This window comes from Pecten maximus, chromosome 8, assembly GCF_902652985.1.
Source record: "Pecten maximus chromosome 8, xPecMax1.1, whole genome shotgun sequence".
NCBI classification, from domain to species: Eukaryota; Metazoa; Mollusca; class Bivalvia; order Pectinida; family Pectinidae; genus Pecten; species Pecten maximus.
In genome coordinates, this window is record NC_047022.1 from 38,651,329 (window position 1) to 38,795,507 (window position 144,179).

A 144,179-nucleotide genomic window follows, 5' to 3' on the forward strand; every position below is an offset into this window, starting at 1 on the left:
GACCCCATAGCACCCATACTCACAAAAATCTTCAACACTTCACTCAGCTCAGGGACACTACCACATGACTGGAAACACGCAAATGTAAACCCTATATACAAGAAAGGAGACAAACACAACCCCACTAACTACCGCCCAATCTCACTCACCTGCATCGCATGCAAAATCATGGAACACATCATCACAAGCGCAACAATGAAACATCTAGAGGACAATAACATACTCTACAACCTCCAACACGGCTTTCGCTCCTCAAGATCATGTGAAACACAACTCGCCACATTCATACAGGACCTAACACTAAATAACAATACAAACAAACAGACAGACATTGTCATAATGGACTTTGCCAAAGCATTTGACAAAGTCCCACACAAACGCCTCCAGTACAAACTCAAATACTATGGAATTACAGGGAACACACTCACATGGATTACAGACTTTCTGACACACCGCACCCAATCAGTATCACTTGAAGGGAAACAATCGGACAAAGTCCAAGTCACCTCAGGAGTACCTCAAGGAACCTGCTTGGGCCCCATACTTTTCCTCATATACATCAACGACCTACCAGACTACATCAAACACAGCACCCTCAGACTCTTCGCCGACGATAGCATCATCTACAAGACAATCCACAACATAGACGACGCACACAAATTACAACAAGACATAAACGCAGCAGGACAGTGGGAACAAGACTGGCTCATGAAATTTCACCCAAACAAATGCAACATCATATCCACCTCAAACAAACGCACCAAAACAACATATAACTACAAACTACACGACCACACACTGCAACAAGTCGACGCCAGCAAATACTTAGGACTCACATTACAGAAAAACCTCAAATGGGATACACACATCAATAACATCACTGCAAACGCCAACAGATCACTGGGCTTCCTAAAACGCAACCTGAAAATAAACTCACAACATATAAAAGAACATGCATACAAAGCCCTAGTGAGACCCAAACTAGAATACTGCTCTTCCATATGGGACCCGCACAACACAAACCAAATCAATCAAATAGAAAAAATCCAACGCAGAGCAGCACGATACGTACAAAACAGATACCACAACACAAGTTCAGTACAAGACATGATGGACAAACTCAACTGGCCCACACTTCAAACACGTAGACTCAAGACCAGACTCATACTTTTATACAAAACCATTCACCATCATGTCGCAATAGACCCACACGGCATCATGCACCCAGCTGACCCTAGGACAAGGCAAACACACCCCTACACATTCAGACACCTATCTGCCACCAATGACACATATAAATACTCCTTTTTCCCACACACAATAACACAATGGAACCTCCTCCCGGTGGCAGCAGTACAATGCACTACACTAGAGATCTTCAAGGCACATATACACAATGCAGCCCTTGATGATCTCAAACACACACCATAAACACACCATCAAATGCTTTTATCTTATAGTTTCCACTAAAAAATTTATAAAAAAAAAAAAAAAAAAACTCTCACTGTTCCCAAATCCCTGCACTTTTTTTTTTAAAGAGCATTCGCAACGCCTCCCATTAGCCGTAATCGTCATTTTTTGACGGAGGCCGAATGACAAAAGAAGAAGATTAAATTTCACTCAACGCCGAGTTGTGAACATTCTCAAGTAGATAGATAAAGATAGACGGTAATATAGATAGTAAGTACATCGTAGTAGGGATAGTAACTAGATGGTTGTAGAGATAGGAAAGATATTGTAATAGATGTGTAAACATATGGTAATAACAACATTTGTGTATCTATATAAATATTCTTTGGACTTATATTTTCACTCTCTATTCAATAGTCGCGAATGCAGCGCAAATAAATTCCCTGCGAATATTAATCAACGGAAGAAGATAACTCAGCAATGACCATTAGACATCTCCCATTTTACACGACATGTAAATCGAAATCTTAAACATTATAAACACAATGCACATATATGATAGCCCATGAGCTTTGCAATAATACTCAATTCATATATGCAGTGCACACATGTGAATGGGTACATGTCTAATAAATAGCGATTCTTTTTTTCCTTTACATTTTTTAATCAGTGGTAGTGCGTCATCATCCGAGTATGAATATAGCGTCATCGTGACCACCGCTCTTTTCTTGGCTATTGTTTGTCTGTTTTTGATATGATCACGCTCATAACCATCTACTGATTTTTAGCCCACCATCATCAGGTGGCGGGCTATTCAAATCGCCCTGCGTCCGTGGTCCGTGGTCCGTGGTCTGTCCGTCCGTCCCTCCGTCCCTCCGTCTGTAAACAATTCTTGTTATCGCTATTTCTCAGAAAGTAATGAAGGGATCGTTCTCAAATCATATGTTCCCCTTGGTTTCTAGTTATGCATATTGAATTTTAAGACCAATCAAAAAACAACATGGCCGACAGGCAGCTATCTTGGATTTTGACAATTGAAGTTTGTTATCGCTATTTCTCAGAAAGTAATAAAGGGATCTTACTCAAATTTCAAATGTAGGTTCCTCTTGGTGCCTAGTTATGCTTATTGTATTTTAAGACCAATCGGAAAACAACATGGCCGACAGGCAGCCATCTTGGATTTTGACAATTGAAATTTGTTATCGCTATTTCTCAGAAATTGCTGAAAAGATCTTTCTGAAATTTCATTTGAAGGTTGCCCTCGGTCCTTAGTTATGCATATTTGATTTTGAGACCAGTCAGAAAACAACATGGCCGACAGGCAGCCATCTTATATTTTGACAATTGAATATTGTTATCGCTATTTTACAGAAGGTACTGAAGGGATCTTTCTCAAATTTCATATGTATTTTCCCCTTGGTCCCTGGTATTGCATTTTGGGACCAATCCGAAAACAACATGGCCGACAGACAGCCATTATCGCTAAATCTTAAATTTTATTGTAGGCTTCACTTGTTTGAATAGTACTATAGGGCTGTTTCTGAATTTACACCGATTAGTAAGACTTAGAGGAAGGGAAAAGTAGAGATAAGATCAATATGACAACGAACCTATAAAGATCATTCAATGGTGGGCGCCAAGATCTCTCTGGGATCACTTGTTTATCGTTTATTTGAATTTCTTTGTCCACTGTATCTAGAGAACTTTATGCAACGAGAGCAATTATATGGGATACCTACTCGGATACTGTTGGATGGCCGACGCGTCAGCAATGGTCGGATATGCCCGGTAACTGGTCTGATTTACCGGACGTCGTCGGCGGTATCATCCTGGATGGCACGTATAATATATTGTATACATGTGCATTTTGCATTTACCGCTACGCTACATTAACCAATCACATACTTCATCTTGACCAGTTACCCCACCTGTCGCGTCATATCCGGGACATAAGAATATTATACAAGTATGCCGAAAAATAGAAGTAAATAGGACGGTTAGTAACTATTATAGCCCGATAAGGCCCATAACCATACACGCGTGCAACATAAACACGACTGTACATTTTATATTGTTAAACACTCGCTTAATTGCTATATTATGATAAGTAAAATGTCCTTTTCACTTGGTACTTGTACGATAGCACGTAAAGGAAATATGCGTAATATAGGTTACATTGGTACGTTGTACGATGGCACGTAAAAGAAGTATGCGTAATATAGGTTACATTGGTACGTTGTACGATGGCACGTAAAAGAAGTATATGTATAATTGGTAACATTGGTGCATTGTATGATATCACGTAAAGGAAGTATGCGTATAATACAATGTAGATTACCTTGGTACGTTCTACGATGGCACGTAAACAAAGTATGCATATAATAGGTAACCCTGGTACATGCAAAACCCGACGGCTTTTAGAACTTACGTTATGATACACAGTTTTGTAAAGAGTGAACCATGACGTCATGTCGAGGACATGTCACATCGAGTCAATCGCGATTTGATGTCGGAGCAGAACAGTAAACACGCGATAACGTACAGCAATCCGCAATATGTCTGTCTGTCTGTATGAGTGTGAACGAGTTCAGTTAAATAAGTGTTAGAGTTATATCCCTTGCTCTACATTTGATGTCATTTTGAGGGAATTTGTGCTTGCTAGGCGCTAGAATGTTGTACTTCATTATTACCTAAATTAATGTTTTAAAGAATAGTTTAAATATGTTTTTCAGTGATGTTTAATTTACAATTGCCAAATTAACAAATTGTTATGGTTCATTGGTTCGTTGTTCGTTGTCAACAATTTATATTTTCGACTTCTCAGAAACACCAGAGTTAAGTTTAATGAATTTTTGTAGAAACCTTCCATCGACAAAGTCAACTTTGTGAACAATATATATAATATGTTGACTATCATTTGCTTGATTTCTATTGGAATTAATTCTAAATTGGTTAAAGTTAAAATTTTTGGACGCCGGATTCATTGTATGTAAATATTTGCCCTTTGGCTGATGAGCGGAGTCGAAAAGGGTATTTTACTGAAATATTATAAAACTCAGGTGACCGTTAAGGGTCATGGCCCCTTGTATAAAACATACATGTACTCTTAATGTAGAAAATATCTTTTAGATATCATCAAAAAAGAGTAAATCATGGTAAGAAACACAAAATAATAAGTGACATGTTATGACTCGAACTCCGAGCCTCCATGCTGCTAAGCGGCGTCCTTACCATATAAACTAAGAAGAGTTGACTAAAATAACTAATTTATATTGTCTTTTATAGTCATTCTACTGCATTCTACAGACAGTGCATCGAAGGGCCACTTTTAGGAATATGATTTTAGTTGTCTTTTTGTATGAAATAAGACATTGTAAAAGTAAGTCCTCCTATGTCAAAAAGGTATTTCAATTCGGGGAAAACCCCCTTCGAAAACTGTAAATAGCTCGATGATGCAACTTTACGGTCATATAATGAAAATTTACAAACAAGTTTTTTTGGAAATACGAATATTTACATGTGTTTATAGTTGTAGATTGAATTTCAAAATATTTTATTAACAATACATATATAATACATTGTACATACATATATTTATGCATGCAAATACAGCATTGTTAAAAGAATCAGACAACAGGCTAAGCCTATATAAGTCTTCTTCCAGAAAAACTTCAGGTTAGACCTGACAGAAAGATGTTAACTCCCTCTTTTGATGCTAAAGTATAATTGTAAAGTAGTGAAGGTAAATGTATTTATACAAGAGTAAGACGGTGAGAGGAACCACATACGTCATTCCAATACATAAATAGAAGGTATAATTTACTAAATAGTCCAATGGCATTGCTAAGATTCATAAAAGTAGCATTAATCTTTAGTGAAGTAGAAGCACAGCATCTTTCTGTCAGGTCTATAAATGATGACTTGTATGTAATAAAATAATCAACAAGGATTCACTCACACATTCATTCACACATTCATACTAGAATGTTGTTACAATATACAAAAACAAAACTTGCTAGAGATAGAAATATATATCTGTATATACTATATAGTATGTTTACTACCAACATCATGTTTCATAGAGAAACGTTTAGATGATTTAATATATAGGTTAACATGATTAAGTATAAAATTATTTAAATGATCAGATGCATTGAGGATACCATATAATAAACAATGAAGATTTATATAACCTTTTTTTTTTTTTTTTTTTTTATGCTCAGATATAGGCTCATAGATATATCTTAATATTATATGTATATAGTCCAACTTCTCATTCATATTTCATTAGCATACTTTTACATTTCTCGTTATACAAATCATACAAACGTGGTGTTCATAATTTCATCCTCGAAAGTAATAATCTCTGTCTCTCTCTCTGTCTCTCTCTCTGTCTCTCTCTCTCTCTCTCTCTCTCTCTCTGTGTGTCTCTCTCTCTCTGTCTCTGTCTCTCTCTGTCTCTTTCTCTCTGTGTGTGTGTGTCTCTCTCTCTCTCTCTCTCTCTCTCTCTCTCTCTCTCTGTCTCTCTCTGTGTGTCTCTCTCTCTCTCTCTGTCTCTCTCTGTCTCTTTCTCTCTCTCTCTCTCTCTCTCTCTCTCTCTCTCTCTCTCTCTCTCTCTCTCTCCTTCAAACACACACACACACACACACACACACACCCTTGCACACACGTACCCTTAAAACAGAAGCAGAAACTCTATACTAACGGCAGCATACTTGCATATACGTGCTGGTTTATACACAGACCCACACAAAAATAGAGAATACTCACAGTAAAAACACCATCACCATCAGTACACACGCAGCGTATATATCACCAATACGCCCTTTTCATGTAAACATAATACTTTCATTTACCCATCTTTACACATAGATCATAACTTTCTATTTTAGTACATTTTAAGAGCTAATAAGCTCGCAGAGCCATGTTTATCATCATTGCACATTCTCTATTGATTCTTTTAATCATTCTTTTTTATTCGTTTTTTACATGTTACTCGTTTAAATACAATGCTATGCTTTTCAATAATTTTATATCTCTATATCGTTGTAGGAGTAATTTTCTCTCAAGAAAATGTTTGAATAAAGACACAATTGAACAACTGTCTACCCTTCTATTAGAGATGTGGTAGTGTTTATATATTGTATAACCAATCAGGGACATAAGAATGTTAAATTCTTTGTACTTCTTATCAACAATCTTATATCCTATCACGATGTAATACATATTTCTTAGCTGAACATTGTAATTATGTTTTTGTAAAAGATCATGTATCAAATTCCACAATGGGTCTACACATTGACATTCAATAAAATAGTGTTTATAATCATCCTTAACTTTACATATACAACATTCATCATTATCAATAATATTCCATCTTTTAAGTAAGATTCCATTTGGAAGAATATTATGGAATAGCTTCCATTTGAAAATTTTTTCGTTATTCTCTATTAAGATATCATTGATAAATTCAAATAATTCATGAAAAATCAAACCACTGCTTTCTAACTGAAACAAATCTTCCCACATACCTCTGCAGTATGACTCTGATTTCTTTTTTCTTATAAATGCTAAGTAAAGAAACTTATTATTTACCTGATCAAGTTTTACACCCACTCCTTTATCAAAGACTAATAAATCAGAGTCAGTTTGTACATTTACCCGTGCATTATCTCCCTTGATTTTGTCCTTCCATTCTTTAGGAATAGCTTTCTTTACCTGACTTACCTCACTTATCCAGTCTCTCGTTTCTTTTAATTGTTGGTAAATTTTTATTTCATTTATACTATCATTATCAATTATATCGTTGATAAAAATTAACCCGGACTCAATCCAGGTCTTAAAAATTAGCGACCTTCCGTTAAGTTTGATGTGTTTATTTCCCCAAATGATCTCTCGACAGATATCTGTAAAGTTATAATCAACGATCGGCGCGTTATTTTCTCTAAGTTTCAACCATGATTGTAGGATGTTAATATAAAAATATGGTACATCGTTTTTTGGAAGGTTGCGTATGTGTCCTGGGGACATACGAAACAACACAGTGGCGCCACCAAGCTTTTCCAAATAATAATTTGGAATCACCTTCCAACAGGCGTCTACAGGAGATACTAACCTTTGTATCCAGGCTACATTTAAAACATCAATATGGGATTTATATAACCTAATGAATTATAAATGGTTGTAATATGGTGTCTGAAGTTGGAATATAGGGGACATTGAAAGAAAAAATGTACAATATCCTTATAGTTGTAGATTGAACGTGTGTATAAAAAACAAAAGGTTTTTGATTTTGATTTTTTTTAAACGTCCATATTTAGGTCGAAACAGGCCAATGTGCTCCATAAGTACCCGTGTTCCATTGAAGTTATCGATAACTTAAACTAACTTTAAAGTTAATTCTTAATTAAATATGGTAACGGGTTAAGAATCCTTACAGGGCAACTGGCTCAGAATATGTATATATGTAGTTCTTGTTTTGTAATTATCCAAATTCATTCCAAAAATTAAAATAAAAAGCAATCAGTTTCTCTAATTTTCTCTTTCCCTTTGTCCATGTTACGTAGCCTCCTATGAATTTCTCCACTCCTTAACATTACTAACAGATAATGAAACAGCTGCTGCATTACCCGACTTCTACTCCATCTACAATGTATTTATGATTTGTCATTCAAGAGTGTTATCAATTTGTGTGTCACCAGTATAGTATAAAATGAAGGTAATAATAAATAATACCAACAAAGAAACGTTTGGGTTCAGTTAGATATACTAGATCAAATTTTATTTACCTACCTGAAAGGGCCAAATGTCATTTCATAAAATATCTCTAAGAGGGGTTTGAAAGTCCTGATTTCATTCCGAAATGATATATATATCTACGTATGTATTTCTTTCAAAACAAGAGTAGACGAAGACTGTAAACGAGATGACCTTTGACATTCAGAGTACTGCTTAATGTCAATGTGCGTTTAACATTTTTTGCGTGTCGTGTAATTGAAATATTTTGAATGCATACACTTGATTTGATAGCAACTCAGGAAAAACCGTGAAACCAAATGAGCCGGAAACTGTACTTTCCAAGTGTTAACTAATATCGTATTTTTCATCTCCGGAAATATTACCGACGTAGTTTGTTTGATATATCTCCGAATAATTTGACCTTGTTTGGTTCTTTCCATATGTTCGATTTGCACTTCACAACCTTTAAACATCTAAATTTAATCCATAGCGTCTGAAACTTCAAATGTACTATGTGACAAGTCAACATGATGTGACTTATAATTCAATGGTAGTCAATTTTGGCAGTGTTGTCTGTCCACAAACACTGTCGTATCTTAGAAAAAAAAACCAAAAAAACATCAGCATTTTGCAAATCATTTTATCAACACCATCAACGTGATTGTTAATGTCTAGAGGAGGACATGATTGAAATAGAAACATGGATACATAATTCGATATGCTGATGATCATGCTGTAAGTAAAGATCGAGGTAAAGCTGTGGATCATGCTGTAAATAAAAATCAAGGTAAAGCTGCTGATGTAGAAGAATGTATATCTTCTCGTGTTTTACGGAGAGGGTTTGCATTGACCGTCAAATCTGTCAATTTTAGATTTGCAAAAAATGCAATTTATTGCCAGTGAAAGAGCTAGAGACCTTAACATTGTCTAATAACAGGTGTGATGATGGACAAGTATTATCGGATAACAAATGATTAAGGGGTCGATCTCTCCTTTTGCTGTTTATCTCGCCCTGTGAGATCTGAATCAGAGTCCTCGATTCTCAACTTAGCAATGTCACTTGACCTCTTTCGGTACATGTATGTACGAAGGCAATACCAGTTCTACACTGGCCCTCTCTGAGGTAGCAATATCCTGAAATAATGCACCATATCGGATAGCATTAGGAGCAATCATGAGACCACTACGACTGGGCTTCACTAATGTAGAATGGTTCACAGTTTGTTTACCAGGTGTGTTCATCAGAGATTTGCTATAGTGTCATAGAACATACAATGTAGGTAATCGATTGTACAGAGCTACGGTGCCAGGATCTAGACAAGACGGCTCTGTAGGTAACGTGAGACGAAGTCTCAAGAAATCTATTCTAAAGGCCTTTTGTCCGTCGTCGTTCCGTATATAATTTACATTTCGACTTTTCAAAAACCCATGGACCAATTTTAGTGAAATTTGGCAGACACCTTCCATGGCCAAAGGTCAACAAAAATGTGAATTTTATGGTCTCCACACACCAGGGGCCTGAGGGGCGGTGCATAAAGTGGTTAAATTGACTAAAATTTCAAAATAATTGCTTAAGACCCAGATGAGGTAGAATAAAATTATCTCCATGTTATGGAAGGATCTTTTCATGGCCCTAGGGTCTAACGTTTCCCACTTGGGAGGGAGTAATATTTCGTTAAGTTTCTTTAGAGAAATCACATTTTTAATTGTTATTATAAAAAATACAACCTAGGTTAGTGTGGAATGGCAGTGATACTATGCACATGCTGGCCCTGACTGAACTCGTGCGGCTGATGGGCAGGACCACAAATCTGACTGGTAACTGACAGGAAGAGGTATGACGCATATAGGCCTGTTTTGACCTAACGATGACCTTTTTTCAAGATAAAAAAATATAATGTTTTAAACTGATTTTTTGAAAACTAACCTTATATCTATAACATATACATTATAATTATTCTTATTTGCGAGAAACGTGTTTGTTGATTGCATGGAGTATTTCAACAAATGACCGCAAGGTTGCATCATTGGGGTACTTGCTACTTTCGAGGGTTTTTTCTCGCATTCAAATATTTTTTTCGTTGAACGTTGTTTGATATGTAAATAGTCAAGTTGCATGAAGTATGAATTATTGTGATTATTAACGTGGGGCAATATCCTGAAATAATAAAATTTTTGGGGCCAAAAAGGGCCCCAAATTTTTCCGGTTTTTTTTTAAAAGGGCTTTTTTAAAAAAAAAAAGGGAAGGAAAAATTTCCAATTGAAAACCCAAAACTAACAAAACTGGGCCCCTTTTTTTTTTGGGGTTTTGGGTTCCGTTTGTTTTTTTTTTTTTTTTTTTTTTTTTTTTTTTTTTTTTTTTTTTTTTTTTTTTTTTTTTTTTTTTCCCCGGGTTTTTTCATTTCGAGAAAAAATTGGGGTTTTTAAAAAAATTAAAGGTAAAAAAAAAATTTTTGGGGTTAAACCAAAAGGGGCCTTTAGGGGTGAAAATTAAAAATTCAAATTTTCCTTTTGTTAAAAAAATAATTTTTTTAAAAAACCAGGCCCCATTTATTTAAAGGGGAAACCTTGCAAATTTTTCAAAAAAATTTTAAATTTTTTAAAAAAACCCGGGGGGGGAAGGGGTTAAAATTGTAAAATAAAATTTGCGCGTATAAAAAAAATCTCAAATGGAAGGGAGGGTTATGGCCCGGGTTTTCCCAAAGGAAAAATTTTCAAGTAAAAAATAAATTTTACTGTTTTAAAAAAATACAAACCCAAAATTATAAGCGGAATTTTGGGACAGGGGTTTACTACCGGGCGGTTGTTTTGGGGCCCCTTTATTTTCGGGGTTTTCCAAAATTTTTTCTTTTTTTTTTAAATTTAAAAAAATAAAGTTTTTTAAATGATTTTTAAAAAAAAAATAAAAAAAATTTAACAAAATATTTTTTGGATTTTAAAAAGGGTAACAGAGTTTTTACAAAAAAGGTTGCATCAATTTCTCTTCTTTAAAAGGGTTTTCAGTTTCCCAATATTTTTGGGGAAACCGTTGTTATAGTAAAATGTCCAATTTAAAGGAAATTTAATTGGTTAAAAAAAATTTTAAAAAAATCAAGCATTTTTTGGTACACATTCAAAATAGGTAACAGGTCTTACAATTTAAACACTTACAATGGCCATTTATTTAACCGTTTTTACAAGGGGGAAAAAGTCAAAAAAGGCTACGATTTACAGGGGACAAAGTTCATAATGGGAACCCCCAGCTTTTAAAATAGGAATGATATGGACAGGTCTTAAAAAAGGACAGCATCTTACTAAAGGTACAGCATCTCTAATAGGTACAGCAGTCTACTAAAGGTACAGCAGTCTTACTAATGGGTACAGCAGTCCTTAATAGGTAAGCATTTATAAAGGTACAGTTCTCTACAAAGGGTCCCCCAGTTTAAATGGGTACCAGTCTCTACAATGGGACAGCAGTCTTACTAATAGTCCCAAGTTCTCTAAAGGTACACAGTCTCTATAGGTACAGCAGTCTTACTAAAGGTACACCCAGTTTTAAATAATAGGACAGCAGTTTACTAATAGTACAGCAGCCCCTTACAATGGGTCGAGTCCTAAATAGGACGGCAGTCTCTACAAATAGGTACAGCAGTCTCTACTAATAGGTACAGCAGTCTCTACTAATAGGTACAGCAGTCTCTACTAATAGGTACAGCAGTCTCTACTAATAGGTACAGCAGTCTCTACTAATAGGTACAGCAGTCTCTACTAATAGGTACAGCAGTCTCTACTAATAGGTACAGCAGTCTCTACTAATAGGTACAGCAGTCTCTACTAATAGGTACAGCAGTCTCTACTAATAGGTACAGCAGTCTCTACTAATAGGTACAGCAGTCTCTACTAATAGGTACAGCAGTCTCTACTAATAGGTACAGCAGTCTCTACTAATAGGTACAGCAGTCTCTACTAATAGGTACAGCAGTCTCTACTAATAGGTACAGCAGTCTCTACTAATAGGTACAGCAGTCTGTACTAATAGGTACAGCAGTCTCTACTAATAGGTACAGCAGTCTCTACTAATAGGTACAGCAGTCTCTACTAATAGGTACAGCAGTCTCTACTAATAGGTACAGCAGTCTTACTAATAGGTACAGCAGTCTCTACTAATAGGTACAGCAGTCTCTACTAATAGGTACAGCAGTCTCTACTAATAGGTACAGCAGTCTCTACTAATAGGTACAGCAGTCTCTACTAATAGGTACAGCAGTCTCTACTAATAGGTACAGCAGTCTCTACTAATAGGTACAGCAGTCTCTACTAATAGGTACAGCAGTCTCTACTAATAGGTACAGCAGTCTCTACTAATAGGTACAGCAGTCTCTACTAATAGGTACAGCAGTCTCTACTAATAGGTACAGCAGTCTCTACTAATAGGTACAGCAGTCTCTACTAATAGGTACAGCAGTCTCTACTAATAGGTACAGCAGTCTCTACTAATAGGTACAGCAGTCTCTACTAATAGGTACAGCAGTCTCTACTAATAGGTACAGCAGTCTCTACTAATAGGTACAGCAGTCTCTACTAATAGGTACAGCAGTCTCTACTAATAGGTACAGCAGTCTCTACTAATAGGTACAGCAGTCTCTACTAATAGGTACAGCAGTCTCTACTAATAGGTACAGCAGTCTCTACTAATAGGTACAGCAGTCTCTACTAATAGGTACAGCAGTCTCTACTAATAGGTACAGCAGTCTCTACTAATAGGTACAGCAGTCTCTACTAATAGGTACAGCAGTCTCTACTAATAGGTACAGCAGTCTCTACTAATAGGTACAGCAGTCTCTACTAATAGGTACAGCAGTCTCTACTAATAGGTACAGCAGTCTCTACTAATAGGTACAACAGTCTCTACTAATAGGTACAGCAGTCTCTACTAATAGGTACAGCAGTCTCTACTAATAGGTACAGCAGTCTCTACTAATAGGTACAGCAGTCTCTACTAATAGGTACAGCAGCTCCTACTAATAGGTACAGCAGTCTCTACTAATAGGTACAGCAGTCTCTACTAATAGGTACAGCAGTCTCTACTAATAGGTACAGCAGTCTCTACTAATAGGTACAGCAGTCTCTACTAATAGGTACAGCAGTCTACTAATAGGTACAGCAGTCTCTACTAATAGGTACAGCAGTCTCTACTAATAGGTACAGCAGTCTCTACTAATAGGTACAGCAGTCTCTACTAATAGGTACAGCAGTCTCTACTAATAGGTACAGCAGTCTCTACTAATAGGTACAGCAGTCTCTACTAATAGGTACAGCAGTCTCTACTAATAGGTACAGCAGTCTCTACTAATAGGTACAGCAGTCTTACTAATAGGTACAGCAGTCTCTACTAATAGGTACAGCAGTCTCTACTAATAGGTACAGCAGTCTCTACTAATAGGTACAGCAGTCTCTACTAATAGGTACAGCAGTCTCTACTAATAGGTACAGCAGTCTCTACTAATAGGTACAGCAGTCTCTACTAATAGGTACAGCAGTCTCTACTAATAGGTACAGCAGTCTCTACTAATAGGTACAGCAGTCTCTACTAATAGGTACAGCAGTCTCTACTAATAGGTACAGCAGTCTCTACTAATAGGTACAGCAGTCTCTACTAATAGGTACAGCAGTCTCTACTAATAGGTACAGCAGTCTCTACTAATAGGTACAGCAGTCTCTACTAATAGGTACAGCAGTCTCTACTAATAGGTACAGCAGTCTCTACTAATAGGTACAGCAGTCTCTACTAATAGGTACAGCAGTCTCTACTAATAGGTACAGCAGTCTCTACTAATAGGTACAGCAGTCTCTACTAATAGGTACAGCAGTCTCTACTAATAGGTACAGCAGTCTCTACTAATAGGTACAGCAGTCTCTACTAATAGGTACAGCAGTCTCTACTAATAGGTACAGCAGTCTCTACTAATAGGTACAGCAGTCTCTACTAATAGGTACAGCAGTCTCTACTAATAGGTACAGCAGTCTCTACTAATAGGTACAGCAGTCTCTACTAATAGGTACAGCAGTCTCTACTAATAGGTACAGCAGTCTCTACTAATAGGTACAGCAGTCTCTACTAATAGGTACAGCAGTCTCTACTAATAGGTACAGCAGTCTCTACTAATAGGTACAGCAGTCTCTACTAATAGGTACAGCAGTCTCTACTAATAGGTACAGCAGTCTCTACTAATAGGTACAGCAGTCTCTACTAATAGGTACAGCAGTCTCTACTAATAGGTACAGCAGTCTCTACTAATAGGTACAGCAGTCTCTACTAATAGGTACAGCAGTCTCTACTAATAGGTACAGCAGTCTCTACTAATAGGTACAGCAGTCTCTACTAATAGGTACAGCAGTCTCTACTAATAGGTACAGCAGTCTCTACTAATAGGTACAGCAGTCTCTACTAATAGGTACAGCAGTCTCTACTAATAGGTACAGCAGTCTCTACTAATAGGTACAGCAGTCTCTACTAATAGGTACAGCAGTCTCTACTAATAGGTACAGCAGTCTCTACTAATAGGTACAGCAGTCTCTACTAATAGGTACAGCAGTCTCTACTAATAGGTACAGCAGTCTCTACTAATAGGTACAGCAGTCTCTACTAATAGGTACAGCAGTCTCTACTAATAGGTACAGCAGTCTCTACTAATAGGTACAGCAGTCTCTACTAATAGGTACAGCAGTCTCTACTAATAGGTACAGCAGTCTCTACTAATAGGTACAGCAGTCTCTACTAATAGGTACAGCAGTCTCTACTAATAGGTACAGCAGTCTCTTACTAATAGGTACAGCAGTCTCTACTAATAGGTACAGCAGTCTCTACTAATAGGTACAGCAGTCTCTACTAATAGGTACAGCAGTCTCTACTAATAGGTACAGCAGTATCTACTAATAGGTACAGCAGTCTCTACTAATAGGTACAGCAGTCTCTACTAATAGGTACAGCAGTCTCTACTAATAGGTACAGCAGTCTCTACTAATAGGTACAGCAGTCTCTACTAATAGGTACAGCAGTCTCTACTAATAGGTACAGCAGTCTCTACTAATAGGTACAGCAGTCTCTACTAATAGGTACAGCAGTCTCTACTAATAGGTACAGCAGTCTCTACTAATAGGTACAGCAGTCTCTACTAATAGGTACAGCAGTCTCTACTAATAGGTACAGCAGTCTCTACTAATAGGTACAGCAGTCTCTACTAATAGGTACAGCAGTCTCTACTAATAGGTACAGCAGTCTCTACTAATAGGTACAGCAGTCTCTACTAATAGGTACAGCAGTCTCTACTAATAGGTACAGCAGTCTCTACTAATAGGTACAGCAGTCTCTACTAATAGGTACAGCAGTCTCTACTAATAGGTACAGCAGTCTCTACTAATAGGTACAGCAGTCTCTACTAATAGGTACAGCAGTCTCTACTAATAGGTACAGCAGTCTCTACTAATAGGTACAGCAGTCTCTACTAATAGGTACAGCAGTCTCTACTAATAGGTACAGCAGTCTCTACTAATAGGTACAGCAGTCTCTACTAATAGGTACAGCAGTCTCTACTAATAGGTACAGCAGTCTCTACTAATAGGTACAGCAGTCTCTACTAATAGGTACAGCAGTCTCTACTAATAGGTACAGCAGTCTCTACTAATAGGTACAGCAGTCTCTACTAATAGGTACAGCAGTCTCTACTAATAGGTACAGCAGTCTCTACTAATAGGTACAGCAGTCTCTACTAATAGGTACAGCAGTCTCTACTAATAGGTACAGCAGTCTCTACTAATAGGTACAGCAGTCTCTACTAATAGGTACAGCAGTCTCTACTAATAGGTACAGCAGTCTCTACTAATAGGTACAGCAGTCTCTACTAATAGGTACAGCAGTCTCTACTAATAGGTACAGCAGTCTCTACTAATAGGTACAGCAGTCTCTACTAATAGGTACAGCAGTCTCTACTAATAGGTACAGCAGTCTCTACTAATAGGTACAGCAGTCTCTACTAATAGGTACAGCAGTCTCTACTAATAGGTACAGCAGTCTCTACTAATAGGTACAGCAGTCTCTACTAATAGGTACAGCAGTCTCTACTAATAGGTACAGCAGTCTCTACTAATAGGTACAGCAGTCTCTACTAATAGGTACAGCAGTCTCTACTAATAGGTACAGCAGTCTCTACTAATAGGTACAGCAGTCTCTACTAATAGGTACAGCAGTCTCTACTAATAGGTACAGCAGTCTCTACTAATAGGTACAGCAGTCTCTACTAATAGGTACAGCAGTCTCTACTAATAGGTACAGCAGTCTCTACTAATAGGTACAGCAGTCTCTACTAATAGGTACAGCAGTCTCTACTAATAGGTACAGCAGTCTCTACTAATAGGTACAGCAGTCTCTACTAATAGGTACAGCAGTCTCTACTAATAGGTACAGCAGTCTCTACTAATAGGTACAGCAGTCTCTACTAATAGGTACAGCAGTCTCTACTAATAGGTACAGCAGTCTCTACTAATAGGTACAGCAGTCTCTACTAATAGGTACAGCAGTCTCTACTAATAGGTACAGCAGTCTCTACTAATAGGTACAGCAGTCTCTACTAATAGGTACAGCAGTCTCTACTAATAGGTACAGCAGTCTCTACTAATAGGTACAGCAGTCTCTACTAATAGGTACAGCAGTCTCTACTAATAGGTACAGCAGTCTCTACTAATAGGTACAGCAGTCTCTACTAATAGGTACAGCAGTCTCTACTAATAGGTACAGCAGTCTCTACTAATAGGTACAGCAGTCTCTACTAATAGGTACAGCAGTCTCTACTAATAGGTACAGCAGTCTCTACTAATAGGTACAGCAGTCTCTACTAATAGGTACAGCAGTCTCTACTAATAGGTACAGCAGTCTCTACTAATAGGTACAGCAGTCTCTACTAATAGGTACAGCAGTCTCTACTAATAGGTACAGCAGTCTCTACTAATAGGTACAGCAGTCTCTACTAATAGGTACAGCAGTCTCTACTAATAGGTACAGCAGTCTCTACTAATAGGTACAGCAGTCTCTACTAATAGGTACAGCAGTCTCTACTAATAGGTACAGCAGTCTCTACTAATAGGTACAGCAGTCTCTACTAATAGGTACAGCAGTCTCTACTAATAGGTACAGCAGTCTCTACTAATAGGTACAGCAGTCTCTACTAATAGGTACAGCAGTCTCTACTAATAGGTACAGCAGTCTCTACTAATAGGTACAGCAGTCTCTACTAATAGGTACAGCAGTCTCTACTAATAGGTACAGCAGTCTCTACTAATAGGTACAGCAGTCTCTACTAATAGGTACAGCAGTCTCTACTAATAGGTACAGCAGTCTCTACTAATAGGTACAGCAGTCTCTACTAATAGGTACAGCAGTCTCTACTAATAGGTACAGCAGTCTCTACTAATAGGTACAGCAGTCTCTACTAATAGGTACAGCAGTCTCTACTAATAGGTACAACAGTCTCTACTAATAGGTACAGCAGTCTCTACTAATAGGTACAGCAGTCTCTACTAATAGGTACAGCAGTCTCTACTAATAGGTACAGCAGTCTCTACTAATAGGTACAGCAGTCTCTACTAATAGGTACAGCAGTCTCTACTAATAGGTACAGCAGTCTCTACTAATAGGTACAGCAGTCTCTACTAATAGGTACAGCAGTCTCTACTAATAGGTACAGCAGTCTCTACTAATAGGTACAGCAGTCTCTACTAATAGGTACAGCAGTCTCTACTAATAGGTACAGCAGTCTCTACTAATAGGTACAGCAGTCTCTACTAATAGGTACAGCAGTCTCTACTAATAGGTACAGCAGTCTCTACTAATAGGTACAGCAGTCTCTACTAATAGGTACAGCAGTCTCTACTAATAGGTACAGCAGTCTCTACTGATAGGTACAGCAGTCTCTACTAATAGGTACAGCAGTCTGTACTAATAGGTACAGCAGTCTCTACTAATAGGTACAGCAGTCTGTACTAATAGGTACAGCAGTCTCTACTAATAGGTACAGCAGTCTCTACTAATAGGTACATCAGTCTCTACTAATAGGTACAGCAGTCTCTACTAATAGGTACAGCAGTCTCTACTAATAGGTACAGCAGTCTCTACTAATAGGTACAGCAGTCTACTAATAGGTACAGCAGTCTCTACTAATAGGTACAGCAGTCTCTACTAATAGGTACAGCAGTCTCTACTAATAGGTACAGCAGTCTCTACTAATAGGTACAGCAGTCTCTACTAATAGGTACAGCAGTCTCTACTAATATGTACTGCAGTCTCTACTAATAGGTACAGTAGTCTACTAATAGGTACAGCAGTCTGTACTAATAGGTACAGCAGTCTCTACTAATAGGTACAGCAGTCTCTACTAATAGGTACAGCAGTCTCTACTAATAGGTACAGCAGTCTCTACTAATAAGTACAGCAGTCTCTACCAATATGTACAGCAGTCTCTACTAATAGGTACAGCAGTCTCTACTAATAGGTACAGCAGTCTCTACTGATAGGTACAGCAGTCTCTACTGATAGGTACAGCAGTCTCTACTAATAGGTACAGCAGTCTCTACTGATCGGTACAGCAGTCTCTACTAATAGGTACAGCAGTCTGTACTAATAGGTACAGCAGTCTCTACTGATAGGTACAGCAGTCTGTACTAATAGGTACAGCAGTCTCTACTAATAGGTACAGCAGTCTGTACTAATAGGTACAGCAGTCTCTACTAATAGGTACAGCAGTCTCTACTAATAGGTACAGCAGTCTCTACTGATAGGTACAACAGTCTGTACTAATAGGTACAGCAGTCTGTACTAATAGGTACAACAGTCTCTACTAATAGGTACAACAGTCTCTACTAATAGGTACAGCAGTCTCTACTAATAGGTACAGCAGTATCTACTAATAGGTACAGCAGTCTCTACTAATAGGTACAGCAGTCTCTACTAATAGGTACAGCAGTCTCTAATAATAGGTACAGCAGTCTCTACTAATAGGTACATCAGTCTCTACTAATAGGTACATCAGTCTCTACTAATAGGTACAGCAGTCTGTACTAATAGGTACAGCAGTCTGTACTAATAGGTACAACAGTCTGTACTAATAGGTACAGCAGTCTCTACTAATAGGTACAGCAGTCTGTACTAATAGGTACAGCAGTCTCTACTAATAGGCACAGCTGTCTCTACTAATAGGTACAGCAGTCTGTACTAATAGGTACAGCAGTCTCTACTAATAGGTACAGCAGTCTCTACTAATAGGTACAGCAGTCTCTACTAATAGGTACAGCAGTCTGTGGTCATGATGATGTAGTTTGAAGGATGTTCACATTAATACCTTCCCAATGCTTAACAATTCTGAAACTAAGATCGGCAAAAATGTCACTCATGATACTATAACGACAGACGGTAGCCGTAACACCGAAACCAGTAACCAAAATGTAAAGAAAATCAATTCTACTGGATTTTTTAATTGTTTATGGTACCCTTTGGAGGCAGATTGATAACAAAACTTGTAAGGTCCGGTACATCGATCGTGAATGTTTGTGCGTAGTAAATTCTTATTACCGCGATACAGATTTACTTCATTCGTACGATGGATTGCATAGTTTTGCGTAGTCGAAGTGAAATGGTATTGTTGCCTCTCTGTATCAAAATCTTTGATTAGATATTAATTATATAGTTAAATGATAAAATATATTATGAAACTGTTTTAGAAGAAAAAAACTACGTCAAAAAATGCTGAATAATTATAAGGTAACAGAGGTCATGTTGACAAATCACAAACCCCTTAAGATATTTAAACGCGTTAAAGGAAATCATCTCCCGAATTGCATACGTTACTCTCGCAGTCATTATAGTACAGAACACGTATGTGTAGCCGGAATGTGCGCGAGGTCAGCTATGTATTACACAAAGGTCTGTCCTTATTTCATAAACGAATAACCCTGATCTGATAACCAGTCAAGCCAGTCAGAAAGGTAAGCGGACATATTGTTTGATTGACGAGCCCATGTGGCAGAGTTTGTTTATCATATTATTTTTAGAACGGAGTATACCGTGCTAACAAGCGCTATCAAACGGCGGACAGGGATGAAATAATCCAGACATGTAAGTAAATGTTAATCTGTTTACTATCTGTCTCGTATGTAATGTAGAAAACCTACCTGTAGAATGTTTAAATATGTGTGTGGTACCCCGTAGTCTAGCTTTACCTATAAGATATACATGAATAGCCATCGTCGGATATCCCCGGTTGATACGTGTAACGTGGAGGAAATGAACTATGTTCCTCCCACATTAATCGTTTAGAAATAATGGATTGTCAATATCCAAGTCCAAGAACATTGGAGGAGGTGGGTAGGGGGATTCGTCGGTAGGGGGTTGACCCAGCCACTTTCACCCTTGTCGCACTCTTTGACCGTTGTATATCATTATACCTATACGTTTATATAGAAAGGTTGAGTAGTGAAAGTTTATATACATTTGTATGTATGTTATCACAATGGTGGGGGATGTAGTAGAACTATCCCCAACCATTCTCGCTTTTCCCAATCACTGGATATTAGCATACTTATATGCAATATAGCTTTTATTATGTTGTTTGACCACTGTCTATCATTTTTAAACCAAATACATTATTTGATATTCAGTAGTGATTTTTTTATAGATAAATGAACACATTTCTATTTATAGTGTCTCGTGAGCCATAATTGACTGGATGTAATATAGTTTTTATGTCATTTTGCCTTAAATGTCTTTTTATTGTGATTGTATTAACATGTGGTACTTAAAATAATAAATACAATTTGATTAATTGATTGATTGATTGATTGATTGATTAAGTGTAATGTAATCGACCGCGGGTATTTGACGATGGGTACCAGGTCACCATGTACAGACCCAGACAGTTACAATGTATATTCATATGGTACATCGTACCCTGTAACCCGATGTGTATGTACCTTGTATCCTCTACCCTGTAACTTGATATACATGTATCTTGTACTCTGTACCTTAATTGTTACCTTATATATGTACAATGTACTTTGTATGTTGTACCCTATAACTCAACGGAAACCCACAGTTTTGCTACCTACGGGCAGAGATCTCGATAGGTATGTGCTTTGTACCCAGTATGGCGATATAAAATGTATATATGTACGTTGTTGTCTGGCATGAAAGCATACACGGTTTGTTCAAGTGTATGTCCTGTGCTTGGTAAATACTAGCTGCGATATATATTATGCTCTGCCAGACAGATTTAACGGCGGCCTCCCTTGTGTGCGAGATGCATGTGTGTGGTGCATTAGAACGAATATTCATACCCTGCCTACACTGCTCTCCGGTCTGACGACGACCTTCTGTCAGTAATTGTCCGTCCGTCGTCCAGAGCTACGTTATCGCAGCTAGTGGTGCATATGTGTGTGTTTTGGGTGGCTGTAGTATGCATAGAACTGATGCCGACTTGATTGTGCTACCTCCTGAAGATCACCCGGTCACATTATACTAACAAAGGGCGAACAGTCGTCCCACTCCCATAAGGCTAAGCAGGAGTAGAAATACCCTGCCTACACTGCTCTCCGGCCATCTGTCAAAAATTGTCCGTCCGTCGTCCAGTCCTACGTTATCGCAGCTAGAGTAGCAACTTCCATTTTTATAGACTCTGGAATATTTTGGCCAAGGGACAGAACTCAAAGGCCTTCTTCGCATGGGGGGAACTCTCAACTAAAGGTCAAAAGTGAGACTGACGAAAACTGCTCAGAGAGGAGAGGAAAGATAAGATTCCAAATTTAGTCTCCTCTTACGATCATACAATGGTGAAGCAGGTACACTTCTTACGTCCTGTACCTGCAGGACATCTGTTAGAGAAAGCTTCTCTTTACATTGAGCAGTTCAGCGTAAGACGAGTTATCCAGATGTTCCAGATTTAGCGGCAGCAGTGAAATAACAACGATTTATCGGTATCTCTGCTACACTTGGTACCTCATTACATATGTAGGTTTACAGGCGTATGTGACAAATCGTAGATGTCATATTTGTAGCCACAGTTCATCTTTGTTGTCTCGAATTAAGATAATTTCGATAATCCTGCTTAATTTCGAGATGACGAGATTCGACTGAAGCAATGTCAAAACTATGGTACACTGTCTTCGCATTGGTTATATTGCCAATCTAATAAATGTTTCCTTGTATAGAATTCTGTTGGTTACTCCTATATCGGTTTACTTGAGTTATTCAGAATAATTTTTTTTTATAAAACGTTTTGTTCATTAAAACAAAACTTTTCATCAAAAAAACAAATTTTGCATCTTCCAATATCACAACTATATACTTGTTTTAATTTTTATAACTTTCTTTCACCTTGAATATGTTGGTAATTCGGTAGGTAATCATAAATATTTACCACTCTATAGCATTGTCACTGTTTAACCTTACCAACAATAGTTAAGCATTACCATCTCACATTATCAGCCCGTTACTGCCAACTGAAAGCAGTTCAATGCTTAAATAATATTATTAAATAATGAGTTGTCGGAAAACAATCGTTAGTATCTCCTCGATGACCTCAGTGAAAACAAAGCAATGAACGATATTTAAAAAAAAAAGTATTCACCTTGAGAGTTGCTTCCCTGAATACTGGACATGTATCTTTCACGTTAATATCGTAGATCCTATGGACTTTAAACTGAACCGGTGCTGTCAATCAGCCATCACATGCTAATGACTCCATTATGTCAATCATAAACGGTAATATTAATATTACAAATAATACAATTAACTAAATATTGGTATTTCAGACGATACATTGGTGGTATTTGTATCTCCTGAACACAAATACTACAGAATGGAGAGCGGATGGTTTTTCCGGCTAATACTGACCGCTGTCCTTGCTGTATCAGTATGGAAGATTGTCAGATTTGTTATACGCTGCCGAGAATGGTGTGCAGCCGCCAGACATTTTCAAGATGTCGGTCCGTTACATCCTTTCTGGGGCAACCTCCACCTGGTGAGTAGAAGTTTAACACGATATATGGCGGGAAAAGAAGGGAGATCTACATTGTATGTGATCTGTTATAATCCTGATTGTGACAATTGACCTTATCCATTTCTATCGCGAGCTTTACCTGGTCTCGCTGTGACCTTGCTGTACTTAAGTGATATAATGTAATTAGATAGTTCACTGTAGCTCTCTACTTATCTCTATTTACTTGTGGTAGATAACATTAATTTGTAATTTTACTCTCTCGCGGATTTATCTTGTTGAAAGGGTAAAATTGGAGTATTCAGTGCTCGGAATCACAACACGAATGTGTCTATAATGAATTCCGGAACACGTTCAACCCTCTACAATAATGCCAATGCTAATGGATGTTATATTGTTATTACCTGTATCCAGCCTATTAAAATAGCTTCAGCGAGATTGGTTTATAACGTGTTTAAATACTTTTCAAATTACTTTGAAGTCTGTATTACCTATGTACTGTTATTATATGTATGTGTTCAGTTACTTTGAAGTCTGTATTACCTATGTACTGTTATTATATGTATGTGTTCAGTTACTTTGAAGTCTGTATTACCTATGTACTGTTATTATATGTATGTGTTCAGTTACTTTGAAGTCTGTATTACCTATGTACTGTTATTATATGTATGTGTTCAGTTACTTTGAAGTCTGTATTACCTATGTACTGTTATTATATGTATGTGTTCAGTTACTTTGAAGTCTGTATTACCTATGTACTGTTATTATATGTATGTGTTCAGGGATTTCTTTTACTCGAATGTTACCTTGTTGACTAGTCCAATAGTCCATCTTGCGGTCCACTATCAAAGTGGTCGGGACCTAATCTATGGAGTATTTCCGACGCCTCGACAAAAACATTCCTGCTTCAAGTGGCTGACGTATAATTAGCTGTTTCAGTGTCTGTAAACTCTTCTCTGTAACGCTGATCGTTCCTTAGGGAAAGTGTTACCCAGGAAACGCTTAGTGTATATGAACTAATATTGTAGTTACAGCGTTGGTTGAATTGGAGATGGTTTTACCACAGGCACACGCCTCGTCTGTCAAAACACCAATAGACGAGGCCTGTCAATACACAAACAGACGAGGCCTGTCAATACACAAACAGACGAAGCCTGTCAATACACCAATATACGAGGCCTGTCAATACACCAACAGACGAGGCTTGTCAATACACAAACAGACGAGGCCTGCCAATACACCAACAGACGAGGCCTGTCAATACGCCAATATACGAGGCCTGTCAATACACCAACAGACGAGGCCTGTCAATACACAAACAGACGAGACCTGTAAATACATCAATAGACGAGGCCTGCCAATACACCAACAGACGAGGCCTGTCAATACACCAATATACGAGGCCTGTCAATAAACCAACACACGAGGCTTGTCAATACACCAACACACGAGACCTGTCAATACACCAATAGACGAGGCATGCCAATACAACAACAGACGAAGCCTGTCAATACACCAATATACGAGGCCTGTCAATACACCAATAGACGAGGCCTGTCAATACACAAAAAGACGAGACCTGTCAATACACCAACAGACGAGGCCTGTCAATACACTAACATACGAGGCATGTCAATACACTAGCATACGAGGCCTGTCAATACACTAACAAACGAGGCCTGTCAATACACCAACAGACGAGGCTTGTCAATACACTAACAGACGATGCCTGTCAATACACCAACATACAAGGCTTGTCAATACACTAACAGACGAGGTCTGTCAATACACAAACAAAGAGGCATGTCAATACACCAACAAACGAGGCCTGTCAATACATCAAAAGTCGAGGCCTGTCAATACACCAACATACGAGGCTTGTCAATACACCAATAGACGAAGGCTGTCAATACACCAACAGACGACGCTTGTCAATTCACCAGCAGACGAGGCCTGTCAATACACCAACAGACGAGGCCTGTCAATACACCAACAGACGAGGCATGTCAATACACCAACAGACGAGGCCTGTCAATACACCAACAGACGAGGCATGTCAATAAACTAACAGACGAGGCTTGTCAATACACCAACAGACGACGCTTGTCAATTCACCAACAGACGAGGCCTGTCAATACACCAACAGACGAGGCCTGTCAATACACAAACAGACGAGGCTTGTCAATACACCCACAGACGACGCTTGTCAATTCACCAACAGACGAGGCCTGTCAATACACCATTAGACGAGGCCTGTCAATACACCAACAGACGATGCCTGTCAATACACCAACAGACGAGGCCTGTCAATACACAAACAGACGAGGCCTGTCAATACACAAACAGACGAGGCATGTCAATACACCAACAGACGACGCTTGTCAATTCACCAACAGACGAGGTATGTCAATACACCAATATACGAGGGCTGTCAATACACCAACAGACGAGGCCTGTCAATACACCAACAGACGAGGCCTGTCAATACACCAACAGACGAGGCCTGTCAATACACCAATAGACGAGGCCTGTCAATACACCAACAGACGGGGCATGTCAATAAACTAACAGACGAGGCTTGTCAATACACCAACAGACGAGGCCTGTCAATACACCAACAGACGAGGCCTGTCAATACACCAATAGACGAGGCCTGTCAATACACCAACAGACGATGCCTGTCAATACACCAACAGACGAGGCCTGTCAATACACAAACAGACGAGGCCTGTCAATACACCAACAGACGAGGCCTGTCAATACACCAACAGACGAGGCCTGTCAATACACCAACAGACGACGCTTGTCACTTCACCAACAGACGAGGCATGTCAATACACCAATATACGAGGGCTGTCAATACACCAACAGACGAGGCCTATCAATAAACAAACAGACGACTCTTGTCAATTCACCAACAGACGAGGTCTGTCAATACACCAACAGACGAGGTCTGTCAATACACCAACAGACAACCTCTGTCAATACACAAACAGACTACCCCCTGTCAATACACAAACAGATGAGGCTTGTCAATACACCCAATACCATCTTTTCATTAAGGATAAAAATGTTCAGGAGGTTCTACTGCCTTCTTGTCTGCTTTGTCGTTTGTATTGTTAGGTTAAGGCCCTTCGTTTCCTGTTGTGCAAAAGAAAGGAGACCACTTCCCCTTAAAGATATGTGGCATATCGCGGTAAATATGATTATTAAGAAATGGATTATAACCGTTGATCCAGAGGTTCTAGATTCTGCTAGACGCTACTTTCAGTCGCTTCCTGTAACATACATACACATATGGGTATAGCAGCTTGTATTGTAGATCGAATTATTACAATACTTTTATTGACTTGATATAGCGGTGTGGCGGCAACGATCGAAATGGGAAAAAAACTCTAAAGGGCCTGTTTCCAGTAATGTTAATTCTCCATAGGAGCCTGCCCCCGTATAATTTCTTATCTAGCTCAACTACAGTTTTTTTCTTTTCCGAAGAATAATTTTACACCTTTCCGACACCCAGATTTCATAATGTGAGTGAAAATATATTTTTATAAAGTTGTCATTTTGAGCATCAAAGACATAAGGTCGTAAATAAAAGAAGGTTATCTCGAAATCGTAATTCGCAACATAGTATAAATTTCTTTTGATAAATATTTCCAAAGCATCGTGTTTATTCTAGATGTAAGAAATAGCAATGAATATGTGTTGTGTGTATTTTCCTTGATTTCTTAGCTGTGTGGTATAGGTATTTTATTTTTCAGATATTTCAGTACCTGTTTTCTGTCTTATTTACTGTTTAGATTCACGAAGTAAACATAAAAATATATTAGCAACCAATATCTCGAAAACACAACGTGGAACTTCATTTAAAATGGAGTTGAATTTCAAAAGTAACAGGTGGTTTCCCCTGTGGCAACCGAATTCAAAAATCAATGTTACCTCGCGCGCATTAAAGCCCGATGAGCATTGTATTTTGGCAACAAATGTAGGGCAGTTCTTGATCAATCTCAAAACGGCAAAAATCACAGTCATATACATGTAACCAAACATCCTACTAATTCGGACTACTATTGGGACTGAAGGGTGTGACGAAAAAGGTTTAATTTGGCGATTTGTCCTTTGTTACTTCATGTAGTATAATATGTCTGATGAAATGGATAATCCTGTTGTAGTTGAAACACACATATGACTGGGTGGACATAGCAAAGGATTTAATCATCAAGGACAGGCCTAAACTGATCATCACGTGGGTCACACGTTTGTTCCCGAACTTCTCAATGGTTCACCCCGACACTGCCAAGGCTGTACTGAAGTCTTCTCTCCCCAAACCGACAGGAGTGGGCTCTCCCTATGGATCGTTTGTCTCGTGGCTTGGTAAAGTTATTGTTATCTATAACTTATCTGTCTTTGTCATTGTCTCGTGCCTTGGTAAAGTTATTGTTATCTATACAATATCTGTCTTTATCATTGTCTCGTGGCTTGGTAAAGTTATTGTAATCTATACAATATCTGTCTTTGTCATTGTCTCGTGGCTTGGTTAAGTTATTGTTATCTATACCATATCTGTCTTTGTCATTGTCTCGTGGCTTTGTTAAGTTATTGTTATCTATACCATATCTGTCTTTGTCATTGTCTCGTGGCTTGGTTAAGTTATTGTTATCTATACCATATCTGTCTTTGTCATTGTCTCGTGGCTTTGTTAAGTTATTGCTATTTCTACCATATCTGTGACAAAGACTTCAGGAGTTCTGCTTCACTTCACAGATGTTACATCGTCTTTTTTCTTGTTTCAAACTACCACACTCACCCGCCTCGTCTGTAAATCCACCCGATATGCATTAGATTGCATATGAATCGAATTTACAGAAGAGGATTGTATATTGGGTGTATTGTCTGATGAGAAATGTATATTACTTATTAACTTATTAACTTATGGACGTATTAACAGACAATCATTGTAAAATTGGATGTATTGATAGATGAGAATTATATATTGGGTGTATTGGCTGTCGAATTTTGTATTGGGTGTGTTGACGGATGAAGATTGTATATTGGATGTATTGACAGCCGAGGCGATTACCTGTTCACAGTGCCTTTATTTTAGCTTAAGCACTATGTGTCAACGTACACGTTTAGCAATCTGGTTTATAGGATGTTCTAGAAATAATAATTACTGGCGTAATTTCTTTCATTTTTGCAATCGTCGATGAATATTTAACAGAACATTGTATTTCTTTGTCTTATATAAGAGCAGAGCTGGTGAAATTCTAATGAAGATTCACTTAACGAAAACTCCGGGTAAATAGATCAATGTCCAAGCTTGACATATGCCAGAATATGTAGTTAATGGTACAAATTCCATGGTGAATAATGGAAATAAAAACAGACATAAACACAATGATAGAAAAATAGATTTTGAACCAATATCATGATAATCTGTCAAATATGTCGTAATTAATAGTAGATATATTTGGCTAATCATAATGCAAAAATTCGTTTATAAATGTTGTCTACTGTTATCAAAACTCTTGATCCATCCGTTCATCCACCTGTCCATTTCAAAATCGCCCTCGTGAACAGGGCGCCAGTTGATGCACAGATTAAAGGTAAAGAGGAATACATTATCAAACGGCATGCCAATTAACAATGCTATGCATTACCTACCAGTATCCTGTTAAGTATTGTATAAAAGTATATTACATGTCCATTAAATTAGCAGGTAAATAAACCACGATAGAAAGGTGGCTGAATACAGATGTTTTAACGTCAATTTCAGGGGATGGACTGTTGTTTAGTTCGGGTACCAAGTGGCTGAGAAATCGACGGATGCTGACACCGGCGTTCCACTTCGACATTTTACGCCCGTATATCGACATTTATAATGATTCCTGCGATACATTCATAGTGAGTTAAACATCAAATATGAATAGATAATCTTAAGTTGATACTGCTTTTAGCATTGGCATGGCACGGCTGCCTTCACCCAAGTTAATTAAAACATGAAAAATAAAAAAAAAGTTGAAGCCACTATTGTGGTATGTTTCATTTCAAAGTTGTAAAAGATTCAATATTGAAATAGTTATTGTACATTTTTTTTAAAAGCAGAAATCTCGTTTCGGTGAATTCCGTTTGTATCCGTTGTACGAGAGGTAAGGACAGACTTTTTATATGCGATAGATATGAAACTTCTAATTTGGCGGTTTCCATTTTACCCTTCTAAGGTGACCATTGTAAAATATTTTGTTATCTGACTAAAAATATTCACATGTAGAGACAACTGGAATCGTCATCTATTGGAGGAAATTCTGTAGAAATTACGAAGCCGATGGCGGTAGCAACCCTGGATATTTTGTTGAGATGTGTTCTGTCGTACGAGTCGGACATACAGGAACAAGGGTAAGTCATAGAGGCGACTTCCCTAAAACAGACACGAGTCGGACATACAGGAACAAGGGTAAGTCATAGAGGCGACTACCCTAAAACAGACACGAGTCGGACATACAGGAACAAGGGTAAGTCATAGAGGCGACTACCCTAAAACAGACACGAGTCGGACATACAGGAACAAGGGTAAGTCATAGAGGCGACTACCCTAAAACAGACACGAGTCGGACATACAGGAACAAGGGTAAGTCATAGAGGCGACTACCCTAAAACAGACACGAGTCGGACATACAGGAACAAGGGTAAGTCATAGATGTGACTTCCCTAAAACAGACACGAGTCGGACATACAGGAACAAGGGTAAGTCATAGAGGCGACTACCCTAAAACAGACACGAGTCGGACATACAGGAACAAGGGTAAGTCATAGAGGCGACTACCCTAAAACAGACACGAGTCGGACATACAGGAACAAGGGTAAGTCATAGATGTGACTTCCCTAAAACAGACACGAGTCGGACATACAGGAACAAGGGTAAGTCATAGATGTGACTTCCCTAAAACAGACACGAGTCGGACATACAGGAACAAGGGTAAGTCATAGAGGCGACTACCCTAAAACAGACACGAGTCGGACATACAGGAACAAGGGTAGGTCATAGAGGCGACTTCCCTAAAACAGACAGAGTGTTTTTTATCTGAAGAAATATATAATGGGTTATTGATTATTATCTTTACAATCTGGGACTTGTAATGCATATATATATATATATATATATATGCGTGTGTTACGTTTTCTATTTATAGAGACAAACACCCGTACGTTCAGTTTTCTATTAATAGAGACAAACACCCGTACGTTCAGTTTTCTATTTATAGAGACAAACACCCGTACGTTCAGTTTTCTATTTATAGAGACAAACACCCGTACGTTTAGTTTTCTATTTATAGAGACAAACACCCGTACGTTCAGGCAGTGGATGAGCTAACCCATCTAGCAGCGGATAGGTTCATGTAAGTATGTCAATTTCAGCATTTTTGTTTGTTTAGCTAATGTTACCACGGTTCCATAACAGCAATGCTATTGCTTTTTTATTATTATTATTTTTTCATTTTTTTCATTTTTTTTCTTTTTGAAACACCGTTTACTTTAATCCTCACAATATATAATATGCTTGGCAATGCAAATCGTTTCATTTAAATCTACAGATATTCATTCATTGTTTAAATTAATAACCTCTGTTCTCAACTATTACGTGATCTATTGTGAAGTGATCAGTACACACAAGGAAAAGTATAATGAGTAAAACTAGGTACAATATGTAAGGCTAGGTACAATATGTAAGGCTAGTTACAATATGTAAGGCTAGTTACAATATGTAAGGCTAGTTACAATATGCAAGGCTAGTTACAATATGTAAGGCTAGTTACAATATGCAAGGCTAGTTACAATATGTAAGGCTAGCTAGTTACAATATGTAAGGCTAGTTACAATATGTAAGTCTAGTTACAATATGTAAGGCTAGTTACAATATGTAAGTCTAGGTACAATATGTAAGGCTAGTTACAATATGTAAGGCTAGTTACAATATGTAAGGCTAGTTACAATAGGACTAGGAAATGTGATACAGTGGTAACACTTGTCCTTCACCTCGGCGGCCGGGTTTCGATTCCTCGATCGGACGTGAAAAGGTATGGGGTCACCTGCTCGCCCTTGTGGGTTTTCTCCGGTTACTCCGGCTTCCACCCACAGTAGGACTCCTTACATCCAGGTCAGCGAGAGTGATCAATATAAGTTAATATATCTTGTTTCGCTATGGGTGTAGAAAGTTTTTTTTTTTTTTTTTACATGATTAATGATTGAATTTAGGTTACAATGTCGCTATGTGTCACGATTGAAGTTTAAGTAATAAACATAGTTAATTATGATTGTATAAGTATCTTTATATTTAAAAGATTTAAAATGCTTACATAATCATATTATATATAAGAATGCGATTTTTTTTAATTCACCGAAAACATGTTGAAGCCATGTTTATATCGTTATTATACAGTTGCGAATTTAAGAGATGTAACAAGAGCAGAATCCAATTACTGGCGACTTTGTTACCTTTCGCATTCACCCTTTCTAAGGAATATTCATACTTACTGGGAGATCATTTCGTCGGTAATAGTACCTAACCTGTTTGCGGTGTGTAATTACGTACACACTAGTAAACGCTTGACCGTAATCCTGTAAGTTAAACGGTCCGTTAAACCTGACATACGATGTATGTTGATTTCCTCATTTATTAGTACACATATATGACATAATTCACGAAATACAATCTAACGGGAACAAAAACACATTTGGCGAATAATCACCAGTGACATTCATTTACTAAAGCATATTTTACTTTACATGCCATAAAGCCTACGAAGACTAGTTCCTGTGTTGTTTTGGCGAAATCTTCCATGAATCTTAAAAATATCTTTTGCCTTTGAAGCAATCGAAGCCAGAGGAAAACAATAAATGAATTAAGATTAAAAAGAATCCTCCTGGGAGTCAATGATTTAGTAATAAATTAGACTTTACCTCCATCATTTATATATGGTACATTACAAAGATCTACCCTCCCTATCTGGACATCGACTCGTATGTATTTCATATATGGCAAGCCAAGTTGACATTTTTTCAAGGAGCAACGTTGATCCAGGATTTTACCAAATTATATAAGATATCTTATATAATTATATAAGATATCATATAAAAGATATAAGATATCTTATATACTTTATAAGATATCTTATATAATATATAAGATATCTCATAAAAGATATAAGATATCTTATAAAGATAATTAAATCAGATATCTTATAAGCTTTATAAGATATCTTATATATTATATAAGATATCTTATATAATTCGATTATAAGATATCTTATAAAGAACGAGGTTGCAATTTGAGATAATGAACTCTCCTCCACTCGATGAAAGAGCCGAGATGAAGCTGAAACTACATAAAATGGTTTAAAACAGATTTATAATTGTCATATATTCATGTTTGCTCGAACACGACATGTGCACCGTGCCTAGCCGATCGTGATCGCGACAGAGGGTTGATTGTGAAAATTCCACGTGCCTTCCAACAAAACGGAAGTTACCTTACAGAGGGAGCAGTCATTCTCGAACTTTTATTATTTTGCCGGTCTCACTAGAGTCTCGTTCTTTTATAAGATTTCTCATAAAAAATGACATTTTTTTCAAGGAGCAACGTTGATCCAGGATTTTACCAAATTATATAAGATATCTTATAAACTTTATAAGATAACTTTATATTAAATGAAATATCTTATATACTTTTCTTTATCAGATATCTTATATAATATATAATATATCTTATAAAAGATATAAGATACCTTATATATTATATAAGATATCTTATATATTATATCAGATATCTTATAAAGAAAAGGTTATAAGATATCTTATATATTATATGAGATGTCTTATATCTTATATAAGATATCTTATAAACATATAAGATATCTTATAAACATATAAGATATCTTATAGACATATAAGATATATCATAAACATATAAGATATTTTATATAATTTCGTTAAATACTGGATCAACATTGCTCCGCGAATAAATGACAGCTTTGCTTGCCATATTCATATGTTAATCAGAAGCCTACTCAATATATCATTCCGTGTGGACAAAACAGCTCAAGGAAAACGGGCAAAGAAGACGACATATCACATGTAATGCAAAGCTCCGTTAGATTGTTAGTGGTTTTCAATGGTAGAGATTTATATCTTAACGTTTTGCCTGGTCCTTTCAATAAAATGAGTCTTAAGATAAGAAAATGTAAGCATCTCGTCTATAAAGCGATGGTGTGATCCTATTTATTGCTCTGTAGAGCTGGTTCTAGGTTTTCCCTTTTGTCTCATGGATCCCTTCATTTTTGATTACATACCATTATTGGTAAGAGCTGAAATTTCATTTCATTTCTTTACTATATAAAACTTAGACATATGAATTATGTTTGACAGAAATCCTATCACCCATATCGACGCTGTCTACAGATGGACCAGCCGAGGCAAACGGTTCTTCTACTTATGTGACTATGTTCATGATTTTGCCAACAATATTATCCAGAACAGAAAGAAAGCTTTGGTATGTAAGGCCCTCACAAATTACTGTGTTATATTAAATGCATACGAGATACGATTTATATTGCATTTTGAATTTCGGTATTACTGTACGTTTTCTATTTCAAATTTTGATTGGTTTTGTAGCTCAGATCACTGCGTTTATGTTATTTGAATTGATCTTCTGTGTGAAATGATTTTAAAACGTTTCGAATACCATTTATGGATCAGTAGTGTCGGCATTGTCAAGAAAGCCGTGAAATCCTCATAGCATTGGAATCCAATTTTCTGTTGTCTGCTCCAATACTTGCTGCATCCGATATAAACAAGTCATTGACATAAGATATGAGCTAGACATAATATCATATTATGAGACTGAGATGTTAATTAAAGATTGATGAAAGAATGAGGTGATACACATGTTAATAGATTTAATGTCTGTACGTGGAAATGTTTCCTTTTGATACTGTAAGTATATTTTTTACACTTATGACAGTGTCTTTGTTCTCCGAATTTGTAGAAAATTGACCCTTCCTCGACACAGAAACGTCGTTTGGACTTCCTGGATATGTTGATAACTGCCAGAGACGCTGATGGTCAAGGACTAAGTGACCTTGAGATCAGGGACGAGGTGGACACTTTCATGTTCGCGGGTAAAACTAGAGTCTGATTATTCTCATTTAAAGATTTAGTGGCAATAGTAAAATATTTCTTAAGAAAAAAAACAGGCATTGTTTAATGAATGACCTATCTAACTCAGTTTTCGCTCACCTGGTACGGAGGGCTGGCGAGCTAATGACATTTCGTTTAAATCACGACTTATCCTAAACACCTTAGTGGATTTTGATGAAATTTGGTCTGGAGCATTATTAGGCAAAGAAGATCCACTGATGTATAGTCGGAGGTTGTGGCTCACCGGGGCGGATTTGGTTTGAGCCAAATAGGGGAACTAGAGGTAAATCCTTGAAATTGCTACTACTCCCGAACAATTGAATGAATTTTGATGAAATGTGATCTGGATCATTATTTGGGTGGTTTCCCTGGGGCAGTAGAGGGCAATAGGGAAATGGGATAAAAAAAATGTAATCGCTACATTTTCTGAACGAGTGATTGGATTTCGATGAAATTTGGTCTAGAACATTATTTAACAAAGGAGATCCCATTCTGTATGAATGATGTACTACAGGTATGGCGCAAGAATTGTACCTGCTGCCGCTATTGCATGATAGTAAGAGACGACTAAGTTTGGTATTTTATCTGTTCTTTTCTTTCTGAACAGCGTTCTTTTTCCTAATGTCTCCCTTGTCAATGCCTGTCTTTTGGCATTAAGTTGACAGTTCGCCCCTATGAGGAAGGCCTTTGTCACCTTGCCTAGACATTTTATAATCTTTAAAAATGGTAGCTGATCCTCTTGCTTAGGCTCAGCATTGTTGGTGTGGAACGACTGGTTTGCTCGTTGTGCGGATAATGTGACCGGATTGGGTGTTCTGCTGGATGTCTGCGACAATATGCTGCAGTGAGATAGCACTATAAAACAGCAAGGAGAATTAACACGAACATACCGCATTCTCCCAAAACACATTCGAATTCACCACGCGCAAACCAAATTGAATCAGTAAGGAGTGCTGCCCACTGGGGGAAACAAAGCAAATTCTTTGTAATTCCTTTTCTGCTTTAAGAATGACAGGATTTGGTCCACATTTGGTTTGAACTATGTTAGGAGATGGCAGCTCTAAAAGTAAGAAAATATTGTAATATAACTTAAATGAGAGTATTTTACAATGATGACTTAAATGCACAGGTTAGTGGTGCAGACCCTCTTGGCCTCTTGTTTAAAATCAGATTTATATTTAAAAAAAAAAATCATGCTACACTCGATAAACGAGATACATTTTTCAACAGAATTGAGATATACGTTGGTCATACGTTTTTATATAAATAGATGTACTGGTTTGTTTTGCAGTGTGTTACCAGACGACACATACGTATATTGTTTGAACTGAAATGTACAGTAAGCCACTTGTTCATGATGACTGTCATTAAACATCCTGAATAACAATGTTGCGTTTTTTAACAACATTGTAAACGGTTATATAAGTAAAGACATGATTCTCTCAATGGCAGGTCATGACACGACAGCTTCAGCACTTAGCTGGACCTTCTACTGTCTAGGAAAGTACCCGGATGATCAACAAAAAGTTTTTGAGGAAGTAAGGGAGATAATGCAGGATAGAGAAATCGTAATTTGGTAGGTTACTTTTACGATTTATAACTAACCTTGTAATGGACGATTAGTTTATTGTATCTTATATAACAGCAGCATGCACCTCCGTTCGATGCAAATTGTATTTGAATGTCATAAATGAGCTATTGACTGAAGTCCCGTCTTCATTTACACAGGGACGACTTGCCAAAGATGAAAATGCTTCATCTCTTTTTGAAAGAGACAATGCGGATGTACTCACCGGTTCCTATTATCTCGCGCACGCTCAAAGAACCTCTGGAAGTGGACGGCGTCACTTTGCCTGCGTCCATTGATGTGATGATCCAGATAGAGTGTATTAACCATCACCCTGACAACTGGCCAGACCATGAAGTACTTTGAAAATATTTGTTTTGCCCAGTTCCTACTTGAAATCAATGCTGACGAGTAAAAATGGTGTTAAATTGTTTGAATTTTCATCAACAATGTCGGAGATATAACAAGTGTTATAGAAATGTCTTAAATGCCAAATTTTACATTTATGTTGTTTTTTTAAGGAATAAGTACATGGGTTATAGTGAGTCAAATAAAAAGCTAAGTTCTGAACCTAAATACTAACCAGCTATCAATGACGAGTATTATTTACTATGTATATCCTGTCTTTCTATCAGATATTCAGACTTGATCGGTTCGAAGATCACGCGTCAAGCGATAAAGATCCATTTTCCTACGTTCCATTTTCTGCGGGACCAAGGTAGGCACACTATCCACACTTTCAATCACAGATGATTAGCGTCTAAGGTTGTCGTCCATGGTTACATGACTTATTTTTTTAAATAATCAACGGAAATTGGAATCTTATTTTTGGATGTTGTCAAAATTGTTATTATAAATTTTTTTATGATTTTATGCATACCTTATCTGTTGTAGAAACTGCATTGGACAAAATTTTGCTGTAAATGAGATGAAGGTTATGCTTGCCAAAGTCTTGAACAGGTATGTTGAATCATTCGTACATAAACAGATACTAATATAAATTATCAATATCATACCATCATCGTCATCATTAATATCATACATCAATACTTTTCTCTTTGTCAGTTTAATCACCATCACCATCAATATATAAATTATTTGCATTCATTCAAATCATCACATCATTACATCATCATTGACATTCGTAGGAAATATTTAAAACATGTGAGAAATCATGTGAGCGGTCGTGTCAAAGTAGAGGACGCTAGTTTCCAGATAAATATATATCGCTTATTTGGTACCCTCTGGTATCATCCTGAATGGCACTTATAATATATTGTGTACATGTGTACCGCCATGGCTGTTCGGAAAGTTTGATTATTTGGATGCACATAGCATTAAAACGAGATATTATGATGCTGTTTCTTGTTTGTAGAAACGTGTTTTTCGACACGCCCCCTAAGTTTGAAATCTATGTCGGTTTCGTTGTCCGCAGTTGATATCGGGCAAAATGGGCGGTATCTGTTACCAGACATACTTGTATTATGGTCATTATCATCACAGTTATCATCAAAAACAGGCAAAAGATATACAAGGAATGATTTAATCACATCCTCATCAGCTTCACTCATTACCAGGTGTCGACATATATCTCATTACAACCTTATCGTCAATCCTACACAATGTTGTTATGTCCTTTCCGTATAACTAACTAACTCCCACATCTTAACATTAGTACACCTCAACTTGTGGGTACAGCAATATAACATACGGTGGGAGAAATAGAGTTTTTGTACTTATCCGTAGTCGTATCCGAAACGTATCGGCAATATGGAAGTACATCACAATGATTATTAAATTACTGTAAAATATCATTTCCTGAGGTTTAACTTTATACGGAGCATAAATAGAACAAAAAATAGAGATAAATAGGACGGTTGGTATCAATTATACCCCGATAAGGCCCAACTATCCATAACACCCTATACGTGATACTTCGTGTGCATAACCATGCGCACGTGCAATATAAACACGACTGTAAGTTTTATATGGTTTAAGACTCGCTTAATTCCTTTAATGTGATCAGCAAAATGTTCCCTGTCTACCTTGGTACGTTGTATGATGGCACGTGAAGGAAGTATACGTAATATAGGTTACATTGGTACGTTGTATGATGTCACGTAAAGGATGTATACGTAATATAGGTTACATTGGTACGTTGTATGATGTCACGTAAAGGATGTATACGTATTATAGGTTACATTGGTACGTTGTATGATGTCACGTAAAGGATGTATACGTAATATAGGTTACATTGGTACGTTGTATGATGTCACGTAAAGGAAGTATACGTATTATAGGTTACATTGGTACGTTGTATGATGTCACGTAAAGGGTGTATACGTATTATAGGTTACATTGGTACGTTGTATGATGTCACGTAAAGGATGTATACGTAATATAGGTTACATTGGTACGTTGTATGATGTCACGTAAAGGAAGTATACGTATTATAGGTTACATTGGTACGTTGTATGATGTCACGTAAAGGATGTATACGTAATATAGGTTACATTGGTACGTTGTATGATGTCACGTAAAGGGTGTATACGTATTATAGGTAACATTGGTACGTTGTATGATGTCACGTAAAGGGTGTATACGTATTATAGGTTTTCATTGGTACGTTGTATGATGTCACGTAAAGGAAGTATACGTATTATAGGTAACATTGGTACGTTGTACGATGGTACGTAAAGGAAGTATACGTATAATAATTAACCTTGGTACGTTGTATGATGGCACGTGAAGGAAGTATGCGTTTAATAGGTAACCTTGGTACATTTTAGAACTTACGTTATGATACAAAGTTTTTTAAAGAGTGAAACATGACGTCATGTCGTGGGCATGTCACATCGAGTCAATCGCGATTTGATGTCGGAGTAGAACAGTAACACGCGATAACGTACAGCAATCCGTAATATGTCTGTCGGTCTGTCTGTAAACATATGATGAGTGTGAACGAGTTCAGTTGAAAAGTGTTAGAGTTATATCCCTTGCTCTACATTTTATGTCATTTTGAGGGAATTTGTGCTTGCTAGGCGCTAGGATGTTGTACTTCATTATTACCTAAATTTGATAGTTTTAATATGTTTTTCAGTGATGTTTACTTTACATCGTTATCTTTTGATTTAGATTTCGTATTGTGCTTGACCAGGACCACGAAGTAGTCCCTCTCGCAGAAGTGGTAATGAAAGCTAAAGATGGGATCAAAGTTCAACTACTGCCCAGATAAACGAGTATCGCTGGTTATACCTTGGCGTTCCATAAACTTCAGTGGCCATCGCCCTTTAAGTTACGGAATAAACTACAGTGACCACCGCCCACTAAGTTATGGAATCAACTACAGTGACTACCGCCCTCTAAGATATGGAATAAACTACAGTGACCACCGCCCACTAAGTTATGGAATCAACTACAGTGACCACCGCCCACTAAGTTACGGAATCACTACAGTGACTACCGCCCTCTAAGATATGGAATAAACTACAGTGACCATCGCCCACTAAGTTACGGAATCACTACAGTGACCACCGCCCACTAAGTTACGGAATCACTACTATATGACAAGCCAAGTTGTCATTTATGTTTGATGTTGATCGAGTATTTTACCAAATTATTTAAGTTATCTTATATATTAATGAGATATCTTATGTTGATGAGATATCTTATATGTTTATAAGATACCTTATTTAAAGTTTATAAGAAATCTTATATAAAATATAAGATATCTCATAATTAAAAGTATATAAGATATATCATAACAGATATAAGATATTTCATAAAAGATATAAGATATCTTATAAAGAACGAGACTCTCGTGAGACCGGCAAAACCTAAAAGTTAATAAATGACTGCTCCTCCCTGTGTAAGGTAACTTCCGTTTTATTGGAAAGCACGTGGAACATACACAATCAACCCTCTGTCGCGACCATGATCGGCTAGGCACGGAGCAGATGTCGTGTTCGAACAAACATGAATATACGGCAATTATAAATTTGTTTCAAACAATTATATGTAGTTTCATCTTCACCTCGGCTACTTCAGCGAGTGGAGGACAGTTCATTATCACAAATTCAAATCTCAGATATCCTATAAGGTTTATAAGATATCTTATATAATTTGGTAAAATCCTGGATCAATGTTTCTCCGTGAATAAATGACAACTTGGTTTGCCAAACTACTAAGTCAAAAACTTGGGTCCTAATTAAATGTTTCTAACTGAGAACTGTCTATAATGTGATCCTTCTATTAAAGACTGGTATCATATGGTATAGTGATGGCGAGTTAAAACTCTCTATGTGTCATAACATTATGTTACTTCTCTAGGACAAGGACCTGAGTTAGAAACTATGAGTTTGAACTGTAATGTCATGTGACAACCTTTATCCAATCAGAAAGCTTGGATCTATGTTAATGGTTTTTGAAATAGAACTGTTTATGCCATATCATACTGTGATTAAGATCATTGTATAATATTGACAGTTGTTTAGAAATTTGCCTAGACTGGAATAAAAATAAATAATATGCTGTACCAGTGTAGACGGCTTGGATCAAAGGCAAAAGACCGAGAATCCTTTGTTAACTGTCCCTATAATGTTACGCAACCATCAATATCTAGATTTAAAAGGCATTCTTCTTAAAATGTTTAAACATTGTGTATCTTTTACATAATTCTAAAAATATACTTTTGTGTGTAGAAAAATTGACGATCCGAAATACATATGTCATACCCGGTATTAAAGTATTGAACATGGAAAATTTTAATTTGCTAGCGATATGATGAAATCTATTTCAAAACTATTAAAATGATGTATCGATTGGGATTGCAGCTCAATACATCTCTATCGGGCTTATTATACATAAACTGCTGTGTAAAGCTAAATATTAATTATCATAAAACCTTGGACTGCTGATGATTTCACAAGCTTACAAAGGAATGATTGGATATAAATAACTTGATAGAATGAATGATCTTAAAATGGTTTTATCCTGTATTGATGATAGTAAGATGCACGCACAAGGACAATGTCTAGTACAGTCACTACAGTTATCGTGTGTAAACTGTCACTTACAGCTCAAGTAGCTGGATGCGTGCTATGACCTGCCGAGGTTTATTAATGTGGTAATTATGGCGGTGAGTCACATTAACGATCAGAAATGAAGTCAATAATTATGAAATCAACTGATAATCACAGAGTTTACTGGAATGACGATCACTAGAAAGATCAAACATCGACGGCGTGGCTTTTGATATTTGTGTTTTACTTTGATGAACTTTTACTTCCTTTATTTGTTCGACGCTTCCTCCTTGGTCAGTTCAAATGGTACGTCTGTTAGGGAAATTGGGAATGCCCAGCATGTTAGAGTTACATGCATAATCACTCGTCCAGTTTCCACGCACATCTGAATGATTCCTACAGCGACAGAACAGGGATTCCGACACAAACTTCCATCTCCTACGCGTCTATGTTATCATATATCTTGTCGAGAATTCGAGGCAACGTTCAATAACTGATCCTTCCAATTAAATATCGGCATATTGTAAATAAAATAAATCCTCATGGTTCCTGACCGTGCCACTCGTAGGATTTCAATGGTGCTTTTATATCCCTCCGCTTGATAGTTCGCCTCCAAATCCTTTTTTGAAATAAAACCCTTGATCTTTTTGTTTGATTATATACGTGATGAATGCTCGTATTGTCCTATTAGTTACGATGAAGGCATTGAAACATGCAAACTGCGCAAGTCAGCTGTTAGCATGGTGTCAGACAAGTTGAAACTACAGGTTTTCCTAGGGGTCACGTGACTTGGCTATGGACAGGTGTGTGTGATCCGAGCTCCGTCAAAAACTCTTCAAAAGCTATATTAGGAAGGTTTGTTTTACATCTCCGTGGACAGTCTCAACGGTTGAGGTAATCTGTTCATTTTGAGTTTGAATTTATTGAAAATATTGTTATCAAAAGTTGATTATAGAAGTCATGTCTGAGAACAATAGTCGAGGTACGGATAGTAGTGGACCGGGCCGAGGAGCTCGTGCGGCGCTCGTCGATACATGTAACATTCCTTTGAGCGTAGTTGAATTTCTCCGGGCCGGTAATTTCTCGTTGGTTCAGAATGGATCAGTGAAAGATAGTACAGATAACAATGCAGAATATCCTACACAGGCATCGTACTCCGCTGCAGTGGAGGGAGGTACAAGCAGTTATCCGGAGGGGTACGGTAAGGCGAAACCGGTATTTCTTAGTGAGAGGGATGTATATGGTTCTGTTAAACCCACTAACAGTAAATGGATTACTCATGATGAAATATTCATTGCTCTCAGTAATGTTATTCCTGGGGAAAATATCAGAGGTATTCAACGCACTGGTAAATATTGGCGTCTGTATGTTGACAATATCTCTGATAGAATTTCTCTCTTGACCAATGGTATCACTATTCGCGGGAAAAGTGTTTTCCTTCTTCCTGAAAATCCCAATACCCCAAAATATGACTTTGACAAAACAACAAAACTGAAAGTTTCTAATGTTCCGTTATCCGCAGATGATGGGCTGATTAAAAAATCCTTATCTGAACAGGGATGTATCTTGCTTAGCATGCACAGGGAAAAACTGAGGGTAAACAATCGTCTGACCAACTGCGATACTGGCGTCCGCGTTATAATTGCTGAAAAACTTCAAAACCATTTACCAAAAGTTTTGAAGATGGGCAAATATTACGCCAATGTCTGGTATTACGGTCAACCTAAACAGGAAAATGTTAGCTCAATCACGCTGAAGTCTAGTACACATTGTATAAAATGTAAAGAGGAGGGCCACATAGCTTCTGAATGCAAGAAGGGCTGGGTGTGTAACTTTTGTGGGCAGGAGGGTCACAAACAATTTGAATGCCCAGACACCGGGGTGAACTGTGATAATCTAGCACCGGAAGAGAAGGGCGACACTGGGGAACCCGCAAAAAAGATGACCGGAAATGACGACACTGAGAGGAGTGGACGGAAGGAGACGTCAGAGAGTCGAGGGTATAGGAGTAGCTCGGTTTCGGACCAGAGGAGTTTGAACCGGGGATCTATGGAGAAATTCTTAGTTAAAACCCCTGGGCGGGATAGGGATCGAAGTAGTTCGAAAACTCGGACCCCACCCTCCACAGGAAAAGAAACTAAATCAAAAAAGCATAAAAAAAAATGATGACTTTTCACATTAACATATGAGTAGCCTGCATGTTCTATCCCTTAACGCACAGGGCTTAAGGGACAAAAATAAAAGGTCCCGATTATACGAATGGTTAAAGCATCAGAAATTTCAAATTGTGTTTTTACAGGAAACACACTTTACAAATGATATTAAAAATGACGTGGAATACGAGATTGCTAATTTCGCTATTAGTTTAGATAGTTTTGGAAAATCTAATAGTAGAGGAGTGTCTGTTTTTATTAATAATAAGACAGATATAAAGGTAGTGTCTGTTAAAAAAGACACAGATGGACGTTTATTGATAGTTAATATTGAAGTAGCAAACAATTTCTATACGCTGGTCAATATGTATGCTCCAAATGATGAAAAGTTGAGAAATGTATTTTTCAAAAATGTTAAAAAATTGGTTGCTGATTTTGCTCAAGGTACTATTATTGCTGGAGGTGATTGTAATGAAGTGCTTGAACAAGCAGATAGAATTTCTAGGAATAATAAGCAAAAGTCTTTGAGAAAAACGTACAGCTTTAGCCAATTTATCAAATGTAATAAACTTATTGATATTTGGAGGGTAAAAAATAAATTTAAAAGACAATTCACATGGAGGCGGAAAGGGACAGGTGAGGCGAGTCGAATAGATATGTTCTTGATTTCAGAAAATCTGGGTAATATTATCTCTTGTGATATTCGCCCGGCGCAAATAAAGTATACTGATCATCTGGCAATCTCAATTAAAATATATCATAGTTCAAACACCAAGGGCAAAGGAATATGGAAAATAAATAACAGTTTACTGGATGAAGTTGAATACAAATCCATGGTAAGAAATGTGATACGGGAACTGAAAGAAGAGCAGGCTGCTCTTGATTTAGGTAAGTCTCAATTTTGGGATTACTGTAAAGTAATTATTAAGAATAGAACTATACACTACTGTAGAAACAGAAGTAAGAATATTTCAGAAAACATATCGCAACTGGAGAAAAATTTAGTTAATCTACAGACAGAACACGTCCAGAATCCACAGGAAATTTTAAAAGAAAGAATATCTGAATTGGAAGGAAATTTAGAACTTTTTTACGAGGAAAAAGCCAGAGGAGCCCAGGTAAGATCTAGGGTAGCATGGATTGAAAAAGGAGAAAGGAATACGAAATATTTTTTAGGTATTGAAAGACAGAGACAAGCAAAAAAGAATATAACTAGTATTAAGATTGGTGACGATGATATTGTTAACAATCCAGAGAACATATTGAAGGAAATCGAGACTTTTTATTCAAAGCTTTATAGTAGTGACGGCATTGATAAAAGGGAGGTAACTGCGTACATTGATAACTGTGAAGTTCAGTATACGTTATCCGAGGAGGAAAATGTTACATGTGAAGGTGAGCTGAAATTAGAGGAATGTACAGCAGCAGTTAAAAACTTTAAGCCCAACAAAAGTCCAGGTAGTGATGGTCTTTCTGGTGAGTTTTATAAAACTTTCTGGGATGATATCTCAGATATTGTGCTAGGCTCGCTCAATGACGGATACAGGAAAGGTGAGTTAAGCAATACACAGAAGCTTGGAGTCGTAACACTTATTTATAAAAAGAATGACCCACTATTGTTACAAAATTGGAGACCGATTACACTGTTAAACTTAGATTACAAAATAGCTGCATACGTTTTGGCTTCACGACTTAAACCCTTGATGAAAAAACTGGTAAGTACAGATCAAAATGGATATATAAAAGACAGATTTATAGGGTATAATATAAGGCAAATTCAAGACGTTATAGATTATTCGGAGAAATTCAATATTGACTCTTGTCTACTTTTTTTAGATTTTACTAAAGCATTTGATACGATAGAGTGGGATTTTATGTTTAGCTGTTTGGACAAATTTGGTTTTGGTCGTTCTTTCATCAAATGGGTTAAGGTGATATATACCAATATCAAAGGCTGCGTTAAAAACAATAACTGGTTGACCGGAAGTTACGTTGTGTCACGTGGTATCCGACAGGGGTGCCCTCTATCATGTTTAAATTTTGTACTAGCTGCTGAATTACTAGCTCAAAAAATAAGAACAGATGTTCATATAAGTGGTATCAGTATTCGAAATAGGAATATGAAAATCTCCCAACTAGCAGATGACACTACTTTATTTATGAGGTATAGGGACATCAGAAGAGTGTTATCAATCGTTGAGCAGTTCGGAAAAGTGTCTGGTCTACAATTAAATAAATCTAAGACCGAAGGTTTGTATTTAGGCTGTAACAAAAACAAAGATAATATGTTTATGGGTATTAATTGGGTGAAGCAAGTTAAGTCGTTGGGAATGTACTTCGGCATAAACTCAAAGGTAAGTTCCAATCTTAATTGGGCAGATAAAATTACAAGCATTGATGAACTAATCAAAAACTGGAAAAAAAGAAAATTGACCATTATAGGAAAATCTGTCGTTGTTCAAGCTATAATATTACCACAGATAACCTACTTAGCAAGTGTCCAATACGTAAGTAAAGAACAAATAAAGGAGCTTGAAAGGAAAATATATTGTTTTATCTGGAACAATGGGCCGGAGCGTGTTAAACGTAGTGTTATGATAAGTGATAAATCGGAAGGCGGTTTATTAATACGGGATGTTGAATCCCATATTGATGTTTTAAATGTAGCCTGGATACAAAGGTTAGTATCTCCTGTAGACGCCTGTTGGAAGGTGATTCCAAATTATTATTTGGAAAAGCTTGGTGGCGCCACTGTGTTGTTTCGTATGTCCCCAGGACACATACGCAACCTTCCAAAAAACGATGTACCATATTTTTATATTAACATCCTACAATCATGGTTGAAACTTAGAGAAAATAACGCGCCGATCGTTGATTATAACTTTACAGATATTTGTCGAGAGATCATTTGGGGAAATAAACACATCAAACTTAACGGAAGGTCGCTAATTTTTAAGACCTGGATTGAGTCCGGGTTAATTTTTATCAACGATATAATTGATAATGATAGTATAAATGAAATAAAAATTTACCAACAATTAAAAGAAACGAGAGACTGGATAAGTGAGGTAAGTCAGGTAAAGAAAGCTATTCCTAAAGAATGGAAGGACAAAATCAAGGGAGATAATGCACGGGTAAATGTACAAACTGACTCTGATTTATTAGTCTTTGATAAAGGAGTGGGTGTAAAACTTGATCAGGTAAATAATAAGTTTCTTTACTTAGCATTTATAAGAAAAAAGAAATCATACTGCAGAGGTATGTGGGAAGATTTGTTTCAGTTAGAAAGCAGTGGTTTGATTTTTCATGAATTATTTGAATTTATCAATGATATCTTAATAGAGAATAACGAAAAAATTTTCAAATGGAAGCTATTCCATAATATTCTTCCAAATGGAATCTTACTTAAAAGATGGAATATTATTGATAATGATGAATGTTGTATATGTAAAGTTAAGGATGATTATAAACACTATTTTATTGAATGTCAATGTGTAGACCCATTGTGGAATTTGATACATGATCTTTTACAAAAACATAATTACAATGTTCAGCTAAGAAATATGTATTACATCTTGATAGGATATAAGATTGTTGATAAGAAGTACAAAGAATTTAACATTCTTATGTCCCTGATTGGTTATACAATATATAAACACTACCACATCTCTAATAGAAGGGTAGACAGTTGTTCAATTGTGTCTTTATTCAAACATTTTCTTGAGAGAAAATTACTCCTACAACGATATAGAAATATAAAATTATTGAAAAGCATAGCATTGTATTTAAACGAGTAACATGTAAAAAACGAATAAAAAAGAATGATTAAAAGAATCAATAGAGAATGTGCAATGATGATAAACATGGCTCTGCGAGCTTATTAGCTCTTAAAATGTACTAAAATAGAAAGTTATGATCTATGTGTAAAGATGGGTAAATGAAAGTATTATGTTTACATGAAAAGGGCGTATTGGTGATATATACGCTGCGTGTGTACTGATGGTGATGGTGTTTTTACTGTGAGTATTCTCTATTTTTGTGTGGGTCTGTGTATAAACCAGCACGTATATGCAAGTATGCTGCCGTTAGTATAGAGTTTCTGCTTCTGTTTTAAGGGTACGTGTGTGCAAGGGTGTGTGTGTGCGTGTTTGAAGGAGAGAGAGAGAGAGAGAGAGAGACAGAGACAGAGAGAGAGAGACAGAGACAGAGACAGAGAGACAGAGAGAGAGAGAGACACACACACAGAGAGAAAGAGACAGAGAGAGACAGAGACAGAGACAGAGAGAGACACACAGAGAGAGACAGAGAGAGAGACAGAGAGAGACAGAGAGAGAGACAGAGAGAGAGACAGAGATTATTACTTTCGAGGATGAAATTATGAACACCACGTTTGTATGATTTGTATAACGAGAAATGTAAAAGTATGGTAATGAAATATGAATGAGAAGTTGGACTATATACATATAATATTAAGATATATCTATGAGCCTATATCTGGGCATAGAAGAAGAAAAAGAGAAGAAAAAAAAAAAAGAAAATTTGCCTAGACTGGAATAAAAATAAATAATATGCTGTACCAGTGTAGACGGCTTGGATCAAAGGCAAAAGACCGAGAATCCTTTGTTAACTGTCCCTATAATGTTACGCAACCATCAATATCTAGATTTAAAAGGCATTCTTCTTAAAATGTTTAAATATTGTGTATCTTTTACATAATTCTTAAAATATACTTTTGTGTGTAGTAAAATTGACGATCCGAAATACATATGTCATACCCGGTATTAAAGTATTGAACATGGAAAATTTTAATTTGCTAGCGATATGATGAAATCTATTTCAAAACTATTAAAATGATGTATCGATTGGGATTGCAGCTCAATACATCTCTATCGGGCTTATTATACATAAACTGCTGTGTAAAGCTAAATATTAATTATCATAAAACCTTGGACTGCTGATGATTTCACAAGCTTACAAAGGAATGATTGGATATAAATAACTTGATAGAATGAATGATCTTAAAATGGTTTTATCCTGTATTGATGATAGTAAGATGCACGCACAAGGACAATGTCTAGTACAGTCACTACAGTTATCGTGTGTAAACTGTCACTTACAGCTCAAGTAGCTGGATGCGTGCTATGACCTGCCGAGGTTTATTAATGTGGTAATTATGGCGGTGAGTCACATTAACGATCAGAAATGAAGTCAATAATTATGAAATCAACTGATAATCACAGAGTTTACTGGAATGACGATCACTAGAAAGATCAAACATCGACGGCGTGGCTTTTGATATTTGTGTTTTACTTTGATGAACTTTTACTTCCTTTATTTGTTCGACGCTTCCTCCTTGGTCAGTTCAAATGGTACGTCTGTTAGGGAAATTGGGAATGCCCAGCATGTTAGAGTTACATGCATAATCACTCGTCCAGTCTCCACGCACATCTGAATGATTCCTACAGCGACAGAACAGGGATTCCGACACAAACTTCCATCTCCTACGCGTCTATGTTATCATATATCTTGTCGAGAATTCGAGGCAACGTTCAATAACTGATCCTTCCAATTAAATATCGGCATATTGTAAATAAAATAAATCCTCATGGTTCCTGACCGCGCCACTCGTAGGATTTCAATGGTGCTTTTATATCCCTCCGCTTGATAGTTCGCCTCCAAATCTATTTTTGAAATAAAACCCTTGATCTTTTTGTTTGATTATATACGTGATGAATGCTCGTATTGTCCTATCAGTTACGATGAAGGCATTGAAACATGCAAACTGCGCAAGTCAGCTGTTGACATGGTGTCAGACAAGTTGAAACTACAGGTTTTCCAATAATACCGTTTTACTCAGGAACTAAATATTTTGTTATATTTTTCTCCTTGTGAAAAATAGGAAAATTACAAATATAATAATGAATTTTCAAATGTCTTAAGATTATCGGGAATAACTACAGCGGAACACGGGTAAATTTTCCTTAACCGTTTTGTTTTCGCTTATCTTGACTAAGCCATGCGCACCGATAGTCTGAGCTAAAAATACCCCTGAAATATCACGTGACTTGAGATTCCCGCCGTTCAAATCAAATTATTGCTATGGTTCATTGGTTCGTTGTGCGTTGTCAACGATTTTTGTTTCGACTTCTCAGAAACACCAGAGCCAAGTTTAATGATTTTTTGTAGAAACCTTCCATAGACAAAGGTCAACCTTGTGAGTAATATATATAATAGTTTGACTATCATTTGCTTGATTTCTATTTGAATTAATTCTAAATTGGTTAAAGTTAGAATTTTTGGACGCCGGTTTCATTGTATGCAAATGTTTGCCCTTTGGCTGATGAGCGGAGTCAAAAGGGGTAATTTACTGAAATATTATAGAACTGAGGTGACTGTTAAGGGGCATGGCCCCTTGTATAAAACATACTCTTAATGTCGAAAATATCTTTTAGATATCATCAAGAAAGAGTAAATCAAGGTAAAAAAAAAACACAAAATAGTAAGTGACATGTCGTGACTCGAACTCCGAGCCTCCATGCTGTTAAGCGGCGTATCTACCATATGAACAAACAGAGTTGACTAAAATAACTCGTTTATATTATCTTTTATAGTCATTCTACTGCATTCTACAGACAGCGCATCGAAGGACCACCTTTTAGGAATATGATTTTAGTTGTCTTTTGGTATATTGTATGAAATAAGACATTGTAAAAGTTGGTCCTCCGATGTCAAAAAATGATTTCAATTCGGGGAAAACCACATTCGAAAACTGTAAATAGCTCGATGATGCAACTGTACGGTCATATAGTAAAAATTCACAAACATGTTTTTTGAAAATACGAATATTTATGTGTTTATAGTTATAGATTAAAGGTTTGTATTAAAACAAATTAATGGAGTTCTTGTTTTGTAATTATCCAAATGCATTCCAACAAAAAAGAAAATAAGTTTATCAAATTTTCTCTTTCTTTAGTTTTACAGTTGTCCGTGTTACGTAGCATCCCTCTAAATTTTTCCACTTCTGGTCCATAACATCACTGACAGATATATGAAACAGATGCTGCATTACCCGACTTCTACTCCATCTACAATGTATTGATGATTTATCTTTCAAGGGTGTTATCAATATGTGTGTCACCAGTACAGTATTACTTGTGGCTAAAAATAAACAATATCAACAAAGAAATTGTTTGGGTTCACAGATTTCAGTTTAATATACTAGATCAAATTATATTTACCTACCCGAAAGGGCCAAATGTCATTTCATAAAATATCTCTAAAAGTGTTTTATTCTTATACATGATTTATGGACGATAGACGTCGTGTAATCTTTCCAAATAGAGCATAGGCATGTGTTTGAAAGTCCTGATTTCATTCCGAAATGATATAGATATCTACGTATTTATTTCTTTCAAAACAAGAGTAGACCAAGACTATAAACGAGATGACCTTTGACATTCAGAGTACTGCTTAATGTCAATGTGCGTTTTACGTCGTGATACAGAATTTTTGCGTGTTGTGTAATTGAAATATTTTGAATGTATGCACTTCATTTGATGACAACTCGGGAAAACCCGTGATAGCATTGAGCCGGAACATGTACGCTCTAAAGTGGTAAGTAATGTCGTTCTTGTCATCTCCGGAAACATTACCGACGTAGTATGTTTGATATATCTCCGAATAATTTGACCTTATTTGGTTCTTTCCATATGTTCGATTTGCACTTCACAACCTTTAAACATCTTAATGTAATCCATAGCGACTGAACCTTTAAACGTAGTACTATGTGACAAGTCAACATGATGTGACTTATTATTCATTTGTAGTCAATTTTGGCAGTGTTTTGTGTTCTACCCACCAACACTGTCGTATCCTAAGGATTCATTCTACACCTTAAAACAACATCAGCATTTTACACATTACTTCATCAGCACCATCAACGTGATAGTTAATGTCAAGAGGATGACATTATTGAAATAGAAACATTAATACATAATTCAATATTGATGGTTTCGTTTTAAGGCCACCGAAACATCCTCTTAGCTTTTAAGTTGATTTGTCCGGTATTAGACAGGTTAAATATATAGAGCGTTTGCCGTGGTGTTTTCTAACATGCAAATTCCTCATAATTTATCTCACAAAGATAAGTCACCAAGGGTTTGTGATAGACAATATATATATAGTAACATTGTATGCAATTTTAAAGTATACCCTTTGATATCATTTAATATGTAGTTAAGATGTTGGTTCATGTATAGATTTATTTCCAACCAATATATAAATTTCGTTTTTTTGTTATTTCAATGATGATGTGACGTGACGTGATTCCAACAAATAAAGTCATATGGATAGGCCATGCAAAATAGCTGGTTGATGATTTGTTTCCAAAAATGGGCTTTGAAGTATCTCCTAATTAAATGTTAACGTGTGTTGATATACATGAATCTGAGAGTGAAACGGTTACAATGTACTTGTTTTCATAAATTCAGTTTTTAAAATCAGATTAGCCATTTTGTTCTTAAATTATTAGTCTTTATTAACCTGGCAATAATGTCAACTTCAGACTTTAACTCAATCTTTCTCAGGTTTATTGTTGACAATTGATACTCACTACACAGTGAGTAATATTAACAAACACAAAATGTCTGTTATATTTGAAGAAAGAGTAGCACAACGTGCCATTTCAGAAAGTTTGTTATACATATTAACTAACTAGATACAAAATTTCATGTCTGTTTTATGTGTTGAGTGATTGTTAGTTACCATGTTGTATGAGGGTACTTTTTCATGGGTATCCAGGTATATAGATCAGATTTGATCAGATGTATCTCGGTATGCTCACTTACACATGTAAATAGAATGATAGATCTATAGGGATATATATGTTAGTTCAAATTCACAAGCTTAGTGTGTTCAAAGTGATACTCTTTTCACTTTTTTGAAAAGGAGAAGATCATATATTTCTGCAACACGGTTCTAGAAGGATAATTATGTTGTACCCATTGACCAATTTGACACGTGATATTGTGCGCAGCAGAGTATTTCCCGTAAATACATTTAAATGTATGTCAAAATCATCAATTGGTTTTATGAGTAATGACTTTTTTTCGTTCTAGCATATAAATATATGTGTGTATGTATGTATGCATGGACACTTATCGTGTATCCTGTTTCCGTCCTACACTATATAGGCACAGCTGTAACCCAGTATTACACCAGGCGGCTACGGTAAGTCCACATGTTTTTACTATGATAAGACATTGTAGTGTATCTGTCTGTGGTTTCTACTTCTGGTTATATAAATGTTTAAATGATGAATCGCTTAAGTAGAGCCCTGCCTCTAACACGTTAAGGACATTGTACGTTATTACGATAAAAAAGACACGCCTTGGTGTCGTCACTAGTACTAGTGGCGCTGGTATAATATTAGCCCAAGTGAGTATAGTATTGGAACAGTGGCTGGGTCCATACAGCAGCAGTTTAAGAAATTCTCTTCTCAAGTATGCAAAAGTATTGCAATTAAAGAGTTGTTACAGGACGATACATTTCTTTTGAAAATCCATTTATATACACAATATACGCTTTCAATATATTATCTGTACTCTTTCAAAAAAGCCAATGTAAGACCAACACAAACCTATATTTTGCATCCAACATATCGAAATAACTGCGGTACAATTTACAGCTGACTTCCGTATGTTTATCTTTTGTTTTAATGATACTTATCCAAACCATCGATATTGCAGGTTGTAAGGTAATCAATGTTCTGGCTTAGGGTTAGGGTTTAGGGTTTGTTACGCCCATCCGCGGTTTGGAGTGGTACCTCTATTGGTCAAATATTATCAATTCCTTTTACACTTGATTACCAGCAACGCCTTTGGGAATTCTCCATATGATGCTGCGTGGGGCACTGTCTAGTGTGTCACTAGGAGGTGAGTGGCCCAATGCGATGTTAAACAGAATGTGGCCCCTACTGGACGAGATGTGGTCCTTCGTATCTCTAGGAAGTCTGTGTGGCACACTGGGCCTGGGGATGATACTATGGAAATTGGCTCGGTTTATATACCGGTACAGCCATTTCTACAGAGCGGCTATACATACACAGACAATAGGGCCAGTCCATCCTCTGTGGGGCAACCTCAACCTCGTAAGTAAACTAAAACAATACATTGACGGGGTATCTTCATAGTTTGCATCATATTTTGCCCTCTGGCAATGGTGTTGCCCCCCTTGTTCAGTTAGGCAGTTTGTAGTTTGTTGGCAGTTTTGACGGGAAACAAAGTTTGTTTGTAAATTGGAGCTTAAAAAAGTTTGCTATTTTAAGATAACAAAAACGTTTGATTTGATACATTGAAAAGATTGAAAGAATCCAAAATTCAAAAATTATTCCTGGGTTTGGCTTCGCCCCCGAATACTTGGTCATAATAGTTTTCAATATCTAATACATGTGTAATTTGTGAACTTCTTCATAATCATATATTCAAAATTATTATGTAAAAATCCATTCTTACAATAGCATATATTAAAAGTGATTGATATACAGTATTGCTTTATCTCATAAACTTATTGATCACACCAAAATACTAAATTGTTTTTACTAAGTGGGCAATCAAGATATTTTGCTGATATTTGACATGCATTATATCTGTATCCTTCTTATCAAATTATAGATGGACTGATGTACAGGATAAATGATCAAATTTTATAAACTAATATAGATAGCAACGGTGATCAAATCACAATTATCTCCACTTTATTTTCAGAACAAGTGAAATATTCACAATGTCATTGGAAAATTTTAAAAAAAAATTGAAAAGTTCAAATGGAAGTAAAAATATTAAAGGGTTATGAAACTTTCTTTCTACGGATAGGAAAAAAATAATGTTGCTGAAATGTTTTGAAAAAAAGTTTGCCTTTCATTTTAAGCAGAAAAAACAAACTGTTTTCCACTGAGTTTGCATAAATATCTAACAATCAAATGACGATCTCTTTATATCAAATACGTGCTTTTAAAAATTAAGTATTGGATACTGTTCCTAATTAAAGAAATCGAAACTATTATTTCTACATTAAGTTGCATAATTAGTATTTATTTAGTTTTTATTTCAGATAAAGGAGGTGCCTGATTATTTCGAGCTGATACAACAATGTGTACAGAAGACGCGCACGAGAACTTACGTCACATGGATTACGTCAATGAGTCATTATTTTGGCGTGTGTCACCCCGAGACAGCCAAATTATTGCTCAAGTCATCTGCACCGAAACCAAAGGGGGTAGGACAGGGATATCGCAGTTTTATCCCCTGGCTTGGTAATACATGGTTTATTCATATTATTTTGTTGCTATTCATAAGTCAGACGTGTTGGATACCTGCTGATACACCTAGTGGTTCTGATGTCACTTCCATCTCAATTTGAGAATAATTCCTCAACCAGGTATGACCTAGATTGGTATGGCTGTTGTCGTCGTGACCTAGATTGGTATGGCGAGTGTCATCGTTACCTAGATTGGTATGGCGAGTGTCGTGACCTAGATTGGTATGGCGAGTGTCGTCGTGACCTAGATTGGTATGGCGAGTGTCGTGACCTAGATTGGTATGGCGAGTGTCGTGACCTGGATTGGTATGGCTAGTGTCGTGACCTAGATTGACCTGGATTGGTATGGCTAGTGTCGTGACCTGGATTGGTATGGCTAGTGTCGTCATTGAATCTGAAGACGCTTACTCGACTGGAACACCTAGTCTTATTCTTTATATTTAACAATTACACCTTTCAGTGGCCTCCATGCAGATTGATATTTTTGTTCATATTTTGCACCTCATTTTGTCGATTCTGACGTACAACAATACATGTGTTCCCTATTTTATTTTTTTTTAAATATAGAAATTAGTACTTTTTTAAATACAGATAATTTACCTCGGTTTGCTCGTCATTTATATAATGATAATTATCTCTGGTGCTCATAGTATGAATCATTTCCCTTACATGAGGAGATGAATAAATAAACTTATGAAATATCAGAATTGACGAGTATGGCAGCAAACCTTATTTTTTTAATTATCACGGAAAAGTGTAAATGTTATCGTACATTCTGCCATTCTGCCAGACGAGTGGAGAATTTTGTTTGATGTGAAAACTATCACGTATTTTCCTTTTCAACCTTCCCGATAGGCGGGAAATTATCATATCAATAGGGTTTTGATGACATCTCGATGAGAACACGACTGAGTGTCATTAGGTTAATGACCATAACGAGTTGTTTGGCATCAGTTATTTTATCAATGACGTAGTTTGTTTATACTTCCTCAGAGCAACTAGTTGACTATGTATTTAACACCGAGTATGCAATCGTTTAAACGAAATCGGATACAATTATTTCTCAATAATATAAAATTAGATTATATATTTATATATAACAACTGAAAGCCTTAACTATGATGAATTTTATCAAAAAGATAACCCTTATATATTTCAATTAACAGCACATTCTTTTTCTTTCTCACATGTATCAATGTCCTTAGTTATAGCATACTGTGCGGTATGCAGAAAAAATACCGGCAGTAGATTCTAACTTTATAGCATGTTAAGTTCAGATCATTATATGAGTAGGTGACGGATTGCTGCTTAGTGAAGGTGCCAAGTGGGAACGAAACAGACGATTGCTTACACCAGCTTTCCACTTCGACATTCTCAAATCCTATGTTACTACATATAACGAGGTAGCGGATACGCTTATAGTAAGTATAGCGCTGTAATATACTACAGCATGGTTATATATTATAGCAAAATAATATATAATAGAAAGTTGATATACTATATCATGCTGAGATAGTAACACAATTGAAATATACCATAGCCCCGTAATATACTATATCAAAGTATTACACGGTAATATGCTATAGCATGGCAGTGTATTATAACAAAGTAATTTACTATATCAAAGTGATATAGTATTACACAATAATTGACTATAGTATTGCAATGTATTTTACAAAGTAATATACTATATCAAGGTTATCTATATTATAGGAAGGTAATATACTATAGAATGGTGATGTAAGAATGCAAGTGTATCTCCCTTACATGTAGACCTTCGGTATCTAGATACTGATAAACTGACAATAAATAAACTCATATAGATAACGGATGGTATAGTGTATAACGGACCTGTCGGCAAAAACATACTAAACTAACAATAAATAAATTCATATAGACAACGGATGTTATAGTGTATAAAGGACCTGTCGGCAAAATCATTCCCTGTTTTAGACTCTATTACCCTATCTTGTATTCGGGTCCGTCCTTACTACAGAAAAAAACGCTGTTTTAGTCTATATTACACTATCTTGTACTCGGGTCCGTCCTTACAACAGAAAAAAAGCTGTTTTAGACTCTATTACACTATCTTGTATTCGGGTCCGTCCTTACTACAGAAACAAACGCTGTTTTAGACTATATTACACTTTCTTGTATTCGCGGTTCCGTCCTTACTACAGAAACAAACGCTGTTTTAGACTATATTACACTATCTTGTATTCGGGTCCGTCCTCAGTACAGAAACAAACGCTGTTTTAGACTATATTACCCTATCTTGTACTCGGGTCCGTCCTTACTACAGAAAAAAACGCTGTTTTAGACTATATTACACTATCTTGTACTCGGGTCCGTCCTTACTACAGAAAAAAACGCTGTTTTAGACTATATTACACTATCTTGTACTCGGGTCCGTCCTTACTACAGAAAAAAACGCTGTTTTAGACTATATTACACTATCTTGTACTCGGGTCCGTCCTTACTACAGAAAAAAACGCTGTTTAGACTATATTACACTATCTTGTATTCGGGTCCGTCCTTACTACAGAAAAAAACGCTGTTTTAGACTATATTACACTATCTTGTATTCGGGTCCGTCCTTACTACAGAAAAAAACGCTGTTTTAGACTCTATTACACTATCTTGTACTCGGGTCCGTCCTTACTACAGAAAAAAACGCTGTTTTAGACTATATTACACTATCTTGTACTCGGGTCCGTCCTTACTACAGAAAAAACGCTGTTTAGACTCTATTACACTATCTTGTATTCGGGTCCGTCCTTACTACAGAAAAAAACGCTGTTTAGACTATATTACACTATCTTGTACTCGGGTCCGTCCTTACTACAGAAAAAACGCTGTTTTAGACTCTATTACACTATTTTATATTCGGGGTTCGTCCTTACTACAGAAAAAAACGCTGTTTTAGTCTATATTACACTATCTTGTACTCGGGTCCGTCCTTACTACAGAAAAAACGCTGTTAAGACTCTATTACACTATCTTGTACTCGGGTCCGTCCTTACTACAGAAAAAACACTGTTTTAGACTATATTACCCTATCTTGTACTCGGGTCCGTCCTTACTACAGAAACAAACGCTGTTTAGAATATATTACACTATCTTGTACTCGGGTCCGTCCTTACTACAGAAAAAAACGCTGTTTAGTCTATATTACACTATCTTGTACTCGGGTCCGTCCTTACTACAGAAACAAACGCTGTTTTAGACTATATTACACTATCTTGTACTCGGGTCCGTCCTTACTACAGAAAAAACGCTGTTTAGACTCTATTACACTATCTTGTATTCGGGTCCGTCCTTACTACAGAAAAAACGCTGTTTTGACTCTATTACACTATTTTATATTCGGGTTCGTCCTTACTACAGAAAAAACGCTGTTTTAGTCTATATTACACTATCTTGTACTCGGGTCCGTCCTTACTACAGAAAAAACGCTGTTTTAGACTATATTGCACTATCTTGTATTCGGGTTCGTCCTTACTGCAAAACAACGCTGTTTTAGACTCTGTTACACTATCTTGTACTCGGGTCCGTCCTTACTACAGAAACAAACGCTGTTTTAGTCTATATTACACTATCGTGTACTCGGGTCCGTCCTTACTACAGAAAAAACGCTGTTTTAGACTATATTGCACTATCTTGTATTCGGGTTCGTCCTTACTGCAAAACAACGCTGTTTTAGACTCTGTTACACTATCTTGTACTCGGGTCCGTCCTTACTACAGAAACAAACGCTGTTTAGACTCTATTACACTATCTTGTATTCAGGTCCGTCCTAACTACAGAAAAAAACGCTGTTTTAGACTATATTAACCTATCTTGTATTCGGTTCCGTCCTTACTACAGAAAAAAACGCTGTTTTAGACTATATTACACTATCTTGTACTCGATTCCGTCCTTGCTACAGAAAAAAAAGGTTGTTATCAAATCAAATGTGCTTATTCATAGCATAATAACTTAAAATGACCCCCTGCCTTCAAGTGAAGGTTTCTGTTTAGTTTCCTTTCTGGTAAGACCACCTATATGATCCAACAGACGTGTACACCGCTATCTAATGATGTTAAAAGGCATGAATAAAACGCAGCATACAGAATGATACATGCAAAGTTTGGGCATTTCAATCGACCCTCAATACAATACCAAAAAGTTCAAGGATTGTCATACTTTGATTGTATGTGCTGAATTATTTTGACACATATCGGCTCTAACACGCATAATGAAATTTACTTCTGTGTCAAAAAGTTTTATGTTAACCTAAATATTATCAGGAAAAACTGGTGAAGGCAGCGAATAAAAGGAAAAGTATCGAGATCTATGAGTTGGTGGGACTGGCTACTTTGGACACTATGCTCCGTTGTTCGCTGTCGTATGAAGGAAATGTCCAGCAGAAAGGGTAAGTATGTTTAATGCCTCTAACGATACCGGAAAGTATCGGAAGAGACGCTACAAATTCAATTTGTTTGTCTTTCAAATGAGCAGTTAAATATTCAAGTTTAAGTTTGTTTGAACCTTGGGTCTTTCACTTATCAGTATAATGAACATTTATACTCAATCGAGGGCAGTGTGTATTACATACATTTACCTCATAAAGATATATTCCTAGTTCACGTAAAAGAATTATGGAGACTCAATAACTGAGCTCATTTAAGCACATGCTGTTAATCATTTTATTTTGATGATATCTTTCTATCTGGGGTTTTAGAATTAATGGAGAGAAACCCATGTCATTCAGGCAAATGTCAGTGTTGAAAAGGTTTATTGAGCTATCAAATTGAAAAAGGATGGACGGAGTTTGTTAATCGTGTAAGACAATGTATGGCCATTGGTAAAACTGGGTAACGCTAAAAATGTTCTTGTAAGAATATTTATATTTATACAAAACATTATTAGACGCAGTAAAACCATCAAGTTTTTAAATTATAATTACTGCATCTTGTAATGTTGAGTAAGATTTGGTGTAAGCGTCTTCCAAACCTAGGTCGAATACGGATTGTCTAACCAATTTCATATGAGAGTTAAAGTGGTGTCAACGAAACCACTAGGTATATGAACACGTATCAAACACCTCTGACTTCATATCGCATAAAAAATATAGTATTTCAAAATAAGATCACGATGACGACTATAAAACTTCCCTATAGTCTTCACCAAGCTGTATTCCTCGTCACCAGACGAGATAAAACTTATCCATAGTCTTCATCAAGCTGTATTCCTCGTCACCAGACGAGATAAAACTTTTCCATAGTCTTCACCAAGCTGTATTCCTCGTCATCAGATGAGATAAAACTTTCCCATAGTCTTCACCAAGTTGTATTCCTCGTCACCAGACGAGATAAAACTTTCCCATAGTCTTTATCAAGCTGTATTCCTCGTCACCAGACGAGATAAAACTTTCCCATAGTCTTCTCCAAGCTGTATTCCTCGTCGCCAGACGAGATAAAACTTCCCCATAGTCTTCACCAAGCTGTATTCCTCGTCACCAGACGAGATAAAACTTTCCCATAGTCTTCACCAAGCTGTATTCCTCGTCACCAGACGAGATAAAACTTTCCCATAGTCTTCACCAAGCTGTATTCCTCGTTACCAGACGAGATAAAACTTTCCCATAGTCTTCACCAGGCTGCATTCCTCGTCACCAGACGAGATCCATCACGGCATTCCTCGTCACCAGACGAGATCCATCACGGAAATCGTGTTGATTGGTTCAAGCCCTGTAATATTGAATCGACATGTAAACATCATAGGTAGGGAATTCAGAGATGTCGCTAAAATAGTTAATAATCATTGGGCATTAAAGATCGTTGTAAGCGGCTGATGTTGAAGAGTCTCTGTAGTGTCGTGGATTCCAAGTTCTACAGAGAACGTCCAATCGACATGGTCAACACATATTTTGTTATTAAAAGATAACACATCGTCCATGTACCTATAGGTGAAATCGAAGGCTCTACAAGGTCCACATCACTTGTTCTGATAAGCTTTTCCATATAACCAGCCTCCTATGAAAACAAAAACAAGCCGCCCAACAGAAGGCGCAGTTTGTTTTCATGGATCAATCAATAGTTTGTTGGCAGATATAAAAGTTTGGAATGGGAAATGCTATTGTAAACAGTAGAAAAATCAAACGTTTTTTTGTGGAAGAATCGTTCTTTACGAAGAGATGTCCAAGGTTTTTCTAAAGATCTTTGTAATATTTTTCAAATTTCACAATCCCTTTATTCTAATTCTAGTGAAGACAGTATCCCAATAGGACTGCATCCATGACTTATTGTAAATAAAGGCGTAAAATGAGATGCTATAAGCACAGTCTAAACACGTGATGTCGGGAAATATTTTCGAAAACCTGGAAAAGGGGATTTTTTTCTATGAAAACTTAAAACCCATTGTTCAATATCCTAGATTATAAACTTAGTTAGGTATATATGAAAATTGTACATGAATATTCATATAGATGAGAACTATCCTGCTAGCTATGACTCTTCTGTGAAAAATCATTAATGGTGTCACTTCCTCATTCCTATGTATATACATGTATGTTTATATAGTATGTTAACATGTGTTTCTGTATCCTTATACACTCTGATAAACTGATATCATTAAAATACTTCACTGTTTTTCGTGTTCAATATATCTCAGTGTATACGTGTTCAATATATCTCGGTATATACGTGTTCAATATATCAGAGTGTATACGTGTTCAATATATCTCATTGTAAACGTGTTCAATATATCTCGGTATATACGTGTTCAATATATTTCAGTATATACGTGTTCAATATATCTCAGTGTATACATGTTCAGTATATCTCAGTGTATACATGTTCAATATATCTCATTGTATACGTGTTCAATATATCTCGGTATATACGTGTTAAATATATTTCATTGTATACGTGTTCAATATCTATCAGAGTAAACGTGTTCAATTTATCCCGATGTATACGTGTTCAACATATCTCGGTATATAAACGTGTTCAATATACATCAATGTATATGTGTTCAATATATCTCATTGTATACGTGTTCAATATATCCCATGGTATACGTGTTCAATATATCTCAGTGTGTACATGTTCAATGTATCTCTGTATATACTTGTTCAATATATCATAGTGTTTACGTGTTCAATATATCATAGTGTTTACGTGTTCAATATATCTCAGTTATACGTGTTCAATATATCATAGTGTTTACGTGTTCAATATATCTCCGTTATACGTGTTCAATATATTTCATTGTATACGTGTTCAATTTATCCCGGTGTATACCTGTTCAATATATCCAATGGTATGCGTGTTCAATATATCTAAGTGTTTACGTGTTCAATGTATCTCTGTATATACTTGTTCAATATATCATAGTGTTTACGTGTTCAATATATCTCAGTTATACGTGTTCAATATATCATAGTGTTTACGTGTTTAATATGTACCTCAGTGTTTACGTATTCAGTATATATCGATGTATACGTGTTCAACATATTCCAGTGTACATTATGTTTATATACACAAAAACACGACAGTGCATTTAAAACAATGAACGTCCTAATTGTGACACTTGACCTCAGCATCATGGTTAAACTTTCATTTTCCTCCCTGATTGTTTAAATCTAGAAACTTGATTCATTTAATGATACCAACATGAGCCGGGCTGGTACTGTTTATGACGCAAAACTGAAATTTCAGAACATTCAATTACGTTCATAAAAATGGGCACTTGAGATGTTATTTCCGTGTCTGTCTTAAGTATTGGTGTTGTAGATATGTATTTTACTTATAACTGTCCCGAAGTAAAATATAATTAGAAATACATTTTTTATGCTTAAAAGTTGTAAATTACGATTGTTAGCGATATGAATTTGATCACAGAGATCCCACGTCCAGCCCTTGTTTTATCTGTTCTTTGCTAATATTATCGCCATTGGGTATATGAAATGTACATTATTATTTAGTTTAATGACTACTAATTGAAATAACAGGCACCTATGATTACCCCTGGTATTTATAGCACTGTCACCACGCAATTTGTAATAACGTCGCAATTTGTTATAAGCATGGTACGCCTAAACTATAATATAGACATAATATAATGTCTAAACCCCCTTGTATATACAGGATTATATGTTTACAGGGACACACACCCATATGTGAGAGCAGTGAAGAGACTTACCCAACTATGTCTGGAAAGGACATTGTACGTAGCTATCTAATACAATTATCATATTAAATGTGTAAAACGTCATCTGTATGCCTTTTATCAAACATATATTTATCAGTTTATAAACTTGATTCATAAAGCCTGACGACATGAATAAAAACTCTTATTATAGTATCAAATTGCTACAAATAACTAGACAGTTGAAATCACGTTCCATAATGATCTCGCCTTTTTGAAGAATGTGAGTTAAATGATCACTTCGGCGTAGGCGGTGCCCCACCTTGAATATGTAAGTGTTTTCAAGCACAACTGGTGACAAATAATGCCGCCCACATCCTCCTATTGTCCTGACATTGATTTTGATAGCAAACACAGTGACCATTTTCTACTTCACCCATTTCAACTGTTTATGTTCTATAACCGGCTATACGTGTATTGATATTTTAGGATTTTATCAGACTAGAGTTTGTTACAGATAGATGTAAATATTTGAAAATCAATTCTAACTTAATTGCAGTTTACCGTCCATATGTGCGCTATGCCGTTCTCAAAAATATCTGGTTACTTATTTTTGTTGCTTAATTTAACTGACCTAACAGTTTAAGATCGAATTTGTCGATTATGTAACGGGCTAAGATCGTATTTGTTGGCTATTTTACTGACTTAACAGTTAACTATTATTTGCCGATTATATGTTGCAGGCTAAACCTTTTGATATCGTATATGTTGGTTATGTTATAGGCTGAACAGTTTGAGATAGTATTTGCTGGTTATATTACAGACTGAACAGTTTGAGATAGTATTTGCTGGTTAGTTTGCTGACTTGAAAGTTTCATATCGGATCTATTGGTTATTTACATTTCGTTTCACAGAAAACCCTGGCTATTTTTGGATTGGATGTTCATTTTATCTCCTCAAGGAAGAGAGTTCCGTGCGCTGATCCATCACGTTCATACTTTTGCGGATAACATCATAGAACGTAGGAGAAGTGAAATGGTAATGAAAAGATAAATTTTATTATAATCAATATCTTCATAATTCTACTTAACGCTACTTGTCTTTAAATTACAGTTTTGTGAAATGTTTGATAACGATAAATAGTTGTTATACAACACAGACTGCAGAACGAAGGGCTTGCATTGTAATGATTCCATATATGACTAAATAGAGCAGGTACCCCTTCTTCCCTTCTTATGCCCATTTGATTTTGAGTAAGAAATCAAAATGGCTTACAGTTAAAATTTAATTGGATCTCTTAGATTCCATATATAGTTCCCACTTGCTATCAACTCATTCATGTAGAGAAACGATTAGTCCTACATAGAACCAACAAAGACCATATCAGTGGTGAACACCTGGAGCCGTCTGGGATCTCTTGTGTACTTGATAACAGCAGTTATATGATTTTAGGTTCACGACAGCCCAAACACAAAAAAGCGTTTGGACTTCCTAGAGATTCTGCTTTACTCACGAGACGAACACGGAATGGGACTATCAGATAGAGATATCAGAGCGGAAGTGGATACATTTCTTTTTGAAGGTTCGTATTGGCCGGAACACTTGGCCATTTAGCTTTGAGGTATTGTCGGGGACTTGAGTGGTTTATCTATTTTATTTGTATGTAGAGTGACGTATACCATAGCTACTTCACATTAAGCGTTTCCCGTAGCCACTTGAAATGACAACACATCGATTGGACTTACACGTCATTAGCCTGGATATATAAAATCCTGCCTTAAATATTTCTGTAAACAACTTGGACTTTTGGACCAACCGTTTTCGCAGAAATGTGCAAAAACTGCTTATTCCACTTATTCCCAGTCCTTGTCATATTTATTTTAAATAACCTTATCTCATTAATTTCAATTCAACATGAATTAACGTATCAGAAGGTATGGCTATATCAAATCACGACATCAGATTGAAAAAATAAATTGGCCTTATCTACGATCTTATTGTCCAATTATAATGGGTTCGACACACTCGATTGGACACGTATACAGTATTCATATTAGAATATCAAACAAGTTGGCACATAAGGATGTCTAACATGCAGGCATATTAGGATGTCTAACAAGTTGGCATATTAGGATATCTAACAAGCAGGCATATTAGGATATCTAACAAGTTGGCATATTAGGATATCTAACAAACAGGCATATTAGGATATCTAACAAGTAGGCACATAGGTATACCTAACAAGTAGACATATTAGGATATCTAACAAGTAGGCATATTAGGATATCTATCAAGTAGGCATATAAGGATATCTAACAGGCAGGCATATTAGGATATCTAACAAGCAGGCATATTAGGATATCTAACAAGCAGGCATATTAGGATATCTAACAAGCAGGCATACTTTCATTCCTTGATTGCAGGACACGACACGACAGCGTCGGCTATTACCTGGGCACTGTACTGCTGCGCCAAGTATCCCGAGGAACAGGAGAAGATTTACAACGAGTTGACTTCAGTAAGCGACAATACAGACTACATGAGCTGGTAAGATAATGTTGAACGGCTGTGTCCGACCTGTCCTAAGTGGTATATACCCCGCTGACTCATGTTGGTAGTTGTTTATATCGGAATCACAAGTTCTACTGACATTTACTTCCGTCAGCTCATCTGTCTTTTCCATTAACTGTTTGATGTGAGAATTTTGAGAATCGGGTTAATTATTTTCTGCTGAGAACATTCGACCATGATGCCTTAAAGAGCATCAGTAATCCAAACAATATATATATCATTTTATTTTTTCAAAAACTGCTACCTGGTCTTATACAAATCATTGACTGACGTGTGATGACAACTAGTAATTTGTATTGTAAACACCAGCCCTACTTGGTAGACTTAACGGCTTATCTCTTATTATCTCTTTTTGTTCATAGTATAAACGTTATTAAATTAAACTTCATAACCCTTATGTGTTTATCTTTATTTAATTTCCGTCAAATCTGCTCAGTTACGTCAACAATTCGTAAGTAAAGTATGTAATAAACATATGAAAATAGAACGTGAACCAACCCTGCGCGCACCGAGTTACATGTACATCCCCGTATGGTAAACAGAAAACAGTTTAAGCTTACTTTTGTCTACCAGACAATAGATATAAATATTAATATAACCCACCTTCAAATCCGACAGTTGGTGGAAATGTCTATATAAACATGTATATACATGTGTTTAGTAAAGGTAAGTAATGTTTAGCGATATTGGCTTGTCAATGATAATCAACAAATTGGTTTGGCGATAATAATCAATCAACTTATTGGTTTGCCGATAACAATCAATCAAGATATTGGATTGTCAATAATTATCTATCAACATATTGACTTGTAAAATGTTAGCTTTATTTATTTTACAACCATTGTGAAACAAATTATACCGATTTATATTAATCCTGCTAGTATCATATCAAAGACTACATGTGAGAAGTATAACTTAATCTACATTATCTTAATCTTAGAAGAATTTTCACTAAATTTAGATAATGTGAACATGACCTTGCAATAGTTAAAGGTAAATTTAAAAACATTCCCAGAATTCAAAGACATGGTACATTGATGATTAATTGCATCGAATTTCCATTGCCCAATTAACCAATCGGTTAGATCCTAGTTCTATCTCCAGATTACGGATATCTTTAACCAAACTTAAAGTGATTCCGCAATCTCATAATATCATGTTGTCGTTAATTGCGGAAGTATACTTCAGACCTGTTTACAGTTAGTAGAGCTAAGACAGACAGGCGTGTATCCAGTTTCATTTAGTATTTTCTATACATTATATTGCTTTTTCCGTTTTGTTCATGTATGCCATCACATTACATTTGTAACTATAAAAGTTCTTAAACGTTGAATTGAATTCAGTAAAATTTGTACCACAGGGAGTCTATAAAGAGCATCCACTACCTTAACTTATTCCTCAAAGAGACGATGCGGATGTACAGTCCTGTTCCCATGATCGGTAGGAGACTAACCAAACCTGTCCTGGTCGACGACGTCCTCTTTCCAAAGGACTCCGTTTTCGAGATCAACATTAGCGCTATGCACCACCATCCGGACATTTTCCCTGACCATATGGTGAGCTGCTCTAGGGATTCTGTTATTTCATTGATTTTTAATGGTCTTTATTGAGGGCAAAATGGTGATATCCCTTCACCAACTTGTTTATATTTTACAATTGATGATATATAGAAAAAAATAGATATTAAGAATTAATAAAGATTTTAAGTTATCTCTGGGCTGTTAAAGCGTTATCGATATCAAAATCAAAACTTCGCATTTTTTTGAAGATCTAGTTTCAATGATTGTCGTAAGGGTTTATATAAGTATACTATCATTATATACCACTAGAGCAAATATTGTTCGCATAAACGAGGGGTTTCAAGCTTTGGGTTGGCTTATATAAATATTGTTTCCCTTTTGAGAGCTCCTTACTTTGTATTATCAATGTTCATCCCTTCGACCATGCATTGCACTAAAATTGAATGATGATTGATTTGCCTAATTAACTATTTACGCAATTAAGAACTAGACTTAGAACACCTGTGAAAGATGAGAAATAATTACTTTTTTTCTTCAAAGCATGAAAGGTATTACTAAAAATAATCCAATGATCTAATATGACTTCCAATGTAAATAAGATGTTTGTTCATCATTTTGTGAAAGTGGCCTACATAATGGATTAAAAAGACCGCCTTTCAGTCTATTCAAGATATTTTAAATATGATTAGCTTTCCATCTTGGGAAAAGATATAGCTTTATTTATGCAATGTGATTTTAGGCGTTTGAAGTGAGTTTTTCTCTCTATTTAGTTGGATTATAGTAGACTTAGAAGACACTCCTGCACAGTGGCTGAAATAAGCACACCCTCTTTATATTTTTTAACGTTGTGATTAAGTCATGAAGGTTAGTTTGCCATTAATTAGGTTTCTAAAGTAATCCCAAAAATAAATAATCCACGTGAGTAGTTCATGCTGAAATACACCTCTCGAAAAAAAAATCACAGGAAAAAAAATTGCTTTTAGAAATGTTTACATCCCATACCCCATTAAATTGTATCTGTGTTTCAGAGAGTTTATATAATATACTCTTTTTGAATACAGGAGTTCCGGCCAAACAGATTTCTCGACACCAATGGTGAAGATAATGATCCGTTTAGTTTTGTGCCCTTTTCCGCTGGACCAAGGTATGCAATGTGTTGTAGGGAGGTCAGTGTAATTTGTAACAACATAGATAAAGTCTTCGTTTACAGAAATATAGCTCATTACAGTCTATGTCAATAAAGCGGAAACCTTTGCTATGTCGAGTCATTAAACTTGAATAAGATTTATAAACTGTAAAATTTAGTAACGTTGGTTATGCTTGTTTTCATAACAGGAACTGTATCGGACAAAATTTTGCCATGAACGAGCAGAGGGTGCTGGTTGCCCGGGTTATACAACGGTAAGTATTCAATGGCATATCTGTATTGGGTTATCTATATACTCTATACTTCAATATATTTCAGATAAAAGTATCAATTGTACACTTATTAAGTTTGGTTGAGGAAATTCATATAGGTAAACGACTTTTTTCTGGTTTAGATTTAAGATCAGACTCGATCCACAGCACGAGACGAAAATCTTTCCGGAAGTAGTTACTAGACCACAGTTCGGAGTCAAGGTCATTCTAGAAGAAAGAGAACCTGCATCTGTATTTTTGTGAACGACGTACTGGTTTATAGTATTCTACCTCAGCAATACATTATGAGATTGTGTTTGTAATAGACCAATGACTGCTGTTTCACGTGTACATGCGTGAGGTGGTGCCTGCCGCAAAACAAGAAATGATAATTCTGAACTCTAAGTCAGAAATTTATGTCGCGCTATTTTATTTCAGGTCACCTAAGACGAAAATATTTTACATTTTTGACATCTCAGAAACCCTTCAACCAATTTCGTTCTGTTTTGACATGACATGACATGTTGTGAATTATATGTTCCCAAATCCACAAATCCAACGAGTCTCGGAGGTGGGGCAGAATGTTTCAAATTGACTGAAATTACAAATATCTCGAATATTCTTCATAGTATGGAGGTCTTAAGTACTCTAGCAGAATCGTGAATTTCATTACCCTGATCTCACGTTTTCCTTGAGTAGGGTATACTGTACTGTATTTTTATAGGTAAATCATGTTTTAGAGCATCATTAGTTGAATTGTCATTGGAATTATTTCAAAAAAACATATTGCACATATTGGCTCTGACTGACTCCAAGAGCTGATGGGCAAAATGGATCAAACGACTGAAAACATTAGAACTCAGGTGACCGTTAACCAATGTGTATCTACAAATATGATACCTGATTTGATACGTAGTGGACACGGGCAAATCATATGCCTCCATATTAATATATATCTAGATTAAAGAAATAAAGGTGATGCTCACATGTACTTGACATGAAAATGTTGAGCTATTTTGAATAATAGTCCTTCCAAGAATTTGTTTTCACTGTATTGGAATAATATGTTTAGATTCTTAAATTTTCGTATATAGGGATTGAACGGTGTTGTGCGTTTACGGTGGTATGAACGCAAACGGATACAGACATATTCTATACAGCGCGTTAGCGCTATATATTGAATATATTTGGATCCCATTGCGTCAATACCACCGTAAAGCAACAAAAGCACCGCTCAACCCCTATGTTAGCATCAAACAAATCGTTGAAATGCCGTACGAAGAAAACGAAAATTGAGATATGTTGCGACGTTGCTAACTACGGCAGCTATGGTATAGTTCCAGTGAACCTACGTAAAGACACCGATATTGTTAACAGAATCAAAAGAAACAACTCGGTATTCTTGTTTCTACCACAATACCCCGTGTTGTTCAACTCTCAGACCATCAGTTAATCATTACAGCTGTTGATTAACAATCTGTTTATACCACACGTGGTATAAACTCTGTACGCATTTTGATTGGCTAACACGGTGAACTTTGACCCAAGCCGCAATTGTTATTGACGTCATCAATAATCTAATGACGTCACATCACCGGGTCCCGGACGTCACCGGTACACTTTATTTGCATACGCGAATATTATACTTGGCCACGTTTCCCTTTGATTCAAGCCGATATTATTGTGGTAGAAACAGGTCACACGACTCGTGATTGTTGGATATGGAATTTATTTCACACTCGTAAGTTATTTTTTAAAAGTTGCAAAAAACACTCGCTAAAGCTCGTGTCTTTTGTAACTTTTAAAAAATAACTTACTCGTGTGAAATAAATTCCATATCCAACAACCACTCGTTGTGTAACCTCTATTTAATACCTTGTACGTTTTTAGTTAATTGATATATCCACAGTTCCCGTCCTGGTTAACTAGGGTTGCCAAGCACAGTTTGTATTGACACCGATTTAGTCGTAGTCGAAGGTTCGATAGGAGATGTACGCTTCAGCCATTTGTTGTTAGCCTTCTTCATTGAGAGAATGCACTCATTTCACTAATTTCAGCTAAGTTTCTGACAAAACGCTCACTTCACAGGAGAACAGGCTAAAATTGCATTGATCAGATCTTTCAAAATGGCGCCGATTCAAGTCCTGATTGATTTTTCAATTTTTGCTAATCTATTCCTAGTCAGAGTTTGCTAAGCTGAATAAAGGGTGAAATTTAAATATATATTGATACGGACAAGTAATCATTTCTTTTAACTGTCATGATTAGGAAGACTCAAAACTATCCCATGGTGGACTCGACATACATATTATTCTATTTTATACCGTTCGTAATCCGTTCTCTGCTTTTCACATACCTTTAACAACACTCTGAATACTTTGGTGTTTTCCCTTCCATCATTTTCAGATTATTCTGAATCTCCAAATAGTATTAGATTGTTTTCTCTTCATTTCCTTTCCCTGATTTCAGAGATGATCACTTCTGTGTCTGGCATTGGTTTGTTTGTGTTTATACCAGTATCAAGTTGTTTTCTCGGTGTTTCCTTTCCCTGATTTCAGAGATGATCACTTCTGTATCGGGCATTGTTTTGTTTGTGTTTACACCAGTATTAATTATATTCTCTGTGTTTCCTTTCCCTGACTTAAGAAGTTTCCGTATTGTTCGTTGTTTTGTTTGTTTGATTATAACTGGCCCAGCCTCCTTCTTTATAGTATCCTTTACCTCAGACATCATGACATCGATTGCATTCTGTCCAAGAATCTTTTCAAAGTTCTTCTGGTGTGGATTTACACTGATCATCTGGCTTAGTTCCCAATATTGATGCTGTCTTTGCCCTTGTCACGGAATCCCTCAGGTCTTGTTATTCGCCATTATCAATACTTCTTCACCATCTATATTCATTCAGTTATACATACCAGGAGTCAATGAGTTCTAGATCAACTTCATACTAGTTTCCTCTGTTAGCCAACGTCGAATTCGGTAAATATCTTTAAAAAAATTATCCGGTGACTGCGGAGCTCCTAAACACACATCCGTATCCATGGCTTGGCTTCACAATCTGATCTTAGATATAAGATATACATACTCAGTCATTGTTCACCTGTATCTTGTACAGTAAAGCCATGTTGTTCCTAATATTGTGTTCGATACAGGTCAATAACTTTGTTGGGTTTTTTTCATATCCCTTCACCAATAGTAGTTACGGGTAAATGAAGATATGTTTCTTTTTTGTTAGGCAAGGTTATACAGTGACAATGCAGAGTAAATGGGAATATAAGTGTAACAGAGCGCAGAATTATTTAAATTTAAATCACTGCCTCCGCTAGGGATCGAACCCGGGACCTCTGGCTTACTATTCTTACGCTCAACCGATCGAGCTTAAGAGAAGATCTCTCTAGCCGAGCGGTATATTGCCCTTTCAGAGGGTTACGTACACTTTATAAATGGTGGTTTAATCTAAGGCTCGCGACTAGCTTTGTGTCAGAAAAAAATCTTACCTATCACAAATCTGAGGCGATCCTTTCGAAGATTACAGAGGATCGACAACCAAAGCTAATCAATTCAATGGTGTGCTGACCGATGTCGGTCAATTTAACCGTATGCTGTCCTCAGGATTCTACCAAAGCCCGTCAATTTAACGGTGTGCTGACCTCAGGATTCTACCAAAGCCCGTCAATTTAATGGTATGCTGACCTCAGGATTCTACCAAAGCCCGTCAATTTAACGGTGTGCTGACATCGGGATTCTACCAAAGTCAGTCAATTTAACGGTTTGGTGACCTCAGGATTCTACCAAAGCCAGTCAATGTAACGGTGTGCTGACCTCAGGATTTGTTTGAGGTACAAACCTACCTTTTTATCCATGAGACGATTTTGTTCTGGCATACTCCAGGGATAAATAGAAAGAAAGTGAACGAAATCAGTGATGACTAGCAGTGATGTTGGGACTCAATGGAGTAAAACAGCCTTCCTACTTCTTATTTTATTTATTTTGTATTATGTATACCTTCAAGTCATACATACTTTTGTGACTGTTGACGTCATCACTTCAGTAAGAAATTAACCATTTTCCTCATTTGGTATGTCTTCTTATACCATTTATGTATTTAAAATATACAGTGTTCTATCATATTTACAAAATAAGACTGTAATGACCCGGATGTAATGACTCGCCACAAAGACAACGGTCAACCGAGGTCGATTTAAACAGTTTATTAACACCTGAAAACATAAAGTTCTTGATTTTGTTACATTGTACTTTTAAAACATTATATTTGTTTTTCCCTAATAAATCTATTCAAGTGAAAACTGCATATGTATGTCCTTTGGTGAGGCATGATTGATTGATATCATATTCCTTCCGCGCTTGGAATATGACGTCATATTACACTGTGATACGCAGTCGCATCATATAATATTTTAAGAGAAAGGATACAACCCTCTTACTCTGAGAGAGTGTAAATTTATTTATGTATTTAAACATATTGAACCCTTACGAATGGAGGACACCTTGGGTAGTATTACAGGATGATTCTATGGTGGATAATAATGTAATTAAGAAGTACAGACTTTAGTATAATGACTACTTACGTCATGATCGTATCATATACACCTGTGCCTACCCTACTCATTGTTTAATAAAGTAGACGCCAATCACATAAACAAAATCCAACGTATTGTCAACTTAACATCAATACAAACTCGTTCTAAGTGATTAAGTAGCAACATTACATGTTACAGATAAATTGTTTTAACATCTTCCAGTCAGTTTTAAGTCCATTTAAATCAGTTTATCCTAAAATTTGAGGGGATTTGGGATTTGTTTCAATATCTAAGCATGTAAATAGCAAGATTTGCACAGTACAATTATACAGGACTTCGTCCATTCATCCCTCATTTACCACGATACAAACCCTTGTCAGTTCAATGACAGCGAGACGATAATGCGATATTATATTGTATCAGGTGTCTAGATCGGCAGTTGTCTTAGGACATATATCATCTTCTTTACACGAGGACAGGGAATGACAGCGGAAGGTCCGATACCACAGTAGAATGGTAGGTGTCTACTTCGTGTTTTATCTCATAATTATGGGTACTCGGCAGCGAAAGGAACTTTATTTAAATAACGATAAATTTAAATGCATGAAAAATGAGCGTGAAAAGTTACAATCGACAATTTGAGATTGCAAACTAAACATTCTTTTGAAATCCAATTTTGAATTTTTTTTTTTTTTTTTAAATGTTGGTCTTTTGCACGTCAAGATTTTTGACATCTCAATTTCCTCAGTTGCCTCCTGTCACTGACGAGTCCTAAAAGGACGTATCAGCTGTATGGCAGAGTTTAATTTATTTTGGCTCCACTGTTTCTAACCAGTCCTAATACTTTCAAGAAATCACTGATTCCCGTCAACTAACTGATCATACTTAATCTCAATAATTCTCCACAAAAAAAATTAAAAAAAAATACCCCCAAAAAAATTTTTTTGGGGAAAAGAAACTTTTAAAAAAAAATTTCCAAAAAATTAACCCCCCGGGGAAAAAGAAAATTGGGGGAAGAATTTTGGGAAAAAATCCTTCCCCGGGGATAAAATTAATTTTCCCAGGGGAAAAAAATTTTTTTAAGGGGAAAAAACCCCTTACGGGGTAAAAAAAATTTAGGGGAAAATACTTTCCCCCAAAATAAAGACCTTGGGGAAAAGGGAAATTCCCAAGGGATAAAGAAATTTAAGGGATAAATACATTCCCAAAAAAGAAAAATTCACGGGTAAAAAAAATTAAATAAAGAAACCCCCCAATAAAAAAATTTTTCAAAAAAAATTCAAAAAAAAAAAAAAAAAATAAAGGGGGGTTTTTTTTTTTCCCGGGGTTAAAAAAATTCCAAAATAAATAAATCAAAAAAATTAGGGATTTAAAGGAAAAATAATAAAGGGGAAAATAACTTTTCAGGGGGGGAAAAGTCATTCACAAAAAAAAACCCGGGAAAAGTCATTTAACAGGGGAAAAGAAACATTAAAAAAATGGGCTTTGGGGGGGGTTTAAATTTTAAACTTACAAAGGAAAAGACCTTTCCAGGAAAAAAGAAACATTAAGGGGAAAAAAGTCCTTTACGGGGTGACCTTAAACCCCCCCAAAAAGGAAAAAAATTAAAAAAAGCATTAAGGGGAAATTTTAACATTCAAAAATAAATTAAATTTTACTTTTTAAAAAAAAAAAAAAAAGGGGTTTAAGGGTAAAGAAATTAAAAATTTTAAAAATTTTCCGGGAAAAATCCTTAAGGGGGGAAAAATTTAATTTTTTTTTTTTTGGGGAAAGTAAACACCACGGGGTATAAAAAACTTAAAAGGGGAAAAAAGTTTTTTGGGGGGGAAAATACATTCACAAAAATAACCTTTCACAGGGAAAATAACATTTCCAAAAAAAAATTTAAAAAAATAAAATTTTCACAAAAAAAAAATTTTTTCAAAGGTAAATAATTAAACAAATTAAAATATTCACGGGAAAAAAAGAACTTCCCAAAATAAGTAACCTTCCATGGAATATACCCTTCAAAAAAAGTATAAGTAAAATTTAGGGAAAAAAACATTTACAAAAAAATAAATTTTTAAAAATTAAAAAAAACTTAAGAAGGTTAAAAACATTTTTAATAAAAAAATTCAAGGGATAAATATCCCCGGGGAATAAGTTAACATTACGGGTAAACCCCTTCCCAAAAAATTAAACCCCCAAAATAAATAATCAGGGGGTATAAAAATTCAAAAACTTGGGAAAAAATAACTTACGGGAAAAATAACTTTCAAGGGTAATCACATAAGAAAATAAATTTCAAGGGAAAATTTTAAAATTAAAATAACCTTCCGGAATAACACTTAAATTTGTATTCCACGGGATAAAATTTCATCACAGGGAATAAAATTCAAGGGATAAAGAAAATTTGGGAAATAACCATTTCAGGGATAAGAACTACAGGGGAATAAATAACCACTAAAGGGGACTAAAGAATTAAGGAAATAATTTACGGAAAAGAAACCCTTTAGGGGTTAAAGTAATTCACAGGGAATAAGTAAAATTTCCAAAGGGAATAAAGTAACTTCACAGGGATAAAGTAACTTCGGGGGATAAAGTAACATTCACAGGGGAAATAACTTAAAGGGATAAAGTCCATTCACGGGGATAAAAACTTCAAGGATAAAGTAACTTCAGGGAATAATAAATTTCCAGGGGATAAGACACTTCCAGGAAGTCATTAAGGGAAAGTAACTTTTCACAATAAATAATTCACAGGGAATAAATAAAAAGGGAAAAAAAACAAAGGAAATAACTTCCAGGAATGTAAAACTTTCAGGGGATAAAGAACATTAGTTTAAATAAATTAATAATTAAATAAAATCATTCACAGGGAAAAAAAACCAAGGGATAAATACAGGGAAAGTAATAAAGTAACCAAAAAAAATAAATTAAAGGGGAATAAATAAATTACAAAATTAAAAGAAATCAAAAAAAGGGGGAATAAAGGAAACCTTCCCGGGGAAAATAACACTTGGGAAAAAAATTACGGGAAAAGAACCCTTTCCCAAGGGGAATAAAACCTTATAATAAATTAAAAATAAAAAACATTAAGGGGAATAAAAACATTAAAAGGAAAAAAACTTTTCCCGGGGATATAACATTTCACAGGGATAAATAAAAATCCAGGGAAAAAAGAAACCTTCACGGGGGAAAAAAATAAAAAATTAATAAAATAATTAAAGAAAAATAACCCCAAAAAAGTAACCATAAAAATAATATTCTAAAAAAATTTAAGGGAATAAGAAATTTACAGGGGAAAAGTAACATTTAGGGAAAAAAAATTCACGGGGGAAAAAAATTTCACAGGGAAAAAGAACATTCAAGGGGAAAAGTAACTTTTCAAGGGGAAAAGAAATTCACAAAGGAAATAAAGTAACACTCACGGGGTAAGTAACATCACAGGGGAAATAAATAACCTTCCAGGGGAATAAAAAAATTTTCCCGGGGAAAGGGAAAACCCTTCAAGGGGAATAAAAACTTCACCGGGATAAAAAAAAAAGAACACTTACAGGAAAAAAGGGTAAATTAAGGGGATAAATAATACATTAAAAGAATAAAAAAATACATTAAAGGGGAAATAAATAACCTTCACAGGGAAAATAACCTTACAGGGAAAAAATAACATTACAAGAAAAAAACTTCCAGGGGATAAAACACTTCACGGGAAAGTAATTCCAGGAAAGTAACTTTAAGGGGTAAAAAAATTACGGGAGGAAAATAAGTAAATTACAGGGAAAAAGTAAACCTTCACAGGGGAAAATTTAATCTAAAGGGATAAAGTAACCCCCGGGGAAAAGAACATACAGGGTTTAAAGTAACATTAAGGGGGAAAAGTAACCTTTGGGGTAAAGAACCCAGGGAATAAGAAATTAAAGGGTAAAAAATTACAGGGGAAAAAAACGGGATAAGTAACCTTCCAGGGGATAAAGTAACACTTCACGGAATAAGTAACCCAGGGATAAAGTAAACTTCCGGGAAAAAAAATTACAGGGAAAGAATTAAGGGGGAAATAAAGAAAGCTTAAAGGAAAAGTAACCTTTTCACGGGGGATAAAAGTAACATTTCACGGGGAAAGGGGGAACTTTCCAAGGGGATAAATTTAAGGGAAAAGTAACCATTCACGGGGGATAAAGTAACTTCACAGGGAATAAAGTAACATTAAGGATAAAGTAAACAGGGGAATAAATTAAATCCCAACAGGAAAAGTAACATTCACAGGGATAAAAGTAACATTCAGGATAAAGAAAACCCCTTAAAGGGAAAAAAAAATTTAAAACAGGGATAATACCACTTCACAGGGGAATTAAGTAACATCTTTCACATGGGGATTAAAGTAACATTTCACAGGGGATAAGTAACATTTCCACAGGGGAATTAAGAACACTTCACATGGGAATATAAAGTACATCTTCACAGGGGAATTATAAGTAACAATCTTCACAGGGGATAAAGAGTTAACCATCTTTCCCAGGGAATAAAGTAACACTTTCCCAGGGGAATAAGTAACACTTTCACAGGGAATAAAAGTAACACTTCACAGGGATAATAGTAACACTTCACAGAGGATAAAGTAACACTTTCACAGCGGATAAAGTAACTCTTCCCAGGGGAATAAAGTAAACATCTTACACCGGGGAATTAAAGTAACATTTCACAGGGATAAAGTAACATTCAACAGAGGATAAAAGTAACACTTTCACATGGGATTAATTAACCTCTTCACAGGGAATAATAAAGTAACACTTTCCCCGGGAGGAATAACGAACCACTTCCCAGGGGATAAAGTAACACTTCACAGGGGATAAAGTAACATTTCCAGGGGAAATAAGTAAATTCACAGGGAATAAGTAACACTCACGGGATAAGTAAAATTCATAAAATAAAGTAAATTCAAGGGGATAAATAACCCAAAAGGGGGATAAACAACCTTAAACGGGGAAAAAAACACACTTGGATAATAACACTCACAGGGGAAAAAAAATTACAGGGATAAAGTAACATTTCACAGGGGATAAAAATTTAAAGGGGTAAAAAAAACCCCAGGAAAATAAAGAAACCCTCAGGGGATAAAGTAAACTTCCAGGGAAAAGTACACTTCCAGGGGGAAAATAAACAAAGGGAATTAAAAAAAATTACAGGATACCTTTCCCAGGGGATAAAAACTTTCACGGGGGAAAAAAAATTACGGGGAATAAAGTAACATTTCAAGGGGAAAAAATTTCACCGGGGTTTAAAAATAAATTTCACGGAATAAGTAATTTCCAGGGGATAAGTAACATTCACGGGAAAAGTAACATTCACAGGGGAATAAGTAACATTTCACAGGGGAATAAAGTAACCATTCACAGGGAATAAAGTAACACTTCACATGGGATGGAAGGAACTCTCCAGAGGGGAATAAGCTAAACATTTCCACAGGGGATAATAGTAAACGGCTCCACAGGGGATAAGTAGTAAACACTCACAGGGGATAAAGTAACACTTGCACAGGGGATAAAGTAGAACATTTCACCAGGGAATAAAGTAACACTTTCACAGGGGAATAAAGTAAACATTTCACAGGGGAATAAAGTAACACTTCACATGGGAATAAAGTACACTTCACAGGGGGATAAAAGATAACATTTCACAGGGGATATAAGTAACATCTTCACAGGGGATAACGTAACACTTCACATGAGTAATACAGTAAACACTTCACAGAGGGGACTAAAGTAACATCTCACAGGGGATAAAAGAACACTTCACAGGGGAATAAAGTAACACTTCACAGGGAGATAAAGTAACACTTCAGCAGGGGATAAAGTAACACTTCACAGGGGATAAAGTAACACTTTCACAGGGGATACGTAACACTTCACAGGGGATAAAGTAACATTTCACGGGATAAGTAACTCTTTAACAGGGATAACGTAAACACTTCACATGAAATAAAGTAAACTTCACAGTGGATAATTAACACTTTCCAGGGATAAAGTAACACTTCACATGCAGAATAAAGTACGACTTCCAGGAGATAAAGTAACACTTCAGAGGGAGAAAGTACACTTCACAGGAGATACAAGTAACATTTCACCGGGATAACGTAAACCAACTTTCACAGGGAATAAAGTAAACACTTCACAGGGGATAAAGTAACACTTCACAGGGGATAAAGTACATTTCACAGGGGATAAAGGTAACTACTCTCACAGGGAATAAAGTAACACTTTCACAATGGAATAAAGTAAACTTCACACGGGATAAAGTAACTCTTCACAGGGGATAAAGTAACACTTCACAGGGAATAAAGTAACATTTCACAGGGGATAAAGTAACACTTCACAGGGGATAAAGTAACTACTTCACAGGGAATAAAGTACACTTCACCAGGGATAAAGTAACACTTCACATGGGGATAAAGTAACATTTCACAGGGGATAAAGTAACACTTCACAGGCAGGGGGATAAATTAACACTTCACAGGGGATAAAGTAACACTTCACAGGGTATAAAGTAACTCCTTCAAAGGGTAAAAAGTAACCTTCACAGGGGATAGAAGTAACACTTCACAGGGGATAAGTAACTCTTCACAGGGGATAGTAAACATTTCACAGGGGAATAAAGTAACACTTCACAGGGGGAATAAAGGTAACACTGTTCACAGGGGAATAAAGTAACACTTCACAAGGGATAAAGTAACACTTCACGGGATAAAGTAACATTTCCACAGAGGATAAAGTAACACTTTCACAGGGGATAAAGTAACTTTCACAGGGGATAAAGGTAACTCTTCACAGGGGATAAAGTAACACTTCACAGGGGATAAAGTAACACTTCACAGGGGATAAGTAACACTTCACAGGGGATAAAGTAACACTTCACAGGGGATAAAGTAACACTTCACAGGGGATAAAGTAACACTTCACAGAGGATAAAGTAACACTTCACAGGGGATAAAGTAACATTTCACAGGGGAATAAAGTAACACTTCACAGGGGATAAAGTAACACTCTTCACAGAGGATAAAAGTGAAACCTTCACAGGGGATAAAGTAACTCTTCACAGGGAATAAAGTAACACTTCACAGGGGATAAAAGTAACACTTCACAGGGGATAAAGTAACATTTCACAGGGGATAAGTAACACTTCACAGGGGATAAAGTAACACTTCACAGAGGATAAAGTAACACTTCACAGGGGATAAAGTAACACTTCACAGGGGCAAAGTACCAACTTCACAGGGGAATAACGTACCACTTCACAGAGGGATAAGTAACACTTCAGCAGGGATTAAGTAACTCTTCACAGGGAATAAAGTAACATTTCACCGGGGATAAAGTAACACTTCACAGGGGATAAAGTAACACTTCACAGGGGATAAAGTAACATCTTCACAGGGGATAAAGTAACACTTCACAGGGGAATAAAGTAACACTTCACAGGGGATAAAGTAACACTTCACAGGGGATAAAGTAACACTTCACAGGGGATAAAGTAACACTTCACAGGGGATAAAGTAACACTTCACAGGGGAATAAAGTAACACTTCACAGGGGATAAAGTAACACTTCACAGGGGATAAAGTAACATTTCACAGGGGATAAAGTAACACTTCACAGGGGATAAAGTAACATTTCACAGGGGATAAAGTAACACTTCACAGGGGATAAAGTAACACTTCACAGGGGATAAAGTAACACTTTCACAGGGGATAAAGTAACACTTCACAGGGGATAAAGTAACTCTTCACAGGGGATAAAGTAACACTTCACAGGGGATAAAGTAACACTTCACAGGGGATAAAGTAACACTTCACAGGGGATAAAGTAACACTTCACAGGGGAATAAAGTAACACTTCACAGGGGATAAAGTAACACTTCACAGGGGATAAAGTAACACTTCACAGGGGATAAAGTAACACTTCACAGGGATAAGTAACACTTCACAGGGGATAAAGTAACACTTCACAGGGGATAAAAACCTCACAGGGAAAAGAAAATTTTAAGAGGATAAAACATTTCCGGGGGAAAAACATAAAATAAAAACACAAATAAAAAAACTTCACAGGGGAAAAAATTTTCACGGGAAAAAAAATTCACAGGGGAAAAGTAAACCCAAAGGGGATAAAGTAAATTCACAGGGGATAAAAAATTTCAAGGGAAAGTAACTTCACGGGGGAAATAACATTTCACAGGAAAAAACCTTCACGGGGATAAAAACACTTCACAGGGGATAAAAACATTAAAAATAAATTACACAGAGAAAGTAACACTTCACAGGGGAAAAAACTTTCACGGGAAATAAAAAAATTTCCAGGGGATTTTTAAGGGGTAAAAAAAAAGGGGAAAAAAACTTTAAAAAAGTAACATTTCACAGGGGAAAAGAAACCTTTCGGGGGATAAAGAAACCCTTCAAGGGGAAAAAAACATTCACGGGGGAAAAAACTTCACGGGAAAAAAATTTTTAAAAAAACAAATAAAAGAAAAAAAAAAAATTTCACAGGGGAAAAGAACCTTCAGGGGTAAAAAATTCAGGGGAAAAGAACCCTTCACATGGAAAAAAAAAAAAAGAAAAAACAAAAGAAATTAAAAAGTTTTTAAAAAAATAACTTCCGGGGGATAATAACTTTCACAGGGATAAAGTAACTTACAGGGAAAAGTAAACTTCACAGGGAAATAACTTACGGGGGGAAATTTTCCCAAGGGGTAAGCCTTCGGGGGGAAAAGTAACTTTACGGGAATAAAAAATTAGGGGGAAAAGAAATTTTAAAAAAAATACAAAAAAAGAACTTTAAAGGGGGAAAAAATTACCAAAAGAAAATTAAGGGAAAAACAAAAAAAATAAATTCCGGGGGAAAAATACATTCAGGGAATAAAAAAAAATTTCCGGGGAAAAGAAACCCCTTCCCGGGAAAAAGAAATTTCCCGGGGGGGAAAAAAAACCCCAACAGGGTAAAAAATTTCAAAATAAAAGTATTAAAAGGGGAAAAAACCCCCCCAAGAATAAAGTCCCCCAAAAAAAAAACCCGGGGGGTAAATACATTTAAAGGGGAATAAATAACCCCGGGGGGAAAAAAATTTTTAAGGGTAAAAAAAAAAAAAAATTTTTTTAAAAAAAACCCGGGAAAAAAACTTCACGGGGAAATAAAAAAAAAAATTTAGGGGGGGAAAAATTACCTAAAGGGAAAAAAACTAAAATTAAATTTTAAAAAAAGAAAAAAAAAAAATTTAAAAAAAAAAAAAAAGGGGGGAATTTTTTTTGGGGTTTTCCCCAAAGGGAAATTTAATTTTTAAAAATTTAAACCAAAATTAATCCCCAAGGGGATAAAGAAATTCCGGGGAAAAAAGAAACTTCACGGGGAAAAGAAACACCCCAAGGGGAAAAAAATTAAAAATAAAAAAAAAGGGGAAAAATTTTTTAAAAAAAAAGTAACACTTCACGGGAAAATAACACTTCAAAGGGGAATAAAAAACCCTTCCAGGGGAAAAAATTGGGAAAATAAATTAAGGGGGAAATAAAAAGGGGGAAAAAAACCCAAAAGGGATAAAGTAACTTTTAGGGGGGAAAATAAAAACAAAAAAGAAAAAAATAAAAAAAAAAAACTTGGGGGGGGGAAAAACTTTGGGGGGGAAAAAAAAAAATTTAAAGGGGGATAAAAACTTTAAAGGGTGAATTACAAAAAAATTGGGAAAATACAAAGGGAAAATAATTTTACAAAAACTTCACAGGGGTAAAGAAACTTCCAGGGTAAAGTTTTTCCAGGGAAAAGTAACATTTTGGAATAAAAAAAATTTAAAAAAAATTCCCCCGGGGGGAAAAAAACCCCCAGGGAAAATAATTTCCGGGGGAAAAAAAAACCCCAGGGAAAAAAAATTCAGGGGAAAAAAAAAAAAAAAAATTCCGGGGAAAAAAATAATTTCACGGGGAAAAGAAACCCTTCACGGGGAAAAAAAATTCACAGGAAAAAATAGGGGATAGTAACCATTTCACAGGGATAAAGTAACACTTCACATGGGATAAAGTAACTCTTCACATGGGGAATATGGAATAGTAACTCTTCACAGAGGGATAAAGTACATCTTCACAGAGGAGAGGATAAAGTAACACTTCACAGGGATAAGTAACATTTCACAGGGGAATAAAGTAACTCTTCACAGGGGATAAAGTAACACTTCACAGGGATAAAGTAACACTTCACAGGGGATAAAGTAACATTTCACAGGGGATAAAGTAACACTTCACAGGGAATAAAGTAACACTTCACAGGGGAATAAAGTAACACTTCACAGGGAATAAAGTAACACTTCACAGGGGAATAAAGTAACATTTCACAGGGATAAAGTAACATTTCACAGGGGATAAAGTAACATTTCACAGGGGATAAAGTAACATTTCACAGGGGACTAAAGTAACACTCACAGGATAAAGTAACACTTCACAGGGGATAAAGTAACACTTCACAGGGGAATAAAGTAACACTTCACAGGGGAATAAAGTAACACTTCACAGGGGAATAAAGTAACACTTCACAGGGGATAAAGTAACTCTTCACAGGGGAATAAAGTAACACTTCACAGGGGATAAAGTAACACTTCACAGGGGAATAAAGTAACACTTCACAGGGGATAAAGTAACTCTTCACAGGGGATAAAGTAACACTTCACATGGGATAAAGTAACTCTTTACAGGGGATAAAGTAACACTTCACAGAGGATAAAGTAACACTTCACAGGGGATAAAGTAACACTTCACAGGGGATAAAGTAACACTTCACAGGGGACAAAGTAACACTTCACAGGGGATAAAGTAACACTTCACAGGGGATAAAGTAACATTTCACATGGGAATAAAGTAACTCTTCACAGGGAATAAATTAACAGGTTGAATGCAAGATTCACATTTATAATCAATCAACCAAAAATGAAACGTCAGGAAAAATGTCAGAAAAGCACAGTAATTTTTTTAACCAGAATATTGAAAACAAAGTATTAAACCAGTCAGCATTGGCAGAGGGGGGGGTGCAGTGTAGGGGAAACGGCTTTTGTGAGGTAAACAACATAGTATTTACATGTCAATTAACGTTGTCAGAAAGTAAAGAACACAACGAATTAACATCGTCAGAGATTAATTACAGACTCTAGGAGTTTCTATTAAACTAATACATTACATCTAATAATCAACAAACATATGTCAGCTTATTTTCACTTGTCTTGTCTGACATTTTATCTGTGCTATCCACCTAGTCTCGGGAAATCAGCAGATATGTATCTGTAATGATCGTAATAATATCAACTTTTCTCTTCTTTCCTAACAACTTTCTTTTTCCGATTGTCTCCCTCCGTGACACTGCCTCACCTTTAACCTTTAGTTGAGCGTTCGCCCGTGTGAGGAAGATTTTCTATTCTGTCTCCTAGACGAGATATACCGGTGTCTAAAAAATGGTAAGTGCTACGTAATGCCCTGTCCATCACTCAGCAGGTTTGGGATTGAGACGACTGGTTCGCCAGTATGTGATTGGGTGGAGTGTCCTGCTGGGTGTCTTCGGCAGTATGCTTCAATGAGGTAGCACTATAAAGTTGGTATCAGGTCCGGGCTATCACAAGAAAACAAACGCACAGACATCCATCCCGAACACAGGGAAGGCCGTTCTTAAATAACCTCAGCTGTAAATAGGACGGTAACAATTACTTAACCAAACCAAATGTCCTTTTTGGTGATTTTCTTATTGTGTGATTGATAGTTAAAAGGATACTTATAGTGCAATATCTTTATTGTTTAAATCGATATTTCTGTCTCCAACATGGTCATGTTAACTGTTTATAACAATGAGTAAAGAACTTTTACTTGTTTTGCATGTTGTCCAATTCCTATTGTATCTAATATCTGAACAATCAAATGAGATGAAACCCAGTTTACGTGTTGGAAGGTTGTACACAGGTGTCCGTAAAACAGTACAAATTGCGACCGTGCAAGACCTTCAGGAAGTACACGTATACTGCTGACTGTAGTATACACAGATCGGACATAATGACGTCACGAATGTCAAACGGTTATACTTGTTTCTATTGAGTGTACCTGTACTGATCACAGGATTAGAACCATGTCCTTTCAAATTAGTTATAACAAATGATAATCATGACGTCACGATGATTGATATACCTAATGATTGTAAAGCTGTTGTATTTCCAGACATAGAACCGGGTATTGTAATGTATACCAGACCTTCCTAATCGTTAGCATTGTATGGTGTTTTATCTCGGCTCACATCAATTTACAGTGCCAATTAACACATGTATGACAAGTTATGGTTTAATTAATATTAAATTCATATATTATAAACTGTCAACATGTGTTCAATAAGAACAATACTGCATGAGACAGTCCCTCTAACCTTGGTCTAATAACTGTTTTGCTTTGTCGCCTTATAAGATAAAATCAGTCCAGTTGTTTGTTACATCGCTTTTTAAAATTGACTGGTTAAATTAGTTGCATTATAATTTCTCAGGGAATAGCTTGGATTAGATTTGAATTGTTTTAATATGGTCATGAAAGAACGGCCTCTCGTTTGTGCGAGCTGGATGCTTGTAGTGAATGTGATTTTAGAAGTTGTGGAACAGTCGTGTTTGTCCTCCTGTGATTGAGCGGAAGTGATTTCGACATTATAGTGCTGTCTCCCTGACGTATACTGCCGAAGACATCCATCAGGACACCCCACCTGGTCACATTATACTAACGGCAGACGAGATGAGAATCAATCATCTCAGTCCTAAAATGCCGAGCATTATAAACACTGGTATGTCTCGGGTAGCTAGGGGACGAAACCCGATGTCATCCTCACAGTAGCGAAAAATCACCTAAAGACAACAAACAAATGTTCAGAGAGACATTAGGAATAAGAAATCTGTTGAAAGAAGAGAAACAAGATCCAAAAGTAAGTGGCGCCTTATGAGTACAGCTAAGTAGAATTCTCACACTAACTATAGCTGCATTTCTGAAAGGAAAGATTCTGTATTAACGCAAAACAACGTGTGAACTTTCTTTATATCGCAGTTATATCTAAAATGGGGAACACGTTCAAATGCATCTGGTAAAAGTTATGTTGATATAAACCACCATACCACTCCTCAATGTCAAATTATTATTGACTAGTTACCACACAGGTGTGAATAAGAGTAATAGATATATTTACACAGATAGGATCAGGAGAACCGGACAGTAAGCGTATTCTTCTTCATGGACGTAACTAACGATAGTCTAGTTTAAATCATGGTTAAATCACATTCTCAATACCTATTCGCTAACTATTTTAATGTTTTAATGAAGAACACCCCAGAAAATATCGTTCAGTGATATTTTTACTTAAGCATATCGAGTAGTCGATTTACCTCTTTGTTTCACGAAGACGCGGACCATGCCTAGGCGATGTTGGTCGTGTATCTTCCTTTGGCTAACGAGTATTGTTGGACTAAGCCTACCCCTGCTGTGGATGGACTTGGTTTATAAGGTAAAATATGCCAAAAACTTATAGTAACACTGTTAGTATTTGACGTGATATTAGGACGTAAAAAGTTTGCACTGGTATAATAAACATGACTAGTTTCGCATATCCTATACAGCAAACTGATTTTTTTTTCGATATCCCAAATCTTGTGCCGATAGTTCTTGGTACTAGTATAATTCAAACTGTTCACACTCGCGTGTTTGACTGAAGATCTGTGCAACGTTTTAGGAAGTATGTTGTTTGAATGTGGAATGTTATGCAGATCACTATTATTCCGAGAGCCTTCTTACTCAATAAAAATGTTATCTGGGTAGGAAACTGATCACCATACTTCTTGTCCTCTTCTCTTCCTCGTCTGTATGTAAACACTGTCTTCCCCGACCTCCCTTCTGGATGATAATACTGTTGCGTCATTGGATACATGTTTACTGGATCTATTAACGGATTGCACATGTTGTTCAGTAATTGTTATCCGATATCCAAATTATCAAACTTATAAAATGAAGGAGTAAGTGGATCCCCGCCTATATTCAAACATTTGCTTAGGTTAATTATGCAATCCCAAACATTCCTTCTAGTAGATGTTCTTTTTCTTTTGACCACAAGCATCACTGATCAATCCTTAAATGACGAAACAGCTGTATGATGCAGTTATATATCCATTGTTACATGTGATTGATGAGGAAAATTCACTTACTGGTACACTGGTATATGTGTTAATATAATCCTCTGAGAACACATCCTCGATATTCCAGGGGTAACGTTCATTTACGTGGCTGAGAACAAAAGTGAAGGTAACTGGAGTACCGAGGATGCTGATGAGGATACCGAATCGTACCATACATAAAAACTCTAGATCTATTTTACTTTATATTGTTATATTACAGAAACAAGTGGATGTGATTCCTACAGCTTCTACAGCTTCTACAACTCCAACATCTCACTTAGAGAGCTGCATGATCCCGCCACACTCTGACCTCGTGACGTACAATCTGTCTAGACTGGCCTCCCTCTACCACAAGTACGTCTTGGCACAATACCGATAGGGCAAATACGTTTACAGTCATAGATCATTACCATCTCTATACCACAGTTCATAAACTCGGGGTATTCCGTAAGGAATATAAAAGCATCATTAAAAAATGGGTTTTTTTAATTGATTAGTTAATGACATTTTCTTTTAATTGCTTTAATTTGATTCGCAGTCAAACCTTACACTATGGAGCCTAATTAAGGGAGTGATAAAGTTGTTTGTTTCCTTCAGATTCTCAATCGTTATCATATATAAAAGACAAGAGGTCATGTCCTTGCGTAATGTCCAATCGACCACATTCCCTTGTTCTCCTTCAGATTTGTATCAAACATAATGTTTCACACATAAAAAATGTAAGACAAGATGACTGACTTATTCCTTGTAAACACATATCACACTAATGGTTAGTCTAATGTGTTTCTCCGTTACAGGTACCTGTCGAGTGAACAGATCCCCTGTAAACAGGGCGTCAGGCTGGGCAGGAAACGGCCGGGAGGCTGGGATGTTTGTATAGATGAAGAATTCAGCCTGGCCGATCCTTGTATCGTTTATTCTTTCGGGTATTGAATTCGATGATGGTCATTATCGTAATGTAGACATTATAAGTTAATATGGTCTACAGTTTACGATAGAACATAATTAACACGAATAGTATTACCTTGTCTCCTTGTGCCGAGGAAGACAACTTATCAAGTACCTTTCGGTAAAGCTACTACGATCTTTCCTATCTCTCGACATTAAACATAGCATTTCAAAAATTGTATCATCATTCATAAGTACTCTTTATAATATACCAAGAAGCATAATAAGATTAATGTTTTGCTTTTATTTCTACATTTTCATCATTGGTTTCAGCATTGGAAAAGACTACTCCTTCAGTGAAGAAATAGCAAAGACATTTGGTTGCTTTGTCTACGCCTATGACCCGGGGTATGTTGGTATATGCAAAGTTATCATTCTGTATCATTTCAATGATACGTAACTCTCTTTTATGTATCATGGTTTAAAACATCTTACAGACAGCTATAATAAAACACATAATTTCTTTGGTCATAGTTCTCTTTTACGTACGTATGTATATACATATATTATATAGAATAAAACGTCAAACACAGATCTGCTGTCTCCCTACTACTTTCGCGGCTTCATCATGGCGTTCATTAGGATATTATGAATTCGGTACATCATTTTATGACGTCATACTAGTAGTGTACATAATTTATAATACTTTCATTTGTCCAGTTTAAAAGGAAACAAACTATATGACAAGGTTTAAACAAACCAATCCATTACAAACTTGATCGATTGACCAGTCCTTTGGTACACAGCTCTATTTAGTCAGAGAATAGTAGGACTTAAAATGAACATCATTGAGTACCTCCTTCAAAACGAGGCTCATAATATATCAATAATCCCTCGTATCAGAGTTTAGAACAACTTATAATTACAGTCAGTTATGATAAAACACATTCAGTTTGCGTCTGTTTAAAACCTACAAATGTACGTATCTTTGATTTCGCTGAAAGCTTCATTGAATGTTATTTTAGGATAAAGCGTACCGGTAGACCACACATAGACAGACTCTTGTATACTCCTGAAGGAATCAACAATTACACAGGATTCAGTAACCATCGACGAATGAGCACTTTACAAGATATACGACGCCATCACGGTCATAGCGATGTGAGTACTGTAGTGACAAGATATTCGAGGCCATTACGGTCATAGCGATGTGAGTACTGTAGTGACAGAACATACGACGCCATCACGGTCATAGCGATATGAGTACTGTAGTGACAAGATATACGACGTCATCACGGTCATAGCGATGTGACTACTGTAGTGACAAGATATACAACGCCATCACGGTCATAGCGATGTGAGTACTGCAGTGACAGAACATACCACGCCATGACGGTCATAGCGATGTGAGTACTGTAGTGACAAGATATACGACGCCATGACGGTCATAGCGATGTGAGTACTGTAGTGACAAGATATACAACGTCATTACGGTCATAGCGATGTGAGTACTGTAGTGACAAGATATACGACGCCATCACGGTCATAGCGATGTGAGTACTGTAGTGACAAGATATACGACGCCATCACGGTCATAGCGATGTGAGTACTGTAGTGACAAGATATACGACGTCATCACGGTCATAGCGATGTGAGTACTGTAGTGACAAGATATACGACGCCATCACGGCCATAGTGATGTGAGTACTGTAGTGACAAGATATACGACGTCATCACGGTCATAGCGATGTGAGTACTGTAGTGACAAGATATACGACGTCATCACGGTCATAGCGATGTGAGTACTGTAGTGACAAGATATACGACGTCATCACGGTCATAGCGATGTGAGTACTGTAGTGACAAGATATACGACGACATCACGGTCATAGCGATGTGAGTACTGTAGTGACAAGATATACAACGCCATCACGGTCATAGCGATGTGAGTACTGTAGTGACAAGATATACGACGACATCACGGTCATAGCGATGTGAGTACTGTAGTGACAAGATATACGACGTCATCACGGTCATAGCGATGTGAGTACTGTAGTGACAATATATACGACGACATCACGGTCATAGCGATGTGAGTACTGTAGTGACAAGATATACGACGCCATCACGGTCATAGTGATGTGAGTACTGTAGTGACAATATATACGACGCCATTACGGCCATCGTGATGTGAATACATGCACTGTAGTGACAAGATAACGGTCCTTTTACGAACACTGGCGATTTTGGAAATCAAAGTTCTGAAGAATCTTCATGTTTTTAAAAGCCTCGTTTTAGACGTGTTTTTTTATTTATAAATATTTCTTTTCAGAAAACAATAGACGTAATAACTTTAGACATAACTCCCACGGAACTCGTCGTCATCCCTCACGCCCTACAAAACGGTGACCTCCAAACAGTTAAACAGCTCAACCTGAGACTCGGCAATCCAGTTCACATCTTAAGGGAGACGGTCGAGGCTTACATCAGCAGGCTCGACGTTCTCCGTGATCTGTATGTCTTCGGATTTAGAAGCTGGATTATAAATGAAGACACCAAGTGTTTATTCCATTCTGAAGTCATGCATAAGCACGTCATAGGATGTCATGAGGTTTCATTTTTAAACCTTAGATATATATAGAACTCCTTAAGGGGTTATCAAATGTTCATATATAGGAATTTATTCGAATCAACAGTACATCAAATTTATATTTTAAAGTAAACAAAAGCTGCTTTGTACCTAATTAATCAAGTGGCCTTTACTTTCGAAACACCAGTTATATTCCATATTGATAACAGTTGACTTATATTCGTATAAGTAGCTCCATCGTTCAAAGAGGATGAGTACACGTACTACAGGCGATTTTAGTCGTATAAGTTACAACAGAATGATAACCAGGTGGTTATACCAGAACATTCCAAGCGATTTGTCACTGAAATAGAGGCCGTTTATAGATATAAACAAGCTGCAAGATAATGGTAATGCAATAGGCGAGTTCTGGAAGAGAGTAGTTTGCGTATGGTGTGTCTGAAAACAATACAACTGTTGTTTTTGTGTGTGTTAAGGTGTGTGGTTGGGTGCTGTGCATTCTATAGCACCCACACACAAGAAGAAGCAAACGGGTGTTTAATAAGAACAATTGTTTCAAAAACAAAAGTACACAAGCACAGAATCAGACCTCTAAAGACAAAAAGAACTAACATGTATATTATCTGTCCTAGTCTGCTATTCTATATAACCGAGAACATCACCCATCGTTATCCAGCGATAACATCTAATAGTCACCCATAACGATAATGTTAAAGACTGTGTTCAATTAAGCATGAAACTCATACTTGGTTTTCCTGATAATGTGCATTTTTTCAATCGCAATTTTTTCAAGTTGTGTTCCATTTGTTTCAAACCCCTTTGTGATTCATATCATTTGTGGACATATATGTACATTTTTTTGAACATATAATTTTACATCCGCAATAAAGACAACGTCAGAGATTGACGTATCTGTAGTAAAGCGTATACAAGATATCGATACAATGTACATTTTCGCGTGTTTTACATACAACTTGTACTGGGTAAATATTACACATGATAAACCCTTAGTAACGTCTATCAAATCACAAGAGGGCCTTGGTGTTCACATCCTCAAAACTCTGGGGCTTCTGGAATATGTCATGGCAAAAGTGAAGACACAACTAGGTATATTAGTTAGGTGTCGGGAAAACACTGACCAATCGCCGAGCTGGTGCATTTCGTTTGAAGATCACAGAGAAGCCGTTTCAAAGCCAGTCGATCTAGCGGTATGGTGACATTGAGGTTCAACTAGTAGTTTTGTTTTATCCACAAGATGTGGCTGACAGAGCTTTCACTTTTGTTATGACGTATTCCAGGGGAGCAGAGATGCATTCTAGAAAGTTACGAAAAGCCTTGTGATATGACAGAGATTTTCAACTGACATAACTTACCTATAGAGTACGATACTATTTGATTGGCTATACCACAGGATAATTATAAATTAGGTTCACCCTTTGATCGAGTCACTATTTGGAGTTGGCTCGCTCGCACACCAATACTTAAATATGTGAACCCAATGGGCGAGATACAAACAGGAAATGATCAGGAAATAGTGCTATCATGTTCAACGTTGTTATTGGGATTGTCATAAATCAAACGTTTTAAATCATCAACAGGAAGAATCATCTTGACCAACAGATTATGTGTATGTTTGTAAAACGTGTCTATATAACACTATATTTGTATCAATTTGAAGTGACCTTGTATATAAATATAAGTCAAAACTGAAAGCAATGTCACGAAAAACGAATGTACAATGTATATCCTTCAGAATTGGAAATAAAATCATAAACCTAAGCATAGTGTGTTTTTATTTACATGTAATATACATTAAGCACAGACATCTACGAAAGCCTATAAGTGTCAATAAGATAAAATATAGTTACTTGATACACGTTATTACGGAAATTTAGATGTTTATTTGCGTTATAACGCAGAAAAATGCGTATTAACGTGAAAAAACGCGAAAGAACGCATAATAACGCAAATCGAAACACGCAATCGCGCGAAAAACACACTCTATTACGTATTCAAAGTCTGTATAAACTCATGCATACGACGCATTTACACATTCTGACGATGGATGAGATTCACCTAAACATAAATGTGTACTTCCGATGGGGATTTAGCAAAATAGAAATATTGTCAATACTGGCTTTTTTAGATTAACGTGATGATGTCCATTGAAAATCATAAAATGAATTTCTTATATGTGCGAATAAGTTAAACCGTTTGACTTTGAACTCTTTCCAGAATAGCGTCCGTATACATAACCAAGTCTACAAATGATAATGCCTTGTTGATAATATTTTATCAAAACCTCAACAACTAAAGCACTATTAAGTTAGTTTCTGAATTATAATTCTAAAATTCAAAAGAGGAAAACGAAAAGAAAAAGTTAACAAGCCTCATTGATCATCATAAATCAAACAGACAACTTTGAAATATTCTATGTGTCAATGGACATTGTATCAAAGAAATGTTTTTCGTTATAGCGTGTATCAATTAACTACTTATATTTTATCTTATTGACGCTAATACTCTTTCATAGACATCATTAGGCACAAATAGCCTAGTGTTTTAAAGGCTCGCCGCTTTCATATACAATTGTACATATACGGATATGTACTTTTGAATTAGATACTCAATATATTATATATACAAATTATCGTCATCCTTCTTAACTAAGAGGTCGCAGGGAGAGACATGGTGCTATTTATTATTGTCATCATCGCACGTGAACTGTATGCTGCTGATCCACGGTGTTGATATACTCAATTATGGTCAATTAATAAATCATCCAAAAACTATGTCTGATAAAAATAACAATTTCGATTAAAAAACAAAACTGTTAGACACTGCTACGTGCATATTATATGCGGGAAAAGGGAAAACAACAACGACAACGGCAAGAATAGAGAAGCTTCTAGACGGACCTTTTCTACCAGGGCTAATGTTGACTCGGTGCCGAATAACCTTTGACCTCAAGTCCAACATGGCGACTTCCATGCTACACAGTGTGCGGTTATCAAGGTAAACAAATATATTCGCTTTGTTACCCATAATATTTTGTTTTATATATTGTCAAAATAAAGATCTGCTCTGAGTTAATGAATGAGCTTAATAAATGTAATTGTTAATTCGTAATCACCATCATGCTATGGTTCATACGGTACATTGTTTGAAATATATTTCGACTGTTTAACCTCCAATTAGCCCCAGTGCATGTAGTTAGGAGTTAGTTGATCCGGTATCAGGGATTAGTCCGACATACATAATTATGTAGTCTAATATGTATGCTATACCGGACTCTAATAAGTTTTACTCATAAATACCAGAGACATATATACAGAGAGATTAGTAACATCGCTATTTCCCCGTACACGTAGTGGCTCCCTTTATTCGTGACAACTCAAGCATATCCCTTATCGAGAGCGTCTTGTCTCCTATCAAACACACGCGAGCGCAGGTAAATCGGGCTTTGCGCATGTGTGTATCATAGTATTGGAACTTATTCGACATGTTCTGGTTAATCCGCCATTACGTCAGACCAAAACATCGTCATTTTAAATACACACAGAAAGCACATCGTTTTATTTTGGCCACTACAAAAGTTACCACATTAACCAAAAACTATCAAACTTATGGGATATAGTCTTATTGATCATGCATATTGTTGTCATTTATCCGTATTTTCGAAAATCCATTGGGTCCTATTCGATATGTCCAAGTTTGTAATTAAGCCGCCATTACGTCAGACCAAAACATCGTCAATTTTAAACGCACACAAAAAGCACATCGTTTTATTTAGGCCACTACAAAAGTTACCACATTAACCAAAAACTATCAAACTTATGGGATATAGTCTTATTGATCATGCATATTGTTGCCATTTATCCGTATTTTCTAAAATCCATTGGGTCTTATCGACATGTCCAAGTTTTGTAATTAAGCAGCCATTACGTCCGACCAAAACATCGTCAATTTTAAACGCACACAAAAAGCACATTGTTTTATCTAGGCCACTACAAAAGTTACCACATTAACCAAAAACTATCATACTTATGGAATGTGGTCTTGATTATCATGCACATTGTTGTCATTTATCCGTATTCTCGAAAACCCCATAGGGACTTTTCGAAAATTGGAGATTCCCGCCGATCTTTCCTGCGTTGTGCTTGACTTTCATACTCAAAATACAAACACTTGGACAGCAAATTGTGATATATTTCATATTGATGACACTTCTGCACTTTGATATTAATAAAATTAAAGCACATAATTGGATCTTGGTGATGATTTCAAATAGAAATTATCGATAATTATGTGTCTGGTTTTCAAGTTTTCTCCAATATGGCGTCTAGTGAAGACTGAACCGAGCGACCAAAGTTAAACTTCCATGAACGTTAGTATGCTGCCTTGTGGCTTTGTTGTAACTTTTCTGGTTTCAGTTTTGAGAATACTACCAGTAAAACATAACTCGTAAATGTATACATTACACAATTGAAGACGCGTATCCTTCAGGAGCGTATGTTCCGTGTTTTTCTTTTTAAGCCAATTTTGTTTATACTCTATATGCCGTGAGCATTGTGTTAGAGACCATTTAGTATTTCACAATTTTGATAAGTCATACTGGACATGTTTTATAGGTTTGACGTCCTTGCAACAAATTGGCCATGACAGCTTCCAGTAAATGTATTTATACAACGGTTTTTGAAAAAGTAAAAACTGTAACCTGTTTAAGGATAACTTTGCTCGCCTGTCCATAACATATTTCATATGAGTAGGTATTGATGTTTAAACAGGTAAAAACATAAAATCAACAACACTACATATCAAAGCCAGAACTCTATGTAATATTCTTAACTGCTGCAATTTTGCCAAGAATTCCATTAAAATATGCTTTTGATAGTCTAATAAAAAGTTTTTGATACCGAAAAATATGACAAACGTTCAACAGCCTATTGGCAATGGTCATCCAGTAGTACTGTAAACTTGCTCAAAGCTTTGGTGCAAGGGGCGACTACAATACAAGCTGAAATAATGTCAATGGCATTGATGTACGTTTAACAGGCCTTAAAAGAATTCAGGGCTTTTGAGCAAAATAAATGTACTTACATTTAGAAACATGTCACCTTCATCCCGTATACTTGTTCCCTTGTTCCCGTTTTAATCACTTTGGAATTTCCCAGTCCACAACATGTGTGGCATGATCGACATTATTGCAGATTTATTGAACTGGGACTTTTTCCTTTCTGATATTTTAAATGTCCCTCACTTTTGTGTTTCTAAGTCTTTCTGGTGTTCTTGAAGACGGACCCAAAACTTTCCTTTATATCTGTATGTCGCAGTTCGTGATTCTGATCTTTATATATATACATGTATACATTCTGCGACAGCCTCTTCGGTCTTTGTCCTTACATGTGGTATGTACGAGGATGTTTTGGAGAGTGGGGTTTCGTGACTGTTGTGAGGACAAAGCCGTGATATGTCATCTAGATTGGTTCGGATAACCCATTTATGTACGAGATGACAACATGTTCTCTCATCCTTTTCTTGGTGGTAATTTTCTTGTTCTCTCTGGTTTCTTTCATCTGTTGACATACCCTCTACAGATATACACTTGCCTTCATAGCGGAACGAATATGATTCTGTTAAGATATTTTGTCCTGTTGTTCTGTGACAATAGAATTAGTTCTATTCAGAAACGTTCGTAAAACTCCCAACTTCTGCTGTAAGTGGTGGCGAGTCTGGAAGGGATATATTGGGCTGTAGGTGTCTTTTTATAGGCCAATACACTGACAGTATCGTCATCCTTCTTAACTAAGAGGTGGCAGGGAGAGACATGGTGCTATTCATTATTGTCATCATCGCACGTGAATTGTATGCTGCTGATCCACGGTGTTGATATACATGTATATTGGAGATTACTCAATACTCAATTATGGTCAATTAATAAATCATCCAAAAATTATGTCTGATAAAAATAACAATTTCGATTAAAAAACAAAACTGTTAGACACTGCTACGTGCATATTATGTGCGGGAAAAGGGAAAGCAACAACAACAACGGCAAGAATAGAGAAGCTTCTAGACGGACCTTTTCTACCAGGGCTAATATTGACTCGGTGCCGAATAACCTTTGACCTCAAGTCCAACATGGCGACTTCCATGCTACACAGTGTGCGGTTATCAAGGTAAACAAATATATTCGCTTTGTTACCCATAATATTTTGTTTTATATATTGTCAAAATAAAGATCTGCTCTGAGTTAATGAATGAGCTTAATAAATGTAATTGTTAATTCGTAATCACCATCATGCTATGGTTCATACGGTACATTGTTTGAAATATATTTCGACTGTTTAACCTCCAATAGCCCCAAAGCTAATATATTAGGCCTCCGCCTGTGCATGTAGTTAGGAGTTAGTTGATCCGGTATCAGGGATTAGTCCGACATACATAATTATGTAGTCTAATATGTATGCTATAACGGACTCTAATAAGTTTTACTCATAAATACTCCTTAATAGAAACGAGCCCGTGTCCATGGACATCCATGCACACACAGATATAGGAGGGTCACCCTTCACACCTTGGGGGTGGGGCACACGGGGAGTTGGCCACGGACGACAAGCAGATAAAGATATACCATTACAGTAGTGTCTGTAGTGAATCTTGTGTATTATATATTATTTCAAATTTTGATTTGTATTTCTGATGCAATTATATGTATTATGAATAAAATAAGATAAGTCCATTCCTGCACAGGATTTAGACAAAAATCTGTAAAAGTTTTTTTATCAATCAAAAGTAACTTCTCCAAATTTGCGTCTTTGTGTCAAAGTGTAAGGCTGTTTGGGTCCTAAGGCCAAGGGAAAAATGATCTCTGACAATGGCCCTGCATTAACTAAATAAAACAGACAAAACTTTACAAATGAGTAACATATATATACAGGTATGTAAAGGGAACACATCAATGTATAGTTTGCTTCCTACATTGTACTTGCAATTACTTTTTTCTAAATGTCAAACTGAACCTCAGCTATATTGGCAGATAGTTTCTTGATAATTGTATGTGTGGGATATATAGCTGCACGACAGGGACCTTGCTGACCAGTGACCACCTGTCAGTATTCTAGTTTACTATGAATTTTCTTTGGAATCAGAATGCTAATTTAGTTAAAGGGAAAAGTTGACAGAAGTGAATGCTACTGAGAGGCAGATCCCAAAATGGGGAAAGTATTTGTATGGTAAAATAAATTATGGGTTCTTTGCTATATTCACTGAAATATCCAGTGATACAGGCCTTATGGGCCTCTTGTTTATAAATTTCCAATAAACAGGCTCACTAACTTAAAATTAAAACTTCTATATATGTTTTAGCTAAAACATCTCAAATAATGTTCTGAGTGTCAAGTTTTGCTTTCTGCTGCTTGATCCAAAAACAATGGAGTAATGCATTAGTTTATGTAGATATAAGAGATGCATGTAGTTTAAAAATTAAAAGTTCAAAGAATATCAGAAAAATATTTTCTTAAAAACTTCAAATGAAAACAGTTAAAGATAGTAATATCTTGAAGAGGTGTGTATACTTGTGTCTTGTAGTGGTACTGCAGTACAGAGACTGTTTCTCACTCCATGTCGTACCAGACCACGAGGATGTGTCAGTGTTATACAAGTCTTTCACAGATCATGGAGTGGTATGTCTTCAGTGAAAATCTACTTCAAAATTCTCTTTAACTTAAATTATTTTGAATACCAATAGATTAAATCAAGTTTCTTGTATAACTTCAAAATACAAATGTATATAGTAAATGATCAAGTAGGTCATCACCATAGAAATCTCTGAATGTTCACTGTCAATAGAATATACTAGTATGAGTTTTATGATTGAAAGTAAGAGAAAAAACTGAATTTTATGATAATTGATATGGATGTACAAACCAAAGAGTCCCATCCATCCTATATCATATATGTATATATCAATAATGTTGACTGAGAATTATTTCCTGCCTTCAGAGACCACAGGGTACCAACCTAGACAGAAGGGATGGTGGCGCAAGTACCTCGGGATCACAGTCGGTGTTGGGGTCGCTGTTGCTGTTATTCGTCCTCGAAAGTTCAATCAATATGTTGTAAGTGATAACACGCCCGACATTTTAATAATTATTGTTGAAAAATGTTCAGTGCAATACAATATCATCTAAAAAGTAAAAATAAACTTGGAGTACTTTACATTTTACCACTAGTAGCTAGTAGACACAAATGTACTCTATTACAAGGAGACAAACAGACTGCAGCCTCTGGATCCCAAAATGCACACAAACTTCAGGTATGAGACTGGCACCAGGGGAGGGCCGTCCTTAAATGGCCATAGCTGTTGATAGGACATTAAACAATACTGAACCAAACCCACACAGGGGAGGCCGTCCTTAAATGACCATAGCTGTTGATAGGACATTAAACAATACTGAACCAAACCCACACAGGGGAGGCTGTCCTTAAATGACCATAGCTGTTGATAGGACATTAAACAATACACAGGGGAGGCCGTCCTTAAATGACATAGCTGTTGATAGGACATTAAACAATACACAGGGGAGGCCGTCCTTAAATGGCATAGCTGTTGATAGGACATTAAACAATACACAGGGGAGGCCGTCCTTAAATGGCCATAGCTGTTGATAGGACATTAACAATACTGAGCCAAAACCACACAGGGGAGGCCGACCTTTAATGACCATAGCTGTTGATAGGACATTAAACAATACTGAACCAAACCCACACAGGGGAGGCCGTCCTTAAATGGCCATCGCTGTTGATAGGACATTAAACAATACTGAACCAAACCCACACAGGGGAGGCCGTCCTTAAATGGCCATCGCTGTTGATAGGACATTAAACAATACTGAACCAAACCCACACAGGGGAGGCCGTCCTTTAATGACCATAGCTGTTGATAGGACATTAAACAATACTGAACCAAACCCACACAGGGGAGGCCGTCCTTAAATGACATAGCTGTTGATACGACATTAAACAATACTGAACCAAACCCACACAGGGGAGGCCGACCTTTAATGACCATAGCTGTTGATAGGACATTAAACAATACTGAACCAAACCCACACAGGGGAGGCCGTCCTTAAATGACCATAGCTGTTGATAGGACATTAAACAATACTGAACCAAACCCACACAGGGGAGGTCGTCCTTAAATGACCATAGCTGTTGATAGGACATTAAACAATACTGAACCAAACCCACACAGGGGAGGCCGTCCTTAAATGACCATCGCTGTTGATAGGACATTAAACAATACTGAACCAAACCCACACAGGGGAGGCTGACCTTTAATGACCATAGCTTTAGATAGGACATTAAACAATACTGAGCCAAACCCACACAGGGGAGGCTGACCTTTAATGACCATAGCTTTAGATAGTACATTAAAGAATACAAAACAAAATATTGAAAATAGAGAATTTTAAACATTTGATGGATGAGCTCAGAAAAGTTAGTTTATATGATCTGTAAAATATTTCTAACTCTAGTAGCGTTACTCATATGAGCCGAGGTATAATTATATCTGGAGTAAATGCTATCTGTATTGTAATGCATACATGTATATATAACCTTAACCCATTTTAGGGTCAAATGTGTATAGATATCCACAAAACTTCACACAACAGAGAGTAATTTTTTTTTTTTGTGTGTACCTTTGTGTGATGTGATACCAGGTCCTAGCCCTCCGTTCTGTTCCTAAAGTTACTCTGGTATCAATGTGAGTCAATCGGCTTATCTATTTTAACAATGAAAGTTCGGTTGGCAAAAAAAAATTAGTTACTGGTACAGTGAATCATATATGATCTGTGATTTTCCTTTTCTCCAGGAAAACACCTACAAGAAATTGCCTTTGGAATCATTCTCAAGACTGTGTGGTCGGTTGTCCCGGATTGAGCTTTGGAGCTGGTTACAAGTGCGAGTACTCAGACTCTATGTTAACATGTTTAAGGTAGATTTGAGTGAAGCAGCGGATGAAGACCTCACACATTACTCTAGTTTGGGCGAATTTTTTCGACGTCCGCTAAAACCGGGAGCACGTCCAATTGATGAGAACCATGAGCTGGTAGGTCTTTGTTTCAGTGGATCACTCTATGTTAAAATAATATGACTGATATCTGTTTTATAAGGTAATATTAAAGTTTATAGCAAGGTTTTAAATAAGATTCTTGTATATAATTACTGGGAAGATGAAATACAGGGTATTTCATGAATGACTTAATTTCAGCTTCAGATAGTTTGATTGGGCATATGTATATGTAGTACATTACATATAAACTATCAGATTAAAATTGAAAGTTTCAACATTTTCTACTCTGTGCAATGAAGTCAGGTGAAAGATGAGTAGGGCTGATGGAGGCTGTCTGCCCATATTTTTTTTTTCTGTAGAGACAGTTTAAGTTTCTGTCACTTAAAAGACACAAAGTTGACACTGCAGTGTTGAATTTAAAGTTTAAGTTTCTGTCACTTAAAAGACACCAAGTTGATACTGCAGTGTTGAATTTAAAGTTTAAGTTTCTGTCACTTAAAAGACACAAAGTTGACACTGCAGTGTTGAATTTAAAGTTTAAGTTTCTGTCACTTAAAAGACACCAAGTTGATACTGCAGTGTAGAGTTTAAAGTACATGTATATAAAGCTTGCGAACACTGCCGACCAAGGATTTCAGCTTCCTGGTATATTCACATGAATATGATGTAGAGAAATGTCTGATAGATGTTGTTGTTCATTTCTGATGGCATCAGGAATTTTATTTCTCAGTATTGTTTAATTTTTATCAGGGTTACATATATACCAAGCTTGCAATACTGAACTTCAGATACGAGTTTGTGACCTCACCTTGCAGTTGTGCACCTACAATGTAGATTCGAGAGTTTCCTTAAAAACTAATGTAATAGGAGTTATGTCCCTTGTTTAAAGGCATTTAATGTTAATATGGAATAATTCTAATGAATCTTTTAACCTTATATCAAAGTTGCTACAAGTTGTTATTTCATATAATCTAACATTGCACTTGACTTTATTTCTGCTAGATTTTATTAGTAACAAGTGTTTAAATCTATGTTTTACAGCATTGAGCTATCATTTATTGAATTAAAAGACTGGAATGTTGCTTCCTTTCTGAAGTTTAAATACTACATATAGTAGCTGTATGGATTTCCTTGGCTTGGGCGACATCCTTGTGTGTCTGATTTGTGACTTCTCCGTTATTTATTTATTTTTTTTTTTTAATTTCACTTGCCAGACCTGCCCATCGGATGGTAAAATATTACATTTTGGTGTGGTCAAAGATGGAAAACTGGAACAGGTAAAAGGGGTGACATATTCTCTGAGGCAGTTTTTTGGACATTCAACGTGGATAAATGGCCCGCTAACAAACAACATGCATTACATATCAGATGAGGATTACTATAAAAGCCTACACATCCGTCCGGGTAACGCTTTGTATTACTGTGTTGTGTACCTAGCTCCTGGGGACTACCATAGGTTCCATTCCTCAGTCGACTGGACCATCACATTCAGGAGACATTTCCCAGGTAATGTATTTTCCTTCCATCTTAGTATAGGACTGATGTGTTTATCGTAATTATTCTCAAGTAAGCCCTCTCCCCAGTGTCAAAATGGGGCTTATGTACATTCTAGAAAATAGGTCAGCTTTCTATTACCTGTTTGGTAACAAGCAGACGACATATAGGTATCACTATGTCAGCGTCTGTGTCAGCACGTCGTCCACATAGAGGTTTCAGCGCAATAACTCAAGTTCCCTTGGGCCGATCAAACTCAAATTTTAATTCATGCAGATTTTACTTACCAAAAGTGTTTGCTTTGGATTGCTTTCCAGGTCCGAAGGTCAAAGATCAAGGTATCTGTTACTAAAAACAGAAAATTGTTTCTGTGCGATAACTCAAGTTCCCTTGGGCCTGTGTCAAACTAAACATCATGCAGATCTATACCTTACGGAAAGTGCTTTTTAAATCCGAAGGTCAAAGGTCAAGGTCGTCACTCTTACTTAAAATAGAAATGTTTTTACCTTGTAATAACTCACCTAATGAATTGGGTTAGGCTATACAACTGAACATGAGGATTGAAGTGTGAGTTTGAATACTATTAACTTTTTTATGGGAAATATCATAGTGAAAATTCAAGAACGGCACCAAGATAGAGCCATTTAATTATAAGATGTAAATATAATTTTGACTGTGCCTTTTATTACAGGAAAACTGCTAAGCGTAAGGCCATGGATTGCCGAGTGTGTGAAGGACCTGTTTAACTATAATGAGAGGGTGGTGTACCTAGGCACGTGGAAACATGGACTGTTCAGCTACGTCCCTGTAGGGGCCACAAACGTGGGCTCTATCAAAATCTACTGTGATGAGGTATAGCAGTTCAAACTTAGTCAGATCAGCTCAGATCAGCTCAAAATAGATTAAATAATGACATTTTTAGATGGATTGATGTTTTATAAAATATAACCTCAGATAGTTTTATCTTATCTTATTTAATGTTGAAATGATGCCAATAGTCACAACATTTCCTAAATATTATCTATTACTAAGTTATTTTGCAATGTTATCAAGACATTGCACTGTTTGATAAAGACATTGATGTGTGACAGATCAAGACATGGTCAACACTCTCAGGACACTATCTTGATGTTATGAAAATCAGTTAAAGTAAATGTGTACACAGTACAATAGTCAAAACTATTGGGTAATTACGTATGAAATTTTACAATGAATAGCCTTTATATAAGTTTTAAAATGACTATTTTCTAGTACAATGTATATATTTTGTTTAACAGGACTTGGCCACAAACAAAGCTGAGAACAAACGAAAAGAAAGCATAGACAAATCATTCTGTGATGGAGGAAATTCTGGTGTGAAGGTTAAAAAAGGTGAAATGTTTGGTGAATTCAATATGGGCTCTACTGTTGTGTTGGTGTTTGAGGCTCCTCAGGATTTCCAGTTCACGTGTAAAACCGGACAGCAAGTGAAGTGTGGCATAGCCCTGGGAAACGATGAATTATTGACCGTTGAAAATAAGCAACAAAAAACGAAAAGTTGATAGAAGGAATATCAACACATAGATGCTGTATATTAAAACGTTTGTCAAATTTTGTACATATACACATAATGATTGAAAAATGTTTTGATAGTTTTGAGTATACAAGTATTTGATTTTCTTCCTGAAGAAAATTTGACTCATTTTTTTCAATTAAAAATTGGATAAGTGTAGAACTGTACACTAGTTGTGAAAACATGTATTAAAATATTCTGTGATATTTATGAATGACAATGAAGATTTTGATTTTTCTGACAGTAAATGTACACTCAATTTAGTAATTAAGAAAATGGGATTATGAGTGTTGACAGGTCTGTTGTGGGTACGCACATATGCCATTTTATATTACCTCTCTGGGTATTCTACAAGTATGGCCTGTGCTATCCTCCAACTTTGATGATTTTAACACTTAAATGGAATATGTATATACAATTCACATCCATGTATGTACATTTTGTATATCATCTAATATAAGATTTATCACTGATCATGTCAGGGTGTATCAGACCGACCATCATGGTGCCATTGGAAATTCTTTTTTAAGGACGTGGATGTGACACAGTAGTATAAGTTGGGGGTATTTCTGGCTTGGCGATTAGGCAACGCAGATTGTGTGTTTGAGGCCCAGTGAGGGCACAAGCTATTAAATTGTCTTCCTTCATCATTTGTGTTACTATGTTATATACACACGTGTATCTAATCATCAACACAATGTATAATATGCACTAAGTGTTGTTTATCCGATGATAAAGATTTGAAATTCCTGTCGTAGTTGTACTGTGTTGAATATATATACTGTATATATATTCTAGTTTAGGTATAACAATATTAAAATTGTGTACCAGCTGTAAATGTGAACATTGTTGTTGGTTTGTGCAAAGTTGTTGATTGTTAAATGTCAGATGTTTAAAGCAGATCCCTGGTTCTAAAAACATTTATCAGAACATAAAAACTATTTGTATTACTTCATACATACAGAGAGGCTGGGACCTTCTGCAGGTAGTCCTGGACTCCCTATATATAGGAAAGGGAAAACATTTCTCTATAAGCCTAGAGTTTGTTGGGATATATAGACCCTGACAATTTTTTCTGCAATGCTTCACATGACAGAAATGAAATTTCAAATAGAATATAAATGTACATACTGCGTGTACATGTAAAACCAAGTCCCCAGGGGTCGGGAACATTCACAGCTGGCGAGGCAGTCCCCAGGGGTCGGGAACATTCACAGCTGGCGAGGCAGTCCCCAGGGGTCGGGAACATTCACAGCTGGTGGGGCAGTCCCCAGGGGTCGGGAACATTCACAGCTGGCGAGGCAGTCCCCAGAGGTCGGAACATTCACAGCTGTTGAGGCAGTCCCCAGGGGTCGGGAACATTCACAGCTGGCGAGGCAGTCCCCAGAGGTCGGAACATTCACAGCTGTTGAGGCAGTCCCCAGGGGTCGGGAACATTCACAGCTGGCGAGGCAGTCCCCAGGGGTCGGGAACATCCACAGCTGGCGAGGCAGTCCCCAGGGGTCGGAACATTCACAGCTGGTGAGGCAGTCCCCAGGGGTCGGGAACATTCACAGCTAGCGAGGCAGGCCCCAAGGGTCGGAACATTCACAGCTGTTGAGGCAGGCCCCAGGGGTCGGGAACATTCACAGCTGGCGAGGCAGTCCCCAGGGGTCGGGAACATTCACAGCTGGCGAGGCAGTCCCCAGGGGTCGGGAACATTCACAGCTGGCGAGGCAGTCCCCAGGGGTCGGAACATTCACAGCTGTTGAGGCAGGCCCCAAGGGTCGGAACATTCACAGCTGGTGAGGCTGCATTGTGTTCATTTCATGTGTCCAGCAAACGGGTATCTTATAAAGGCACTCATCAAGTCGTAGTGTTATAAATCACTCTAATGCAGCTCAAACTGCTAATGATTGACCACAGGTGTCTGATTCTGGTTAGTATTAATAGAAGAAAGAAAAATAGACCCTACTCATACTATATCAACAAGGTGGAACACTCGAAAAATCAGAAGTGGGGGTTGAGCTTCGATTCACTTTGAATATAAGTTCAACCTGATTAAAATATAAAATGCACGTAAACTTCTGTAATGTACCTTGGTTTAGAATCTTTAAATATAAAAGCATTTTATGCTTTTGTCGTGTGCCAATTATTTAAAGATGAGAAGATGGATCAAAAGCAATTGTGATAGCCGACGATTTATCGACTGTGGAACAGAAATAGTCTGTATATTTTAGAGTGGTATAAAAGGGGGCAATATCCGATTGGTCGACAACTCTATAACTATAATTGTTGACCAATCAAGTCTACTTCCGTTCCACAGTCTATCCATCGTAGATCTACAAGTGTATACCTATACGTATACCTTGTTGATATAGTGTCTATTTTTTTCTTCTTCTATTAATACTAACTAGATCTGATGCAGATGCCTGTGGATAGAGGTTATTTTAATTTCAATGTCATATTACAACTGTTTCTGACTAAATTTCATTGCTAATTCATAATTAAAATACATGTTGCCTTGATCATCTACAGCCACATGAACAGCTGGACGAGAATGAAAAAATAACAATTCTTACTGTAAATTAGATTCAGATTAAATTTTACTGTGAATACATAATCTACAGTATACAGGGGTATCATTATATTTACAACATATGAATAACATAAAAACTTGTTATAGTTTCCTTCAATAGCTAAAAGAATATGACTAAAACAACCGGCCATTCTAATATAAAAGTATGAATATATATGCACCCTGCGTCTAAATAATGTAACCATGCATTCCCTTACACAAGTTGACATTATCAAACGTGTCCTCGATTACACGAATTAGTGTAACTGTGTTCCCTTACACAAGTTGACGCTATCGAACGTGTCCTCGATTACACAAATTAGTGTAACTGTGTGTTCCATAACTACACAAATAAGCATTAGTGTACATGTGTACCAAAAATATAATACAGTCATTGCTAGATCATGCACTGATCAGAAATTAAAGTAACATTACAAACTTGACTGAAACGATACTGCAACAATTGCACACTGTACTGTATTATTGAAGTAATATCAAACTATTATCAGCTCAATAAGTATCACACTGTCATGTATACCCCAAAATATATACCACTTTGATTATCAAAGGTCAAGGTCATTCGACAACTTGGTAACCCTTCATCCCCACATGTTAATTAATGGCCCAATATAACATATTATCCAGACTCACTGAGTAGCTATATATATAGGGCCTCTTTGTTGTCAAGAATAAGTCATTTAAAAACCTTTATTACATTTGACCCCTGTGACCTTGAAAGTCAGCCAAGGTATTCATTTAAATAAATTTGATGGCTCTTCTGTATGCAATGACTCAATATCATAAACCTCGTGAAAACTTTACCTTCATTCCTTTCATACTTTTATTCCATCACCTTGAAATAAGGGGATTAAATGCTTGCATTGGAATATAGAGTAAAACAATAGATTATACATATCAAATCAAAATTAAAACCAGGAAATTGAACTGCTGTATAAAATTCCCACCACGAATTAAAACACATAGGAATCATATGAAAATGAATTAGCAAAAATGTGTGCATGTATACATTTTCATAGGGATATGGCTGTATATCCCATCAAAGTGAAATAACCAACCTTTTTCTTAGCAAACATATGCATGCATACATGACTAATACACACCGGTATTTATGAAGCGAAATCCAACACTGATAACATGATGTACAATTTTGATTAAAAGTGGAAAAATATCACTATGGGGTTGGAGCTTGGCTTCTAATTTCTGTAACACTGTCCTGTACCTTTCTAACAGAAATCTTCTTTTTCTGGTTTAGCTTATAGATCATATAGGTCAACATTATATACATTTACATGTACATATATATATATATATCTATACAAAACAAATCTGTATGCTGAGATTACAAAAAACGTCCAATGGGCATGCATCACTCAGCTGATATTCACATCTTTGATGATTTCAATCAATCCTGGCTTTCAATAATCAAAAGAACCAGTTTGTATACTTTTACAAATTTCACCCATTGATCTTGAATGGGTCAAGGTAGTATCTTTTGAATAATTACTGGGCATCTCTTTATTCTATATATGATTTTCAGTTGATCAGAAGATGTCATTTGAATTTTTTAACAAATTTGAGCCCTAGGCCTGTGACCTTTGATATGCGTCAAGATTATTTCTTTTCAGAAAATCTGCCGGGCATCATCTCGGGAACCTTCCAGCCAAGTACATGTTTATTATCAAGGTAATTTCGTTTTGTAAACTTTATTGGGTTTCATCTTAGAAATCTGAGCCAAATATCATGATTCCAGGCCTTTTTGGTTTTGAGAAGAAGTCATTTAAAGCAAAAAATTGATGCCAAATTAAGACAAACACTGGACAGACAGATACCACATCATGGCATATACTCACTTGGCCCTTTTGGACACACAAGCTCAAATATAACACCCAGTAAAATAAAAATATCATTCTATAAATACGTACACTTGCTTGAAGAAAAACTTGTGTTCTACATGTACATCAGAGAGCAGCTGGAGCACAACAAATGTACAAGGTATAATAAGGCATAGGTACTTGACTAAAAGGTACCGGACATTCTTTGTCATACACCATGCATGCTGGATGATAAACAGTTACATTCCTAATTATTATCTTCTAAAATAGCTTCAATTGTTGCTAATTTTTTCTTAACAGCAACATCTGGTAACATTTTCTTTCTGCGTTGCCGTGGGTCCAATCCATTTCTGATAGCTCTCCTGAGCCTCATTTTGGTTTTAGCAGGAGGTACAAGTAGACTTTCATCAAACATGATCGAACGACGATATCTTTTCTTGCTATAAACCTGCTCATCTGAGGGAGCCTCATATATTGTTTCCCAGATTTTTGGAGCAGGTCTCTTAAAGTTCTTGTTTTTGTAAATTTCCTCAACTGTAGGTTCATTTTTAATGAGTTTCCTTTTACGTGCTATTTTTGTTTTAGAATCTTGGTTATTTTGAGTATTTCCGTGATTATCACTGACATCTTGTAACACAGCTGTCGTGGATTTGGACTCCTCCATTTCTAAGGGTGACATCGGAACATCTTCTGTCGCGTTGTCATTTTGAATTTGTCTGTAGATTTCTATAGATCGCCTCTGGATACGTGAGCTCTTTCTTTTTGGTCTCTCCAGCAGTTCCAGATCCTCTAATTCTGCCACCAATGTATCTTTGACAATTGTCTGAACATCCATCTTCCTAGAATCTTCTTTCTTACCAATATCTTTCTCCGGTTCATTTTCCATGGTGAAGGCAAGAGTGTTTTCTGTTTTCCCAGAGATTTCATCTGCTGACGTGGTAATTGAATCAACATATACTTTTGTTTGCTTTGTCAGTTTCTGTCCATCCACAGATTTTCTTGGTCTACCTCGTTTCTTTGGAGGTGGATTAACCACTGGCTCTGGTTCTTCTATTCCCAAATATTCATCTAATGATTTCAGATCTTCAGCAGTTAGCACTTTAATGCTGTCAGCACTTTTCTGTTTACTTTCCGAAATGTTGTCAGCACTTTTCTGTTTACTTTCCGAAATGTTGTTTTGCATGTCTGTGGAGTCCTTCGAATTCACAGATTTGTTGTTGAATTGGTGTAGTGTGGAGGACTTCTGAACCTCATCACCACTCTGTGCAGAAAGATTTATATCAGACATCTCTTCAACCACAACTGGAGGAATAAAGTTTGTTGATTTCCGTGGGCGACCTCTTTTCCTAGCTACATTTACTGATGGTAAGTCAGATTCATTTGATACACGTGTTGAAACAGACGCGCTACACATTCCAGATGTGATCTTGCTGGACACAGTTTTCTGGGAGGAACCTTTATTTTTAACTTTTCTTACTGATGGTAAAGTAGACACATGTTTATTTTCCACACATGCTGGAAAAGGTTCAACACTCACAGTAGACATTACCTCATTTGACACATTTTCAAGGGAACTGGCCACTACAGTTACAATTTTTAGAGGACAAGCATTTGCTTCTCCAGATGTTGATGCATCTGTTATTCCAACATTCATTGATACTAAACTCTGCTGAGCTAATGAGTTACCCAAAGACTTTCTGGGATGTCGTTTTTTCACTTCAGTTCCAGATGATGTAAATACAGCCTTTCGTAATGCATCATTGTCTGATGACTTCGATTTTTTCGGTTTACTGCCACTCTCAACACAATCGTCTGTAGAACAAGTATCAATGTCAGAAACTGTATTCAAACTGAGCTTATTGACACTTTCTGATAATTCACATCTTGCCGACTCATGACTGACAAGCCCTGTAGACTTTCTCCCAGTCCTTGTATGTTTTGTTTTAACCATTCTCACTGAATCAGGTTCTTGTTTTGGTGTGATGGAGGTATCTATGGGGTCAGTGCCGATTTGAGGTGAACTAGATCCTAACGAGATACTGTTAACCTCTTGTTGTTTTCCAGGTTGTGAGGCCAAGTCTGTGATGTTGGCCACTTGTACAGGTTTAGGATCAATGTAATCAAAGCAAACCTCCAAATGTTGTGTGATGACTTCCCCTGAACATCCTGGGGTATCACTCTGTAAACTAGTAATCATTGTCTGTCTATTTGAAACCTCAGCAACTCCAACAATTTCCGATTTAGAATAACTCTTACTTTTTACAGTTTCGTCAGTTGTGTCTGTTGATGAACAAAACTTCTGATTCGCGTAGGCATCAGACGTTTTCGCCAGTTTTTCACAGTCTATATTTTGTACTGGAGAATGTTCACTATTATGTACATGTGCTGGCCTTTCGAGTTCAACGTTTTCACACATAAAACTGTTTACTCCATCTTCTTTGTTCAGCGTTATCACAGACAAAGAAGATGCATTTTTTATTGAATCAGGCCTATCTAAATTCTGACACGATTTCTTTTCTGACAAAATGTTACTAGATACATTTTCTGCCTCTCCAAAACTGACTATATTGGAGTTGCCAGTTGTGACAACTCCTGTACATGTATCGGAGCTATGTCCAGATCTAGAGGAGACAACTGCACCCAAGTTTTTTTCTGTAGATTTCACAATCGCTGCTGCAGTTTCACTTGAATTAGTTAAAGCACTTCCAGGTTTTATAGAGGTGAAAGAATTGTCTGAAGAGGACATTTGATTGCTCCGATCACTATCTGGACTATTTCTAACAGCATGTGCTAGCTTCCCTGCCAACGACCTACATATGGACAGAAATCCTGATGTCTGTTCTTTAGAAAGAACTTTAGTACTTGAGTTAGATTTTGACTTTGACAACTTTTTCTGTGTTGATACCAGAGTCTTTAACTTCCTACCAGCACCCGGTGTTTTATCAACATTTCCATCAATATCAGATACTATGGTTTTCTTACAGGTTTTCCAAATATCTTCATCATCATCATCTGCATCAACTCCCACGTTTGACCTTGTGATCTTGTCTGCTGGTGTCAGATAAATTGGGGAAAAAGTAGAATTTGGACTTTCACAGTCTGGTGGAGAAATGTTCTTGAAAATGGGTTGAGATGGAGAGTATGGGGTTGAATTTGAGGTAGAATCTGATAATAGTTGTCTTCGTTTATCAACTGGTGTCATACAGCTAGAGGTAAAGTGTTGTGTAGACCCTGGTAAAGCTCTATCTACTGGAGACAACATAATCTTACTTTCCTGGGCAACGTTAGCACTGTCTATTTTCCTGGCTCCAAATGAATTGTGATCATGTTGTGGTGTTGAGTTGAGATGTTTAAATGCTCTGCCGATATTGTAATCACTGGCCTCGAAACATGGTGATAAGCTAGCAGTGCTATTGTCACTTGGTAAATATTCAGAATTGTGAGCTGAACTACAATCATTTTCCTGCCATGGAAGTGGACTCTGTCTTTGGGGTACTATATAACTACCTGAAAGGCGAGTACCGTTGGTCTCGGGACTGTTATTCATATCCCCAGTCCTGGACAGTTCCATACTCAAGTGTTGTTCACTCAGCTCAGGCTCAAGTTCATTGAGCACACCAGGAGATTCCAATCCATCAATGACAGACATTATTGGGAAATGGACATTGGATTTACGTCGGTTTCTTCGCATCACCAATTCTGCCATTTCTGGTGAGTCAGTGTTCATCCAGACACTGCCATATTGGTTTTGAGAGACCTGAAAAAATAAAACAAGCTGTTGATTATTTCTGATCAGACATGTTCACATACATGATTTTTAACAAAATATTTTCAAAAATTTATATACAGTACTAGTGGAACCAGGGGTTTATAGAGGCTTGCCCGCAGAGAGATCAGAAAAATTGGCTAATAGAAAAAGATTTTTTTACACATGACAGATTGTTGGAATTGTTGAGTTTTTCATTTTATTTTCCTTATAAAACGCTGAAAAGTGATATTAAAACCTCATTTTTTAATATTATTTAATTAATCGCAACCTGCAATAAGTCCCCGCTATAAAGTGGAGTCTAATTTGATTGACACATCAAAGAAACAAGCACGTGCACAGTGCCGCACAGTGATAACTTCAAAGGCAGCGGCGATTTACAAAGAAGATTTGCTGTTATATTCCATACATTTCCCTCTCAGGTTGAGTTTTAAAACGTCTTTTAAATACATATTCTGTAATTGTTTTCAAGAAATAAAGTCGGAAAGCCTCTAATTTTGTCACATAGAAACGTGTACTTAAGTTTATTTAGTGATCGGAGATGTGCCGTTTACCGGTCCGTCTGCGGGTAAGCCTCTTTAAATACAATATATATGTACAGTCCTCTAATTTCCATATCCATTTTGATATAATCTTGACCTTTGCCAAAAAAAAAACCTTGGCCATTCAGGAAAAGTACAGTACATTGTAAATGCACATATTCTGACAAACTTAAAAGTTTATCACATGTACATGTACAGCACAATGATGAATTGGCATTCAATATATTATTACGACGTGCCATATGCATACCGTAATCTGGTCGGGCTGCCAGAATGGCCAGACCAGCAGCCCTGTACATGTGTGGGCTGCCGACATTTTCAGTCAAATGTATCATGTCCAGCTAAATATTTGTTCATTCACTTCAATAATCTTATTTTCAAAACTTTTTTTCATGAAACCCTTTGGTGTAGACCTAATATTTCTATGCTCAGAATGAACTAGAATGCAGGAAACTGCATCTAGAACAAGAGGCCCAATGGACCTGTATCGCTCACCTAGCTCTACAGCAACTTTGAAGTTGATTGAGGTCATTTCTACAGATACTATGCTGATTACCTCTTTATTCAAATATCATAGCAGGGCATCCAGTAGACCCTTGAGAGTATGTTTTTGACTCGCCAAATTGAGATCCGACTCTTGGGTTCGAAGTGACATGTCTATTTGACATATGTTTTGACCCTTTAGATTTCTCAGAAATAGTGATTTGACTTCTGAAAATGCTAAAAGTCAAGGGTCAACTGGATGCCCTGTCATAGTAAGCTAGGTTTATTAATTCATATTAATAAATTTTCTAGTCCTTCATTCCAGCATTCTATTGACCTAATATCAGGTCTCGGAGGCTCTTGGCTATCGCAAAATTATTGTTTACAGATTTAAGCCGATTTCCCCCCTGTGACCTTGAATGTAGGTCAAGGTCATTTATTTGAACAAAATTAGTAGCCCTTCACCCCAGCATGCTAAAAGCCTAATATCAAGTCCCTGGGCCTCTTGAAACTCTTGGTTATTAAGGAGAAGTCAATTGAAGATTGTAGCCTATTTGAACAATGTGACCTTTAGTGACCTTGAATGAAGGTCATTTATTTGAACAAACTTTGTAGCCCTTTACCCTAGCATGCTACAGACCCAATACCAAGTCCCTGGGCCTCCTGGTTATTGAGAAGAAGTCTTTTGAAGATTATAGCCTATTTGACCCATGTGACCTTGAATGAAGGTCAAGGTCATTTATTTGAACAAACTTTGGAGCCCTTCACCCCAGCATGCTACAGACTCAATACCAAGTCCCTGGGCCTCTTGGTTATTGAGAAGAAGTTGTTTGAATGGAAAAGTTGACGCCGGACGCCGCACCACGGCATAAGCTCACTTGCCCTTCGGGCAGGTGAGCTATAATGACTGCCTCATTCCAAAACCTGACAGCCCAGCAGTCTTTCAAGGTGATTAAGTTAGTGTAAATCCCTGCATAAGGCTAAACTCACTGGCTATTTGGGCCGGGTGAGCTAATAAAAGTACAAAAGGCAATAATTCTGTAAGTAACTGTTGAATCAGTCCCTATGTCTAGTCCATTCCAAGATCTGATTATTAATTAGTCTCCTACTGGTTAAACCCACCTCATCTGTCCACTCAGTTATCTGCACTTTTCTCAGCCATGATTCAAGGTATGATGGTGAATCTTGGTATATAATTTCAGTATGAGAAGCTACAGATCAAGTTAATGTTTGAGTTACAGAGTTTTTGGGTCATGGTTACTATTTTTAGTGGGGACTGGTAGGGGACATATGTATTGCTATAGTAATACGCTCATGCTTGTTGATATAAGGCTGGATACATAGTTTCATCAAAACCCGTTCATATCCAAGTAATTGTGTTCACAAGAAAAAGTTAATACACAACGCTGGACGAAAGGGGATGACATGTATAGAGCCTTTGACTCAGGTGACCTAAAAATATAATTTGTGCAATGTTTCCAGTGCGATAACCACTAAAAGATGTAGGTTTGCAATACTTAAGTAGGTTTCAATTTAGGAAAAGTTGATGAATATGTAGGTTACAAATGCCGTGATGAAGCATAAAAGTTTACTATTTCTTGAGACCAGTTAAATAAACATTAATATTGTTCCATTGTTGTAAACATCAAGTTAAGGATTAATCAGGATTTAATGAGATAAGGAGATGGTTATTGGAGAACTCAGTTTAGGTTCATAGCCATGTTAAAGTTTGAAACGGTTTAACAGTAAAGTTAAGAGAAGTCAGAAGAAATATATAAGGCCAAACATGTACACTTGAACATTCAGTATCAATTAAAAACAAACCAGAGGTGTGTAAGTTCATCCTACCCATAACTCGGTTTTTACCTGCAAGTTCTTTGCTTCAGAAGGTTTTCCCACATCACTAGTCATTGAAGCAATATCCACATCTTGAATGTCATTATCTACCAAACATATGCCATCTGCCTTGTCTTCATCACTGACTGGCCCTAAACCATGTATATGTGACTTTCTGCGGATGCGCACAGATCGTCGTTTCTTTGACTTGGTGACCTGTTTGGTCCCTGGTGTTTCCAACAAGCCCAGATCCATAATAGGTAATGACTGTCAAATCTGCAATATCAAAAATGTGTGTCTTAGATGTAAAGCAACTAGAAATAACTACCTACATTTGATTCTAAAAATATTTTTATTTTAGCCGTAGCTACATCAAATCAACAGTGGCCAAGTACTATGACTCGGTATGTTAGAATATTAATTCAATCTAAAATTTGGAGGTCCTGGGTTCAAGTGCCAAGTGTACGTTTTATCTTCTGTATCTCCTAGCTGTTACTAAATTAACATACTAGTACTATGACCCATTCTTATTCCAACATGGACGCCTTGGCAAGCTGATACCTGAACTAGTGTCATTTTTTAAAAAGGATGGAGGAATGAAGTAGACTGGGCTGATCTTGATCATGATTGCCCAGTAGCAATATAAGTCAGTAGGTAGTTGTGTCCCTGTCAAGTTCCGGTGGTACCCATGGCCAGATTCAAGTCATTGTAAGGATTGAGGTGCATGCAGGTATAAGTGCTGCACACTTTATGGACAGCATATGATGGGTGAGCTTTATTGAAACAAAATAGTTTCAAGTTTGTGACAAGTTTGTATCTTAAAAGGATATCAAGCCACATGGCCAGATTTAAGAAGATTCTAATTTTTCAATTACAGAGAATTTTGTGATTTTAATATATTTTCAGCTGAGAGAACTCCCAACGAACTACAACTTAAACTATCTACCAACCACAAGGCTTCTGTTGGTACTAATTGTAATAATTTCTGGTTGTTTTTTGTGAGGCCCTCTGTCAATTCTAGTGTGTTGTAATTTGGAGATTGGTTATTTGTAGAATGACAGAAACGTAATTTTGATTTATTTCACAACAATTGCAAAACAATAGCACAAATGGAAGCATGAGAGGGGTCATATGGAGTACCAAGGAAAAATTTGCATGGTTGCGCGATAGTTGACATATATACCATATATCTTTTCACATCAGATGGGAAATTAAACCCCTACCTCCAAGGTAAAAGGTGAGCTTATTTTGTAATTATGGAGTAGCAGAAGAAAATTTATATATATGAATATATACTGGAACACAAGACCTCCAAATTAAAGATAAAGCAATTATATAAACATCACAACCAATTGAGCTACCACGTCATCAATGATTAGCCCCAGTCTGATGTGTTTAGGTCAAAACGAGGTGGATCAATTATGTTGCTCTTACTGTATGTGTTGTAAGATGAACTTGTTTTAGCAACTTGTAGCCTAGGAGAAATATTTTTAATTTCGACTGTATCAATAAAATTTTGTAGGAGCGATACATTATTATATAACCACAGTATATATATGCAGTCAGAATTCAAGAACATACAGGGAATATATATCAAGGTGTTCTAGCACCGCAGTCATGGGAATTCGATTTCATTAATGTTACAGTAAACTTTTACCTAGAACCTTAATAAAATGAGAATCATTTAATGTGTGCTAGCGGTGAATAACAGAATGTCAATTTTACACTTAAAATAGGCCTAGATCTATTTACGACAACAGCAGTCACAAAGATTGATCAAAATACAGATCTGTAACAAATGCGAATGGACCATTTCATGTCAACACTTTATTGCGTGACATAGACCTATATAAAATCTACACTACACTACAGTACTGCTTATTTTGCTTGAAAAATAGCAGGAACCATAAACCCGAGACAATCGGGTCGGACTGAGGGCAGATGACTGTTTTCTTCAATATTGGATAGTACCATAAGTTAATCACTTCCGTACAAAATATTAGATCACAGCATGTCGGATCACAAACACAACTGGCAGAATTTAAATCAAAAATAGTACCAATCTGAAAATAAACACAGCATCTTCTTGGAACATGGTTTCCGTTTTTGAAATCTCCCACAATTATGCAGCCAATGACTTGCACCGAACTCTTGGCGCACGCGCAACGAAAGCTAGAAATGAAAGTACGTGGTACTGTCGTAAAGCTAGTCAACCAATCTTCAAGCGAATTTTTCCTAAATAAGATTATCTCCCCTGACTAGAGGCCTGCTGCAGACATCATCGGAGTCACACATACTGTATTCGTAGTGGACATTGAATTCTTACCGAAAAGATCCTTAAAATTAAATAAATAAGAGATTAACATTTATATTTGAACTACTCACATTCAACGCCTTCTCTCTATTTTGATTGTCCAAGCCACAGGTATTTGGGAACATTATTATGACGCTTTTAATAAAAAGGTAACGTTTTAGACGGACAAATTATTGTATTACAATCGCACCTCAATTTCTAAAAAATATATATCTTTGCCTTATAATGTATATGTGCAGGCCTCATATATATTTTTAGCTCATCTGCACCGAAGGTCCGGTGAGCTTATGTCATGGCGCGGCGTCCGTCGTCCGTCAACATTTGCTTCAAATAATAATAATAATAATAATATAATAATAATAATAAAACTTTATTTCACGAGGGTTACATATTTAGTACAGTACTAATCTTACATATGGCCCTCACATAAAACATGAAGAAAACAAAAAACATTCATTTTGACAGCAATACAAACATCGTAACTTTTTTGTCAATATTTCCTTCACACATTCACTCACTCACACAAACACGTCTAATTAAAAATCAAAACATATTAACAATTATTTGTTAATCATTTACAAAAATACTAGAGCGACAGTAGCATGTGGAATGTTGAAAATATACCTAGTTTGATAATGTCAATAAATTAAAAATCAATTTGTTAGATACATTGTTAAAAAGTGTTTTTTAACGTTCTTTTTGAAGACAAATAGTGATGTCACAGTTTTTAAACTAGTTGGTAAGTTGTTCCATAGCTTAACTCCATTATAATGAAGGGATTTTTTGAACAGCTCAGTGTGTGCTCTAGGTAAGATTAAGTTATTTTGTGTTGTTGATCTTAACCCATAATGATACATTTCATTGCAAGAAGTAAAACAAGTTTTCAAGTATTCTGGTGCCATATTATTTAATGACCTATACACTAGCACACATGTGCGGTACATAATTCTATATTCAAAGGGAAGAGTATCGGTATCATTAAACAGCTCTTTGCTTGGAGTCATTGTTGACTTTTTTAAAATAATCCTAAGTGCTCGTTTTTGAATTTTAGTAATTGCAGTGATTTGTTCCCGAGTTAGGCCATTCCCCCAAACAACAGCAGCATAGTCCATTATTGGGAGAATATATGCATTGTAGTACACTTTTTTGGCATCGGTATTTAAATATGTAGACATCCTACGAAGCAAAGCAACTGCCGAGGCTAGCTTTGATAACACTTGTTTTACCTGATCTACCCAAGTAAGGTTTTCATTTATGTATACACCCAAAAGCTTTTGACAGGATGTAGAATGTATTTCTTCATCATCTGCATAGAATACCATGGGATTATGACCACCCAACTTTTGTTTACTGGCAATTAACATAGATTTAGTTTTTCGTTGATTTAGTTTCATGTTATTATTTGTACACCATTTCACAATTTGGTTCAAATTTTCTTGAAGTTGACAGGTAACACTAGTATAGTCATTGCCCTTTACATGCATGGTACTGTCATCTGCATACATATCTATTTGACAATTTTTCACACATAGCGGCATATCATTAACATAAATTATAAACAATAAAGGACCAAGTATCGATCCTTGTGGAACTCCTGATTTTATGAATTCCGGTGTTGAGGAGATATTCCTAAACTGAACTTTTTGAACTCTATCACATAAGTATGATGCAAGCCAACTAATACTTGATGAAGAAATATTTAAGCTTTTTAACTTGTGAAGAAGTATGTTATGATCTACCAAGTCAAAAGCCTTCCTAAAATCTATAAAGATTGCTCCTACCATTTCATTTTTATCTATGCAGTCAATCCATCTATCGATCAAATAGGCTAGGGCTGTCTGACATGAATGTTTTGCCCTGAACCCTGACTGTGCAGCATGTAAAAGTTTGTATTTTACCAGATATCTATAAAGATGAGTTATAACATGCTTTTCAAATATTTTTGAGAAAGTTGGTAATATAGATATAGGCCTATAATTGTCAAGATTGTCTTTTTCACCACCTTTATGCAATGGCGTCACTCTTGCTTCTTTAAGAAACGATGGAAAACAAGATTTTGATATGCTTAAATTTATGATGTGACTTAAATAGGGGGAAATAACACGGTTACATAATTTTATAACCCTTGGACCTATTCCATCAATACCCGTTGATTTTGTTTCATCAAGCGTCCTAATATACGTTTCAACTTCCTCCAATTTTATGTAAGGAATACAGAACGGATTCTGAGTGGATATCAGCCTTGATGCATGTTCTTCCATTTTTATATGATCATTAGAATCAAATTCCTTCTTTTCAACTAGATTTGAGACATTTACAAATTGGGCATTTATTTTGTCAATAATCTCTTGGTGATCAGAAATGATCACACCATTATCGCACTTTAGTTGATTTGGAATATGGTTATGCTTCTGACATTTAGACATATCTTTCAGATGATTCCACAATAATGCACTAGGCTTATTTTTAATGATTGCATTTTTAAACAGTTCTTTTTTGGATTTTAAAATCAGCGCACTAGTGCGGTTTCTCCAATATTTATAACTCTCCCAGTTCTTTGCTTTATGATAACTATCCCTTAACCTTCGAGCTTTTGATATCTCTTCATTGTACCATTCAGGTTGTTTACTTCTTTTTACCCTCTTTGATTTAAATGGGGCATGTTTATCTAACAGATGTAACATTATTTCATAAAGGCAGGCTAGTGCCTCATCTGGATCAGTTTTGTTCAATATATTTACTAAATAAGAGTTTTTAACATCCGATATGAAGTCTTCTTCTACAAACTTTTTAAAACATCTATATTTGATAAAATCATGTTGAGACTTACATTTTCTTTCTCCACCATTAGAATTCTGATGTACTGTTATACATACAGGATAATGATCACTTATGGTAATACATGGTACATGGACAGTAGAAATGAGATCAGTATTATTCACATAAACATGATCAATAATGGTTGATGACGTACTAGTGACTCTTGTTGGTTTAGTAACTAATTGAGTTAAACACTGAGAGGCTATGAAATCAGACCATTTTGAGTTTGTATTTCCTCTTGATATGTCAATGTTAAAATCACCCATTAACATAATGTCAAGACTTTCATTCATCGCTTGTTCAACCATTTTTAATATATTTTTTGTAAGATAATCAAATCGCTAGGCCTACTAGTCAAAAAGTTCTTATTGCATTTGAACCCATTTTGGTCAGAGACTTCCTTGGGGGAAGGGTAACAGATTTTGCATAAATGGTGACTCTGATCCCCAAGGGGCCAAAGGGGTGGGGCCCAATAGGGGAAATAGATGTAATTCCTTAAAATCGCTACCAGAGACCTATATACTAGTATATAGGTACCTCTCTGTCGCTACTAGTAATAAAGGTATGAATGGGTTTGAACTTGATTAAGTCAGAAACATCCTTGGGGGAAGGGGAACAGATTTTGCATAAATGGTGACTCTGACCCCCAATTAGGACCCAGAGGGGCGGGGTTAGGGGAAATCGAGGCAACTCCTTTAAATCGCTACTATAGTCATATTAAGTTATTAATGGATTTGAACCCAATTTGGTCAGAAATATCCTTGGGGAAGGGGAACAGATTTTGCATAAATGGTGACTCTGACCCCCGAGGGCCAAAGGGGTGGGGTCAAATAGTGAAAATAGTGGTAATTCCTTTAAATATATAGCTACTAGTTATAAAGGTATGAATGGATTTGAACTTAATTAAGTCACAAACATCATTGGGGGAAGAGGAACAGATTTTGCATAAATGGTGACTGACCCCCAAGGGGCAGAGGGCCCAATAGGGAAAATAGAGGTGGTTTCTTTAAATCACTACTAGTCATAAAGTTATGAACGGATATCAATCCAATTTGGTCAGAAACATCATTGGGGAAAGCGAAACAGATTTTGCATTAATGATGACTAAAATTGACCCCAAAGGGGCCAAAGGGGCGGGGCCCAATAGGGAAATAGAGATAATTCCTTTAAATCACTACTAGTCATAAAGTTATGAACGGATATCAATCCAATTTGGTCAGAAACATCATTGGGGAAAGCGAAACAGATTTTGCATTAATGATGACTAAAATTGACCCCAAAGGGGCGGGGCCCAATAGGGAAATAGAGATAATTCCTTTAAATATGGATGGATTTGAACCCTGAATTTGATCAGAAACATCCTTTGAGAAAGCAAAACAGATTTTGCATTAATGATGACTTTGACCCCCAAAGGACCAAAGGGGTGGGGCCCCATAGGGGAAATAATGGTAATTCCTTTAAATTGCTACTAGTCATAGAGTTATGAATGCATATTGTGAACTTAGAGCAGTTGGGATCCCCACACTATAACCATATATAGCATTGTTTGACGTTGACAAACAAAACAATTGAACATGAACATTATTTTGACATTTGGTCAAATCCAACCAGGTGAGCGATACAGGCCCCATATGGGCCTCTTGTTGGTAATCTAACGCATTTTACATTTTAACATCGGCTGTTGGTGAAACGTTTTGCTTTTAAAATGTAATACATTTACATGTAAACGTATAACAATGAGTTATTGGTACAAAACTGGCTAAGATATTATAAGTTATGAAAAATATCTACACACAACTCAAATTACATGTTGATTCATAGCAGAGACATTCATAGTGAACATTATAGGCTAGTAAGTAATTTAAATCTTTAAATGCTAGAAGTATATTTTATAGCCTGATGAAAATGCCTACGAGAAGATGCCGCATTAATACTGTTTATTTTTCTGTCTTGCTTTCGACCAAGTAATTAATATACTCACTGGTTAATATATAAATATAATGTTTTACTATTGAATATGTTTATAATAGCGACAGTAACAGGGGAGACAAAGTCAGAATTAGGAATAGTACATCGTCCGACAGTGACAGGAGAGAGACAAACTGTCAGAATTAGGAATAGTACATCGTCCGACAGTGACAGGAGAGAGACAAACTGTCAGAATTAGGAATAGTACATCGTCCGACAGTGACAGGAGAGAGACAAACTGTCAGAATTAGGAATAGTACATCGTCCGACAGTGACAGGAGAGAGACAAACTGTCAGAATTAGGAATAGTACATCGTCCGACAGTGACAGGAGAGAGACAAACTGTCAGAATTAGGAATAGTACATCGTCCGACAGTGACAGGAGAGAGACAAACTGTCAGAATTAGGAATAGTACATCGTCCGACAGTGACAGGAGAGAGACAAACTGTCAGAATTAGGAATAGTACATCGTCCGACATTGACAGGAGAGAGACAAACTGTCAGAATTAGGAATAGTACATCGTCCGACAGTGACAGGAGAGAGACAAACTGTCAGAATTAGGAATAGTACATCGTCCGACAGTGACAGGAGAGAGACAAACTGTCAGAATTAGAAATAGTACATCGTCCGACAGTGACAGGAGAGAGACAAACTGTCAGAATTAGAAATAGTACATCGTCCGACAGTGACAGGAGAGAGACAAACTGTCAGAATTAGGAATAGTACATCGTCCGACAGTGAGAGGAGAGAGACAAACTGTCAGAATTAGGAATAGTACATCGTCCGACAGTGACAGGAGAGAGACAAACTGTCAGAATTAGGAATAGTACATCGTCCGACAGTGACAGGAGAGAGACAAACTGTCAGAATTAGGAATAGTACATCGTCCGACAGTGACAGGAGAGAGACAAACTGTCAGAATTAGGAATAGTACATCGTCCGACAGTGACAGGAGAGAGACAAAGTCAGAATTAGGAATAGTACATCGTCTGACAGTGACAGAAGAGAGACAAAGTCAGAATTAGGAATAGTACATCGTCCGACAGTGACAGGAGAGAGACAAACTGTCAGAATTAGGAATAGTACATCGTCCGACAGTGACAGGAGAGAGACAAACTGTCAGAATTAGGAATAGTACATCGTCCGACAGTGACAGGAGAGAGACAAACTGTCAGAATTAGGAATAGTACATCGTCCGACAGTGACAGGAGAGAGACAAACTGTCAGAATTAGGAATAGTACATCGTCCGACAGTGACAGGAGAGAGACAAACTGTCAGAATTAGGAATAGTACATCGTCCGACAGTGACAGGAGAGAGACACACTGTCAGAATTAGGAATAGTACATCGTCCGACAGTGACAGGAGAGAGACAAAGTCAGAATTAGGAATAGTACATCGTCTGACAGTGACAGAAGAGAGACAAAGTCAGAATTAGGAATAGTACATCGTCCGACAGTGACAGGAGAGAGACAAACTGTCAGAATTAGGAATAGTACATCGTCCGACAGTGACAGGAGAGAGACAAACTGTCAGAATTAGGAATAGTACATCATCCGACAGTGACAGGAGAGAGACAAAGTCAGAATTAGGAACAGTACATCGTCTGACAGTGACAGAAGAGAGACAAAGTCAGAATTAGGAATAGTACATCGTCCGACAGTGACAGGAGAGAGACAAACTGTCAGAATTAGGAATAGTACATCGTCCGACAGTGACAGGAGAGAGACAAAGTCAGAATTAGGAATAGTACATCGTCCGACAGTGACAGGAGAGAGACAAACTGTCAGAATTAGGAATAGTACATCGTCCGACAGTGACAGGAGAGAGACAAACTGTCAGAATTAGGAATAGTACATCGTCCGACAGTGACAGGAGAGAGACAAACTGTCAGAATTAGGAATAGTACATCGTCCGATATTGACAGGAGAGAGACAAACTGTCAGAATAAGGAAGAATACATCGTCCGACAGTGACAGGAGAGAGACAAACTGTCAGAATTAGGAATAGTACATCGTCTGACAGTGACAGGAGAGAGACAAACTGTCAGAATTAGAAATAGTACATCGTCTGACAGTGACAGGAGAGAGACAAACTGTCAGAATTAGGAATAGTACATCGTCCGACAGTGACAGGAGAGAGACAAACTGTCAGAATTAGGAATAGTACATCGTCTGACAGTGACAGGAGAGAGACAAACTGTCAGAATTAGAAATAGTACATCGTCTGACAGTGACAGGAGAGAGACAAACTGTCAGAATTAGGAATAGTACATCGTCCGATATTGACAGGAGAGAGACAAACTGTCAGAATAAGGAAGAATACATCGTCCGACAGTGACAGGAGAGACAAACTTTCTGATTTAGGAAGAGTAACTCCAGATTGACGTTAAAAATGTCCCATAGTGATCATGATACACTTGCACTACAGTGATGTACTGAGGACTTCCCCACAGTGATGTACTGAGGACTTCCCCACAGTGATGTACTGAGGACTTCCCCACAGTGATGTAATGAGGACTTCCCCACAGTGATGAAATGAGGACTTCCCCACAGTGATGTACTGATGACTTCCCCACAGTCATGTACTGAGGACTTCCCCACAGTGATGTACTGAGGACTTCCCCCCACAGTGATGTACTGAGGACTTCCCCACAGTCATGTACTGAGGACTTCCCCACAGTGATGTACTGAGGACTTCCCCACAGTGATGTACTGAGGACTTCCCCACAGTGATGTACTGAGGACTTCCCCACAGTGATGTACTGAGGACTTCCCCACAGTGATGTACTGAGGACATCCCCACAGTGATTTACTGAGGACTTCCCCACAGTGATGTACTGAGGACTTCCCCACAGTGATGTACTGAGGACTTCCCCACAGTGATGTACTGAGGACTTCCCCACAGTGATGTATTGAGGACTTCCCCCACAGTGATGTACTGAGGACTTCCTCACAGTGATGTACTGAGGAATTCCCCACATTGATGTACTGAGGACTTCCCCATAGTGATGTACTGAGGACTTCCCCCACAGTGATGTACTGAGGACTTCCTCCACAGTGATGTACTGAGGACTTCCCCACAGTCATGTACTGAGGACTTCCCCACAGTCATGTACTGAGGACTTCCCCACAGTGATGTACTGAGGACTTCCCCACAGTGATGTACTGAGGACTTCCCCACAGTGATTTACTGAGGACAGCCCCACAGTGATTTACTGAGGACTTCCCCACAGTGATGTACTGAGGACTTCCCCACATTGATGTACTGAGGACTTCCCCACAGTGATGTACTGAGGACTTCCCCACAGTGATGTATTGAGGACTTCCCCCACAGTGATGTACTGAGGACTTCCTCACAGTGATGTACTGAGGAATTCCCCACATTGATGTACTGAGGACTTCCCCATAGTGATGTACTGAGGACTTCCCCCACAGTGATGTACTGAGGACTTCCTCCACAGTGATGTACTGAGGACTTCCCCACAGTGATGTACTGAGGACATCCCCACAGTGATGTACTGAGGACATCCCCACAGTGATGTACTGAGGACTTCCCCACAGTGATGTACTGAGGACATCCCCACAGTGATGTACTGAGGACTTCCCCACAGTGATGTACTGAGGACATCCCCACAGTGATGTACTGAGGACTTCCCCACAGTGATGTACTGAGGACTTCCCCCACAGTAATGTATTGAGGACTTCCCCACAGTGATGTACTGAGGACATCCCCACAGTGATGTACTGAGGACATCCTCACAGTGATGTACTGAGGAATTCCTCACAGTGATGTACTGAGGACATCCCCATAGTGATGTACTGATGACTTCCCCACAGTGATGTACTGAGGACTTCCCCACAGTGATGTACTGGGGACTTCCCCACAGTGATGTACTGAGGACTTCCCCACAGTGATGAAATGAGGACTTCCCCACAGTGATGTACTGAGGACTTCCCCACAGTGATGTACTGAGGACTTCCCCACAGTGATGTACTGAGGACTTCCCCCCACAGTGATGTACTGAGGACTTCCCCACAGTGATGTACTGAGGACTTCCCCACAGTGATGTACTGAGGACTTCCCCACAGTGATGTACTGAGGACTTCCCCACAGTGATGTACTGAGGACATCCCCACAGTGATGTACTGAGGACATCCCCACAGTGATTTACTGAGGACTTCCCCACAGTGATGTACTGAGGACTTCCCCACAGTGATGTACTGAGGACTTCCCCACAGTGATGTACTGAGGACTTCCCCCACAGTGATGTACTGAGGACTTCCTCGCAGTGATGTACTGAGGAATTCCCCACATTGATGTACTGAGGACTTCCCCATAGTGATGTACTGAGGACTTCCCCATAGTGATGTACTGAGGACTTCCCCACAGTGATGTACTGAGGACTTCCTCCACAGTGATGTACTGAGGACTTCCCCACAGTGATGTACTGAGGACATCCCCACAGTGATGTACTGAGGACATCCCCACAGTGATGTACTGAGGACTTCCCCACAGTGATGTACTGAGGACATCCCCACAGTGATGTACTGAGGACTTCCCCACAGTGATGTACTGAGGACATCCCCACAGTGATGTACTGAGGACTTCCCCACAGTGATGTACTGAGGACTTCCCCCACAGTAATGTATTGAGGACTTCCCCACAGTGATGTACTGAGGACATCCCCACAGTGATGTACTGAGGACTTCCCCACAGTGATGTTCTGAGGACATCCCCAGTGATTTACTGAGGACTTCCCCACAGTGATGTACTGAGGACATCCCCACAGTGATGTACTGAGGACTTCCCCACAGTGATGTACTGAGGACATCCCCACAGTGATGTACTGAGGAATTCCTCACAGTGATGTACTGAGGACATCCCCACAGTGATGTACTGAGGACATCCCCACAGTGATGTACTGAGGAATTCCTCACAGTGATGTACTGAGGACATCCCCACAGTGATGTACTGAGGACTTCCCCACAGTGATGTACTGGGGACTTCCCCACAGTGATGTACTGAGGACTCTAAGGATTTTTTATTCTGGTGGCCGCAGTTATTTTGAGTGTCAATTTCGCATGATCTCCTTTTAACTTCCTTACAAAATTAAGACTTAAGTAAAGTTGTGAAGTAGGGTTTTGATGGGAAAAATAACACAACAATTAGATTGGTTTAATCACTCTTTTTATCCAATACAGGCAGCATAGAATGAAATCATATCACAAAGTCTGATAAAAAATAGAGGGTGTATTAACCCGATCTATAGTGTCTCTTTAACTCAGTAACATCTTCAACTAAAATTCCACACAGTGTGAGACTGAAGGAAAGGAATGATGACAGTAGATTCTGGCTTGTAGACATGTAATCTTATATAGTGTCATTAACAAAAATCTACTTAACAATGAAACACAAAAACATAATGTAGGTCAAGAACCAGACGGATTCTGAACAAATATCATAATATTATAACAGTTGGTATCAATTTTTTGTAGTCTTCAGCTTCAAAACATTATGTATAAAGAATTACACTGGATTACATCTGATTTCATTTGATGTAGAGGACAGATTACATGATTACATTTGATGTACTGTATACCAGATTACATAATTACATTTAATGTACATTGTATTGTATACAAGATTTCAAATTTACATCAGAAGCATGCAATACACTATCAATAATAATAATATTGATGTTAATAAATTACTTGCACAAGCCATTGTATCCACACACACCCTCACACACACCCCCACACACACCCTCACACACACACTCACACACACTCTCACACACACCCTCACACACACTCACACTTCATTAGTTTATACATGAAAATATAGATCACTCATCACATTAACAATCATTTCACAACTTTATAAACATATTCAATTTGATAACTGACATATATTAACTTCTCTCCCTTCTTCAGCTCAGTAAGCTCTGACTGCGAATAAATTAGGGTATGTTCTGAGGATTAGCAGTGAAAAAAGGTTCGGAGGATGAAAAATCGCAGTAATTGGTGTCAACTTCATGATGTCTCTTTGAATTGCCCGATGATCTCTATACTAAAAACTAATGTCAAATGAGTAAAAGCTAAACAGAATATTGCAGATATAGGTGCATATTAAACTTCGTCATGAAGCAAGCTACCGACAAATGGCTGAAGCATACAGTTCCTAGAGAACATTTGACCACGTCACTACTAAATCAGTGTCAATACACGCTGTGCTTGAGAACCATAGTTAATCTGAGACGGAAATTGTGGATTGTGAATACGTATATCAATTGATAAATACGTAAAAGGCATAAAACAAAAATGTTTACGGTAGTTGTTAAATGATACTGGTGTCATTACGTAGATTCACTGGAACTACATGTATATTGTCTTAGCAACCACGGCTGCAGTAGTTACCAACATTGCAACACACTTTGACTTTTATTTCTTCATATGATTATTTCAGCAATTAGTTTGTAGCCATTAAACTATGCGTTTACAGTGGTATGAACACAATGGGATACATAGAGGTTACACAACGAGTGGTTGTTGGATATGGAATTTATTTCACACGAGTAAGTTATTTTTTAAAAGTTACAAAAGACACGAGCTTTAGCGAGTGTTTTTTGCAACTTTTAAAAAATAACTTACTCGTGTGAAATAAATTCCATATCCAACAATCATGAGTCGTGTGACCTAGGCCTGTTTCTACCACAATAATATCGGCTTGAATCAAAGGGAAACGTGGCCAAGTATAATTTCGCGTATGCAAATAAAGTGTACCGGTGAGGTCCGGGACTCGGTGATGTGACGTCATTAGATTATTGATGACGTCAATAACAATTGCAGCTTGGGTCAAAGTTCACCGTGTTAGCCAATCGAAATGCGTACAGAGTTTATACCACATGTGGTATAAACAGATTGTTAATCAACAGCTGTAATGATTAACTGATGGTCTGAGAGTTGAATAACACAGGGTATTGTGGTAGAAAGACATATTCTGTATAGTGTATTAAATAGACATATTCATTATCGCAAATGCGCTATATAGAATAAGTCTTATCCCATTGTGGTCATACCACCGTAAATGCAATAAAAACTCTATTTAATCACTATTATGCATACATGGGTGTCATTAATGTACCACAATTCCTCTGATGATTCAATAAACACAACAGCAGTATACAAACATTACCTACTCAAAAACAATTGTTATGTAAAACTAGTCTCTTACAATACCCTTACAATACGCTTACAATACCCTTACAATACCCTTACAATACCCTTACCCTTACAATACCCTTACAATACCATAACGATTAACAAAGGTGGCATTGGGACAGGGAAGCTATGGTAAAGTTGCAGGTCCCATGCGTTTAAAAATAGTCCTGAGACAATCACACTCTCCTAATACAATGATGCTGTCTTAAGACAACCACTATAACTACCACTATAACTGTTCAGTAGGCAGCACAAGGCACAGACGTGGACAAATTGTTAGATTAGATCAGGTACAATCACACTCTCCTAATACAATGATGCTGTCTTAAGACAACTACTATAACTGTTCAGTAGGCAGCACAAGGCACAGACGTGGACAAATTGTTAGATTAGATCAGGTATTATAAACATTGTACTAGATTAAAACATAGCTAAAAATTATACCGGTCAATTTTTTTTCGTTTTTTCTAAGGACCAAATGGCAATAATCATAACTAATTGCTAGGTTTGGACTGAGTGGAACAAATTGTGGATATGATTTATCTATATTTTCACCACAATCAGAAATCATCAGGATAAAAACATACTGGTAGTATGACTTCTAGTGACATATTATAAAACACGCTCACAAAATAAAATATATACACCTGTAACATTCAGATTCTTTTTCATCTTTGAGAAAAGGCAACATATTTATTGCATTATGATCTATATTCATGTTATGTTGATAACATACTTAATAATACAGATCTATAGAATAACTTAATCTTTGTAGAAATTATATTCATTTATATAGTGACACAACGACTGGATGATGGAAATGAGGGTGTGGAGAGAGAGAGGGGGGGGGGGGGGGGGGGGAGATTATCTTCATATGTACAGGTCTATAGTATCAATATATAGAGGATATTGAATAATTTCCCATTGAATATAACATATATGCTAAGCACGAATGAAAAATTTAGAATATTCTGTAAAAAAGTGCAGGAATCAGTAACATATAACTCCTGACGTCATTTTCTGTGATATTACTGAACTAGATAGCGCTATTTTGAAAGGTCTGATCAACACAATATTAGTGTTTTCTGTTGTAACAGAGATTCTGCATAAAAAAACTAAGGTCAGGTGAGTATTTTAACCAACACTTGACTGAATATTTCTGAAATACAGCAAACTAACCCATTTATATATTCTTCGATTCAATTGAAAAATTGTTTCTATGAGGTGAATACAAAGTTTTGCTCTGATTGTTCAAATACAATTTTCACTAATCATCACTGCAGTGAAAACATAAGTTTAATCACTTTGATAAATTATATTTCACTAGCAAAAATGCAATAAACAGTGTTATCTCACAAGACAAATTAACACACCTACAGCCATACTCTATTTGGTCCCAGTTTGCCGAGTTTTAGTGTTACTGGTATTATTTACCCTACTGGGTTTTATTAGTAATATACATACTCGTCACACATACCCATTTTCTTTCTACCCGTACCTTAGATCACACCATGTTGAAACCTGTACCCTGGCTCACCAGTATCTGGTAAAATAATGCCCTGTTTTTATGTAGCTACTGTTAACACATAGATATGCCTGATCTTCCTTTCCTAAACAATGATACCACAGATGGAATATAAAATGACAGAGATTCCAGGAAGATAAATGTCCAGATTTCTGTGATTATAGAAGTACTACGAAGAAAAAATAAACTGAGCAAAATCAGCCTCCTATTCTCCATCAAAGCTTGTCAACCCCTCTCTCCTCAAAAGCTTTCATATAGGCTAGGACAGTGGCCTTGAAATGCCCATCCCCATCAACGAATTCGTCTAGGGCCGCACTAACCTGAAGTAATGAAAAGAGGACATTATTAAAGTAAGTACAACAATTTAATGTGATACATGATGGATTAAGCCTTATAGCATACCGGTACAAGTACAACATAATCTACAATAAGACAGTGTCAAGTGAACAGTATTTAAACTAAAAATTAAAACTATTGTTTAACAATGTTAGGTTTAATTGACACAATTACCAACATATACAGTAGTTAATGAGTGTGATAAAAATCCAGGACTGTTATATGATCTGTACATACAATATGACCACCAATTACATCTACAGCACTGTACGCAATGTTGTAATTTCTAAAAGAAAGATCAAACTGCAAACAAATAGAACACAAACTTCAGATAACAAAACCCAAAATGACAAATGTTTACATATAGATAGCATCAACAACAATGAAAACAAACTGAACTTAAAAAGACTTTTTATCAACTTTTGATTTTGTAGAACAAATATCATCTGTGAGTAACCTTGTTGGTGGTATAACTTGTTATTTATTATCAATGAATTATGTTCTTACATTTTATACAGGTTTAAATTTTACAATTTCACTCCTCTTTACTCAAATGCATGACCATTAATCAAATAAGTTTTCATCTAACATATCTTGAGGAGAAGCATTCTTGGTTAAATAAAGTAATGAGATATAACAATAATGATACATTTTCGCAGAAGATAGAGTATAAAATACTATTGTTATTGTTTCAAGTCAATTTAATCAAACATCAATTAATAGGAAACATTTAGTTTTAAAAGAACAAAAAGGAGTCAATTACATTCACTTCAAAGATGAGAAAATGTTGCTTTGAGAATCCTCTGTAATAAACATCAAATATCTGTTTTATATTGACCTCATTACAACAATATATCCAGATAATTCATATGGTCTAGTAATAATTCACCTTGATGACAAGGAGTGGAAAATAGCAAAACTTTCTGTACATAATTAAATGCTTCTTGTGGAGATTTTTAAGGGGTTTGACCTACATCATGTTACTACAATGTGTCCTAGACTTACATTGTTACTATACCTTGTTACTACAGTGTTCTAGACCTACATTGTTACTACACCATGTTACTACAGTGTGTTCTAGACCTACATTATTACAACACCATGTCACTAGTGTGTTCTAGACCTACATTGTTACTACACCATGTTACTAGTGTGTTCTAGACCTACATTGTTACTACACCATGTTACTACAGTGTGTTCTAGACCTACATTGTGACTACACCATGTTACTAAAGTGTGTTCTAGATCTACATTGTTACTACACCATGTTACTACAGTGTGTTCTAGATCTACATTGTAACTACACCATGTTACTACAGTGTGTTCTAGATCTACATTGTTACTACACCATGTTACTACAGTGTGTTCTAGATCTACATTGTTACTACACCATGTTACTACAGTGTGTTCTAGATCTACATTGTTACTACACCATGTTACTACAGTGTGTTCTAAACCTACATTATTACTACATCATGTTACTACACCATGTTACTACAGTGTGTTCTAGACCTATATTGTTACTACACCATATTACTACAGTGTGTTCTAGACCTACATTGTTACTACACCATATTACTACAGTGTGTTCTAAACCTACATTGTTACTACATCATGTTACTACACCATGTTACTACAGTGTGTTCTAGACCTATATTGTTACTACACCATATTACTACAGTGTGTTCAAGACTTACATTATTACTATGACGTGTTACTAGTGTGTTATAGACCTACATTGTTACTACACCATGTTACTACACCATGTTACTACAGTGTGTTCTAGATCTACATTGTTACTACACCATGTTACTAGTGTGTTCTAGACCAACATTGTTACTACACCATGTTACTACACCATGTTACTACAGTGTGTTCTAGACCTACATTGTTACAAAACCATGTTACTACAGTGTGTTATAGACCTACATTATTACTACACCATGTTATTACAGTGTGTTCTAGACCTACAGTGTTACTACACCATGTTACTACACAGTGTGTTCTAGACCTATATTGTTACTACACCATATTACTACAGTGTGTTCTAGACCTACATTGTTACTACACCATGTTACTACAAACCGTTTACTACAGGGTGTTCTAGATCTACATTGTTACTACACCATGTAACTACAGTGTGTCTAGACCTAATTGTTACTACACACCATTTAACTACAGTGTGTTTATAACTACATTTGTTCCTACAACATGTTACTACAACACCATGTACTAGTGTTTCTAGTCTACAGTGTTACTACAACCAGTTCTACAGTGTGTTCTAGATCTACATTGTTAATAAACAATGTTACTACAGTGTGTTCTAATCTACATTGTTACTACACCATGGTACTACACCAGGTTACTACAGTGTGTTTCTAGATCTACATTGTTACTACACACCATGTTCTAGTGTGTTCTAGATCTACATTGTTACTACACCATGTTACTACAGTGTGTTCTAGACCTACATTGTTACTACACCATGTTACTACAGTGTGTTCTAGACCTACATTGTTACTACACCATGTTACTAGTGTGTTCTAGACCTACATTGTTACTACACCATGTTACTAGTGTGTTCTAGACCTACATTGTTACTACACCCATGTTACTACACCATATTACTAAAGTGTGTTCTAACCTACATTGTTACTACACCATGTTACTACAGTGTGTTCTAGACCTACATTGTTACTACCACCATGTGTACTTAGTGTGTTCTAGACCTACATTGTTATACTACCCATGTTACTAAGTGTGTTCTATAACCTACAGTGTTACTTACACCATGGTTACTAAAGTGTGTTCTAGACCTACATTGTTACTACACCATGTTACTACAGTGTGTTCTATACCTACATTGTTACTACACCATGTTACTACAGTGTGTTCTAGACCTACATTGTTACTACACCATGTTACTACAGTGTGTTCTAGACCTACATTGTTACTTCACCATGTTACTACAGTGTGTTCTATACCTACATTGTTACTACACCATGTTACTACAGTGTGTTCTAGACCAATATCGTTACTACACCATGTTACTAGTGTGTTCTAGACCAACATTGTTACTACACCATGTTACTACAGTGTGTTCTAGATCTACATTGTTACTACACCATGTTACTACAGTGTGTTCTAGATCTACATTGTTACTACACCATGTTACTAGTGTGTTCTAGATCTACATTGTTACTACACCATGTTACTAAAGTGTGTTCTAGACCTACATTGTTACTACACCATGTTACTACAGTGTGTTCTAGACCTACATTGTTACTACACCATGTTACTAGTGTGTTCTAGACCTACATTGTTACTACACCATGTCACTAGTGTGTTCTAGACCTACATTGTTACTACACCATGTTACTACAGTGTGTTCTAGATCTACATTGTTACTACACCATGTTACTACAGTGTGTTCTAGATCTACATTGTTACTACACCATGTTACTACACCATGTTACTACAGTGTGTTCTAGATCTACATTGTTACTACACCATGTTACTAAAGTGTGTTACTTCAGTGTGTTCTAGCCCTACTTTGTTACTATATATAAATGTAATGCTGTATCAAAGCTGTAAATTTCATTATCCTGGGGTTACCAATTTCCCCTCTGAAGGTGGGGGGCTAAAACTTCTTTTTTTAAGACCCATATTCTGGTATAGAAAACCGCTTGGGATATATCACTTGATCCTGAAATGGAAAGGCTTTTTTCGATAATTTTGTTTATTGTCTTTAGGCTAAATTATGAAAAAGCCATCTAAACTTTTAGCCAAAATTTTGAGCCAATACTATTTTGTCCGGCAATAAACAATACATGTAAATTAAAAGCCGAATTATCCGGAGAAAAGCCACCGGCCTACGATCAGTACCTGGCAACTACCCCATGTAGGTTTGAACGCGCAACCCAGAGGTGGAGGGCTAGTGATAAAGTGTAGAGACACCTTAGCCACTCGACCATCGTGGCCCTGTCCAATAATGTTGTGTTCTTGTGAAGATATACAGCGAGTGAATACATGTACTTTTGAAGAACAACAATAGTATTTTATCGGAAATGATGTTAGTGTAAGAGGCTATTTGTGAAATAATATATGTGCTGATGGAATATAATCAAAAGTGTATGTGATGGGTATTAATCAATCATGACTATTAGCTGCGAGAGATCAATGGATATCGAAAAATTGTAAAATATATGTACCATGATTTCTATAGAGATAGGCTATAGACGCTTGTACTTGTCCTGTAGGATTTCCATACACTGACTGTTCCAAGTGTCTGTTGTTTCCTTCAGGTTCTTCAGATACTCTTCCATGTCAGTTAATACCTGTTGTATGTGGTGCCAATTATTACACATTTATACATCAGTACTCAGACCCAAGACACTCCGCTATCTATATAGTACAAGTGGACTCTGGGGTAAGCCTTTAAATGTTTCTTTTATAAAATAAATAGATACGTGTACCACTTTATCTTTAGAGCTGTTGAGGCTCAATTAATTACATTTTAAATGAAGTTCCATATTTTACCCTTTTTATCATTCAATTTTGTAATTTTTTTTCCTTTTGTGGAATTCAAGGTAAACTTATATGGTATCTTAAATATATATGCTGAATTAATCATTCAGTCCAAATAGAAATCTGATATAATTTTTTAGTACAAACTTTTCATCACATATCACCCATTAAAGGCACTTGTACTACATATCAGTGTCCAAATACATACATGTATGAGTAAGAGTTACAAAGTTACTGTTAAAGCAGTAGAATGTCAAACATCCGACCGCCTCATGCTACCAAATCATTCAATAGCCTCCAGTTAATATCAAGTGATTTGATACTACATGTATATGTACTGCTGCAATAAGAAAATTTGAAGAAAGGCATTCCAGACAAGTGTTACTTAACCCTTAACCACTTAACTGGCTGATTTATATACAGTCTCCTGTATAGATAATATACAATACAAAATCAACATGTATCCCCCTTTTAACTACAATACAAAATCAACATGAATCCCCCGTATAACTACAATACAAAATCAACATGTATCCCCTTATAACTACAATAAAAAAAAAAACATGTATCCCCCTTATAACTACAATACAAAATCAACATGTATCCCCCTTATAACTACAATACCAAAATCAATATGTATCCCCCTTATAACTACAATAAAAAAACCAACATGTATCCCCCTTATAACTACAATACAAAATCAACATGTATCCCCCTTATAACTACAATACCAAAATCAACATGTATCCCCCTTATAACTACAATACAAAATCAACATATATCCCCCTTATAACTACAATACAAAATCAACATGTATCCCCTTATAACTACAATACAAAATCAACATGTATCCCCCTTATAACTACAATACAAAATCAACATGTATCCCCTTTATAACTTCAATACAAAATCAACATGTATCCCCCTTATAACTACAATACAAAATCAACCTGTATCCCCCTAATAACTACAATACAAAATCAACATGTATCCCCCTTATAACTACAATACAAAATCAACATGTATCCCCTTATAACTACAATACAAAATCAACATGTATCCCTAACTACAATACAAAATCAACATGTATCCCCCTTATAACTACAATACAAAATCAACATGTATCCCCCTTATAACTACAATACAAAATCAACATGTATCCCCCTTATAACTACAATACCAAAATCAACATGTATCCCCCTTATAACTACAATAAAAAAACCAACATGTATCCCCCTTATAACTACAATACAAAATCAACATGTATCCCCCTTATAACTACAATACCAAAATCAACATGTATCCCCCTTATAACTACAATACCAAAATCAACATGTATCCCCCTTATAACTACAATACCAAAATCAACATGTATCCCCCTTATAACTACAATACAAAATCAACATGTATCCCCCTTATAACTACAATACAAAATCAACATGTATCCCCCTTATAACTACAATACCAAAATCAACATGTATCCCCCTTATAACTACAATACAAAATCAACATGTATCCCCCTTATAACTACAATACAAAATCAACATGAATGCCCTAATAACTACAATACAAAATCAACATGTATCCCCCTTATAACTACAATACAAAATCAACATGTGTCCCCCTTATAACTACAATACCAAAATCAACATGTATCCCCCTTATAACTACAATACAAAATCAACATGTATCCCCCTTATAACTACAATACAAAATCAACATGTATCCCCCTTATAACTACAATACAAAATCAACATGTATCCCCTTTATAACTACAATACCAAAATCAACATGTATCCCCTTATAACTACAATACAAAATCAACATGTATCCCCGATGTTATTTCGGATGCCTGACAACATGTATCCCCGATGTTATTTCGGATGCCTGACTACATGTATCCCGATGTTATTTTGGATGCCTGACAACATGTATCCCTGTATTATTTCGGATGCCTGACAACATGTATCCCCGTATTATTTCGGATGCCTGACTACATGTATCCCCATATTATTTCGGATGCCTGACTACATGTATCCCGATGTTATTTCGATGCCTGACTACATGTATCCCCGATGTTATTTCGGATGCCTGACTACATGTATCCCGGATGTTATTTCGGATGCCTGACAACATGTATCCCCGTATTATTTCGGATGCCTGACTACATGTATCCCCGATGTTATTTCGGATGCCTGACTACATGTATCCCCGATGTTATTTCGGATGCCTGACTACATGTATCCCGGATGTTATTTCGGATGCCTGACTACATGTATCCCGGATGTTATTTCGGATGCCTGACTACATGTATCCCGGATGTTATTTCGGATGCCTGACAATCTAATGTGATAAAGCCACACATTCTTTCCACTGTATACATACTCAGTACCAGATTTTATACTGAGGGATTAGGTTAGCATACATTCTATATATAAGCACTCTCATGTCAAAACATCATACACTTGGTATTGGTTTTGCTATGTAATTAGAGCTACTTGGTTACTAAGGTACACTAAATACATGTTATATCGGTAGTCTACATGATACACATCATGTCAAATTCAATTTATTACAGTAATTGTGCAAACCAATAATCATTGTATGAGAACATGACATACACTCTTTTCTGTTTACCCATCATCCTCTATCAGAACATGACAAACACTCTTTTCTGTTTACCCATCATCCTCTGTCAGAACTCGACAAACACTCTTTTCTGTTTACCCATCATCCTCTATCAGAACATGACAAACACTCTTTTCTGTTTACCCATCATCCTCTATCAGAACACGACAAACACTCTTTTCTGTTTACCCATCATCCTCTATCAGAACATGACAAACACCCTTTTCTGTTTACCCATCATCCTCTGTTAGAACATGACAAACACTCTTTTCTGTTTACCCATCTTCCTCTGTCAGAACACAACAAACACTCTTTTCTGTTTACCCATCATCCTCTATCAGAACACAACAAACACTCTTTTCTGTTTACCCATCATCCTCTGTTAGAACATGACAAACATCCTCTATTAGAACATGACAAACATCCTCTGTTAGAACATGACAAACACTCTTTTCTGTTTACCCATCATCCTCTGTCAGAACTCGACAAACACTCTTTTCTGTTTACCCATCATCCTCTATCAGAACATGACAAACACTCTTTTCTGTTTACCCATCATCCTCTATCAGAACATGACAAACACTCTTTTCTGTTTACCCATCATCCTCTGTTAGAACATGACAAACACTCTTTTCTGTTTACCCATCATCCTCTATCAGAACATGACAAACACTCTTTTCTGTTTACCCATCATCCTCTGTTAGAACATGACAAACACTCTTTTCTGTTTACCCATCTTCCTCTGTCAGAACACAACAAACACTCTTTTCTGTTTACCCATCATCCTCTATCAGAACACAACAAACACTCTTTTCTGTTTACCCATCATCCTCTGTTAGAACATGACAAACATCCTCTGTTAGAACATGACAAACATCCTCTGTTAGAACATGACAAACACTCTTTTCTGTTTACCCATCATCCTCTGTCAGAACTCGACAAACACTCTTTTCTGTTTACCCATCATCCTCTATCAGAACATGACAAACACTCTTTTCTGTTTACCCATCATCCTCTGTTAGAACATGACAAACACTCTTTTCTGTTTACCCATCATCCTCTATCAGAACGCGACAAACACTCTTTTCTGTTTACCCATCATCCTCTGTTAGAACATGACAAACACTCTTTTCTGTTTACCCATCATCCTCTATCAGAACACGACAAACACTCTTTTCTGTTTACCCATCATCCTCTATCAGAACACGACAAACACTCTTTTCTGTTTACTTATCATCCTCTATCAGAACACGACAAACACTCTTTTCTGTTTACCCATCATCCTCTGTCAGAACATGACACGCACTCTTTTCTGTTTACCCATCATCCTCTATCAGAACATGACAAACACTCTTTTCTGTTTACCCATCATCCTCTATCAGAACACGACAAACACTCTTTTCTGTTTACCCATCATCCTCTATCAGAACACGACAAACACTCTTTTCTGTTTACCCATCATCCTCTATCAGAAATCGACAAACACTCTTTTCTGTTTACCCATCATCCTCTATTGGGACACAACAAAAACACTTTTTACTGTTTAATCCCCCCCCCCCCCCCCCCCCCCCCCCATCCTCTATCAGAAACACACAACAGCCTTGTTTATTGTTTATTTTGCTACCTCAAGCTAAAGTTACCAAAAACATTGTTTTTATTCCTTTTGTTATTCAGAGGTTGATAAGTATAGCCTAATAAAGCCCTGGACCAGGGGAGATAACTAAAAACAATAAAACCCTGGACCAGGGGAGATAACTATAAATTATAAAACCCTGGACCAGGGGAGATAACTATAAACAATAAAGCCCTGGACCAGGGGAGATAACTATAAACAATAAACCCTAGACCAGGGGAGATAAATGTGATAAATACCAAAACCAACAAAATAGGCTCAAAGAGAGGCAAACTCTTATATACTTACCAGATTGTTGATTTCTTTGGCATCCACGTCATCTGGGACTTTAGATCTCATTAACCTCTTACACAAGTCACTCCTATATGGTGCACCATGACAAACCACCTGTAAAGTAAACAAGGAGTGTCAGACACATCTTTATGTATCTAAAGATACACAATGTCTACTCAATTTCAATTTGTTTATTAACCTTGAGCTGAACAGCTCATCAGTTCAAACATGTATAACAATTCATACATTGTTCAGTTGGCGGGCACTGCATGATATTAGTGTAGATCAGATGAAATGAATTGTGTACGTAGGGAATGGAGAATTCCAAATTAGGCAATAAACATTGAATTATACTTTTCCTTACTTGTGTAGCATTAAATTAATATATATTTACTCAGCATTGATAAATTTTTGAAATTAGTTGTACATAGTAATTGGGTCGACTTGAATACAGATGGTTTTGTCCAGTTTTACTTTTTAATACATCTTGATCTTAGGGTTTGAAAAAATTGGCAAATTAACAGAAAGTGATACATGTCTTCTATGTCTCAAGAGTTACAAACTCTACACACACGTTCATTTATTGCAATATATCAATAACATCCTGTTTCAATACTGTATAAGGGTATGTGCAAATTCAACTCATTCAACAAACCGTCATCAACATCACTAACTGGAACAAAGTTTCAAAATATTTTGACTTTTGACTTGAAGAATACATAAACCAATAAAAACTGGTTGACTAGGCGCATTACAATGTTTTGAAATTTGAAATCTTGATTTTGACAAAGAATATAGTATATATAACTACTGGGTAAACATTTCCACTTCAATGATAACATACCCAGCCCTTCATAATCTGCTTCTGTCTTACACGTCAAAGAGTATTATGAGACATACTATAGTAGGATACACAATGTCAAAACAAATGTTGTCAGAAGACAACATAGCTCGCCAAGTGGGTGGAAATTCATAATTAGATTTTTAAATGTAGGTCAAAGGTCACAGTTAAGATCAGCAGGTCCAAAAGGTCAAGCTTCAAGGAACACACATGCCAAAAGTCTTAGCTGTATCCTCATGCTGTTCGAGGGCACAGTTCAGCTACCCATCTGACCCCCTCAACATAGCTTAATTTCAGACACGACACTTAACCATACAGCCACAAGAGCTAGTCATATTAGGACGAGGGTTCAGAAATGCCCATATCTATGAATTGTGTAAGCACAAAGGTCCTAGGTAACTGACAAGCTATGTGTACTAGATCAGTACCAAGGTAACTGATAAGTGTATAAATATCTATGATACAGACATGTGTACAATATGTACAGACAAGGGTGAATGATCCATAAAATAGTGACAGATTGTGTCTAGCTGAGGTCTAGTTGCAAAAGTACAAATGGATCATATGCATACTGGTAAAACAATATATGTACTTACTACAGTTACATGATAAAATGCCCAATGGCAGATGTGGAAATTTTCTATATCATTTTAGTAGGTAGTGTTTTACAGGTATTTTGATTAAGATGAAAATTGTACGTGTGTAATCAATAAACTAAACAATGAATTAATTGTTTGGTGCAGTTAGACATACAAAATTAGATGATATACACAATTAAACTCTGATTAGCAGACAGGAAAAGACAAAAATTCTGTTATATTAGTGAGATGGATGGTAGTTGTGAGCTCTGTTTTTTTGGTTGGAGATACGTGTAATGTGACCAGATGGTACTTGTGAGCTCTGTTTTTTTGGTTGGAGATATGTGTAGTGTGACCAGATGGTAGTTGTGAGCTCTGTTTTTTTGGTTGGAGATACGTGTAATGTGACCAGATGGTAGTTGTGTGCAGAGCTCTATTTTTTTGGTTGGAGATTCGTGTAGTTTTGCCAGATGGTAGTTGTGTGCAGAGCTCTGTTTTTTTGGTTGGAGATTCGTGTAGTTTTGCCAGATGGTAGTTGTGTGCAGAGCTCTGTTTTTTTGGTTGGAGATTCGTGTAGTTTTGCCAGCTGACCAAACAGATAGAAAATTAACCATGATACAACCTCTTCTGGTCTTTGAGGCTTAAAATTTTAAATACTGACATTTACTTACACTGAATACACCTCTGGACACAAAATTGTGGTGTTCCTTTAGGGCACCTGCGTATGCAATCTTGACGAATTCTGTGTTACTTTCTGTCATATTTCCATTCTTATGAGCCAAGACAAGTTGCTCAAAAAACAAGTACATAAACTTTAAGCCCCTGTGGAAAATAGATCAAAAGGAAAAGTCAATCATTTTAACATACAATATCTAAACAGACCTATGAGGGATAAAAAATAAAGTGAAAATGCATTGAGAATGGTGCCCAGTTATAAAGGCATGCAGGAAATACTACATGACATTGTGTTTACCTCCCTTTACCAATTAGTACATAACACTCTGTAATGTCTTGTGACAAAGTTCTGTGCTTGATGCCATCACACTTCTTCGTGGGTGTGTTGAAAGCAAACATTATGTTTTAATCCAAAATGATGAACAAATTATCTTTCTGTAACATCCCAATAGTGTTTTCTACACCTAAAGTTACTGACTCAAGCATCAAATTAGGCTATATTCCTTAATAGCCACCGAGCTGCTGACAACTGGGTACACCAGAACTAAGTTTGCTTATTATTACTGTAACAGTTATTTTCACTGGATTGCCTCTCTTAAATAACATTTTGGTAGGAACACAGCCCCGGTAGAAGCATTGCCAGAATCAAGTGTATTAACAAATACAAAATATCTTCCCTCTCGTTTATTAACATTATATAGAAATATAACATGTTTCCTACCTTCCCAACCACACTCCAGCAACAGTACCAGAACTACCATCTTTATAAACACCCCTAGCCATTTCATCTGTTATCAGTTCTTGTATAGTTTTGTATTCTCCTCCCTTAGGATTTTTCAAAGCTGCTAATATTTTCTGAAAGACAGAAAAAGAACTTTTTGTTTAAAAGAATACATACAATAAAAAGGGAAGAATAAGAATTAAATTGTAGTCATTCTTTTGTTTAAATCCTTTGGTAAAGTCTGATACTGTATAACATGGTATAACAAGGTCAACTTACACCTGCCAAACACTCGCCAGCTTACTCTGTACAATTCACAAAACAATATACACCACTCAGCTTATTCTGTACAATTCACAAAACAATATACACCACTCAGCTTATTCTGTACAATTCACAAAACAACATACACCACTCAGCTTACTCCGTACAATTCACAAAACAACATACACCACTCAGCTTACTCCGTACAATTCACAAAACAACATACACCACTCAGCTTATTCTGTACAATTCACAAAACAATAAACACCACTCAGCTTATTCTGTACAATTCACAAAACAACATACACCACTCAGCTTACTCCGTACAATTCACAAAACAATATACACCACTCAGCTTACTCTGTACAATTCACAAAACAACATACACCACTCAGCTTACTCCGTACAATTCACAAAACAACATACACCACTCAGCTTACTCCGTACAATTCACAAAACAACATACACCACTCAGCTTATTCTGGCCATTTCATGATTAAAACAAGCTTACAATTAGGCACTACTCAACAGAAGCATAAAGAACCTTCAAGGATGTAGAACATATAGAACCTTCCAAGTTAAATGTTCATGTACATGTGTCTGATATAGAACCTTCCAAGTCCTATGTAAATGTACCTAATATAGAACCTTCCAAGTTAAATCAACATGTACCAAATAAAGAACCTTCCAAGTTCTATGTACATGTACATGTACCAAATAAAGAACCTTCCAAGTTCTATGCATATGTACCTAATATAGAACCTTCCAAGTTACATGTACATGAACCTAATTAGAACTTTCCAAGTTCTATGTACATGTACATGTACCAAATAAAGAACCTTCCAAGTTCTATGTACATGTACCAAATAAAGAACCTTCCAAGTTCTATGTACATGTACCAAATAAAGAACCTTCCAAGTTCTATGTACATGTACCTAATATAGAACCTTCCAAGTTCTATGAACCTAATATAGAACCTTCCAAGTTCTATGTACATGTACCTAATATAGAACCTTCCAAGTTCTATGAACCTAATATAGAACCTTCCAAGTTCTATGTACATGTACCTAATATAGCACCTTCCAAGTTCTATGTACATAAGCTTGCTAAGATCCTTCTAGTCAGGGCCTGTAAATTATACTTTTAAAAGGACACTTACCTTAATGTTATTCTCCATATCTGATTTAACTGGTGAAAAAACTGCTCCAAAGTGTTCTGGAAAGAAAAAAAATAAATCCAACAAAAATGTTCATATTTATGTAGCTTTTAGTTTTGTTATTCATTTGGGATGGCACTTTTTCTGAATTGGGTGAGGGGGTTAAACATCTCTCTAATATAAACAAACAAAAAGTAAAAGTAGTAAGTGACCTTGACCTCCACTCAAAAATCCTGAAATTTAAACTTGATCTTCAGCTTCTCATATTGAAGTTACATACCAAATTTCACTGACATAGCTC

General features: G+C 36.6%; 6 protein-coding genes across 8 annotated transcripts in view; 4 read left to right on the forward strand and 2 right to left on the reverse strand.

The window, feature by feature from the left end:
* Positions 1–22,986: 22,986 nt before the first annotated feature.
* LOC117333452 (cytochrome P450 4F4-like) lies at positions 22,987–49,989 on the forward strand. Its single transcript, XM_033892752.1, has 13 exons — positions 22,987–23,189; positions 27,338–27,539; positions 28,942–29,069; positions 29,437–29,561; positions 30,500–30,562; positions 33,588–33,711; positions 34,207–34,339; positions 35,811–35,934; positions 36,087–36,282; positions 36,561–36,643; positions 36,820–36,885; positions 39,061–41,713; positions 48,930–49,989. The coding sequence occupies exons 1-12, from the start codon at positions 23,028–23,030 to the stop codon at positions 39,158–39,160; spliced, it is 1,506 nt and encodes a 501-aa protein (XP_033748643.1). The 5' UTR covers positions 22,987–23,027; the 3' UTR covers positions 39,161–41,713; positions 48,930–49,989.
* A 61-nt stretch (positions 49,990–50,050) lies between these two features.
* Positions 50,051–69,063, forward strand: LOC117333451 (cytochrome P450 4A25-like). 2 transcript variants are annotated; one of them, XM_033892749.1, is made up of 14 exons: positions 50,051–50,713; positions 52,291–52,327; positions 52,969–53,246; positions 54,197–54,410; positions 55,709–55,836; positions 58,705–58,829; positions 62,564–62,626; positions 63,463–63,586; positions 64,001–64,130; positions 64,972–65,095; positions 66,480–66,675; positions 67,701–67,783; positions 67,975–68,040; positions 68,181–69,063. In XM_033892749.1, the coding sequence occupies exons 3-14, from the start codon at positions 52,992–52,994 to the stop codon at positions 68,299–68,301; spliced, it is 1,629 nt and encodes a 542-aa protein (XP_033748640.1). In that variant the 5' UTR covers positions 50,051–50,713; positions 52,291–52,327; positions 52,969–52,991; the 3' UTR covers positions 68,302–69,063. The 2 variants fall into 2 exon arrangements, with proteins under 2 accessions (XP_033748640.1, XP_033748641.1); XM_033892750.1 differs by having other exon boundaries at positions 54,209–54,410.
* A 16,456-nt stretch (positions 69,064–85,519) lies between these two features.
* Positions 85,520–92,000, forward strand: LOC117333453 (methyltransferase-like protein 24). Its single transcript, XM_033892753.1, has 6 exons — positions 85,520–86,092; positions 86,977–87,110; positions 87,554–87,682; positions 87,978–88,052; positions 88,670–88,805; positions 89,977–92,000. Exons 1-6 carry the CDS (start codon positions 86,000–86,002, stop codon positions 90,283–90,285), a joined length of 876 nt encoding a protein of 291 aa, XP_033748644.1. The 5' UTR covers positions 85,520–85,999; the 3' UTR covers positions 90,286–92,000.
* Positions 92,001–93,196: 1,196 nt separating this feature from the next.
* LOC117333454 (phosphatidylserine decarboxylase proenzyme, mitochondrial-like) lies at positions 93,197–104,108 on the forward strand. Of its 2 annotated transcripts, none has more exons than XM_033892754.1 (7): positions 93,197–93,249; positions 97,825–97,919; positions 98,239–98,354; positions 100,112–100,348; positions 101,527–101,818; positions 102,498–102,658; positions 103,084–104,108. In XM_033892754.1, exons 1-7 carry the CDS (start codon positions 93,212–93,214, stop codon positions 103,345–103,347), a joined length of 1,203 nt encoding a protein of 400 aa, XP_033748645.1. In that variant the 5' UTR covers positions 93,197–93,211; the 3' UTR covers positions 103,348–104,108. The 2 variants fall into 2 exon arrangements, with proteins under 2 accessions (XP_033748645.1, XP_033748646.1); XM_033892755.1 differs by lacking the exon at positions 93,197–93,249 and adding an exon at positions 96,350–96,413.
* A 1,817-nt stretch (positions 104,109–105,925) lies between these two features.
* Positions 105,926–116,550, reverse strand: LOC117333455. The gene is made up of 4 exons (XM_033892756.1): positions 116,455–116,550; positions 114,426–114,671; positions 108,940–111,525; positions 105,926–108,906 (listed from the first exon to the last, which is right to left on the reverse strand). The coding sequence occupies exons 2-4, from the start codon at positions 114,648–114,650 to the stop codon at positions 108,016–108,018; spliced, it is 3,702 nt and encodes a 1,233-aa protein (XP_033748647.1). The 5' UTR covers positions 114,651–114,671; positions 116,455–116,550; the 3' UTR covers positions 105,926–108,015.
* A 12,632-nt stretch (positions 116,551–129,182) lies between these two features.
* LOC117333456 (glycolipid transfer protein-like) overlaps positions 129,183–144,179 on the reverse strand; it is a 20,488-nt gene continuing 5,491 nt past the window's right edge. The window contains exons 2-7 of the mRNA XM_033892757.1: positions 143,882–143,937; positions 142,459–142,592; positions 141,734–141,884; positions 139,659–139,757; positions 134,794–134,919; positions 129,183–130,566 (exon numbers count right to left, since the gene is read on the reverse strand). Of these exons, the coding sequence (XP_033748648.1) occupies positions 134,815–134,919; positions 139,659–139,757; positions 141,734–141,884; positions 142,459–142,592; positions 143,882–143,937 (545 nt within the window). The 3' untranslated portion in view covers positions 129,183–130,566; positions 134,794–134,814. The remainder of the gene's footprint in view (positions 130,567–134,793; positions 134,920–139,658; positions 139,758–141,733; positions 141,885–142,458; positions 142,593–143,881; positions 143,938–144,179) is intronic.

Excerpts from the sequence above, each read along its gene's own strand:
- LOC117333452 (XM_033892752.1), top strand. The coding sequence starts at position 23,028 with ATGGAGAGCGGATGGTTTTTCCGGCTAATACTGACCGCTGTCCTTGCT. Across the intron at positions 29,562-30,499 it reads TCGGACATACAGGAACAAGG|AGACAAACACCCGTACGTTC; the intron begins GTAAGTCATAGA and ends TTCTATTTATAG. Across the intron at positions 30,563-33,587 it reads CTAGCAGCGGATAGGTTCAT|AAATCCTATCACCCATATCG; the intron begins GTAAGTATGTCA and ends TATGTTTGACAG.
- LOC117333455 (XM_033892756.1), bottom strand. The coding sequence starts at position 114,650 with ATGGATCTGGGCTTGTTGGAAACACCAGGGACCAAACAGGTCACCAAG. Across the intron at positions 111,526-114,425 it reads CTGAAGCAAAGAACTTGCAG|GTCTCTCAAAACCAATATGG; the intron begins GTAAAAACCGAG and ends TTATTTTTTCAG. Across the intron at positions 108,907-108,939 it reads CCACAGACATGCAAAACAAC|ATTTCGGAAAGTAAACAGAA; the intron begins ATTTCGGAAAGT and ends AGTGCTGACAAC.
- LOC117333454 (XM_033892754.1), top strand. The coding sequence starts at position 93,212 with ATGGCGACTTCCATGCTACACAGTGTGCGGTTATCAAG. Across the intron at positions 93,250-97,824 it reads CACAGTGTGCGGTTATCAAG|TGGTACTGCAGTACAGAGAC; the intron begins GTAAACAAATAT and ends TGTGTCTTGTAG. Across the intron at positions 101,819-102,497 it reads ATTCAGGAGACATTTCCCAG|GAAAACTGCTAAGCGTAAGG; the intron begins GTAATGTATTTT and ends CTTTTATTACAG.
- LOC117333451 (XM_033892749.1), top strand. The coding sequence starts at position 52,992 with ATGATGCTGCGTGGGGCACTGTCTAGTGTGTCACTAGGAGGTGAGTGG. Across the intron at positions 65,096-66,479 it reads AATACAGACTACATGAGCTG|GGAGTCTATAAAGAGCATCC; the intron begins GTAAGATAATGT and ends TTTGTACCACAG. Across the intron at positions 66,676-67,700 it reads ACATTTTCCCTGACCATATG|GAGTTCCGGCCAAACAGATT; the intron begins GTGAGCTGCTCT and ends TTTTGAATACAG.
- LOC117333453 (XM_033892753.1), top strand. The coding sequence starts at position 86,000 with ATGCCTAGGCGATGTTGGTCGTGTATCTTCCTTTGGCTAACGAGTATT. Across the intron at positions 87,111-87,553 it reads CTGGCCTCCCTCTACCACAA|GTACCTGTCGAGTGAACAGA; the intron begins GTACGTCTTGGC and ends TCTCCGTTACAG. Across the intron at positions 88,053-88,669 it reads GTCTACGCCTATGACCCGGG|GATAAAGCGTACCGGTAGAC; the intron begins GTATGTTGGTAT and ends ATGTTATTTTAG.